The sequence below is a fragment of the Phacochoerus africanus genome, chromosome 9 (assembly GCF_016906955.1).
Source record: "Phacochoerus africanus isolate WHEZ1 chromosome 9, ROS_Pafr_v1, whole genome shotgun sequence".
Lineage (NCBI taxonomy): Eukaryota > Metazoa > Chordata > Mammalia > Artiodactyla > Suidae > Phacochoerus > Phacochoerus africanus.
Window position 1 is genome coordinate 93,935,105 of NC_062552.1, and position 130,504 is coordinate 94,065,608.

General features: G+C 43.3%; 3 protein-coding genes and 1 pseudogene across 4 annotated transcripts; 1 reads left to right on the plus strand and 3 right to left on the minus strand.

Annotated features, from left to right (window-relative positions):
- Positions 1–4,258: 4,258 nt before the first annotated feature.
- On the plus strand, positions 4,259–45,053 carry ARG2 (arginase 2). Its single transcript, XM_047794593.1, has 8 exons — positions 4,259–4,496; positions 5,402–5,474; positions 35,330–35,507; positions 39,201–39,360; positions 40,247–40,341; positions 40,521–40,625; positions 42,296–42,432; positions 44,580–45,053. The coding sequence occupies exons 1-8, from the start codon at positions 4,386–4,388 to the stop codon at positions 44,783–44,785; spliced, it is 1,065 nt and encodes a 354-aa protein (XP_047650549.1). The 5' UTR covers positions 4,259–4,385; the 3' UTR covers positions 44,786–45,053.
- LOC125135577 (deoxycytidine kinase-like) lies at positions 18,953–21,738 on the minus strand (annotated as a pseudogene).
- VTI1B (vesicle transport through interaction with t-SNAREs 1B) lies at positions 38,751–69,922 on the minus strand. 2 transcript variants are annotated; one of them, XR_007136882.1, is made up of 7 exons: positions 69,468–69,712; positions 56,492–56,550; positions 50,970–51,161; positions 48,652–48,825; positions 46,745–46,806; positions 45,047–45,342; positions 38,751–39,746 (listed from the first exon to the last, which is right to left on the minus strand). XR_007136882.1 is itself a non-coding variant. In XM_047794594.1 (6 exons), the coding sequence occupies exons 1-6, from the start codon at positions 69,580–69,582 to the stop codon at positions 45,246–45,248; spliced, it is 699 nt and encodes a 232-aa protein (XP_047650550.1). In that variant the 5' UTR covers positions 69,583–69,922; the 3' UTR covers positions 45,023–45,245. The 2 variants fall into 2 exon arrangements, 1 of the variants encoding a protein (XP_047650550.1); XM_047794594.1 differs by lacking the exon at positions 38,751–39,746 and having other exon boundaries at positions 45,023–45,342; positions 69,468–69,922.
- Positions 69,923–71,150: 1,228 nt separating this feature from the next.
- On the minus strand, positions 71,151–108,558 carry RDH11 (retinol dehydrogenase 11). Its single transcript, XM_047795872.1, has 8 exons — positions 108,331–108,558; positions 96,617–96,735; positions 95,288–95,443; positions 93,446–93,550; positions 92,481–92,690; positions 89,067–89,256; positions 72,330–73,267; positions 71,151–72,053 (listed from the first exon to the last, which is right to left on the minus strand). The coding sequence occupies exons 1-7, from the start codon at positions 108,396–108,398 to the stop codon at positions 73,165–73,167; spliced, it is 951 nt and encodes a 316-aa protein (XP_047651828.1). The 5' UTR covers positions 108,399–108,558; the 3' UTR covers positions 71,151–72,053; positions 72,330–73,164.
- Between the last annotated feature and the right edge of the window lie 21,946 nt (positions 108,559–130,504).

The window sequence follows — 130,504 nt, forward strand, 5'->3', positions numbered from 1 at the left end:
TAGTGACATCACAATGGTAACTTGAAATGGTAGTCATGGCCCTGACCCCATGTTCAGTGACATTGAAATTGTAGCTGTGGCAGAGTAGTTACAACATGGAAATCGCTCCATGCAGAAATCAGGTCTTACCCACTCACCACCCCCCTAGCCCCAGTACACACTCCCAGCAACCTATCAAGGGATAGAGTGTATGTCAGCAGCCACTGAATTAAAGAGACAGAATCTCTAGGTCCTCCTATGCAGGAAGAAGAAAAGCAGAACCAGCTGGTTTGGACCTGAGGAAGGGTCCTAGAGCCATGCTATAACCAGTACTAAAGTAAGTTTTAAAGTAAAATTCTAAAACAACTCATTCTTGGAGTTCCCATCGTGGCTCAGTGGAAGTGAGCCTGACTAGTATCCATGAGGACGAAGGTTCAATCCCTGGCCTTGCTCAGTGGGTTAAGGATCCGGCATTGCTGTGAGCTGTGGTGTAGGTGACAGACATGGCTTGGACCCCAAGTTGCTGTGGCTGTGGTGAGTGGCTATAGCTCAGATTCAACCCCTAGCCTGGGAACCTCCATATACCGCAGGTGGGGCCCTAAAAAGACAAAAAAATAAAAATAAACAGCTAATTCTTTATGTAATTTCAGAATATTACCTTTAATGACTTATTTTGAAAATAAAAGCAGACCAGTTATTTGAACTCTGGGTTTTTATTTATTTATTTTTGGTCGTCCCAGAAGCCTGTGGAAGTTCCCAGGCCAGGGTCTGAACCTGCATCACAGCAATGACCTGGGCCACTTCAAAGACAATGCCAGATCCTTAACCTGCTACAATCACAAGGCAACTTCTGAACTTTGTTTCGTTTTGTGTTTTTTTTGTTTGTTTTTTGGCCACCCCTGGTATATGGAGTTCCTGGGCCAGGGATCAGATCGGAGCCATCATTGTGACCTAAGCCACCGCTATGGCAACGCTGGATCCTTAACCCACTGTGTGGGCTGGGGATTGAACCTGCGTCCCAGTGCTCCCAAGAAGCCGTCAATTCTGTTGTGTCACAGCGGGAACTCCCTGAACTTCGGGTTTTTAAAAAATGAATTATACGATCTTTCAAACATATGAAAGTAATACTAATTTAAATTTTTTTTTTTGTCTTTTTGCAATTTCTTTGGGCCGCTCCCGCAGCATATGGAGGTTCCCAGGCTAGGGGTCGAATCGGAGCTGTAGCCACTGGCCTATGCCAGAGCCACAGCAACTCAGGATCCGAGCTGCGTCTGCAACCTACACCACAGCTCACGGCAACGCTGGATCCTTAACCCACTGAGCAAGGGCAGGGATCGAACCCGCAACCTCATGGTTCCTAGTCGGATTCGTTAACCACTGCGCCAAGACGGGAACTCCTAATTTTAATTTTTAAATATAAGAGTAATGTAACAATCTACTATTCACTCCCCTGGTGCATAGCAATATGGAACAAGTAATTTACCTCTGAGTCAACTATAGGTGGTAAAAAACCAGTCAAAGTGACGTGCAGGATTAATATAATACTTTAGAAAGGTCAGTCCGGGGATCCCCAGGAGGTGCTCAAGAGCCAAGAAGTTTTTGCAGCAGTCCAGGAGAGCCTGAGGTAATCTGTGCCAGTATCAAAGTCAGAACACATTGTAAGGAAAAAAAGTTGGATGTGTGGGTCAGCATGAAGAACATACCAAGATAATTCCTAGGATCTGCCCAAGTGTGACAGTCTCAGTGACAGTCAAGCTCTGGCCAAACCTCTCACTGCTCTCTACACCCCCATCCTGGAGAGTCTGTTAAATCCCACGCTGCTGGTGCCCTACCCCCGGAGTTACTGAACCAATAAGTTTAGGGGTAGGGCTCAGAAATATGACAAGTATGCAAACGTTGACACTGCTGATCTAGAACCACACTTTCAGAACCACTGCCTTACAGTGATTCCCTGCTTCTTTTGCTAAGGCTTCAAAGACATCTCTTTGCTAAACCAGCAGGGGGAGACTGGTATAAAATTTATTCTCTAAAAATAAACAGCCTTATAATATCCTGAAGCTCCTTGGAGTTACGATGTTGCCATGGAGACTTCTGAAATATTTTGGAGAGCAACATGTAAGTTGGCATCAGGTGAAAAAAAAAATTTCAAGTGTTTATATAAGAATTTATTTTTGGGAGTTCTCGTCGTGGCGCAGTGGTTAACGAATCCGACTAGGAACCATGAGGTTGCGGGTTCGATCCCTGCCCTTGCTCAGTGGGTTAAGGATCCAGCGTTGCCGTGAGCTGTGGTGTAGGTCGCAGACGCAGCTTGGATCCTGCGCTGCTGTGGCTCTGGCATAGGCTGGCAGCTACAACTCCTGATTCGACCCCTAGCCTGGGAACCTCCATATGCCGTGAGAGCGGCCCAAGAAATGGCAAAAAAAAAAAAAAAAGAATTTATTTTTGGTAGGTATGCAGGTCCTCCTGCAAGACGCTAATCATGGTTAAGATCTTGGAATCTGAAGTCACATTGCTCTACCATGTACAAGCTACAGTGACTTTGGACAGGTAAATTATCTTCTCCAATGCTGTTTCTGTCTACTTATTTATTTACTTATTTGCCATACAGAGCACATGGAAATTCCCAGGGCAGAGATGGAACCCCTGCTGCAGTTGCAGCCTGCACTACAGCTGTGGCAAGGTTGGATCCTTAACCTTCTGCGCTGGAAGGGAACTTCCCGGCCACTTATTTTTGCTTTTTAGGGCCGCACTTGATGCATCTGAAAATTCCCAGGCTACGGGTCCAATTGGAGCTGCAGCTGCTGGCCTATGCCCCAGCCACAGCAATGCAAGATCCTTAATCCACTGAGCGAGGCCTGGGATTGAACCCTCATTCTCAGGGATGCTAGTCCGGTTGGTAACCTGCTGAGCCACAACGGGGAACTCCCCTGCCACTTAAAAATAGTCCATACTTGGAGTTCCCATTGTAGCTCAGCCAGGGTTAAAAACCCTACATAGGGAGTTCCCATCGTGGCCCAGTGGTTAAGAGTCCAACGGGGAACCATGAGGTTGTGGGTTCGGTTCCCTGGCCTTGTTCAGTGGGTTAAGGATCCGACGTTGCCGTGAGCTGTGGTGTAGGTTGCAGACGTGGTTCGGATCTGGCGTTGCTGTGGCTCTGGTGTGGGCCGGCGGCTGCGGTTGGACCCCTGGACCTGGGAACCTCCATATGCCGCAGGAAGCGGCCCTAGAAAAGGCAAAAAAATGGAAAAAACAAAAAACAAAAAACCCTACATAGTGTCCTTGAGGATGCAGTTTTAATCCCTGGCCTCGCTCAGTGGGTTAAGGATCTGTCATTGCCACAAGCTGTGATGTGGGTCACAGATGTGGCTGGGATCGGTGTTGGGTAGGCCTGCAGCTGCAGCTCCAACTGAATCCCTAATCCAAGAACTTCCATATGCTGCAGGTGCAGCCATAAAAAGAAAAAAAATAGTCCATACTTTGTGGAATTGTTAAGAGGGCTAAAAGTTCTTTGAACTTTCGTTGGTTATTATTATTAAAATATCATTATTATTATTATTAAAACTTTAGTCACTTTTAGCTCTTTAGCCTCCCCCAAATTTAGAAGTCGTCCAGATATGTTGCCGTGTTCGGTTTTTAATAACCAGTGTTCCCATTATTCAGGTAAAGAATTGAAAACGTCTAGAAGGTAATTTGTACATCCTAAACTTCCCACCCAAAATACCTAAAATAGGTTATTATTAACATGCCTGACCCAGAGATGTCTAATTTACATTGGAACTCCTAGCTTTCGACGCCCAAAGAGGGGATAAGCTCGTTTCCTGGACTCTGAGCTCCGAGATGAAACCGAGTCTACGGATGCGACCTTGGTCTCGGCAGGGCACTCAAGCCAGTTCGCGCAAGGTCAAGCTCAGCCCAGCCAGCCCTGCCGTAGAATCGGCATCTGCCAAGCGTGCATTTGTGTGGAGCCCGTGCGAGTCGTGAAGCCCGAGCCTGCGTGTCGGTTCACCTGTTCCTCCGAGCTCGAGAATTTGCGGGGGCCGGCCACTTGTCGCCAAGGGACACACCTCTCCGTGACTGCACTCTTATTGGCCAGGCCCTGATCTTGGCCCTGTTGCGTCAGCGGCAGGGGCTTTTCCCTAGCTGGAGCGCCGGGGCCAGAGTCGAGCGACGTCAGCAAGGGCGTGCAGGGCCGGGAGGAGCAGTGGGCGGGGCCTGCGGGAAGGTGTGCTGGGGGCTGGTTGGGGGCGAGGCGGCGGGGCCTGGGCGGGATCAGGCGGCGGTGACATCACGGGGCGGGGCGGCGAGCGAGCAAGCCTCTAGGTAACCGCGGCGGGCTGCGGCTCTCACTTAATGCGCGGAGCCGCACGCCGCTGGTCATTGTTCTGTTACGTCCTGCCCTTCGTATCATGTCCCTGAGGAGCAGCCTCTCGCGTCTCCTCCGGACGCAAGTGCATTCCGCCCCGAAGAAGTCCGTGCACTCCGTGGCTGTCATTGGAGCCCCATTCTCACGGGGGCAGGTGAGAACTGAGAACCGGGACCTAGTACCTTGGGGCGAGATCTCTTTCCCCTCCCCCTCCCCCAGCCTGGAGAAATCGAGCTGGTGGGAAGGATGGGGAGGCGAGGCGAGGCGAGGATGGAGGGAGGGCGAGGGGGTGGAGTCCCGCGACTAGGCACCAGAAGAGCACGTGGAATTTCCCTTTGTACAAGATGGAGAAGGAGGGAGGGGATGGAGGGCTCTCTGCGATGCGGGCAGGGGGCAGCAGGCTGGTGTATTTCTTTGGCCTCCCCCCGGGGAGCGTGAGGTGGTGGATTCCGCTTGGGGTGATGGAGGAGAAGAAAGGTGGGAGAGGATTTTATTGAGGGTCTGGAGGAGGAGAAACCGACCAGATTCCCCTGTGGAAAATCTAGGGGGAAGAAGTTAAATAGAACGGCCGAGGATTTAAGGCTTCACGGTCCATTCTCAGAAAGAGCATTAATTGGAAAGGAAATTGGCGCTTGCCTCTCTAGCGGCGCGAAGACGGAAGGGGCTGTTTTGTTCTCTCTTCAGTGAAAGAAACCTACAGTCGTGGAGGGCTCATTGGTACAGGAGCCTGGCCTCTGGCCAGGACACACATACCCACCCCCCCTCCCAACAATCAGATCTGGCTTGGCTTAGCCCATTCCTTTGACTGGCTTCAGCTTGCCAGCACTTCCTACAAGGAAGAGCATGAAAGGTTGATTTGATTTAAGTGATTGTTGTTTCTCCTGCTTCCCTGCAAATGTTTGAAATGGCCAAACCTTAGGAAGGGTTGATGCTATCACAAGTTTTCAGAGAGATCTGCTGGGAACTAGGTATAACATTGCAGAGTTCTGTATTGTGAACTAAAGTGGTCTTATTTTCAGTCATCTTTCCTTAAATCTAACCGTGTAGTTTATCTTACAGAAAAGAAAAGGAGTGGAACATGGTCCGGCTGCTGTAAGGGAAGCTGGCTTGATGAAAAGACTCTCTGATTTGGGTAAGTGGCTGCGTTTTAGATGTCTGAGGGCTGGTAACAGAACAGTGAGTTGAAAGTCCTATTCTCTTATATCCAGGAACTGCACAGTGTCAGCTGTGTCCTTGGAAAGCATCTCCCATCCTCCCTTGGATTCCACATGCAACTTAAGATCTATGGAGGAGTCTTCAGGCAAAGTCTTGGTGCAATAGTGTGTGGAAGGCAAGGAGGTGGAGTGAGGCAGGGCCAGGAACAAGCTGCTAGTGACTGCAAAGTGGTGGTGAGAATGCTGGCTCTCCTGCTCTACACACCCAACCTTTCCCCAAAATTCTAGCTTTCTTAACTCAGTCATGAGGTGCTTTATGATTCATCTGTCTAACCAGTTTCCTGTCTTGAAATCATTCGTTTCCTCGCTAGGTTTATGAACTCTCTGTATGTAAACAGAGCCTTAGATTGGTGTTTTTCAAACTTCCCTGATTGTGAAAATCACTTGGGTATCTTATGAAAAAGAGATTCCTGGGGTTCCCATTGTGACTCAGTGGAAACGAACCTGACTAGTGCACAAGAGGTTGAGGGTTTGATCCCTGGCCCTGCTGCTCAGTGGGTTAAAAGGATCCAGCATTGCCATGAGCTGCGGTGTAGGTCATAGACGAGGTTTGGATCCCACATGGCTGTGGTTGTGGTGTAAGCTGGCAGCTGCAGCTCAGATTCAACACCTGGCCTGAGAACTTCATAGCTGCAGGTGTGGCCCTTAAAAAAAAAAGAAAGAAAGAAAAAGAGATTGCTAGGCTTCTCCATGGAAGAATCTGGTTCATTGGCTCTGAGGTTTGACCCAGACACATGCATTTTCACTAGCACCCCAGGTAAACAAAGTAATGCGGCAGTCTTGTCATCAGGATGATACTCTGAATGTACAGAACTAGAAGTAAATCCCACCCAAAGATAAATGCCATTTGCATCGTAATAGAAAACCCTTTTAGTAACAGGGCACCAAATTCCAGAAGCTTTATGGTAGGAAGGTCCTTATATCTAACCCAAATGTTTCCAGATGCTATTAAGGCCATTTCCTCCATTATATTGGGACCATTCACATATCTCCTCTGGAGCTATAAAGTTCGAAAGGCATGGCAATAGGGAACTTTAGGTCCCGGAGATAGTAGTAAAGCCAGGTGAACTACTACTCCCCTCCCCGCACGTGCTTTGAAAACTTCTCTGCTGATCATTGAGTCCCTTACAGGGTTGGGTGGGTCATCTTCCTCTCAAAACACAGTAACAATTTAGTCACCAAAATCACTCATCTTGAGTCGAGGTGTCCTTCACACACCTCTGGCTACATACGGATTTGGTGGATTTGGTGTCTCGGTTTGAATATTCTCTGTTAATTAATAAAGAGAGCCTACTGAAGAAGGAACTGTAATTAACCACTTGAATCACTTTCCAAGTTCACCAGCAAAGATGAAAGTCTTCATGTGTCACAAGTTACCTCATGGGAGGAGGTTTCTCCCCACCCTCCACCCCCTGCCTTCGAAATGAGGACACTGTCTCTTTAAATTAGCTGCACACATCCTTTTGAACAGCATAATTTTACACTGAGGAGAGCAATTTCTGCTAATCATTATTTTTAAATCCTGGATAAACCTGCAGTCCATCTGATAAACTGAACCTGGCATTGCTCAAATTGCCTTCTCATTGTTTGATTCTGCCTTAAGGGACTCTTGACAAGAATCAATTGCAGCCTCTTACCCAGGAGGCGTTCACAATATCCAGCTGAGGCTGCTGAATGAGGAGGAGGGGCGCATTTGTAGCAGCCTCTCTTACTCGAGCTTGGTAGACTTCCTTTCCTATCACAGCTTCTGGTATTTTTCCACTCCAACCTGGGGAAGCCATTCTCCCTAAAATTCTACTCCTTCAAATACTTCCTGTGTAAGTCTCCAACCAAGATGTAATGATGAAGTGATGATGAAGCTTCTGTCTATTGGGTACCACCCCCTTTAATTTTGTTCAAATATTTTTAGTTTTACGGTTTATATCTTGACCCTGCAGCTGATTGGTGGCCCAGTACCACCAGCAGCCTGAAATAGAATCTCATTGCATATTAATAAGGTCATGGCACTCAGCAGATTTCCAGCATGTGGTTTTGGCTAATCTCCAGGAATATGTTGGAGAAAAGTACCAAGAGAAGTTTCAATTGCTCTGTTCTGAAGCGGTACCAAAATAACTTCTAAGTCCTTTGGGCACTTTCAAATAAGCAGCATGGGTCAAATTTCAAGGGAGAGAAGATTCACAGAAAGGTAACTTGCATAAGTCCCTTTGTTCATCGCCTTCTGCTGTGATGTCACAGGCTGCCAGTGTTGCCATGGCATCAGTTAAATGTCCTGTTCTCTTGAATGAATCTATTTGACTTTGAGTTTGTTTTTCCCTCTCCCTGGGCTTAGTGAGGACTAAGCCCCATTCCTCACTGGTTCCTCTCTCAGGTAACCACTAATTTTAGTATAGAGAGAGAGCCTGAGAGAAATGAAGAAGTAATTGTTCTGGCAAGGCTCAGATGCAGTGCTTCTGCTCCTGATTGTGATTAGCTCTTTCTTACTAGCGGTGGTTATATGCTTGCTCTTCTTCCTTCAGAAGTAGGATGAGTGTTTTGTAGGTAAGCTAGCTAGAAACAGACTAACAGTCTTAGGAGTCTATCATTGTGCTAATGGTGATTTGACCGAGCCATGCTACTGAAGTGGCGAGAGCTCTGGCACAGCTGTCTAAATGAACAAGGGGCTCAGGAAGCCATTTGGGAGCTATTCTGATTCTCTTCAACTAGGCTGGGCATGTTTATTCTCCTGTTCCATTTGGTGTCAGAGCAGGAACCTCTTTGGATGAGACCCAAGAATCTGGCTGGCTTCAGCAAGAGCCGATAGAGTGCCTGAGATAATTTAAACCTAAGGATCAGGGGTATGAGAGCTGTTCATCTGGAACAGATTGATATGTGCATTCAGGGGTCTGTCTTTGCTCTCAGTGTTTGGTGGAGACTATTAGCCATCACAAGTTTAGCTGAATGATGGTAATGCTGCAGCCTGGCTTGCATCCTATCATGCCACTGAAACTACCTTGAGCAAGCTCACTGACTTCGTCTTTATTTTGGGGGACCTTGCTACTGCATAGCTGGCCACCTTCTTCCTGAAACATTCTACTAGCCAAGACACGACTCTCTCCTGAGCCTCCTTCTCCATTGCCTCGGCCTGCCTGGGCTCCTTTGTGCGCTTGTCTTCTTCTTCCCAACCCTCAAATGTTGATGTTCCTCCAACTTGGTTTTAAGTAGCCTCATCTCGCTCTTGGATGTCTCAAACGCAACAGGTTTGAGTCAAAGTTCATCATCTCCCTTAAGTTTGCTTGTTCCGTCTTCCCATTATCTGTTTCAAACTATCAATTATCTTAATTACTCAAGTCAGACTCAGAGATCATCACAATTCTTTTCTCTTCCCTTTTGATCCTTTCCTCTGATCAGAGTCTTGTTGATTTTCCCCCCTCCTAAATGATTAGAGTCCTTTCCTGTAGTGGCCCTGCTCTAATCCTATCCTTCTCACAAATGGAGCTAACTTTCTCTTGTCCCATTTTGCCTTCCTTTGCTCACATTCTTTATGGCTACCAGAGTGACCTTTTTAAGACTGTATTTCTCCTTTGCGTAGTCTTTCCATGGCTTTTTACATGCATCCATGCTTCTCAGTCATGTATCATCTTTGCTAACTTGCCGTATTATTTATTTTGGTGTTTGTCTTTAAATTGGCTTTAAAATGTTATACTTTTTTTTTCCTTTTAAATAAAGGCTGCGCCTGGGGCATATGGATGTTCCCAGGCTAGGGCTCAAATAAGAGCTGCAGCTGCTGGCTTATGCCACAGCTGCAGCAATGCCCAGATCTGAGCCGCATCTGCAACCTATACCACAGCTTATGGCAATGCTGGATCCTTAACTCACTGAGTGAGGCCAGGAATTGAACCCACATCCTTATGGACACTGTGTTGGGTTCTTAACCTACTGAGCCGCAATGGAATCTCTGAAGCTTTATACTTTCAAAATATAGCCTGCTCCTGCAATACACAGTGAAATCTCAGGCTTGCACCAGATGCATTTTTCTAATTCAGTTTCATTTTAACAGTTTTACATTTTGATTATTTGACATTGAACCTCTATAGTGTATGTGTTCCGTGCTTAGCAACTACTAAGATAGATTCTCTATAATTGGCCCCTCATCAACCTCTTTAGATGTCTATCTACATCCTGCCTCATTTTGTTGCATGGAGCTGGGGTTGTGGGCACTTGACCTAGGCTCCACCAGCAGGAGTACCCATGCTAAACCTTGTTTTGATAGTCTGGAAGAAGGGGCAGTAAAGAATTCATTCTGTGACGGGTGATGATAGCAACAGTTCTAGCATAAGCTTCTGTCCAGGGCAGTCAGTGGGGGCAGCAATGCCGGTTGCAGGGCTTCTGTTCCTTAGTAGTGGAGGTGGAAGAAGCCAGTAGTATCTTCACTGGACCATCCTGCAATGTGACTTTTGGGGCCAAATTCCTGGCAATGTGACCTTTAAAGATGATTTTGGTCCTCATAAGATGATTCTGGGAATTACCCAAATTGAAAAAAAAAAATTGCTTTCTTGAAATGAGCCGGAATAGGTTTCTGTTGCTTGCAGCTTAAAGATCCTGACCGCTAAATCATTTTACAAATTCCAGTGAGAAACAAATTGCCACATGAACTGGAATACACAAAGCCCTTTCTCCCCAGGCCATTGATGATAAAGTCTTTCCTTTGTTTGCTCCCTCCCCCCCTCCCCGGACTTGACACAATCTTTTTGTAAGTTAATATAACTCATTAGGTTACAGTTGCTTTGGTCTTTAGTTAATCTAGGACTCTATCTTAGTCCCTTTGGATTTGAGCAACTCCTTGTTCTCCTGGTGTTCTGATTTTTGAATCATCATATTCCTTAATACAATTTCTGAATAGCAGCCTAAATTTTTTTTTTTTTTGGTCTTTTTGCAATTTCTTGGGCCGCTCCCACCGCATATGGAGGTTCCCAGGCTAGGGGTCTAATCGAAGCTGTAGCCGCCGGCCTACATCAGGGCCACAGCAACATGGGATCCGAGCCACGTCTGTGACCTACACCATAGCTCACAGCAATGCCGGATCCTTAACCCACTGAGCAAGGCCGGGGATTGAACCCACAACCTCATGGTTCCTGGTCGGATTCGTTAACCACTGCACCATGACGGGAACTCCGCAGCCTAAAATTTTAATTAAAGGCATCTTCAAGTTTTGGGCATACCTGGCTATAGTAAATAGACCTACCTTAATGTGTTCCTGTGATTTAATCTCATTTCCAATGTTCTGTATCTTGAGCATGGTGGTGGTTAGAGGATTATATCTGTTGGCCAAAACTCATTGCATTTAGAATGTCAATATCAAGTATGCAGACATTAGTAAAACATAGATTACCTCAGATATAATGAGTGCTATAGAGTAAATCAAGGGATCGGGGGACAGGGTAGGCAGGGAGGCCTCACTGAGAAGGGGGCATATGAGCAGACTTTTGGGAGGTAAGGAAAAGAAGCATGTGCATACCTGGAAAAAAAGTATTTTAGGCAGAGGGTAAGTAGAGTCAGTAAAGTGCAAAGATCCTGAGACAGAAAGGTGCCTGGAATGTTCAGGGAACAAAAAGCTATTTATTACCGAAGTCTGGCCAGTGGCTACCATGTGGTAAGGGGAGGACTTTGCTGCCCTCTTACCTCTTTTTTTTTTTTTTTTTTAAGAAAAAACAGAAATCTCAGTTCTTGTGAGAGATTTAAGAAAAATGTGATATATCTATTAAATGGAGTATTACTGAGCCATTAAAAAGGAATGAATGGCTAATTCATACTACAACATGGATGAATTTGAAAGCATTATACTGATGGAAAGAAAGCGGATACAAAAGACCACGTTGTATGAATCCATTGATATGAAGTGTCCAGAATAGGCAAATCCATAGAGAAAGTAGATTAGTGGGCCCCAGGATCTGGGGAAACAGGGAATGGGGAGTGACTGCTAATGGGTCCTGGCTTCAGTTTGGAGTGTGATAAAGCTCTTTTGGAATTAGTGATTTGCTAATGCCTTGACAAAAGCATACATAACTGATGAACTGGAATATAGGTGAATCTACTATAGATATTATTGGGATTTGGCAAATTTCAATATAACCATATTGTTCCTGCTTAGAAAAAGGCAGTGATGTTCCCTGGTGGCCTAGCGCTTAAGGATTCAGCATTGTCGCTGCTGTGGCTTGGGTTTGATCCCTGGCCCTGGAACTCCTGCGTGCTGCAGTCATGGCCAAAAAAAAAAAAAAAAAAAAGAAAAAGGCAGTGAAGAATTTTAACTTATATCCTATATTTCAATGTTGTTTGATATCTAACATTTACTATGTTCTAGGCACTGTGCCAGGCTCTTTCTATTATGTAACTCTTTTTTTTGGCTGTGCCCATGGCACGTGGAAGTTCCCAGGCCAGGGATCAAATCCATGCCACAGCAGTAACCAGAGCCACAGCAGAGACAATGCCAGGTCCTTAAGCTGCTGAGCCACCAAGGAGCTCTTATTAATGGGATTCTTTTTTTTTTTTTTTGTCTTTTTGCCATTTTTTGGGCCGCTCCTGCGGCATATGGAGGTTCCCAGGCTAGGGGTCCAAACAGAGCTGTAGCCACCAGCCTACATCAGAGCCACAGCAACGCAGGATCTGAGCTGTGTCTGCAACCTACACCACAGCTCACGGCAACGCCGGATCCTTAACCCACTGAGCAAGGCCAGGGATCGAACCTGCAACCTCATGGTTCCTAGTTGGATTTGTTAACCACTGAGCCACGATGGGAACTCCAGGGATTCTTAATCTTAAAAGCAAATTATGACATCCATTAGGATGGCTAGCATCAGAAAAAAAAAAACAAACCCTTAAAATAACAAGTGCGGAGTTTGCTGATGGTCTAGCAGGTTGAAGCTCCTGCGTTCTCAACCCTGTGGCTCTGGTTGCTGCTGTGTGATGTAGGTTCAATCCCTGGCCCAGGAATTCCCACATACTGCCTGTGTGGCGAAAAGGAAAAAAAAAAAAAAAACCAAACCAAACCAAAAAAAAATACCCAAGAGAGAATATAAAATAAACATTGCAACTCTCATTAAAAAAAAAAATCAATAAATAACAAGTGTTGGTGAGAATGGGGAGATATTGGAACCCAGCGCACTGTTGGTGGGAATGTAAAATCATACAGGTACTGTGGAAAACAGTGTGGGATTTCCTCAAAGTTAAAAATCATTAATATATGATCTAGAAATTCTACTCCTAGCATATATCCAAAAGAACTGAAGTTCTCTTGTGGAGTGGGAGGTTAAGGATCCAACATTGTCACTGTAGCAGCTTAGGTCACTCATGTGGCTGGCACAGGTTTGATCCTTGGCCTGGGTGCTTCTGCATGCCATGGGCAAGGCAAAACAAACAATTTTAAAGTAAGGTTTCGAAGAGGTATTTGTACACCCATATTCATATATTCATATTCATAGCAGCATTATTTACAATAGGCAAAAGGTCAAAGCAACCCAAGCATCCATTGGTGGATGAATGGATAAGAAAAATGGGACGCATATGTAACAGTGGAATAATGGTCTTAAAAAGGAAATTGACATATGCTATAACATGATGAAGCATGATCATTATGTTAAGTGATAGAAGCTAGTTACAAAAAGACAAACTGTACGATTCAACTTATGAGGTACCTAGAAGAGTCAAACTCATGAGAAAAAGCTGGAGGAAGAGGAGCTGGAGAGAGAGAGATGGTGGTGAGGATTACACAACACTGTGAATGTACTTAATATCACTTAAAATGAATTAAGATGGTTATTTTTACGTATTTTTATTTTTACCACAATTTAAAATTTTAAAAAAGAGAAATTTAAAAATAAGTTAGAATAAAATATGCAGGAGTTGCTGTTGTGGCTCAGGGGTAATGAACCCAACTAATATCCTTGAGGTTGCAGGTTCTATCCCTGGCCCCACTCAGTGAGTTGAGGATCCAGTGTTGCCGTGAGCTGTGGCATAGGCTGGGGGCTACAGCTTTGATTCAACCCCTAGCCTGGGAACTGCCATATACCTCAAGTGTGGCCCTAAAGACAAAAAAAAAAAAACAAAACCATTAAGAACAAGGAAAGTCATCTGATGTAGCTTGTTAGGGACATAATCATGCTATATGCTTGGAAAAAAAATGTCAACTTGTTATTTAGCAGTTTGTTCTATAAATAAAAGCTGAGAATGGAAAAAAGTTGACCTGAAGGTCTACAGTCAGCAGTAGAAGTGGTAAGAAGACACTCATTTCTTGTAGACATGACCTAGCTCCTTAATTGGTGCAGTCAGCTGCCTTTCTCAGCTCTTACCATGGCTGAAGAATCTGAGTGACATCATCAAAAATGCACAGTCTCCAACTTCTGCTAAAAATCCTGTGTTTCTCATGATGGCCATTTCAAATCTGAACCCATAATTATCCAGGCCCTGTTTTTCCAACTCGAGTCTGAATTCCTTAGCTTCTAGCTCTTCTCCCCATCATCCTCCAATTAGTTGTACTACACTCTCATCAGAGGATGAGGTAGCCAGCCCTTCCTCTATTAGGTAAGTACAATTGCATATGATAAGAGCTCAGAATACACAGTGGTTTAAGAAAAATAGTTCACTCTCCAGGAAATAAGAGTCTAAAGAGAAGTCCCAACTGGTTTGGAGGCCCAGTTCCTTGAAGGTTAGACCTAGATTCTTAACTTGCTGCACTACCAGCCAGGCCTCTATCTAATGGTCCCAGATGGTGGCAGCCACACTGGGAAGCAAAGGGAGAGCTTGTGCTTTTTCTTAAGCAAAATTCCCGAGAAGTTGCTTCAGGATACCTCAGCATATCCTTTTGGCCCTAAGGGGTCACATGACCACAGCCAGTTAGAAGGGAAGATGGAAATTTAGTCTGTATTCTAAGGGGTTTCGCTCCCCCTAAAATCTTCCATGGAAGAAGGAAAGAGCAAATATTGGATGAGTAACTTTGAGCCACACCACCTCCCTGTGCTCTAGGTCTCGTCCCCTCCTGCCTCCCGAGGGTCCTTGTTGCAGCACTTATCCCTTCTCTCCATTCTTTTTTCCCGTCTCTCTACTAACCTGTCCCTTCGGAAATTAAATGTGCAGGAATTTGCCAGTAGCCTACTGTGACACAGGTTCAATCCCTGGCCTGGGAATTGGGCGTGGCCCAAAATAAAAATAAGTGTGCACGCCTTGCCCATCTCCCATTCCCCTCTGCAGAATGTAGCCTTCTAGCTCTTGTCCAGCTATCTTACTTCTCTTCAGAGCCTCCATCCTGGCTTCCCTACTGCTTTTTCACACTTGAGCTTGCTGTCTAGGGTCCTGGGCAATCATTGCAGTGAAACTGGTTTTGCTGAGGTCTCTTACCTTCTACTTTCCAATACAGTGGACCCTGCAACGTTCACATTCAGTGCTACCAACCATTTCCTCCTTGCTGAAACTGACACCGCTCCCTCTGGTTTTAACTCTTCAGGTTCCTTTGCTAGACCCTCTGCTGCCTACTCCTTAACGTGTTGCTGTTCCTCAGGGGTCTGTCCTTGAACCTCTTGCTTTGTGCTGTCTTGGCCGGTGGTTTGTCCATTTCCATGGCCTTCCTTTAACCTGTTTGCTGATGCCTCCAGAGCTTAATCTCCAAACACTTATTTTCCCTCTCTCCCAGCTCCAAACCTAAATACCAGCTGGCTTCTATGTATCTTTTTTTTTTTTTTTTTAACAGCTGTGTCCCCGGCATATGGAAGTTCCTGGGCTAGGGGTTCAATCAGCTGCAGCTGCAGGCCTACACCACAGCTACGGGCAATGCCGGATACAACCCACATCTGCAACCTACACGGCAATGCCAGATCCTTAACCCACTAAGTGAGGCCAGGGATCGAACCTGCATTCTGAGGGACACTGTATCAGGTTCTTAACCTGTTGAGCTACAACAGGAACTCCTTCCATTACCTTTTTATTTTGGGAGGTTTCACTTTATGTGAAAACTAGAGATGGTAACATAACAAATTTGATACATCTGTCACCTAGCATCAACCATCCATACCTGGCAGTGTTTTTCATTCCACCTCCATGTCTTTTGAAGCAAATCAGACTTCATATTGTTGCATGTGCAAATATTTCATTATACATCTTCAAAATACAAGAACACTTTAAAACTTAACTGCAGTACCATTATCACACCTAAAATAAGTTAATATCAAATACCTGGTGTTGGGAAAATACAATAACTTTTAAAAAATTCCAACTGAGAATCTATCCACAAAGGTGATTAAGAAGGAAAACAGTTTATTATTATTATTATTATTGTTATTATTTTGTCTTTTTAGGGCCACACCCGCAGCATATGGAGGTCCGCAGGCTAGGGGTCCAGTCGGAGCTGTCGCCGCCAGCCTATGCCACAGCTGCGGCAACGCTGGATCCAAGCTGCGTCTGCAACCTACACCACAGCTCGTGGCAAGGCAACACTGGATCCTTAACCCACCGAGTGACACCAGAGATTGAACCCACATCTTCCTGGATGCTAGTCTGGTTCGTTAACCGCTGAGCCACGAGGGGAACTCCAAAAACAGTTTATTATTGAATAAACATTAAATTGGGCAATCTGCTAAAAGATCGCAAAGATAAATCTTTTTTCTGAGGCCAAGTGGGTGCAACACAGTCCTTGTTTTCAAGGTTTGATAGCTAGCCCTCCAGCTGGAGGACTTTGACCATTGACTTTTTGTTACATGTAGCTCATCTTAACCTTATCTTGGAAATTGAAGTGGCTACCTATTAGCTGATTGGCTTTATCTGGAGGAGAAACAAACGTCTCATAACTTAACATGGGAGGTAGTTTTTTGGTAATTTGAAGCAAGGGGCCCACCACCCATGGCCATAGAACTGGGAGGTGTGCGTTTGTGGGGGCGAAACATTTGCATTTCAAAAAGGTGGCTCCTAGGGCCTTGAGGCAACATTCCTGGGCTGTGAGGCCTAGAGAGTCATTATAAAGATTACATACACTTGAAAAGGAATGGACAGAAATTCTGAAACACAAGGAATGGGAGAAGTCTTTACCCTTATTTTCAACACGGATAAGTAAATCTATTTTTTCTTTCCTTCCCTCCTTCCTTTCTCCCTCCCTCCCTCCTTTCCTTGGAACTTCCTTTCTTTCCTGAAACGGTGGCATATGGAGGTTCCCAGGTCAGGGGTCGAATTGGAGCTGTAGCCTACGCCAGAGCCACAGCAACACAGGATTGGAGCTGCATCTGCAACCTACACCACAGCTCATGGCAACGCCAGATCCTTAACCCACTGAGAGAGGCCAAGGATCGAACCTGCATCCTCATGGATGCTAGTTGGCTTCGTTAACCACTGAGCCACGACAGGAACTCCAGTAAGTCTATTTTCAATTTGTATCTGCCCTTACACCAGCTAATGTTCACATTGCCTGATTAATTCACACGTTTTGTGTTTATATTTTACAGTCTGAATTTGGATCCAAATAAGGTCTGTACAAGGTCCCTCCTGTTTTTCCCTCTCTTCCTTGCAGTTGAGCTGTAGAGGAAACTAGGTCTGTAGAATCCCTCAGCTTGGATCTTGCAGTGCTCATCCCTGTGGCATCTTCTGACTTGTTCTTTTGTCTGTTTCCTGTCTACAGATTACTGGATCTAGATCCTTGGTCAGATTCAGGTCCAGTTATTTTCCTGGCAGTTCTGGTTCATAGCTGGTGGTGTACACTTCCGTCAGAAGTTGGTGTATTCAGCCCTGGATGCTGCCTGGAACTGAGCCATTGGCTTGTTCCCAAGTGTCATCAGTAGAAAAGTCTCTAACACCCGGATGCCACCGTATCCCGAACTGAATTTACATCAGCTCCACTCCCTTCCCCTATGCTTTCTCATTGCTGGTGGTAGCAGAGCCAGAAAGCTGGAGGGCAAAGCCTTTCCCTCTCCTCCACATCCCTTGAAGTATTGCTGGAATCTTGTCCGTTCTCTCCCACTGCCTTGTCTTTACAGCCTCCCTGGAGCTGCTCTTCAGGCCAGGCCATTTTCTGCAGGCCACCAGATCACTAGATCTCCAGTGCAGATGTGATCTGTCACCTTCTGACTTGCACCTTAGTAGCTCCCTACTGCATCTAGGCTCCTGCCCCCTCTGCTGCCTCCTCTCTCCACAGTCCTTCCCGAGTGAACCCAGGGCAGAGGGAACTGGGCATTGTCCTGTAGGGCTGAAGGTACTGTGTGCCTCTTCTGCTTGGCAAGCTTTCCCTATTCCTTTTAGTCCTGGCTAAAACCTTCGAGATTCAGATAGTGACTCTTCGGAGAAGTCCCCTTGGCTTATCCTGGGTCTGAGTCAGCGCCTTCCTCTGGTCCCATCACACCCTGTGTGCGGCTGCGTCGGAGCAGTTTGCACTGGCCCGTGCTTTCCCTGCCTGTCTTCTGCCAGTTGGCTTTTGTTGAAGGGAGAAAAGGGCAGAGCATCCTAGCTTTCTCCTGGAACTTCATTCATATCTTGACGGTGGGATTTTCCCAGATCACGATTTCTTTTCTCTCAAAACAGTTTGCTTCTCAGAAGCTACTTGGTTTCCCATAGTTTCAACACGTGTGACTCAGAGTTCCCTTCTGGCAAGTGGGTTAAGGACCTGGCATTGTTACTTTAGTGGCTTGGGTTGTTGCTGGTGTGTGGGTTCAATCCCTGGCTCAGGAACTTTCATATGCTATGGGTGCAGCCAAAATGAAAATAAAACTTTAAAAATGTATGACTCAACAAATAACTGTCATAGATCAAATTGTTTAGCTCTTACAAGCTACCAGTTGATAGCTGTACAAGGTACCATTTGGCTACCAGTTGATAATCAGGTAAATGTTGGTAAGTGATGATGGCCAGTTTTTGCCTCCTTCAAAACTTGTTTTTCAACCAGGACCTGAGTAGCTAATGATGGCTACTTCAAGTAAGGCTTACAGAGGTGGCATTGTTCCTTTTTTTTTTTTTCTTCTATGTACTCAGGAAACATTTAATTTTGTAAACATTCATTCATATCAAACAAAAACAAACCTGTACAATATCATGAGACTATTTATATACTTATGGCAATTACAGATTTGAAACCAAGTCTCTCTTTCAAAGATCAGTGCATCTAAATTGTTTAACTTGGAGTTCCTGTTGTGGCGCAGTGGTTAATGAATCCGACTAGGAACCATGAGGTTGCAGGTTCGATCCCTGGCCTTGCCCAGTGGATTAAGGATCTGGCGTTGCCGTGAGCTGTGGTGTAGGTTGCAGACACAGCTCGGATCCCATATTGCTGTGGCTGTGGTGTAGTCTGGTGGCTGCAGCTCCAATTTGAGCCCTAGCCTGGGAACCTCCAAATGCCACAGGAAGCAGCCCTAGAAAAGGAAAAAAAAGACAAAAAAAATTCTTCTAAGATAAATTGTTTAAAAAAAACCTTGGGTTTTCTAGAGAGACTTGTAGGAATATGGAGCTATAAAGATATACAGAGCTGAAGTATCTGGACTCATTTGGCTGCCTGGAGTCTTCAGAAAGATCACAAAGTGCTCAAAATTCTTTTATCTTTTCAACCAGACGGCTGTGTTTGTCTTTAAAGTTTTCATTAACATCCAGTATTAAGATAGGCACTTCTTGTAGATAATCAAAGTTGGATTTTAGTGTTCTATGCAGGAGCCAGCTTTCATGCGTATAGTGAAGCTTCTCCAAGTATTCACGAGGAATGCCTTGTTCTTCATTTCTTCCCCGTAAATATATTCTATTTAAACATTTCTTTGGAATGGCTCGAAGATAAATGATTCCATCCAGTTCAAGACTTTGAACAAACTGGATATTCATCCAGTCATGCCAGTCTTGATAAATGGTCCATTCTCTTTCATTCATGCAGTCAGATTCATACAGATGAGATGCAAAAATAATACCTCAAATTCATCCTGAGTATTCTGAACATTGCACCACCTGGCAACAGGTTTAGGAAATACTTCTCAATCCTCGAAGACTTGTTTAAGGTAATTCACAAATGTTGACTTCCCTGCAGTAATGTTCCCTTCAGTGGAAATTTTCTTGATGCAGGTCACCTCAGAGCTGGTTGGGGGAGATAGGCAGCGCCTCTTGGGGGTGGGGTGGCTATGCCTCGCTGGTGGTGGCCCCGAGGGTGTCCAGCAGGAGGGACTGGGAGGTGCCGCAGGTGCATCCCAGGGCTCACGCTACGGTGGAGGCTCGCATTAACCTGCACGCAGAACCCTTGTCTCTTGCAGGCTCTCTGGCCAGTAGACCAGCCTTGTTCCTTTAATATTCAAAAATTGGACCATTCAGAAGTCTAGAATCTAAGGGATTACAGATTGGTTTAAATAATTTAATTCTTGAATAAAGGTACTCGTCCCTCTCTATTAATGACCAAGCTCTCTTGGTAGTGAGGCTGTATTCTTATGGTAGGTGTGGTAATGCTAATATTTGAAAAGAAGAAAGATAGCATCTCCTTGGCTCCCTCCTCCACCCCAAGAGGCCAGAACCACACAAAAGGAAAAGAAGTAGAAAGTATCTTCCTGTGTGGCCCAAGAACTGAGTCACAGCAGGGTGTGGCATTGTGGTTAGATCTCTTTTGAGAACTGGCATTCCAAGGGACATTGGTTGTGCCTTTATATTCTTTTACAGGGAAGGTAGAAAACTTGGCGAGAGCTGGACTCATTAGGAGCCATTTCAGTGACAAATCAGTGGGCCTATGTTTGTTTGCTACTTCTCACCAAAAACTCTTTCTCTTATCAAAGTGACAGTTGTATTACACACAGGTTATGGGAAGTCCTAGATTACACCATCTGTTGCAAGGAAAAGGGTAGGGTGCGGAGGAGAACCACAAAGCTGCCTCATCCAGTTGCACTAATAACGTAACCCCTAGCATGTGTTGGCTTTTCCCTGTTATCTCTAATCTTAATCCTTGTAATGACAAATTTAGAGACCGAACTTGTTTGGAGATCTTGATGCTTCTGACACATTAGGGGCCAAAGGACAGAGATTGTTTCCTTTGCATCAGTTGTGGCCACTTGTCCCACTGTGGCCAGCTCATCTTTCGTGCATAGCCCAGAGTGGTGTGGAATGTGGTCTGTCTGGCTTGCTGAGGTTCTTCGGGAACCTCAGCAGGATGGTAGCCCAGGTCTGGGGCAGCGAGCTACACATCTGGACACTGGTAGAGCTGTAGTCACTAGCTTGATGTGTTTGTCTCCCTTTCAGTCCTTTCTGGACCAAAGTGGAGCATCAAGAACTTGAAAAAGGGGAGTTCCCATTGTGGCTCAGTGGTAACGAATCCAACTAATATCTATGAGGACACAGGTTCGATCCCTGGCCTCGCTCAGTGGGTTAAAGATCTTGGTGTTGCCATGAGTTGTGCTGTAGGTCGCAGACGCAGCTCGGATCTGGCATTGCTATGGCTGTGGCACAAGTCAGCAGCTACAGCTCCGATTTGACCCCTAGCCTGGCAACTTCATATGCCGTGGGTATGGCCCTAAAAAAGTGACCAAAAAAAACCAAACACCTGGGAAAAGGAAAAAAGATTACTTATTCAGAAGAGCAGTATTTTATCCCCAGGAATTATCTGTCACTTTCTCTTCCTGTGGTTAGATACCGGAGTAGCTTGAAGTTTTGTCAGCATGTTAACAGCAGGTCTTTTTCTCAGAGAAGCTTAACAGTCTTGTTCTGAATGAGGAAAAATGGTTGTGTTGCAGTGACTTAAGAAGTCAAAGGTACCTTCCTCTTCTCCCTGCCTGTGCTGGCACCAGGCTGCCAGGGTTCTGTCAACCGATAGTCTGCACGAGAAAGCCTGAGCTGGCTCACCCTGGTCTAGAGGCGCTTGGAGGGCTGACATGAGTTGGGTTCAGAGGAGCTTCCATTACTAAGCCTGCCTTCAGCAGATGATACACTCTTCTCCTTGGTAAGAAGTACAGATGGAGCTGAAGAACCAATTAGCAGGAAACATAAATAGTACTGCAAATCATCTTGGCTGTATGTCTTCAGCCAAACTTTTGAGCTTGTTTTATTTATTTTATTTTAATTAATTAATTTATTTTGTACTCAACGATCACATTCATGCAGAGGCATCAATTAATACCATGTCTGTATCAGCTGATCTTGAGGTTAACTCTGGTGTGTCAGATCGACATCTTGGAAGGACCGGCCTGGATGCCCAGGGTCACCTTCTGTCTTCGAGTCCCCACTGCCCATCTCCCTGGTTTTCCTCTGCTGTGGTCTTCACTGCCTCTGAGAACGCCTCCTGGTGAACATGAGGACAGAGTGGGGAGGAAGGAGATGTCAAGAGGGCTGGTGGGAGCAGTCTTCTGAGAGACTGAAGAAATGAACATATAGGCATACTTGCATATGATTTTTTTCTTACCCTAAAGCACCAAACGTATCTTGGAGGCTGGGTCTATGGAGGCAAAGAGGGGATTCTTAGGTTGTATGGCCTCTGGGAGTTAAATGCACTGAATACAATTCAGACTCCTGCATTTTATTGGTGGTAGCCAAATGAGTTTACTTTATCTAACAGTCTCTTCAAAGATTATTACCCAAACCACATTTTGGGGAGAAGAGAAATTCTGCTTACTTCAAATGGCCTGAATTAAGTAACTCTGGCATTCTTTTCCTAGTTTAGACTTATAGTAACATTATAACTCTGTTTTCACTTAGCTGGTTTTCCAGATACAACTTCAAGGTTCTAAGAATTTGCTACCCCAGAGTAGACTGAAAGATTCTTTTTAAGCCAGAGAACTTCTTTATTGCTTCTCTCTTCCAGTGAAGTTCTGGAAAGTTAAGCTTATCTGCATCTTTTTCTCTATTCCGTATTTTTTTTGGTCGTCTTTGGACGCACCTGTGGCATATGGAATTTCCCAGGCTAGGGGTCAAATTGGAGCTACAGCTGCCGGCCTACACCACAGCCATAGCAACATGGGATCCGAGCTGCGTCTGTGATCTACACTACTGTTCACGGCAACACTGGATCCTTAACCCACTGAGTGAACCCACGTCCTCATGATACTAGTCGGGTTCATTACCACTGAGCCACAAAGGGAACTCCAGCCGGTGAAGTCCTTTTAAAATACCAGGAGGAGTGCCTGCTGCGGTCCAGTGGGTTAAGGACCTGGTGTTGCCGCAGCTGTAGCATAGGTCACAGCTGTGGCTCAGATTTGATCCCTGGCTCAGGAACTTCCATATTCCATGGGTGTGGCCAAAAAGAAAAAACAAAACAGGAATTCCATTTGTTGGGGGTGAAATCTGCTACGTTCCATATTTGAGTCTAGAATTTTAAGAGCCACCAGTGTTCTCTCAGCACCAAAGGAGAACTCAGAGTCTTTGTTTTTCTGCACGTTTCACTGACTTATTCCAGACAAACCATAAACATTCCCATCTATTCAGGGACAGTTCTAAAAACACTGTACACAAATAGACCCATAGCTTTTCTCCAAGTCTACTGTTGTGCCCGTGGGCTACCTGTGGCTTGGAAGCCTTGCCTGTGTGTAAGTCCACTTCAAAACCCACCTCTCTTGACTTGCTGGGAGCCTTGAGGACAGCTGAAGCTGTCTGTAAGTGCAAGTGAGAGCAGGAGGGAGGATGGGGTGCCCTTATGCTATTGAAATGTCTGCTCACTCCTAACATTCTTCTGTGAGTCTCCAACCACAGGAGGACTCAGGCTTGCTGCTCTAAACACTGGGAGCTCTTTAACTTTGAATTTCTTCCTCTGAAGTATATGGATATTGATACCAGCAGAGGAAATGAGGATTCACAGCTGTCTATAAAGTGTCTGGCTGGCCCTGTGGCATATGGAAGTTCCTAGGCTAGGGGTCCAGTCAGAGCTCCAGTGGTATGTGGAGGCAGGCCATTTTGTTCCTTTTCCTTCTTTGCTGTCACTGGCTTCGTTCAGGGATTCACTGGTGATGAGGGCCCTGAAATAGAAATGCTGTCCACAGACATTGCTAAGGTCAGGTAGGGCTGTTTAGATTTCTTCCAGTTGCATCATTCTGTTGATGCACTGGTGTTCTCTTTCCACTCCAGTGGAACCTGAGAGGTTTATCAAGGCCAAAGGTAACATCTGGGCCTAAAAGATCAGAGTAGGAGTCAGTGTATTTTTATTTCCAGCACTGGGGAGAGAAGCAGCAAGGCTGTGCCAGTGTATATACTGAGCTTGGCTTTTTCCCACTGCAGGTGAAAAATGAGCTGGTTTCAAGTTGGTCATAAACCTGTTTTTCATGATAGCTTCCTTGAAGTTAGAGATTCATTTCATCCTATAGTGCCTTTTAAGACAGGTAAGAGCAGCATTGAAATATTGTCTCATCTGATCTGAACTTGCAGATGAGCTGACCTGAAGCACAAAGAGTTTGAGAAAGGGATGGCCCCCTCCAGCATGAGAGAGTCATTCCATATTATAATATCTGCTCTTTCCACTATTATTCCAAGAGTGTCTAAAAATTAGAGCGTTTCTTGTGTCTTTTGTAAAAGAATGATTAGCCATAGCACCCTGATAAAGTAATAGCTTTATCACTACTAAATTGTTCGACTGTTTCCAACAAGGCATATACATTTCTTCTTTCAGACCCTTATTTTCTCTTTAGAAACCAGTCTTGGGCTCTACCCTACTAGCCTTTCAGGTGTGACAGTGCTATCAGTACAGTAGGCATTAGAGGAGAAAGCTGCTGTTAGAAACTACGTCAGGGGAATTCCTGTCATGGCTCAACAGTAACGAATATGACTAGTATCCATGAGGACGTGGGTTCGATCCCTGGCCTTGCTCAGTGGGTTAAGGATCCTGTGTTGCTGTGAGCTATGGTGTAGGCCTACAGCTTTGATTTGACCCCTATCCTGGGAACAAGAATGTCTATATGCCTCAAGTGTGGCCCTGAAAAGAAAAAGAAAAAGAAAAAAAAAAAAAAGCTACATCTGGATGGCATGGTCTATTTGCTGATTCAGCTCTGTAATGAATTGGAACAGTTATGATTACCAATAGTTAGGATCAGCAACATAAGTATTCATTTTTTGTTTGTTTTTGTCTTTTTAGGGCCTCACCTGAAGCATATGGAAGTTCCTAGGCTAGGGGTCCAATCAGAGCTACAGCTGCCGGCCTGGACCACAGCCGTAGCAACACCAGATCTCAGCTGCATCTGCGACCTACACCTCAGCTCACAGCAATGCTGAGTCCTGAACCCACTGAGTGAGGCCAGGGATTGAACCCACATCCTCATGGATACTAGCTGGGTTCATTACTGCTGAGCCCCAATGGGAACTCCTGTGGTACTAGAATTTAAAATTACTCATGGCACAGATTTAGCGGTGTGCCAAAATCCGTTCTCATCCTCTTCTGGACTGGACTTAGACCTGCATTTGTTGGCCAATGTCACATGAGGAGGAATGATGTGCCACTTCGAGGCCAGGTAAAGGCGTGCCTTACTCAATGGTTTCCCCCTTTCCTGCTGCCATGAACCTGGGGAGACCTAACCTTAGTCACATAGATGGCAAAGTCCTAGATGAGGCCATGTGCCAGAAGGAGCCTGGTCTCTGAATCGTGTGAAGAAAAAATCTGCTGCTAACCTAGAATATCCACCCTGAATGTTAAATGAACAAAGAAACCGATCTGTTTTGTTGGGGCCATTGTTTGGGGGTGGGCCCATTACAGCAGTTTAGCCTGCTCTAACAATCTTATTTAAAACAGTTATTGTGGAGTTCCCGTCGTGGCGCAGTGGTTAACAAATCCGACTAGGAACCATGAGGTTGCAGGTTCGATCCCTGCCCTTGCTCAATCTGGCGTTGCCACGAGCTGTGGTGTAGGTCGCAGACTCAGCTCGGATCCCGTGTTGCTGTGGCTCTGGCGTAGGCCAGTGGCTACAGCTCCGATTAGACCCCTAGCCTGGGAACCTCCATATGCCGTGGGAGCGGCCCAAGAAATAGCAAAAAGACAAAAAAAAAAACCAAAAAAACCAAAAAAAACAGTTATTGTGGATCATATTTATGTATAAAGGTATGCAAAGAAAGAGTAGTCAGGCCTGGGGAGTGGGATGCTGACTCACCATTAGGCACTTCCTTGTCGATTTTACCAAAAATTTCTACTGCCAATAAGGAAAGAGAACAACAGAAAATAGCAAAACTGTAGAGTTCCTGCTGTGGTGCAGTGGGTTAAGAATCTGACTGCAGCTACTCGGGTCTCTTCAGAGGTAGGTTCAATTCCTGGCCTGATAGATAGGTTAAAGGATCTGCCATCGCCGCAGCTGCAGTGTCGGTCATAGCAGTGCCTGGGATTCAACCCCTGACCCAGGAATTTTCATATATCGTGGCTGCAGCCATTTAAAAAAAAAAAAGAAAAAATAGCAAAGCTGTGCTGGTACAAACTTTACCTGTTGTAGGAGTAATTCCTTGGCTACCGTGATCCTCACTGAATCTCCTTTCACTCCTTTAGCACTCACTGTCCCTAGTCCTCACCTGGAAATCATTGTGGCAAGAGCAGAGTTGGAAGTGATGTAGGGTGGGCCACTCAGGCAGGGCCTTTCAAGGTATTGATCCCTTCAAGGAGTCTGGCCCTTAGCTGTATGGATCCAGGAACAGGACTTTTAATTAATTTATTTGTTTTTTGCATCTTAGGGCCACACTCTCGGCATATGGAGGTTCCCAGGCTAGGGGTCGAATCAGAGCTACAGCTGCTGAGCTATGCCAGAGCCACAGCAATGCCAGATCTGAGCCGCATCTGTGACCTACACTACAGCTCATGGCAACGCCAGATCCTTAACCCACTGAGCAAGGCCAGGGATCAAACCTGCATCCTCATGGATGCTAGTTAGTTTCGTCAGCTGCTGAGCATGCACAGTGAGATCTCCAGAAGTACTTTAAAAATTATTTTTAAAATTATAGTTGATTTACAATGTTATGCCAATTTCTGCTGTACAGCAAATTGACCCAGCCATATATATTTATTCCTTTTCTTTTATTATCTTTAAAATCCAGGGACTGGATTTAGTTCCCTGTTTCATACAGTAGGACCTCACTGCTTATCCATTCTAAATGTAATAGTTTACTAACACCAAACTCCCAGTCCATCCTACTTCTTCTCCCCTCTCTCTTGGCAACCACAGGTCTTCTCTATGTCTATGATATCTAGTTCTGTTTTGTAGGTAGGTTCATTTGTACCATATTTTAGATTCCACATATAAGTTGTATCATATGATATTTGTCTTTCTCTGACTGACTTCACTTAGTATGATAATTTCTAGGTCCATCCATGTTGCTGCAAATGGGAGTATTTTGTTCTTTTTTATGGCTGAATAGTATTCCATTGTGTATATGCACATCTTCTCTTTTTTTTTTTTTTTTTTTTTACTTTTTAGTCCCGTACCTGCAGCATATGAGGGTTCCCAGGCTAGGGTACAGCTGCCAGCCTACACCACAGCCACAGCAATGCAGGATCCGAGCCACGTCTGCAACCTACACCACAGATCATGGCAACACCGGATTCCTAACCCACTGAGTGAGGCCAGGGATCGAACCTGCATCCTCATGGTTCCTAGTGAGATTTGTTTCTGCTGCACCACAACGGGAACTCCTGCACCACATCTTCTTAATGCATTCATCTGTCAATGAACACTTAGGTTGTTTCCATGTCTTAGCTATTTCATGTCTTATGAATAGTGCTGCTATGAACATATGGGTGTGTGTATCCATGATAATTGAATAATCCATAATCATAATTTTTGAATTACAGCTTTCTCTGGATCTATGCCCAAGAGTGGGATTGCTGGATATATGGTAACTGTATCCTGAGTTTCCAGGAACCTCCATACTGTTTTCCATTGTGGTTGTGCCAGCTTACATTCCCACCAACAGTGTAGGAGGGTTCCTTTTTCTTCACATCCTCTCCAGCATTTGTTGTTTTTAGACTTAATGATGGCCATTCTGACTGATGTAAGGTGGTACCTCATTGTAGTTTTGATTTGCATTTCTCTAATAATTAGTGATGTTGAGCATCTTTTCATATGCCTGTATGTTTTCTTTGGAGAAATGTCTATTCAGGTCTTCTGCCCATTTTTCAAAAAAAAAAAAACTTTTTTTTTGTTCTGATATTGGGTTGTATGAATTGTTTGTATATTTTGGAGATTAAGCCCTTGTTGGTTGCATGGTTTGCAACTATTTTGTCCTATTCTGTATGTTGTCTTTTCATTTTTTTTTTTAATTTTTTTGTCTTTTGTCCAGCGGCATATGGAGGTTCCCAGGCTAGGGGTTCAATCTGAGCTGTAGTCGCTGGCCTACACTGCAGCCACAGCAATGCCAGATCCGAGCTGTGTCTGTGACCTATACCACAGCTCACGGCAATGCCGGATCCTTAACCCACTGAGCGAGGCCAGGGATCGAACCTGTAACCTCATGGTTCCTAGTCGGATTCGTTTCCACTGTGCCACAACTGGAACTCTTGTTGTCTTTTCATTTTGTTTATGGTTTCCTTTGCTGTGCAAGAGCTTGTAAGTTTGGTTAGATCCCATTTGTTTATTTTCATTTCTGACCTAAGAAAATATGTTTGGTTTATGTCAGAGAATGTTTTGCCTATGTTGTCTTCTAGGAGTTTAACTGCGTCATGTATTATGTTTTAAGTCTTTAAGCCATTCTGAGTTTATTTTTGTGCATGGTGTGAGGGTGTTTTCTAGTTTCACTGATTTATATGCAGCTGTCCAGTTTTCCCAGCACTACCTGCTGAAGAGACTGTCTTTTCCCCATTTTATATTCTTGCCTTCTTGGTCAAAGATGAATTGACTGTAGGTGTCTGGGTTTCTTTCTGGGCTCTCAATTCTGTTCCATTGATCCATATATCTGTTTTGGCACCAGTACCACACTGTCTTGATTATTATAGCTTTGTAATATTGTCTGAATCCGGGAGAGTTATGCCTCCTGCTTGGTTATTGTATTTCCTCAAGATGGCTTTGTAATTCTGGGTCTTTTATGGTTCCATATAATTTTTTGGATTATTTGCTCTAGTTCTGTGAAAATGTCCTGGGTAATTTGATAGAGATTGCATTAAATCTGTAGATTGCTTTGGGTAGTATGGTCATTTTAACAATATTAATTCTTCCACTCCAGGAGCATGGGATATCTTTCCATTTCTTTGAATCCTCTTTGATTTCCTTGATTATGTTTTATAGTTCTTAACATATAAGTCTTTCACCTCCTTGGTCACGTTTATTCCTTTATTTTTTTGGGGGGGGAGCTCATGATTTTAAGTTTTTTTAAATTCATTATTATTATTTTTTTGTCTTTTGTCCTTTCATGGCCGTACCCATGGCATATGGAGGTTCCCAGGCTAGGGGTCTAATCAGAGCTGTAGCTGCCGGCCTATGCCAGAGCCACAGCAATGCCAGATCCAAGCTTTGTCTGTGACCTACAGTACAGCTCACAGCAATGCCAGATCCTTAACCCACTGAGCGAGGCCAGGGATTGAACATGCAACCTCATGGTTCCTAATTGGATTCATTTCCTCTGCACCATGAAGGGAACTCCCCTTTTTTAAAATTTATTTATTTTTTTAAAGTTTTTTTTTTTTTTTTTGAGTTCCTATCGTTGCACAGTGGTTAACAAATCTGACTAGGAACCATGAGGTTGCAGGTCTGATCCCTGCCCTTGCTCAGTGGGTTAAGGATCCGGCGTTGCCATGAGCTGTGGTGTAGGTTGCAGACGCGGCTCGGATCCTGTGTTGCTGTGGCTCTGGCGTAGGCTGGTGGCTGCAGCTCCGATTAGACCCCTAGCCTGGGAACCTCCATGTGCTGTGGGAGTGGCCCTAGAAAAGGCAAAAGACAAAAAAAATTTTTTTTAATATTCCTTTTCTTATAGCTCATTGTTAGTGTACAGAAATGCAACTGATTTCTAAATGTTAATCTTGTATCCTGCTACTTTGCTGAATTTGTGATCACTTCTAGTAGTTTTTGTGTGGAGTTCTTAGGGTTTTCTATATATAGTATCATGTTATCTACATATAGTGACAATTTTACCTCTTTTCCAATTTGGATACCTTTTATTTCTTTTGTCTGATTGCTGTGGCTGGGACTTCCCATACATGTTAGATAAAAGTGGTGAGAGTGGGCATCCTTGTATTGTTTCAGAATTTTTTTTGTGGGGAGGCTTTTGGCTTTGTTGAGTATATTTGCTGTGGGTTTGTTTGACTTTTATTATGTTGAGATATGTTCCCTTTATACTCACTTTGATAAGAGTTTTAATCATGAATGAATGTTAGATTTCATTAACTGCTTTTTCGGGGAATTCCATTGTGGCTCTGTGGTAATGAATCCAACTAGTGTCTGTGAGGATGCCAGTTCAATCCCTGGCCCCACTCAGTGGGTAAGGATTCAGCATCGCTATGAGCTAGGTTGCAGACATGGCTCGGATCTGGTGTTGCTGTGGCTGTGGTGTAGCCTGGCAGCTGCAGGTCTGATTGGACCCCTAACCTGGGAACTTCCATCTGCCATAGAAACAGCCCTAATAAGAAAAAAAAAAAAAAAAAAAAAGCAAGCTTTTTCTGCATCTATTGAGATGATCATGTGGTTTGTTGACTTCTGTTAACATTGTGTATGATAATGATTTGTGTTTGTTGAACCATCCTTGTGAACTTGGGATGAATCCGACTTGGTCATGGTGTATGATCCTTTTAAATGTGTTATTGGATTTGTTTGGCTAAAATTTGTTAAGAATTTTTTAATTAATATTCATCGGAGAGAAGTCTTTTTTTTTTGTCTTTTTTGTCATTTCTTGGGCCGCTCCCATGGCATATGGAGGTTCCCAGGCTAGGGGTTGAATTGGAACTGTAGCCACCAGCCTACGCCAGAGCCACAGCAACGCAGGATCTGAGCCATGTCTGCAATCTGCACCACAGCTCATGGCAACGCCAGATCCCTAACCCACTGAGCAAGGCCAGGGACCGAACCTGCAACCTCATGGTTCCTAGTCGGATTCGTTAACCACTGAGCCAGGACGGGAACTCCTAGAAGTCTTTTTTTTTAAAAAAATTATAGTTGATTTACAATGTTGTTTTTCTGCTGTACAGCAAAGTGATTCAGATATACACATATATACTTTTAAAAATATTCTTTTCTATTATGGTTTATCATAGGACACTGAATATAGTTCTCTATGCTACACAGTAGGACCTTGTTTTTCCCCTTCATCTGTAATAAATTTACTAACCCCAATCTCCCAATCCATCCCTCTCCCAACCCCCTCCCCCTTGGCAACCACAAGTCTGTTCTCCTTATCCCTGAATCTGTTTGTTTCATAGATAGCTTCATTTGTACCATATTTTAGATTCCACATATGGGTGATATCATATGGTATTTGGCTTTCTCTTTCTGACTTCACTTAGTATGAGAATCTCCATTTGCATTCATGTTGCTGTGAATGGCATTATTTTTTATGGCTGAATAATATTCCATTGCATATATGTACAGTATCTTCTTAATCTATATTCATCTGTCACTGGTCGTTTAGGTTCTTTCCATGTCCTAGTGTGGAATGCGCTGCTATGAATGTGGGGTGTATGTACCCTTTTGAATTATAGTTTTGTCTGGATATATGCCCAGGAGTGGGATTGCAGGATCATATGGTAATTCTATGCTTAGTTTTCTGAGGAACCTCCATACTGTTTTCCATGGTGGCTGTTCCACTTTAATTTCCACCAACAGTGTAGGAGGGTTCCCTTTTCTCCACACCCTCTCTAGCATTTTCAGGAACAGAAGTCATGATGTGTGCAGAGCTTATCTGACTTTTAGACCCAGAAACTCATGCAAACCATGATGTATAAACCCAAATGTCCATACATAGTTATGGCAAGCAACACTTCTTCTGGCATTCACTGTCAGGAAGCCCTCTTGGTGGCATGAAGGCAACTGGGCAACTAAGTGAATAACCAGTATGCTATTTGGTGAGTAAGGAATCAGAACCCACCATCCAGGTTGTGAATTAATCTGGTGATTCACTCCAGAGTTACAGGTTTAATGACCAAAATCTTTTTATGAAATTCATTCTCTTCCACGGAGAATGTTGCTGTAAGACCAGCAAATTCTCTTAAGTTTCCCTTAGATGTTCTGCAGGTTTATTCTGATAAGTACATAATAGCCTAATTAACACTATTTTCTGTCAAACTCATCTAAGTCTATATCCTAGATTCCATGATTGGACTTGAGTGTTCTCCAGGTTCTGCCACCCTAACCACCCTTTAATTCCAATGTGAGGATTAAATGAGTTAGTCTTCAAAATTTAAATTAACATTATTTAATTAGGTTATAAACCTTTTCTAATTATACACCTACTATAAAACACCATTCAAGCCCTGATACCTAGAAATAGCCCATACACTTGAGGCTGTTCAAGGAGATGCTGAGGTAAACATGGATATGGAATTAAAACATCAAAACATAAGAGTTCTCTTGTCGCTCAGCAGGTTAAGAATCAGCATTGTCACTGTAGTAGCTAAAGTCCCTGCTGTGGCATGGGTTTGATGCCTAGCCTGGGAACTTCCACAAGCCATGGGTGCAACCAAAAAAGAAAAGAGGAGGAAAAAAAAAGCCCTACTATTGGCATTGCCATTCAGATCTATCCAGCCCAAGACTGTTGCAATAAGACCTGATACTGACTTGAAAGTTAAAGCTTCCGTTCCCTTAAATCTAAAGTATCCTTCTATAGTTTGAGATTTAGTAAAGTACATAATGATTTTTCTTTTTAAAAGATTTTTAAATGGCTTTATAGATGTTTTATTTGGTTATTTTTCTTCTCTTGGTTCCCAGTGTCTTTGGCCTATTTTCATGTTCTTCTACACCTTTCCTTCTTAGTCATCCAGATCTTCTCTGGTTATGGGCCTTATGGTTATTTATTTGTCTTTTTTAGGGCCACACCCGCAGCATATGGAGGTTACCAGGCTAGGGGTCTAATCAGAGCTATAGCACCACAGCTCATGACCACGCCGGATCCTTAACCCACTAAGCGAGGCCAGGGATCGAACCCACGACCTCATGGTTCCTAGTTGGATTTGTTTCTGCTGCACCACAACAGGAACTCCACTTACGGTTATTTTTGAAAAATGCAATGAGGAGTTCCTGTTGTGGTGCAGCAGAAACGAATCTGACTAGGAACCATGAGGCTGCGGGTTCAATTCCTGGCCTGACTCAGTGGGATAAGGATCAGGCCTTGCCATGAGCTGCAGGATACATTGCAGAGGCAGCCTGGATCCAGCGTTGCTGTGGCTGTGGTGTAGGCCGGCAGCAACAGCTCAGATTAGACTCTTAGCTGGGAACCTCCATATGCTGTGGGTGCGGCCCTAAAAAGACAAAAGGCAAAATAAAAAAAAAAAAAGCAATGATCAAAAGATGCATCTGCAGCTGGAATTCTCTATGTATCCCGCCTTTGAGAATAGGATAAGCTTTTCTGTTTTGCTTCTAGTATCCCTTTGGTGGTGGGCTTAGTTACAGGCCACTGTTGGACTTTTGTTCCAGGCCATTGCTTCTAAAAATTTTTACATTTGCTCAGAAGTTTGGCTTTGGATTGAGTTTGGGTTCAAGAAGTAGAGCTCCAACTGTACAATTTAATTTCAAGATTGGTCCATGCTAGTCCTAATGCAAATCTTTAACACAAATCTCTGCAAACATAAAGATGCCTATTCTGTGACCACTTGCCCCTCCCCTCAACATGCCTGGATTCCAGTTTGAGAAGCAGGCTCTAAAGAATACAATCTATGGTTAATTTTCTGTTCTGATTAGCTCATTTCCCCTGATTGGATTAGTCAGTCCTCACCCTAAGTCCAACCAATTTATTAATATAGATGGTTAACAATGAAACATTGGGTACTTAAAAGTTTAACATGTAGTGACTAGTGTCTGTTATAATTCACTGGTAGGTGAACCCTGGGTAGGAAAGTATTATTAGTGTCAGAATACATCAGTAGTTCTTTTTTGGTTTTATTTTTTGTTCTTGTTTTTTTTAAAGAGAAATCTGTGCCTTTACTGTCTGAACAGGGTACCCTGAACAGGGGGCTTAAAGAGGAGGAGTGGGTGGCTCAGTGCTTCAGGGGCTTGTAGGTGACAGAGAACTTGCTCAGGCAGTGGTCAGTAATCTCGGGCTTGGTTTGCACTTGGGTTCTTGCCTGGCTGTAGCTGCCCACTATATGAGCAGGATAATCTCCAGCAGCCTGGCCTCTCTGTAGGCGGAGCCCCTCAGGTGGGCTGTGCGTAGGTGCTTTCGCCATGTGCAGGCAGCACATCCAGGGGCTGGTCTAAGTGTTCATCGCGGTGGGTGAACTTGCAGAAGGTCCGCTACTGTTTCTGCTCTGCTTCTGCCATCTTGTCAGCTCGGTGGAGGACAGTGTCAGAATCAAGAAGGAGTCTTTGAGATACAAACTACATAGTCAAGAATGTACACTTTTGGGGGATTTCCTGGTGGCCTAGCAGTTAAGGATCTGGCGTTGTCACTGCTGTGGCTCAGGTCTGCTGTGGCATGGGAACTTTTGCATGCCACGGATGACGACAGAAACACACACACACACACACGCACGCACACACACACTCTGGGGAGGTGGCCTGAATTGGGATCCTGATTCAGGCACTTAGCAACTGTGTGACCTTAGGACCTTGTTTCAGTTAGTTCCTTCATCTATAGAATGGAGTACTTTAGTTGCCTAATAGGATTGCTGTGAGTCTTAAAAATTCCTGTTGAGCAGTTAGAACAATGTTTAGGATTTTGTAATAACTGTTAAAGCATCCTAAAAGAAGTATTTAGGTTCTCAGATTGGCTTTTTATTAAAAAACGTTTGTAAGGAGTTCCCTTGTGGGGCAGCAGGTTAAGGAATCAACATTGTCACTGCAGTGGTGTGGGTCACTGCTGTGAAGCAGGTTTGATCTCTGGCCGTGGAACTTATATATTCTGTGGGCACAGGAAAAACAAAATACATTTATAATTTGAAGATTTCTATGTATGTTTCTTTGTCCTAAATTAACAGTACTTTAATTCCTGCCAATTCCTCTTGGTATTTTACTTCCACTTACAACTCAAATATCTGAGGTCTAATTGTTACCAATTTTGTGTTAGGTTAGTGAACATTTCTGGGCTTTACTTTTTTTCCCCTTAAGACTTACATTTTATTTATTTATTTATGCTTTTTAGGGCCACACCTGCGACATTTGGAGGTTCCCAAACTAGGAGTCCAATCAGAGCTACAGCTGCCCGTCTACACCACAGTCACAGCAACATCAGATCCGAGCTGCGTCTGGGACCTACAGCACAGCTCACAGCAATGCTGGATCCTTAACCCTCTGAGCGAGGCTAGGGATCAAACCCGCAACCTCGTGGTTCCTAGTTGGATTTGTTTCTGCTATGCCACGACGGGAACTCCTTCTGGGGTTTCCTTTTAAAGCCCAGCTTCTTTTTTTCTTTCTTTTCAGTCTTTTTAGGGCCAAACCCATGGCATATAGAAGTTTCCAGGGGTCAAATCAGAGCTGGAGCTGCTAGGCCTATGCCACAGCAATGCAGGATCTAAGTCGCATCTGTGACCTACACAGATCCAGCAATGGTGTATCTTTAACCCACTGAGTGAGGCCAGGGACTGAACCTGTGTTCTCATGGATACTAGTTGATTTGTTACTGCCAAGTCACAATGGGAACTCCAAGCCCAGCTTCTTTATCTGCAAAAGTGTTCCTAATAGGATATGCCCCACAGTTATTTTATCAGTGTACTTTATCATAGTTATTATTTACGGCCTAGGCCATTAAGAGTTGGGATAACATACAATTAATCTTGTCATCCCTCATTTGTTTCTAGGCTGCCACCTTAAAGACTTCGGAGATTTGAGTTTTACTCCAGTTCCCAAAGATGATCTCTACAACAACCTGATAGTGAATCCTCGCTCAGTGGGCCTCGCCAACCAGGAACTAGCAGAGGTTGTCAGTAGAGCGGTGTCAGGTGGCTACAGCTGTGTCACGGTGGGAGGAGACCACAGGTAAGCTGGGAGCCAGAGGTGGTGGAGGGGCTGGATTGCATGGTGCTTTGCGCTAATCAATGGGCCTTTGTCTGGTTTCCTCATTTAGAGTAGAATTTTTAGGGTACGATGTGCATACTTGGGTCATGAGCCACGGGAGGCATGTAGTTTCCTTTGTAGGTCACATAGTGTAAGGACAAGGTCAGAGGTAGACTAAGCAAAGTTTTTAGACAGTAGATGTTTCATACTAATTCCCTGGAAAACTTTTTTTTTAAGACAAGCTCTTTTATTTATTTTTTTATTTATTTTTTATTTATTTTTTATTTTTTTTGTCTTTTTGCTATTTCTTTGGGCCGCTCCTGCGGCATATGGAGGTTCCCAGGCTAGGGGTTGAATTGGAACTGTAGCCACCGGCCTACGCCACAGCCACAGCAACGCGGGATCCGAGCTGCGTCTGCAACCTATACCACAGCTCACGGCAACGCCGGATCGTTAACCCACTGAGCAAGGGCAGGGACCGAACCCGCAACCTCATGGTTCCTAGTCGGATTCGTTAACCACTGAGCCACGACGGGAACTCCTGGAAAACTTTCTTGAAGCTGTCTTTCACGTCAGTTATTCAGGAGAATTGGGAAGGATCTAGCGATAGGGTGAATTTGGTGTTTTTAAAAAAAGCATTTCTGTTGATAGGTTTCTTAGAGATTCCCCACTTGGCATGTGAATACCTTCTGTCCCTTCACAGTAGGGACTGAGCATTGTTCTGATGTGTTCTCAGTGTCAAGGATTAAGGGAAATGTGCCATCTATTAGGATTAGATGAAATAAATACACATGGAGTGAAGAAAATACTGAATTCTACATCTCAGAAGGAAGAGCTAGAGTCTAGGCTAGAGTCATCAGATTTCACAGGGGAGTGTGATTTGAGGTTAAGTAAAGAAGATTTTTGGTAGAAGGAAAAATGGCATGGAATATCAAGCACTTCCTTACAGAGTCTCAGTTAATCGTAAAAATATGCCACGAGGCAGATACAGTTTTATCTAATGTACTGCCGGGTACACTGAGGGACAGAGATTAGATAACTTACCCTGCATGGAGAGCCAGGAAGTAGCAGAGCTGGGATTCAAGTCCATTGTGACTGTCATGGGCAATTAAACTTTCTTTTGAGATCCTATATAGCAGCTTTGCCTGAGGTGCATAGAGAACTTTTCAGATCATTTAACAGAACTGGAAAGGCAAATAGAATCTTCCTTAGGAAGAAAATTTTAGGGTGAAATAAAGTCCCAGCTGGAGTTCCTGTCGTGGCTCAGTGGTTAACGAATCTGACTAGGAACCATGAGCTTGTGGGTTTGATCCTTGCCCTTGCTCAGTGGGTTAAGGATCTGGCCTTGCCGTGAGCTGTGGTGTAGGTCACAGACGTGGCTCGGATTTGGTGATATTGTGGCTGTGGTGTAGGCTGGTGGCTACAGCTCTGATTAGACCCCTAGCCTGGGGACCTCCATATGCCATGGGATCGGGCCTAGAAAAAGGCAAAAAGACAAAAAAAGAAAGAAAGTCCCAGCTGGAGAGAGGTGGGGGAGGGCTGTAGGAGAAGAAGGATGGAGGGAGGGGGAGGAAGAGTGAGGAAAGGGGTCTTTTAGGAGGCAACTTTCAAAGAGTTAGTTCTCTTGTGGCAAAGTGGGTTAAGGATCCCTCGTCAATGCAGTAGCTTGGGTTCCATCCCTGGCCTAGGAACTTACACATACCTCAAGGCCAAAAAAAGAGAGGGGGTTTCTGTGTCCTGCCCTATAGGCTCCTGGGCTAACTTGTGCTGGGGTAGGTCTTGGGACCTGAGGTGACTCTAGTGTGGGTTCTTGGGCACAGAATCCCTTGAAAAATAAAAAATCAGCATCACTCAGGAGTGGTGAAATAAATTATGGCTCACCTGACCTAACATTAAGACATTTCACCAAGCCATTCATTCACTACACATTTCTGGTGCACTTGTTATGTGCCAGTCACTGGTTTAGACATTTGGGATAAATCAGTGAACAAAACAACATTCCCTTAAAAAAAAAAAAAAAAAAAAGTTAGTCCCAGGTTCTCTACTGAAATTGATTAAATAATCTGAGGTTGGGTCTCAGTGCTCTCTCAAAGTTCATTTGTTGTCTTTCTTCTGGTTGGCGGCTTACTATTTGGGAACCATTGATTGATTACTATAATCCTCAAAATCCTTGGTTTTTCTTTTGTTTGTAGCTAGACTACAGCCCTATCACTGCTCCCTACTTCCTATTCAGTGCTAAAACCTAGGCTATCTGGAAGATTCTAGGAAGGAAAGGGGGATGTGTGCATAACCTGAACAGCTATGGAGTATTTTAAAGGAAGAGGTGTTTTTAGGGCACTCAACTCTTTTCACTAGTACAACCATATATGTACACTATTGTTTTAATCATCAAACCAACTCAGACTTAAATAGGTCAAGACTATTAGCCTTATCTTATAGAAAGGGAGACTGAAGTCTAGAGAAGTTAGATGACTTGTCCCATTTCACACAGCTCTTCCTGGAAAGACCCTCAGTATTCTGACTTAATCTAATGCTTTTAGCACCAGACCATGCTATCCCTTGAAAAGGTCCTGTGTGGGACATGGAGCTTAAAACACTGTCTCAGGCTGTATTGACTGTAGTTAGTTCCTAGGATTGCATAAGCTGCATTTCCCATCCATGTCAAATTCTTAGGTTCCTGGAAAGCTTGGGCAGCTTTCCAACCAGTCTCATCCGCTATATTCCTACACTTGAGACAAGACAACTGGCTAATGTAAACAGACCAAGGACAAGGAAGGTGAAAACCAGAAACACAATGATATTTGAATACTGTACTAATATATATAACATGCAGTTAAACTTGTGTTTTATTCAGTGATCTAATCAGATCTTTAATTGGGTTGTCCTGTTACTTTCCATGTTTTTCTTGGAGTTCCCCATGGTGGCTCAGCAGTAATGAACCTAACTAGCATCCATGAGGACGTGGGTTCCATCCCTGGCATCGCTCAGTGGGTTAAGGATCCTGTGATGCCATGAACTGTGGCATAGGTTGCAGACATGGCTTGGATCCTGCACTGCTGTGGCTGTGGTATAGGCCAGCAGCTGCAGTTCCGATTTGACTTTTAGCCTGGGAACTTCCATATGCTACTGGTGCGGCCCTAAAAAAGAAAAGACCAAATCAAAAAAGATCTTTGACTTTCTGCTTTAGGCGTATCACCTAATCTTTTCAAAAAGTTCTAACACTAATTTTATCGTTAAAAATTTAATAATGTTATATAATTAGATCTCCTTGGTCTCTCGAGAAGTATTAAGTAGTAGTATTAGAGTTGTTAAATATAGATCACATCATTTAGTAGGAGTTCATCTGTTGAACAAACATTTTAGGTCCTTTCCCAGGCCAAGGCTAATGGATCAAATTAAAGGGATTTGGGGGTAGCAATGACACCACACTATAGGGATAACCGGTCATCACTTTGGAATCTTTAGAACCTTCCATTTCTCTCTGTCTCTCTCACTCAAGGTTCCTCTTTGGGAGCAACAGCCCCAGGGACTCTGTCTCTTCCAAATCCAGGCTCAGTCTGGGGCCCTGACTTTGCCCTAAGGATAAACTGTGAGCTGTGTTGGCTGAGGATTTTTGTTAGTGGTGACATCTGCCAAGTGGAAGGCCTTTAAGATTATTTTATGTGTTCTTTGCAGCCTGGCAATTGGTACCATTAGTGGCCACGCCCGGCACTGCCCAGACCTTTGTGTGATCTGGGTTGATGCCCATGCTGACATCAACACACCCCTCACCACTTCATCTGGAAATCTCCATGGACAACCAGTTTCATTTCTCCTCAGAGAACTACAGGACAAGGTCAGTGGGCTGAAAGGAAGAGAAAATTGAACAGCTTGCAGAGGTTCTCCTGGGGCTTTGAGGGTCTAGTGCAATGAGACTTTTGTGAAGGATGGATTTGGGGTAGTGGTAGAAATGCTTACCATGCTCTCATTCGTTCATCAGGCAATATTTTGGACCAGGCAGTCTAGATGCCAGGGCTATAAAGGTGACCAGGACATGGTCCCTGCTCTCAGTAGGGGTTCACATCCTCATAATAAAGGAACGTGGCCGTGGGTCGTTAACTAGTGATTTGATACATTTACAGCCTGAAGACCTCTTGGTTAGAAGCTCCCAGGCCTCATTCGGTTCCGTTGGTCCAGAAGACAAGCAAAACCATGATTACCTCTAGGTAGTATTTTCCCAGGCTGTTGAGAAGACGTAGGAGACCACGTTAGGCACAGACTAGAGTCCGTATAGCCCTCCCCTCAGTGAGGGACCAAGTTAAACTAGGACAGCACAAAGGTTATTCCTTAGGTAGAATGCACGTTTTGGCTCTTGGTGACCTGAGATGGCAACTGGGTTGTTTCAAGAACCAATCTGTAAACAATGCCATAATGTGCAATGAGGTGGAAAAGGGCTAATCAGCAGTATTTCTGCTATTTAGGTAAGTTAATGAGAAACCAAGGCCACCCTAAGAGAAGGTATTTTATTCTTCTTGAGCAATCTACATTGTGTTCTTCATCCGTCCTTCTGAGTCACTTCCACTTCTATCAGTTCGCATTCCCAGGTCAAGTGTGTGTGTTGCTTTAAGCATATACAGTGCATGGGAGGAGAAAGTAGACTGCCTATGCTGGGGAGTACATGGTGATTGTCTTGGTGAGAACAAGAATCCTTGACGAATCTGGTTCATTTCCTCTCTTCGTAGGTACCACAACTCCCAGGGTTTTCCTGGATCAAGCCTTGTATCTCTTCCCCAAGTATTGTGTATATTGGACTAAGAGACGTGGACCCTCCTGAACAGTAAGTTGATACATTAGAGTTGAGCTTTGGGCCTGTCCTCGCCACTTGATGTTCTGTTTGATAGGTTGTTTCTTGCCTTAACCTGCTGTAGGTCACTATAAGGACAACCCCCTCCCCTCACCCCCACACACATTCACATTTGATTTAAAATAAGGCTCCCTTCCTTTATATCTCACCAGTTTTATTTTAAAGAATTACGATATCCAGTATTTCTCTATGAGAGACATAGATCGACTTGGTATCCAGAAGGTCATGGAACAGACGTTTGATCTGCTGATTGGCAAGTAAGTAACTACAATGGATGTGTATTTCCAGGTCCTAAAGGGAACAGGGCAGACTCTCAAAGGGCAGGACGCTTCAGCCTGTCTCTTGAGGATAATGACCTTTCTTTTAAAATAAAAGCAAAACATATACCTATAAAAAAAATTCATAAAGGGAGAGTATGAAACAGGTCATATTCTCCTGGGGTTGGGAGGGAAAAATCTCTCATGAATTTCTCCTTAGCTCCATTTTTAATGCTTATCTTTAGAGATGAGAAGCATTCATTGTTCCAACTGTCCTCTTTTTTTTTTTTTGGTCTTTTTGACTTTTCTAGGGCCGCTCCTGTGGCATATGGAGGTTCCCAGGCTAAGGGTCTAATTGGAGCTGTAGCTGCCAGCCTACACCAAAGCCACAGCAATGCAGGATCCGAGCCACATCTGCGACCTACACCACAGCTCAACAGCAACGCCAGATCCTTAACCCACTGAGCAAGGCCAGGGATTGAACCCGCAACCTCATGGTTCCTAGTCAGATTCGTTAACTACTGCGCGACAATGAGAACTCCCCAACTGTCCTCTTCTTCCCAGCCTCACTACTACTACATCTGAAAGTTTATTTTTTTAGGGCTGCAACCCAAGGTATATGGAGATTACCAGGCTAAGGGTCTAACTGGAGCTGCAGTTGCTGGCCTAAACCAATCCAAGTTGCATCTGTGCCCTATAGTACAGCTCACAGCAATGCTGGATCCTTAACCCACTGAGTGAGGCCAGGGATTGAACCCATGTCCTCATGAATACTAGTTAGTTTCGTTAACCACTGAGCCAAGATGGAAACTCCCTGAAAATTTTACATTGAGCAAATCTTGGTAGTATAGAGATATGGCAGATGAATACTCATCAAATGCTAGTTAAGAATATTTTCCCAGTGCAGAGTCTTCATTTCTGGGTGATTAACTGCCACCTTGGTAGTATGCTGGGGTTTTTTTTGTTTTTGTCTTTTTAGGGCCACACCCAAGGCATATGGGGCTTCCCAGGCTAGGGATCCAATCGGAGCTGCAGCTGCCGGCCTATAACAGCAACACCAGATCCTTAACCACTGGGCAAGGCCAGGGATCAAACCTGCATCCTCATGGTTGCTAGTCAGATTTATTTCCACTGAGCCAGGACAGGAACTCTGGTAGTATGCCATTTCTTAAGCGCTTAAGAAATTTATGTAATTTAGCGTACAGGTGTTTGGTGTATGTTGGCTTCTTCAGCCATTGAACTCTTGGGCTAAAGTGATTTTAGAATTGGCAGATGGTAAGACTGCAGACATAAAGTCAGTTAAATTCAGCTGCTGTTACAGAATAATAGCAACTGTAACTTAGATCAGTCTCACTTAAACTAGAATCTGTCAGAACCAGTGTTGCATGGAAGTGAAGAATTCCTCCCTTTACTGATAGTTCTTAAAATTTAAGAGGCTAAAGGGTAAGTCAGAAATATACATTGCAGTTAGTCTGAGGCACTCAGAATAAAAAGCAAAATTATGAAAAAGTACATAAGAAGCTAATGTATTCAGTAACTTCCAGAACAGGAAATCTAGAAATATGCTGCATTAACAAAGGACTACGATTAACAAAATCAAGAAGTTGCAACTGTAGGAAGGATGAATGTCCAAACAACCCAAATGATTGTTTTCTTATTCTCCTTTTAAGAAGACAAAGGCCAATCCATCTGAGTTTTGATATTGATGCATTTGACCCTACCCTGGCTCCAGCCACAGGAACTCCTGTTGTAGGGGGACTAACCTATCGAGAAGGCATGTATATTACTGAGGAAATACACAATACAGGTAAGCAGTGATCAACCTGTTAACCACATAAGTAAACATGCTGAAGCCTCTTGCCTACCAGGGGATCACCTCTACTATTAATGTGTTACTGCAGACATTGCTTTAAACGTCTATAGCTAAAAGTCATGTGGTCAAGATAAGGGTAGACATTTAGAGGCATTTTTGGACCTAGCTTATAACAAAATATGCCAAAGTAACACTGAATAAAAATCTTCTACTTAAACACTTAATAAGTACAAGAAAAAACTGCCAAAACAATGCAGTTCTTTGAATTTGGATTGTATAAAGTCAGGCTAAGGTTAAAAGACAAGGCCAAATAGTTACAATTTTTATCCTGACACTAAGAGGCTGGTTCACTGGGAGTTGGGAATGTACAGTTAAAGCCTCTCTTGAAGCTATTTCAAAGCCGGACAATACCTTGAGTCCTTTCATGTAATATGAGTCTTATACTAGAGCTTGTTTGATAGGAACTGTTATATGGGGATATTACAAGATGAATGGCTGACAGAAACACTAATAAATGGAAAGCTAGATCACCAGAAGTAGCTGTAAGAGGTTATTCTTCCGAAACTTATACCTCTTTGCAAATAGTTTTCAACTCTCATTAGCCAGTGAACCTGGAAGTTCAGTTCTCCACTCTGCTTCCCTGGAGATACCACTTAGAACAGGGGTTAGTAGCCTCTGGCACTTAGATGGGGCAGCAGTCATACCCTGTCCCTCCCCTGTTGCAATGTTACTCTGTTCCAAAAGGCTGGCTGTCTTGACACTGTCAACCAGAGATAAAGCAGTATGCTTGAACTGATTCATATGGTGGCAACAGCCTGGAACCATGGGTAATAATAGATATTTTTTAACAGACTGAACCCTCTATTTAATTCTGGGCTTTGCAGAAGGTTGGTGGGAATCAGACACAAATCATGGGGCGCAGATACATGCACAGGAATTGGTGGAAATGCTACAGTAACATACCTGCTCACTGCAGTTTTGCACAGACACTGAACTATGCATAAGGGAAGGCACTCGGAGTGTACGCAATAGCACTGAACATAGTATATACTATTAAACACTGAACCAATTATTACATTATTATACTGTAATATCCATTAGATATATTCACCCATGTTTCCAGGCTTCATGGCCACCTTCAATATTTGGATACTTGTATTCTGATACTAGTTTCTTCAGATGACTCTTGAAGAGGTAGATTAACTTTACCCAGAATAATCAACTACAAGTAATTCTCCAGAAGTAGGTTGTATATATGTGTTGTAGGGAGGAGCAGAGGACGGATCTGGATAGGTTCTTTTCTACCTCAAATCTTTGGCCTAACTTCCCAAACCCTCACAGAAGGTATGACCAAGTCTTCCCTTGACCAAATGCAAGATACTGGGTCAGTCTGATGAGAGATCTAAAAGCTGTATCAGACAGGGAGCATGCCTTCAGACCTCTGACTTGCAGGGGTGAGAGGCGCATGTGGTGCCTTAAGAAAGAGCGCCAAGTTCAAAAATGGGAACAGAGCTCTGGCTGGTGAGAGGAGAGCTCTCTTCACACAACTTGAGGCAGGTACCCGGGAGTTTCCTGGAAATGATACATTTTCCAAGTAGGTTGGAAACTCCTAGTACCACCTCCACCTGCTTCTCACCCTGATCCAGCTCTTATCCTATCCAGAAAGCTTGTCATGTTCATCCAACAGGGATAACTGATTTTATTACCTTAAAGGTTTCTTTCGATCCTATGCTGGTATACCACTGCTTTTAACTTAAATTCATGCCTGAGAGGATGCAGTATAAGGGGCTTCCCTGATAGTGGATAAATTGTACAGCAGAAAAATGACTTGAGGGAGTTCCCGTTGTGGCGCAGCAGAAACAAACCCGACTAGGAACCATGAGGTTGCAGGTTTGATCTCTGGCCTCGCTCAGTGGGTGAAGGATCCAGTGTTGCTGTGGCTCTGGTGTAGGCTGGTGGCTGCAGCTTCAATTAGACCCTTAGCCTGGGAACCTCCCTATGCTGCAGGTGTGGCCCTAAAAAGACAAAAAAAAAAAAAAAGACTTGATTTTTACCTTGGCTTGCTCTACCCCGGTGAAACGACACTCACTGAAAGTAGCAGCTGGGAAGTTTTCTGAGGTTCTGTCACACTTTTCTTTCAGGGCTGCTCTCAGCATTGGATCTTGTTGAAGTCAATCCTCGGCTGGCCGCTTCAGAGGAAGAGGCCAAGGCTACGGCCAGCCTGGCAGTGGATGTGATTGCTTCAAGTTTTGGGCAGACAAGGGAGGGAGGGCACATTGTCTATGACCACCTTCCTACTCCCAGTTCACCAGAGGAATCGGACAGTGAAGAACGTGTACGGATTTAGAAAACACTGGCTGCTGACACAATGAGCCTCCTCGAGTTGGGAGGCATGTGAGGTGACAGATCCTAAATGCTCGTCTGGGTCAGTACTGCCTTAATGAGAACATTTGTGCATTCTCACAACTGCAAAGTTTCCTTCCCCTTCACTTTGGTGACTGATAATACTGCTGTAAATGTATTTGGGTTTTTTTTTGAAGCTCACAGGGTATTAATATGGGGGAGTACTCTGTAAAAACATAAAGAAGTCATAAACAGCATTTATTACCTTGGTATATCACACTTGTCTTATTGCTGTTCCTTCACATTTAAGTGGTTTTCCGTCGTGCCCCTTTCTCCCACAGTCTGGCTACACAGTGCCTTCTTGAACCATTAGCTCATAGCAGCGATATGATTTCTCCACACCTCTAACACCATTCATTCACAGAGTCCAAGTTCTGGTCCACAAAACCTTCCCTGTAGGAGGTTCACAGCCTGCGAAAGAATTTGTAATAAACCAGGCCTCCAAGGATGGCTAGCTCCAGTAAGATGACGATAGAAAGCAGCAGCTTGTTGGTTGTCACTCTACAAAGAGAAGCAAAGTGGGATGCAGTCAGAAGTCCAGACAACCTTCTTTCTTTCTTTTCTTTTTTTGGTCTTTTTAGGGCTGCAATCGTGGCATATGGAAGTTCCAGGCTAGGGGGCCAAGCAGAGCTATATAGCCCTCTGGCCTATGCCACAGCCACAGCCACGCCAGATCCGGTGAGCTGTGTCTGTGACCTATACCACAGGTCATGGCAATGCTGGATCCTTAACCCATGAGTGAGGCCAGGGATTAAACCCACATCCTCATGGATGCTAGTCGAGTTTGTTAACCACTGAGCCACAACAGCAACTCCCCATGCTATCTTTTGTTAACAAAAGATTCCAATCTCCGAGTCTCAGGTTTACTCTATTTATTTATTTATTTTTGGCTGTGCTCACTGCATGTGGAAGTTCCCGGGCCAGGGACTGAACCCGCATCACAGCAGTGATAATCCTTAACTGCTAGGCCACCAGGGAATTCCTCATGTTCACCCTAAACAATGTTTTCCCCTATTCCACAAGGAATTTACACTGTTTAGGAAAAGCTCACTATCCTGCTAGCTCCATGGCTCAGTTGCAGTTTTGTTTCATGCATACTACCTACACCCCCTTGCTCCAAATTCAGCCTCGGATGCAATATTTCAGCCCCTGGTTTTGTTGCTGTCAGCACTTACTTCAAGGGTTTTTTTTTAAATTAAAATTCATCTTCTTTTCTTATTAATAAGAGAGAACTCTCAAATAAGTGGCTGATTCCCATGAAGGGCAAACAAAGCCAAAAGCAAGTACTAAGCAGTAGCAGTAAAAAGTTTTCTAATCAATTTTTTACACATTTATTTCAAGGAATTTGAAGTTCTGTTCCCAGTGCTACCTTCTCTAAGGAATGTAAATTGAGATGAAAAATCCTTCCAGTGGACAAATTTTCTACTGCTCCAAATCAGAGCAGTATGTGTTTTAACAAAGGATTGTGTCCTGGTATATTTATAAATATATGATATTCTTTATTTCTTCTGCTTTATTAGGACCTTTTCAAGTTACTGTTTTAAAGATTTGACATTCTTAGTTGAAAGACATCAGAATTACAAGAAATTTATTTTTGAAACTTACTTTCTGGGGGGGGGGGGTTCCTGTTGTGGCGCAGAGGAAATGAATCTGACTAGTATCCATGAGGATGTGGGTTCAATCCCTGGCCTCGCTCAGCGGGTTAAGGATCTGGTGTTACCGTGAGCTGTGGTGTAGGTCGCAGACGCATCTTGGCTCCCAAGTGGCTGTGGCTCTGGTGTAGGCCAGCAGCTGTGGCTCCAATCCGACCCCTAGTCTGGGAACTTCCACATGCCATGGGTTCAGCCCTAAAAAGCAAGCAAACAAACAAACAAACAAACAAAAAGAAAGAAAAAAAACTTACTTTCTGGACATTGAACGGAGAATCTTCCGACTTTTGCTCAAGTTTTCACTGGTGTTTACCAGCTGAGAAGAGAAAAGAGCAATTACTTTCCCCTTCTTTCAAAAGTACACACTGTAGAAGTGAACACTCCTAAACTGACAGTGGGCATTAAGGTGTATAAGGTTGAAAAACTCCCAGAACTCAAACCAATTTAAACGACGGCCTCTGCATATAAGTGGAAGAAACTGGAAAGGACAAGATACTTGAGTACTCCTCACTATATCCCAAGGTTGCTGTGGGGAGGCTTCGGGGACTGAGCTAATCCTTCACCTTGCTACTCCAAACATAGTCTTCAAGTGCACCTTGCCAGTAACTCTGAGCAACTTAAGATCTGAATTTCATCAGCCAAACTCCAGGACAGCCTCTTGAGTTAATGTTTGTTTTTGTAGGCTGGCAGATTACCACTTTGGGGATCTGGTTATCCTCCCCCGCTCCCCCTTTTTAACCCCTTTAAGAGATACTTACATTGAATTGTGAAAGGAATTAAATCTTTTTATGCCTTTTTAAAATTTCCTTTTGGTTGCCTGTTACTAATCTATACAGCTACAGAATATTTCAACACATGGCACTTGCCATCTGTTCCTCTTCCCCAGTGGCCTTGGTAAGTTGATCTCTCAGCTCATTCCTTAGCTTTTAAATTCAACTAATTCACCTGGTATATTCAAAAGTAAAAAAAAAAAAAACCCACACAATCCATAAATAAGCTGCCTTTTCTACAGCTTACCTTGAATTTAGGACTTTACTGGGAATTTTCATTGCAGAGGGAGGGGCATCATTCTGACTTAATTTTAAGATGGAGAATTATAGCTACTAAGATATATCAGAAAATCATCTAAAATCTCCACACTGAGCTATGACCTTCCCATCTAAGTCTTGCCAATGTATCTACTTTCCAGTTTGCCTTTGCCCCATGCTCTTAAGAATGCAGCATTCCATTGGCAAGTTGTACTACTTTTAAAATTCCTTTGCAGATGTATATGGGAAGGAAAAAATGAGTTATTTTCCAGAGCCTCTTAGAGTGCTAGCAGATTAGAGGCCCCAGCATAGTCATTATGTGGCCTAAGTATTTGTTTTCTTCTTATAATGACCCCCTCCCCACCCCCGCCCCTTACCGCAGGTAACAGTAAAGAGTTAAGAGTCTGGGATTGAACCTCTATAAATTATCAGTACAACTATTTTATGACATGTGGAAAATAGCCTCGGCTTACCTAAAGAACAGGAAAGCTAGGGTCTTTTTAAGTAGACGATGCTTTCATAAGAATAGCAGATATTCTACTAGATGTATGAGAAATAAAAATCTAATTCCTGCTGTTCCCATCGTGGCTCAGTGGTTAATGAATCTGACTAGGAACCATGAGGTTGTGGGTCTGATCCCTGGCCTCGCTTAGGGGGTTAAGGATCCGGCATTGCCATGAGCTGTGGTCACAGACAAGGCTTGGATCTGGCGTTGCTGTGGCTGTGGCGTAGGCTAGTGGCTACAGCGCCAATTAGACCCCTAGCCTGGGAACCTCCATATACCATGGGTGCGGCCCTAGAAAAGACAAAAAAATAAAAAATCTAATTCCTAATACAAGACCTAATAAAAGGACAATCTTATTTGACAATCTTCAATAAATGTAGAAATTGGATTTCTGCAGTCTGCCCCCACCCCCTCAATGACCTCTAAATCTTAGGATAAAATTACTTCCAAGGAATATCTTTCAGCCAAGCAAACTACAAACTGAGAAAAGCACAAAAACCTAAAAGGTCGTAAGTCATACCCTGTGTCTAGAACTGCTGTGGCTTTGGCAGTAGCAAGGTATCAGGTGCAATACGCCCACCTATACTCTCTCCACTCTGGCCCCCTTGCCCTGTCCGCCCAGACTTACTCTACTCTTGGTACGTTCCAACTGGTCACGCTGCTCTCCTAGCTCTTCTATGATTTCTGAGCCAATCTGGTCAGTTTCCGTGGCAATCCGATGAGAACGCTCAATGCTCTGGGTGGCCCGGTTCAGGCTGTCAGTGCCTTGCAGAAGCAATACTCTTTGAGACTGTAGCCGATTCTGTCAGGAGAGTGGAAGGGAAGTATTAGACTTCTTTCATTATAAGTGAGTTTATAAAATGAGATATAATGTGCAATAATTTTCACTGCTTTTTAAGACAACCAAAGATGCTAATGAATCAGACTAAAAGAGAATCTGGGATTCAATCCAGACTCACAATACCTCCTAATCCACTGCTTGTTACACTAAAGTGAAGCAAGAAAAGCAGGAATAAACACAGGGCATTTTCCCTGTGCTCCTAATGAATTTGAACTAGTTCATGTGCTTTTTGGACGAGCAACTTCTGAGAGGCAATGGCCTAGATCTGGGATGCAGGAACTACCTGAAAATGACAGTGCAAGCCAACTAAACTCTACAGCCCTAGAAAGAGTTTAATTCACAAAAATTCCCACTTGCTGGTACTGAGAATTGAGGAACCATGAATAAACTATTTGTTTTTAGCACATATAGAAATCATTTAAAAGTGTGAGACACTATCAGATTCTGGGGAGGAAAAAAAAAAGTGGCTACACTCTTGGTAAGCCCCAAAAGAATTTCGCCTCAGGCCGAACATAGAAAACAAAAACTGTGAAGTTGTTATACTGGTGATTTGTTTTCAGGGAAGGTAGTATCTGGGGCTAAATAAGCCACCCTAGCTGCCCTAATTTCCAAGTGCCCTATTTCTAAATCACCACCAAAGTTTTATTCCACCTATAATCCTAAGCACAGTAGGCATGAGGAGAGAAGTAGCCTTTGTCAGGCTAGAAATAACCCCAGACAGAAATGGATGCAGCGCTAAGTTCTCAGCTACTCAAAGCATGCGTGCACACACTCTCAGAAGACACCTGCTTCTATCAAGAAGCTAAAGGATGTGTTCCTGGATCAGAAATAACAAGAAGGCTTTTTACTTCATATATGGATGAGGGGATGTGGAAACCACTGAATGAGGCTAAAATAAATCCCAGTCACACTGGCTTAAAGGCAGCAGGAAAAAGGCTTAAAAAAAAAAAAAAAAAAAGATGAGGATTTTCAACTTGTTAGGCTTAAAAAAAGCAGGAAAAGACAGTAAGGTCACACAAATCAACCCCAGATGTAGAACAATAATTCTATTGAAGGTGGAAGGTGTATTTAAGTTGTTTTTATAAATTTCCGAAACTAATAATTTTAAAGCAACATTATCTGGAATAATCTCTCCACTTTTTGGTTTTTTTTTGGGCTTTTTGGGGTCGCAAATGACCAAAGTCACTCTACACTTGTCATCTCACTTTAATAAGCTCCCTTGCCTGCCTTTTCCCACTCTCCTTTCACAAGTAAATTTTGAAATTTTTACATCATCTCAAATACTCTAGTTTTGACATCAGGAATGTCAGTCCAGTATCATCTGAATATCTCTTAAACCATATTCAGGATACATCATGAAGTAGGATTTGCTTAAAACTGTACCATCAGCCTTTCCATGTCTGTGCAGTCAGCACTTGTGGGCTCCCTCCCACTTCTCTCCCATATTACTTGTCAGGTCATTTCTACCTTGTGCTGTGGAATAAAACCCCAAATGTAACACATGAAATTTAATCTTTATGACATTTGATCCTTTAACTATCTAGCTTCTCTAGATAGTTTGAAAACATTCGATTTAGTCTAATTTTATAAATCAGAATTTTGGCAGCTAGAGAGGCAGTCTGGCTCACTTTCCATCACAACAAAGTAAGATGTTAGCCCCCCCCTTTGAGAAGCATCTTGCCTTCTCTATCTGAGCTATTGGGCCATCTTGATATAAATGTAAGGGAAAGCATGGATTAATTTTGTAAAAATACTGATATATTAAAAACCGAACTGAACTCTGGGGGCATGTGAGAAAGAAACTGGATCAATGGGTGAGACTACAGAGTCCCGGTGTAATGCAACGAGGCATTTGTATAACACCACTACACACCAAGCACTGTTTTATATATAAAGGATACAAAGAAATCTAAAATGGTTTGGAACAATCTGCATTAAACACAGTGGTGGTGGGCACCCAAGGGGAGAAGGCGAATTGGATGCAGCATAGAGGATAAGGTGGGGAAAAAAAAGAGTCAAGTATGCACTGCTAACATGAACTGTAGTCTACAGTATGGTTCGTCACTGTACCAGAGACCCTAAGGGAAAAAACAGCTGAAGCTTACCATATGCTCATCCTCTACAGAGTATGTACCATATTTCATGTCTCCTCGGCCCCCAGGTGCGGATGTCAAAGGTGTGCTTCTCACTTCCCGATGGAGCTTGGCAAGGTCCTTACGGTAGGTTCGAAGCTTCGACATCATAGGGTTACGAAAGGTCAGGGGTGCGTAACGTAGTTCCTCTTCCATCTCTGCCAGCTAGAAAGGCAGAAAGTGAGTAGGTGGCCTGGTTCTACTGTCTCTCATGTGGGTATATGCCTCGTTTGGACTAATCAAAAGACAACCCCAAATAAATACTCAACCATATGGTCCAGGAGGACAGGGACCACATACGACATGTCTAGGTCACTACTCTTGAGTGCCTGGTACAGTGACTAGCAACACACAGAACAGGCATTCAAAAAATACGTGACACATACCTTATAGCTTATCAAGCATTTTTGTATGCATTCTATCATTTAATCCTCACGACAAACAATAAAATGGGAAATATGACTTCGACTTCATATATAACACTTGAAGAAACCTGCTCAAAACTTCAGGATTTAAAATCTTCAAATTCTCTTTGCAGTATACCAAGTTTTTAGCCTGTTATGGTTCAAGTACATCATGAAGTACTTTTGAGATCTACTGCACTAAAAATGACAGGGGTCTGGCCTACAGGTTCTTCCCTTTCTCCTTTTTCTGAAAATCAATTGTTTGTCTCCACATCAAAATAACCAGGGGTCCAAATCATTTCCATTTTTTGGGGATAAATAAACTGACACCTAGACCTGTTCATAAGGGGTCATAAATTATGTTTACCTACCTAGGATGGCCAGAGTAGGGTTAATTTTTTCTTAAGTTCAGAGAATGTAAGTACCAAACAAATAAATTGGTATTAGTTTAAAAAAATCTTTTTTTTTTGTTTTTGTCTTTTTTGCCATTTCTTGGGCCGCTTCTGCGGCATATGGAGGGTTCCCAGGCTAGGGGTCAAATCGGAGTTGTAGCTGCCAGCCTATGCCAGAGGCACAGCAACGCAGGATCTGAGCCACGTCTGCGACCTACACCACAGCTCACGGCAATGCTGAGCGAGGCCAGGGATTGAACCTGCAACCTAATGGTTCCTAGTCGGATTTGTTTCTGCTGCACCACGACAGGAACTCCTAAAACTGTGATTTAAAAATTTCCCACAAACAGAAGTTCAGGACCAGATGGTTTCATAGGTGAATTCTATCAAACAACAGTCAAAGAAAAGTTAACACCTATTCTTCTGAAAATATTCCAAAAAACTGCAGAGGAAGGAATACTCCCAAATATTTTATGAGGTCATCATCACCCTGATAACAAAACCAGAAAAAGGTACCACAAGCAAAAATTATAGGCCAATATCACTGATGAATATAGATGCAAAAATTCTTAATAAAATACTAGCAAACTGAATCCAACAATACATTAAAAGGATCACAGAACATGATCAAACGCAATTCATCCCACGGCTGCAAGGATTTTTCAGTATCTGCAAATCAATCAGTGTAATATACTACATTAACAAATTGAAGAATTAAAAAACATATGATCATCTCAATCAATGAAGAAAAATCCCTGGGCAAAATTCAATACCCATTTATGATAAAAAGAAACTCCAGAAAGCAGGCATAGAAGGAACCTACCTCAACATAACTAAGGCCATATATGACAAACCCACAGCTAACATACTCAATGGTGAAAAACTAAACGATCAGGAACAAGACAAGGATGTCCACTCTCACCACTTTTATTCAACACAGTCTTGGAAGTCCCAGCCACAGCCATCAGAAAAAAAGAAATAAAAGGAATCCAAAATGGAAAAGCAAAACTATCAGTGTCTGCAAATGACACAACACTCTACCTAGAAAATGCTGAAGATGCTACCAGAAAACCTCAATGTTGCAGGATACAAAATTAATTCACAGAAATCTCTTTTATACCTATACACTAACAATGAAAGATCAGAAAGGGAAATTAGGGAAACAATCCCATTTAACAACACATCACAAAGGATAAAATACCTAGGAATAAACCTAAGGAGACAAAATTCCTGTACTCTAAAAACTGTAAGACACTGATGAAAGAAATCGAGGATGACACAGATAGAAAGATATACTACGTTCTTGGATTGCAGGAATCAGTACTGTCAAGATCACTATACTACCCAAGGCAAGTACAGATTCAATGTAATCCCTATCAAATTACCAAGGGCATTTTTCACAGAACTAAAACAAAAAATTTTAATATTTGTATGGAAACACATAAGATCCCAAATAGCCAAAGGAATCCTGATAAAGAAAAACAGAGCTGGAAGAATCAGGCTCCCTAACTTCAGACTGTATCAAGTATGGTACTGGCACGAAAAATGGAAATATAGATCAATGGAACAGGATAGAAAGCCCAGATATAAACACTGGCACCTATGGTCAATTAATCTATGACAAAGAGGCTAAAATATACAATGAAGAAAAGATAGTCTCTTAATTAAGTGATGCTAGGAAAACTGAACAGCTACATGTAAAAGAATGAAATCAACACCACAAAAATAAACTCAAATGGATTAAAGACCTAAACATAAGACTGAATATTACAAAACTCTTAAGAGGAAAACACAGGCAGAACACTCTTTGACATAAATCATAGCAAGAAATGAAAATAAAATAAAAAACAAACCAATGGGACCTAACTAAACTTAAAAGCTTTTGCACAGCAGAGGAAACCATAAAAATGAAAAGACAACCCACAGAATAGGAGAAAATATCTGCAAATGAGGCGAATGACAAGGGATTAATCTCCAAAATATACAAACAGCTCATACAGCTCTATATTAAAAAAATAAATGACCCAATCAAAAAATGATCAGAAGATTTAAATAGAAGACATACAGATGGCAAAAAAGCACATATAAAGATATTCAACATCACTAATTATTAGAAAAATGCAAATCAGACTTCCCGTTTTACAGCTCAGTGGTGATGAACCTGACTAATATCCATGAGGAGGATGTGGGTTTGATCCCTAGCCTTGCTCAGTGGGTTAAGGATCCAGTGCTGCCATGAGCTGTGGTGTAGGTTAGATGTGGCTCAGCTCTGGTGTTGCTGTGGCTGTGGCGCAAGCTGGCAGCTACAGCTCCAACTCGACCCCTAGCCTGGGAACCTCCATATACCATGGGTGTGGCCCTAAAAAGACAAAAAAGACAAAAAAAAAAAAAGGGATGGCCATCATCAAAAAGTCTATAAACAATAAATGGAGGGTACAGAGAAAAGGGAACCCTCCTACACTGTTGGTAGGAATATAAATTAGTATGGTCAGCAATATGGAAGTTCCTTCAAAGACTAAAAATAGAACTACCATGTGATCCAGTAATCCCACTCCTGAGCATATATCCAGAGAAAACCACAATTCAAAAAGATACACACACTCCAGTGATCACTATTGCACTATTTACAATAGCCAAGACATGGAAGCAACCTAAATGTCCATCAATAGAGGAATGGATAAAGAAGATGTGGTACACATACACAATGGAATATTACTCAGCCATAAAAAAGAATGAAATAATGCTATTTTCAGCAACATGGATGAAGCTAGAGATTATACTAAGTGAGGTAAAACAGAGAAAGATAAACGTTACACGACAGCACTTATATGTGGAAGCTAATTTTAAAAAATGATACAAATGGGAGTTCCCGCCATGGTGCAGCAGAAACAAATCTGACTAGGAGCTATGAGGCTGCAGGTTCGATCCCTGACCTCACGCAGTGGGTTAGGGATCTGGCGTTGCTGTGGTGTAGGCCGGCAGCTAAGCTCCAATTTGAACCCTAGCCTGGGACTCTCCATATGCCACAAGTGTGGCCCTAAAAAGCAAAAAAAAAGAAAAAAGAAAAGAAAACAGATACAGATGAACTTATTTACCAAACAGAAACAGACTTACATACACACACACACACACACACACACACACACGTACTTTTTTTTTTTTTTTTTTTTTTTAGGGCCATACCTCAGGCGAGGGGTCGAATCAGAGCTACAGCTATTGGCCTAGACCACAGCCACAGCAAAGCCAGATCCGTGCCACGTCTGCGACCTAGACCACAGCTATGGTAACGCTGGATCCTTAACCCATTGAACAAGGCCAGGGATCGAACTCGCAATCTCATGGTTCCTAATCGGATTTGTTCCCCCTGTGCCACAACAGGAACTCCCAGACTCACAGATTTTGAAAACAAACTTAATGTTTACCAAAGGGGAAGCATGCGGAGGAGGGATAAATTAGGAGTTTGGGATTAACACTATATATACCACTACATACAAAGTAGATAACCAATTGTATATATAGCACAGGGAACTCTAGTTAACATTCTGTAATAACCCATGTGGGAAAAGAATCTGAAAGGAAGGGGTATCATATATGTGTAACTGAATCACTGTGGTGTACACCTGATACTATCACAATATTATAAATCAATTGTAAGCCAATAGAATTTTAAAAAGATATATATACATAAACCTTTATAAAGCAAAAAAAAATCAATAGTTTTATCTAGCAATAATTTTTTTTTTGTCTTTTTGTTGTTGTTGCTATTTCTTGGGCCGCTCCTGCGGCATATGGAGGTTCCCAGGCTAGGGGTTGAACTGGAGCTGTAGCCACCGGCCTACGCCAGAGCCACAGCAACTCGGGATCCGAGCCGCGTCTGCGACCTACACCACAGCTCACGGCAATGCCGGATCGTTAACCCACTGAGCAAGGGCAGGGACCGAACCCGCAACCTCATGGTTCCTAGTCGGATTCGTTAACCACTGTGCCACGACGGGAACCCCAGCAATAATTTTTTAATATGAATTAGGTTGTTAACTTGCTGATATTTTGCACACAAAAATAAACATCATAATGAAAAAAAAACCCAGAAGGGCATCATTTTTTGTGATAGTAAGTTTAACAAAGGAGAATAACTGATCTTAACAGCCAGCTCTTAAAATGAGACTTTATTTATTTTTTTGCTTTTTAGGGCCAAATCCGCAGCATATGGAAGTTCTCAGGCTAGGGGCGGAGTAACAGCTGCTGGCCTACACGACGGCCACAGCAAGGCAGGATCTGAGCCACATCTGTGACCTACACCATGGCTCACGGCAATGCCAGATCCTTAATCCACTGAGTGAGGCCAGGGATCGAACCCGCCACCTTTTAAAACAGTTACTAGTCTGATTTGTTTCCGCTGAGCCACAATGGCAACTCCTAAAATGAGACTTAAAAAGATCACCCAGGTAAAGGCATGAGAATGTCCTTATTACATCAGCAATGTATTATAAATACTCATTTCAGGAGAGTCAAGTTTTACCCATTTGTGTTTGTCAAACCCCTTCAACACCCATCACCCATCCGCATAAACTGGTCTCATTCACACTTAATTAGAAATAATCAAAGGACAGAAACAGTTAATCTGTGAATAGGTCATAAACATTATCTGGAAAGACCAACAAATAGAAAGAAGAAATAAGGACTCGTTCCTTGTTCTCACCGTTTCATTTGCTTCTTGTTGCTTTTCATCAAAATCCCTGATTAACTTCTTCTTCTCTTCTGGAAAAGACAGACAAGTTTTAAATGTTCAGTCCTGCTTCCAAATATTTGTAGAGGCCACACCCCCTGCATAGAACACCCCATTCCTCTCCTGGGTGGGTACTACTACAGTACTTAATCACCCCTAAAAGGCATTTAGAAATGTAGGGGAAATAGTTATCACAATCACTGGGGGGAGAGGAAGGAAGAGTATTACCACTGGCATCGAAGTGTGCAGAGAACAAGAATATCCATGCTAGGGACAGTCCTGCATAACAATAATGTGGCCCCAAAGGCAACAACATCCCTACTAAGAAACACTACAGGTCCAAGTTGATCACTGTTGATCTTTTCTCACCCATCCTAACAGAGGCACCAGGCTCACTTTCATCAATAAGAATGTTTAACAATACTAGTTCTGTAAAATCTGTCCCCACTTTACTCCTATTGTAAATCACTTCTCTATCATTAACACTTTTTCACTGCTTTCTACAAAACAAATTCAAAACGCACCTGTTCTGCTCACTGGAGACACTGCAAGGTATACATGGCGATACCCACTGGGAGTGATATGGGAAATGATATAAATACCACTGACTCACATAGGGAAAAAGTTGTTCTTTGTATGTATAATTCTTTGCATCATGTCATTTTAGTGCTAGTATGTCTATACTACCTAAAAATTACTAATCTCTCCCTTTAACAAAAATGAAACAGGCTTCAGCTTTAAATCAATAACATCTAACTAAAATAGCATTATTTTGCTTTCAATGTATTTTTTTCTAATCATTGAGATAGGTTCTACAGATTTTCCATTTAAGGTAGTGACACAAAATTTCCTTTTTGGGAGCTTCCTGATGGCTTAGTGATTAAGGATTTGGTTTTGTCACTGCTATGGCATGGGTTCAGTCTCTGGCCCAGGAATTTCTGCATTGCACAGGTGCAGCCCCCCCCAAAAAAAAATCTTTTTAAAGAAAAATATTTAAGTAAATGTATTTTTAAAGAAAAATATTTAAGTAAATGTATTTTACATGAAACATGGAGATAAAGAAAATGATAAATGGTAAAAATGGTGTTTGATCACAGCAAAAACAATGGAGTATTGGCATGCTATCACCAAGTAAACATCGGTATGGGGGGAACTGCCAGTAAGTAAAGGGACTAAGGTTCTGGTCCTAGCTTGGGCCTGACTCAACATGTAAGCTTGGATAATTCTCTTCATCTCTTTGGGACCTAACTTTTCCATGTCCTCCACTTCTTGTTTGTAGGAAAGAGGCCTCATTCAGCCTCCATGACCTTCCCCAAGTTCCAAAGGGCAGTTCAAACAGTTGCTAATCAGGGAAGGGAAAGGATGCAGAGAAAAGGGTGGAAGAGTCGAAAAATGACAGTGCAGACTTGGGACAGGGTCCTGGTTCCACCTCAAGGAATATACATGACCGTATCTTTGAGTTCTGCAGAACTAAAATCCAACAAACTACTTGACGAAGCATTCTTCATTCCAGAAAGTCATGGAATGATAATCTCAAGGACCACCAGAACCAGTCCCGGGGCCACTAAACACCAGCTCTGAAGAAGAATGCAAGCTTATGTCTACGGTGATCCTTACCTGTGGCCCTATTTGCCACTTTCAAACTAAAAGACCACCTACTATTCTCTTCCAAAGGAGGGTATAGTCTTTAGGACATTAGCCTGCTGTGAAATCCTTTGCCTGGCAAAGCAATAGAAGTTACTCAGTTCTTTATCTCTTCATTTCTATTCAGCAGTGGTGGACAGAGGCTGAGTTCTGGCAACAGAGATAGGTCATACCTTCATACCTAACAAAAATTTATGAGAAATTTATAGCCCTATTTATGAGGAGTTTGATTTTTTTTTAAATGCATGCATCCAAATGTGTATACTTCCTGGAAATATACACATAATCTACTTATTGCCACAAAGTTATCATTATTTAAAATATTTTTTGAGCTCATTTTTTGGAATTACCTTCACAAGATAAGGATAGAGCTGTTTTTTTGAATCTGAGCCCCAGCTATGTTAACTTCCTTTAACCTACTGCGTGGGGCTGGGGATTGAACCAGTGCCTCCACAGCGACCCAAGTTGCTACAGTCAGATTCGTAACCCACTGCACCACAGTGGGAACTCCAAGTTTTTTTTTTTTTTTTTTTTTTAATTGTGGTGAAATAGGAGTTCCTGTCGTGGCTCAGTGGTTAACAAATCCGACTGGGAACCATGAGGTTATAGGTTTGATCCCTGGCCTTGCTCAGTAAGTAAAGGATCCGGCGTTGCCACAGCTGTGGTATAGGTCACAGACACAGCTCCGATCCCACGTTGCGTGGCTGTGGTGCAGGCCGGGGGCTACAGCTCCAATTGGACCCCTAGCCTGGGAACCTCCATTTGCCTCCCTAGAAAAGGCAAAATGACCAAAAAAAAAAAAAAAAATTTGTGGTGAAATACATATAACTGGAAATTTAGCAATTTGACTATTTCTAAGTATACAGTTAAGCGGCATTAACTACATTCACAATGTTGTGTAACCATCACTACTATTCATCTCCAGAAGCATTCCGTCATCCCAAACTGAAACTCCATACCATTCAACACGAACTCCATTTCTCCTCCCCCAGACTCTGGTAACCACCATTCCACTTTTTGTGTCTATGAGTCTAACTGCTCTAGGCACCTCATACAAAAAGAATCATACAATTGTCCTTTTGTGTTTCACTCATTTCACTTAGCATAATGTCTGCAAGCTTCATCCATATTGTAGCATATATAAATTAGGATATGGTCTTTGAAAGCTATGTATTTTTTGGAACTCCTATTGTGGCTCAGTGGGCTAAGGACCTGACTTTGTCTCTGTGAGGATGTGGGTTCCATCCCTGGCATCACTCAGTGGGTTAATGATCAGGTGCTGCCACAAGCTACAGCACAGGATGCAGATGTGGCTCGGATCCAGTATTGCCATGGCCATGGCATAGGCCCCAGCTGCAGCTTTGATTCGATTCCCAGCCCAAGAACTTCCAAATGCCACCGGTGCAGCCATAAAATATATATAACAGTAAATAAATAAGTAGAGCTATGAAATTTTCACTTAATGTGACTTCTAAATACAAGCCAGGATTCCCATCAACTGAAGAAAGAGCAATCCAAGAAAACAGCTGAATTGGGCTTAGGAAGGGATGGCACATGGATATTCAATAGATGTCCTAACATTTTCTTGAATAATTTTGTTTACCCTGATTTTCATCTCACACCTTGACTTTAAAACCCAATCTCATGTAAGATGTAACACCACTGTAATGCTTTATATTGATTTATATTTTGTTAATCACAACAGCATCTAGTATGTCAGCTGTCTTCTTTGTTTTGTTTTTGTCTTTTTGCCATTTGTTGGGCCACTCCCACGGCATATGGAGGTTTCCAAGCTAGGGGTCGAATCGGAGCTGTTGCCACCAGCCTATGCCAGAGCCATAGCAACTCAGGATCCGAGCTGCCTCTGCGACCCACACCACAGCTCATGGCAACATCGGATCCTTAACCCACTGAGCAAGGCCAGGGATCAAACCCGCAACCTCATGGTTCCTAGTCGGATTTGTTAACCACTGAGCCACAACAAGAACTCGTCAGCTGTCTTCTTAATAGATCATAAATCATTCTGGTTGTATTTTATATTTTCAACTTGACATCAAGCTCCTTCTGAATAAGGAAATTTACTTTTTCTTTTATACATCCCACAGCTTTTAGAACTCTAAATCTGGTAGGGTGCTCCTTAGACCCTGCAAGAGCAAATCCCTTTACTAAGCTGCATTTATTGTCATACAACATTCCCTGTTCCATCTGAACTATTTCTCACTACATACTGCTCACAAAGCCTAGGGTTATTTAAAAAAAAAAAAAAAAAAGGAGTTCCCGTCGTGGCGCAGTGGTTAACGAATCCGACTAGGAACCATGAGGTTGCGGGTTCAATCCCTGCCCTTGCTCAGTGGGTTAATGATCCGGCGTTGCCGTGAGCTGTGGTATAGGTCGCAGATGCAGCTCGGATCCCGCGTTGCTGTGGCTCTGGCGTAGGCCGGTGGCTACAGCTCCAATTTGACCCCTAGCCTGGGAACCTCCATGTGCCGCGGGAGCGGCCCAAGAAATAGCAACAACAACAACAACAACAACAAAAGACAAAAAAAAAAAAGAGAGAGAGAGAGAGAGAATAAAGTTCAGCCATGGCAAATGGTCTGCATCTTGACCAGCTTAGATCTGTAACTGAAATAAGCCTCAAAGCAGCTGTTGTTACCCTTGAATGGTCTGTGTTTTCAGCTGCCAGCAGTAAAATAACATCTGTAGTCAAGAATGGCTACTTCCATGGACAGGTATCATGGAGTTTTGTAAGAAGCATTCACAAAGGTGCTGAGCATCATCACTCCTCTAAACAGGCACATCTCCAAACTCAAGCACACTCACTTCTGATCCAAGCCAACAGTACAAAGTATTCTACATATAAGTGCATTCCCTTTCTGGATTTTCCTACATCTCTATTAATCATAAAGTGTCCTCCTTTATTCTTTCTTTGTTAAATGATATGCAAATCTGCATTCCTAAGAGGCAAATTTGGAGTTCCCATTGTGGCACAGTGGAAACCAATCCGACTGGGAACCATGAGGTTGCGGGTTTGATTCGTGGCCTCGATTAGTGGGTTAAGGATCCGGTGTTGCTGTGAGCTGTGGTGTAGGTCACAGATGCGGCTCAGATCTGGCCGTTGCTGTGGCTATAGTGAAGGCCGGTGGCTGTGGCTCCAATTTGACCCCTAGCCTGGGAACCTCCATATGCCGTGGTTTCAGCCCTAAAAAGACAAAAGACAAAAAAAGAGGCAAGTTCTACAATGATTCAAAAAAAGTGGCTCCACAAATAAGGGTACGTAGAAAAGAGGTAGCCCACAGAATCTTGATCCTTTTACTAACTTCCCTGCCTAATTCTGTTATTCTCTGGCTTTTTGGAATACTCTACTTTCTGCCTGATTTCTTAAGACATACATTCTCTTAGGAGTGCTCTACAGCTTACATACTTTTAAAGGTTCAAAGGATACTGAATCCCTACCCAACTAAAGCTTCTTTACACTTTAGACTCAGAATTGTAAAATCAATGAATGTTATACAGTTTATTTATTTATTTATTTTTTTGTCTTTTTGCTTTTTCTAGGGCCACTCCTGCGGCATACGGAGGTTCCCAGGCTAGGGGTCTAATCGGAGCTACAGCTGCCAGCCTACGCCAGAGCCACAGCAACATGGGATGCAAGCTGTAACTGGAACCTACACCACAGCTCATGGCAACAACGGATCCTTAACCCACTGAGCAAGGACAGAGATCGAACCCGCAACCTCACGGTTCCTAGCCAGATTTGTTAACCACTGCGCCACGACGGGAACTTCTGTTATATGTTATATATAGTTTAGATGGACCTCACAGAGCATGTAATTTAACCTTCTCATTTTATAGTTGAGGAAACTAGGGCCTGGAGAAACTGCCTTCCCCAAGGCCGTAAGAGTAGATCTGTAGCAACCCTAGTTCCAGAATGCAGTCTCTGATTCCCAACCCAGTGCATCTGTACATTACAGAACTGAGGGGGCACTTTTTGTGTTCCAGGGTATGCAAGTAAAATCTGTTCAGACCTCTTAAATGTTTAGGGAGTTAGAATTAACACTATAATCAACTACGAAACAGGACTGATATTGGGTAGAATGGACTCCAGAAACAACGGTGAGCTACACCGAACATTATCCCTGACCCCACATGCCTTCTGAAACCATTCACGTGTGACTGACTCACTATGAAGCTGAATGTTTGGTAAACTGGGTGGATAGCCATAGCAGGGCAATGTCCTGGATGTGGAATGAAATGAGAGCAGCTAGCTCTGAAAGAGCTAGAGGAAGCCTAGCTTCCTGTTCAACCAAGGTGGCAGCCTCTCTAATAGGTGGTGTGAACGACTAACCTTGGTCCACCAGAAGTGTGGAAATAGCTTCAGTTTCATCAGGAGCTTTAAAATTTGTGGTTAATACTTTTGGCGCCCCACTGTGGTATTTCCAGGACCTACATCCTCTTTGTAGACCACACATTTACCTATCTCATACCATATAGGAAATAAAAGCATCAGATCCTTCTAAGCCTCTTTCCTCTACTATAAATAAGAAACATAACATGGAGTTCCTGTCATGGCTCAGTGGAAACGAACCTGACTAGCATCCATGAGGATGCAGGTTCGATCCCTGGCCTCACTTAGTGGGTTAAGGATCCGGCATTGCCGTGAGCTGTGGTGTAGGTTGCAGACTTGGCTCAGATCTGGCATTGCTATGGCTGTGGTGAAGGCCAGTGGCTACAGCTCTGATTCGACCCCTAGCCTGGAAGCCTCCATATGCCGCAGGTGTGGCCCTAAAAAGACAAAAAAAAAAAAAAAAAGGAAGAAAAAGAAATTTAACAGTACTAACCTTATATAACTGTCTGGAAGAGTTAAAAGAGATAATACATATAACAAGCACTTCACAAATTCCAGGCATATTACAGGTTCAATAAATAGTAACTACCACTGGTTTTTAAAGTAAATCCTTAGGTAAAGCAAAAACAAAACTCACCAAAAAACAAGTAAGGGTGTTGGAAAAACTAAAATTCTGTAGTCAGTGAATAATTAGCAATCTGCTACCTATGGTCCTTTACCGTGATTTTTTTCCCCCTAGTTTCCAAAACAATGCATGCGGGGGTGGGGGGGTGTCTCATGTATTTGAAATTTAAGTGAAGTAAAATGAAAAACTTTCAATAATTGTACAAAGCTCATTAAGACATGCGGAGAGATGGCTTCAGGTCCCACAAAATAAAAACTAGAAATCATGATCATAGGTAACATTAACTAAAAATCTTTTTTTTTTTTTTCCTTTTCTAGGGCTGCACCCATGGCATATGGAGGTTCCCAGGTTAGGGGTCTAATCGGAGCTGTAGCCACCGGCCTAGGCCAGAGCCATAGCACCTGGGGATCTGAGCCGACTGCAACCTACACCACAGCTCACAGCAATGCTGGATCCTTGACCCACTGAGAAAGACCAGGGATCGAACCCAAAACCTCATGGTTCCTAATCGGATTCGCTAACCACTGAGCAACAACGGGAACTCTGCTAATAATTATTATATATGCTAAGGGAGTGTCACTGCCATACAAACTTCCTCAAATGAGACACACTGTGTCTGGGGAGTTCTCATCGTGGCCCAGCAGAAACGAATCTGACTAGTGTCCAAGAGAATGCAGGTTCGATCCCTGGCCTTGCTTGGTGGGTTAAAGATCTGGCATTGCTGTGGCTATTGCACAGGCCAGCAACTATACAGCTCCAATTCAACCCCTAGCCTGGGAACCTCCATGTGCTGTGGATGCGGCCCTAAAAAGACACACTGTGTCTGTTAGCTTATCCTTGTTTTAACAGGTATATATAGGGACTTTAAAGGTGATGAAAATGTGGAAAACATGGTAGAGTAGAAATAAAATCACTGTTTCAACACCCAGTCATATTACTATTTTCTTCCCAACAATTCGCAGTATATAATAATCATTCAACAAATACTTATGCAGCACCTAGTAGTACTAGGCACTGTTCTAGGTGCTTAGAATACATAACAAAACAGACAAAATATAGAGCTTATGACAGAAAAGGAGGGAATACTTCCAAAGTCTTTCAAGAGGCCAGTACTACACTGACACCAAAACCAGGGAACATCACAAGAAAAGGAAAGTACAGGCCAATATCCCTGATGAACACATATGTAAAAATCCTCAACAAAGTACTAGCAAAATGAATGGCATTTTTCACAGAAATAGCACAAATGATCCAAAAATTTAGCCCAAGCAAAAGACTCCAATTAGCCCAAGCAATCTTGAAAATGAAGAACAAAGCTAGAGGCATCAGACTTTCTGATTTCAAACTACAGCTGACCACTGAACAAGGTTTGAATTGGGCAGGTCCACTTCAACACAGATTTTTTTTTTTTTTTTTCTGTGTAAATATTACAGTGTCATGACAATCTGTGGCTGGCTGAATCCACATATGCTAAGGAACCCTGGACGGGAGGACCAATAACTTACACTCAGATTTTCAGCTGCACAAAGGGTCAGTCAGTGCTCCAAGTTCCACGTTGCTCAAGTGTCAACTGTACATTACAAAGCTATAGCAATGAAGGCAGTAAGGTACTGGCATAAAAACAGACATGAAACTCAATGGAATGGAAAAGAGCCCAGAAATAAATCCACACATATACGGTCAATTAACTTACAGCAAAGGAGCCTGGAATACACAAGGGGGAATATATCAGGAGAACCCAGTCTTTCCCTCCATGTCTTTCTATCCTGTATAGGAAAAAACCCAGTCCTTTCTTCTGGGTGTTTCTTTCCCTGTGTCTCCTTTGCTACTCACTCCAAACACTTTACTTTTGTCCACCACATGTATGGCAGTTTCCCCACACCAAGCAATTCTAAGACAATACCTGGGTGTCCTATCATTCAACTCAATTCTGATGCTTTCTACATAGAGACAGCATCCAGTAAGGGCTCAGTCCCACAAGACTGCCCCCCCACCACCACCTCAGATGCCAACTACAAGCAGCAGGTCCCCAGGTTACCCAGAACTTCTGTCCAATTTGGCTATAAACTGGAGGTTCCCATGACCCCCTCCTCAGATTGAATTAACATGCTAGAGAGGCTCACACAAATCAGAGGAACACTTACTTAGGTTTACCAGTTTATTGAAGGACCTGATGGAGGATACAGCTGAACAGATACACAGATAAGGTCTGGGAAAGCCTCCTTCCTCTCCCCTTCTCTCCCACAGGACTGTCTGTCCCCGTGGGGTTGGGATGCATCACCCTCCCAGTGTGGATCTGTTCGACCACCTGGAAGCTCTCTGAATGAACCCCACACTATTGAGATTTTAGGGGGGCCTCCTCACATAGACGTAGTCAATTATTAATTCTATTTCCAGCCCCTCGCCCCTCTCCAGCGAAGTGGAGAGCAAGGGTGAAGCGTCTAATCATGGGTTGGTCTTTCTGGTGATCAGTTTCCAACCAGTAGTCCACCAATAGCAGCCTCAATGAATAAAAGATGTTCCCAAAATGTACGGATGGATGGATGGATGGAAGGGAGGGAGGGGAAAAGAAAGAATCCTCCCCCACTTTCCCTCTAGAAAAGGACAGTCTCTTCAATAAATGGTGCTAGGAAAATTTGACAGCCACATGTAAGAATGAAACAGGACCACTATCTTTACAATACAGACAAGAATTAACTCAAAAAGGATTAAAAACTTGAACTGTAAGACCTGAAGCCACAAAACTTCTAGAAAAAAACATAGGGGTAATCTTGCCATAATCCTGATCAAGTTTTTTGGGCCTGGTACCCAAAGTAAAGGCAACAAAAGTGAAAACAAACAAGTGGGACTACATCAAACTAAAAAGCTTCTGGATGGCAAAGGAAATTATCAATAAAATGAAAAAAAAAAGTATTGAATGGAAAAAAAATTTGTAAATCACATATCCAATAAGGGGCTGAGATCCAAAATATTTATAAAGAACTCACACAACTGAATAGCAAAAAAACCCACAAAAAATCCAATTAAAAAATGAGCAGACGGGAGTTCCTGTCTTGGCTCTGTGGTTAATGAACCCGATTAGGATCCACGAAGACTCGGGTTTGATCCCTGGCCTTGCTCAGTGGGTTAAGGATCCGGCATTGCCGTGAGCTATGGTGCAAGTGGCAGACGTGGCTTGGATCTGGTGTTGCTGTGGCTGTGGTATAGGCTGGCAGCTGTAGCTCCGATTCAACCCCTAGCCTGGGAACTTCCATAGGCACGGGTGGGCCCTAAAAAGACAAAAGACAAAAAAAAATAATGATCGGAAGATCTGAATAAATGTTTTTCCAAAGCATAATATACAGATGGCCATGAAAAGGCGCTCAACTTGACTAATCATCAGGGAATGCCACAATGTACTATCATCAAAGCCACAATATAATATCACCTCACACCTGTTAGGATGGCTATTATCAGAAAGACAAGAGATATCAAGTGATGGCGAAAATGTGAAGAAAATACAGAGCTTACATCTAGCTCTGTGGCCTTCAAACCTGACATGCAGCAATCCCCCGGAAGGTTGTTCAGATAGACTATTAAAACAGTTAATGATTGGAGTTCCCGTGGTGGTGCAGTGGAAATGAATCTGACTAGCATCCATGAGGTTGCGGGTTCGATCCCTGACCTTGCTCAGTGGGTTAAGGATCCGGCGTTGCTGGGCTCTGGCGTAGGCTGGCAGCTACAGCTCCAATTAGACCCCTAGCTTAGGGACCTCCACAGGCCATGGGTGTGGCCCTAAAAAACACACACAAACAGTTAATGATTCAGTAAATCTTGTGTGGGAACCAAGACTGTATTTCTTTTTTTTTTCCCCCAAGACAGCATTTCTAATGAGATCCCAGATGATGCCGATGCTACTGTTCAGGGATCATACTTTCAAAACCACTGTTCTAGTGAAAGGGAGACAAATAATACACAAACATCACAAATTTAAAAATAAAAAAGAGAGAGGGGAAAGAAAACATCGGATTTCTCATGTAGCAGTAACAATGGCTAACTGCTCTTACTCTGATTAGGCATTACGGTTAGTATTTTAAGGACTTTACATATGTTAACTCACTTTTTACCCTCACAAAATCCCTATGAAGTAAATACAATGACTGAGTCCCATCTTACAGGGGAAACTAATTAAAGTAAGTTGTCCCAGGTCACACAGCTATCAGAGGTGGATCTAGGATTTGAATTCAAGCAGTCTGGCTCTAGAATCCTTCCTGTTAAATTATTACACCATACTGCCTCTCAATTCACATATCTACTTCATAAATTTTATTTTTAATGGTAGGAAAAGAAATATTTGTCAGGCTAGAATGGACGTACATTATGTTCTCTATTCTAAAAGCACCCTCGATGTTTTCATCCATAACCCAAACAGACCTGCTTCTCCTCTTGCATTTCCTATTTAAATTCATCATTCATTCAATTGACCAAGTGAGAAAATGTAGACCTTTAATGAATCTTTCTCCCTCACTCCTCATGTCCAATCAGTCTGGCTAATTTCTGTCTTAGAATCACCTCTTGGATTTGGGACTCTATAGATTCCCAGGCTACCTAGATGACTGCCACAAAAGCTAACATGGGCTCCGGTGAGAAATAAAATATTGTCTGGAATTACCAGTAAGCAAAAGACATTGCAGCCATGAGCCGTGAGTGACTGCAGCCATCCCCCGACCAGAAGCCCTGAGCAAACTCAAGGAAAGCAAACAAAGAATTCTTGCCACCTAGCACTCACTAGACTGCAGCCACCCCAAGGCTGCAACTTGAGGGAACTCAGTGTGGATGAGAAAACACAGGATACTGGCTCCGAAAAGTTGAGGTGCATATCAAAGGAATGATTTCAGTGAGCCCAGATTCCTGCATCTGCCCATAGAAAAGCGATAAATTCCTTACCTTGAGCTATCCGAGTTTTTTTTTTTTTTTGGACTTTTGTCTTTTTTAGGGCCAAAACTGCAGCATATGAAGGTTCCCAGGCTAGGGGTTGAATCGGAGCTGTAGCCACCAGCCTATGCCAGAGCCACAGCAACGCAGGATCGCGTCTGCAACCTACACCACAGCTCACGGCAACGCCGGATCGTTAACCCACTGAGCAAGGGCAGGGACCGAACCCGCAACCTCATGGTTCCTAGTCGGATTCGTTAACCACTGCGCCACGACGGGAACTCCCCCTGTTTTATTTTCTCACATTGCTTTAACACCACCTCTTTTTTTTGTCTTTTTGCCATTTCTTGGGCTGCTCGCACAGCATATGGAGGTTCCCAGACTATGGGTTGAATCGGAGCTGTAGCCACTCACCTACGCCAGAGCCACAGCAATGCGGGATCCCAGCCGAGTCTGCAACCTACACCACAGCTCACAGCAACGCCAGATCAACCCACTGAGCAAGGCCAGGGATCGAACCCGCAACCCCATGGTTCCAAGTCGGATTCGTTAACCTCTGAGCCACGACGGGAACTCCGGACCACCTCTTGATATTTATATTATCATCAACCTATAGAAGAGACTTTAAGCGTTTTCACTGTAGTTTGTAATATTACCAGCATCTAGGACAGTGCCTAGCACACAGCAGACTCTTCCAATAAATATGTTAAACAAAGATATAATTCTCACCAGTGTGTCAATTCATATGACCTTGAGGAACTCACAAACACTCAAGCTTTGACACTTAAGTAAAAACAACAAAAATCTTACCTGCTTTGCCATGGAGAGCTATTTGTCTTAGAACAAAAAACTATGGCAAACTTCCCTATGTGAATTCGAACTCTTTTATTTCCTCCAAGCAAAACCTGCAGCAATCCGAACTTTAAAATCAAGGGGCAGGAAACAGTCTAGGCGGAGTTCAGAGGACGACCATACCTAATGACCACAATATTGATTTTAAAGACCACCCCCCCCCCCGCCCCAAGAGTGGTTACTTACCAACCCCCAGAGTTATGATTCCTTTAGATTCTGAACTTTTTTTGTGCTACGGCTCTTCTGCCAGTCTGGGTCTCTTTTGAAAATAGTTTTAGATATATAAAACAAAAATACAGAAAGCTACAAAAGAAACCCATTCTACTGAAACACAGCATCTCAGATTTAAGGTCTGTACTCCTCTTGCCACGATGAAGACGAAACGAGAAAAATCTGAACGCTATAGGATCAAAAGGGAACACCTGGCAGTAGGGAGATCCTGGGTGCCTGGACCCAGCCAACCTTAGGGGGCGTGTCTGAGAATGAGAAGCGAGAGAGGAGGGTGGGGGCCCTTCCTCGCAGAGCTGGCGGAGCCGGGTTCCCCTAGGCTCAGCCCGCCCCCGCCTTACCTGTCCCTGCTATCCCCAGGAGCCGCTCCGGCACCCCTCGTAGGTCTTCATGGAGGCCGCGGAAGATCTCGTGCAGTTTCTCGAAATGCTCCGAGGAGGCGGCGGAGGTGGCCATGGCGGAGGCCGCTCTACAACAGAGGCCGCCGAGATTCAGGGCTCGGGGCCCACTTCTACGCCACCGTCAGCCGCCCAGCCCCGCAGGCATCACGGCGACCGCCGCCACCACCTCCCAAGACGAGGCGCTTCCGGCGCCGCGGCGGGTCCTGCCAAACCGGAACGCCCACCCCCTGCATGGCGTCACTGACGGCGCGCCGGGCGCCAAAGCCTGACGGAAAGTCTGGCAGCGTGCGCTGCCCGGGCGACTCCTGCGGGGATGGCAGCGATCTGACGCTAGCGGCAGTCTCGGAACCCCGGAAATACCCAGCTCGGCGTTGGGGAGAGCGCCACAGCGGAAGAGACTTTGGGGACCCGCAGGCCGGGCGGCACGGCCGCCTCCCTGTCGGGATCCGCCTTCCGTCGAGGGGCTGTAGTGCATGCTGGGGGCTGTAGTTCGGCGCGGAAAACGCCCCTACTCGGAAGTCACGCATCGTTGGGGGCGGTGGTCCTGTGGTCGCCGCGGCCGCGGATGTGAAGCTAACATATCGGTAGCGCGTGGTCGTCGTCTTCACTCTGGTGGTAATGTTTGGCCACTCTGATTCAGTCTACATTCTGACTGTTAGCTTTCAGTTTTCGGAAAATAGCTGGGTCAGGTTCCTGCCTGCTCTCAAGCAGTAGAGAGTCAAGTGACCAGTCATATGCTTTCAGGAGTGGCCCTCGGGCAGGGTGGCCCCTAAAATACTCACCCTCTAGCGGCCGCAGCTGCGGTGCACTCGTTCATTTAGCCGGTGTTTGTCAATTTAAGGGTAGTCACTGTGGTGGGATCTGGGAAAGTGTTGGTGAATAAGTTTCTCTCTGCGCTTGGGTAATTTATAATGAAGGAAGGAAGGCAGACCTGGCTTTTATCAGCTCTCTCAAGTGTAATGTGTTAACAATTACAAGATCTTTTTCTGCACTTCGTGGGTTTTCGTGATTTAATGGAGGAAAATTACTGTTTTCACTGATAAATTTGCCTATGGAGCCCATTCTGGAATACTTAAAACTGCCCACACATGTTAAAAATATATGACTGACTGTTCAGGGGTAAATGATTTGGTAATTTTTATCTCCTGGACCCTAGTTTTTTATTAGACCGAATTCATTGATCATTGATTCAACAAATTTTTGTTGAGCTCCTAATATTGAACATAGAGATAGATAGCAAAGTCTGAGGTCATCAGTGGCAGTGTACTGTGGTAAGTCCCATAGCATTGTGTTATAAATAAAAGGGACAGGTACAAAAAGAAGTAACAAATAGCCTGGGATGGAAAAAGTGATCTTTTCTTCATGAAAGATTAGTAGAAAATGGGTGAATGACTAATCAAATTATCGCATAACCAGAGTTAATGGCATTTAAATTGAGACTGTACTGTACTAGACTCTGGGACAAATTATTCTCAGAATGAGAAATGACTGCATAACTATAATAATGAAGTGTTTTCTTCCTTTGACTCTAATTAAACTTTCATTTAATTATTTTCTTCTTTTGGTTCAAATTAAATTTGTTTAATGCTGACAGTTTTCATTCTGGTAAATAAAAACATGATACATAATCAAAAGTTTTTATTTGTGATTGACAGTTCAATATACATTAAATATTCAGTTCCACACTATTATGAAAAGTTTTCCAATTTTTCCGTAAAATAACTATGTCTAGTTTAATGGTCAAAACAAGTTCAACAAAAGATTATTTACAAATATGAGAAGACTGTGGTCCTACACTCTTTTCTCCACCTAAGTGAATATATGTTAGTCCAAGAAAATCACAAGCTCTAGTAGAAGTATGTACTCAAAACAGGGGATGAACTATTACCAATTCCTCAGCCTTCCTTTAGCAGCATTCCTTTTGATAAAAGTTCTCCAAATGTAGATTTCTAGCAAGTACAGTAGACATTAGTCTCAAGATAATGTAAGGAAATGCCCTAAAAGAATTTTTAAATTGACTGTAATTACCAACATCAGTCCTTAAAATATTTTGCTGAAGAAGTTCCTGCTGTGGCGCAGTGGGTTAAGAACCTGACTGCAGTAGTTTAGGTTGCTGTGGAAGCTCAGGTTCTATCCCCAGCCAGGCGCAGTGGGTTAAAGGATCCAGTGTTGCCACAGCTGCAGTTCAGATTCAATCCCTGGCCTGGGACTGAAAAACAAACCCTTAATTAGTCCCTTCATTGCCTTTGCATGCAGTATCTTCTAGGATTCTTTTTTGGATTTCTTCCATGCTACCCATGTGCTTCTTGATTGGTAGTTCTGAGCATATACAAAGTTCACTTCTATTTGTAGCTCTACCCATTTGTATCAAAGACTGAATGACACTGATTTGATCCGTCTCTGATCATTTACCTGCACTAGGATCCAGTATAATACTGTTCCTTTGTGGCTATTTTGAATGCTCCCAACTGCGTAAATATAAAAGAACACACACAAAGATACACTCAGGGACAATCATCAAAAAGCCTTTCCTGGAGTTCCCGTCGTGGCGCAGTGGTTAACGAATCCGACTAGGAACCATGAGGTTGCGGGTTTGGTCCCTGCCCTTGCTCAGTGGGTTAATGATCTGGCGTTGCCGTGAGCTGTGGTGTAGTTTGCAGACGCGGCTCCGATCCCGAGTTGCTGTGGCTCTGGCGTAGGCCAGTGGCTGCGGCTCCGATTCGACCCCTAGCCTGGGAACCTCCATATGCCGCAGGAGCGGCCCAAAGAAATAGCAAAAAGACAAAAAAAAAAAAAAAAAGCCTTTCCTGTCTTCTGGTTCTCTAAGAGAAACTAAGGCACAAAAATGAGGCCTCCTTCAGTAATTGAAGTCAGGTGGCATATCTTTGCAAACTGCTTCTTCCACCACCCTCTTGCTGGTTTGAGAAATAGGAAAATGAATGACAGTTTCAATTTGATTTTTATCTCTGCCTTCCCCCAAATTCCTACCATCCCCTAAACCCTACTACCTTCTTAGAAAAGGAACCTCTTTTGTGGTCTAGGCATGGGAAAGTGTCTTAAAAGCGGTGTCAGAGATAAAGCCATGCCACAACCCAGATTCAGTTAAGAGTTTCTTTCAAGACTCCAGATGTTGGTGCCATGATGGTTTTCTTAAGAGATAAGGGAGAAATCTTGCTCTTGAGCCAAGCCACTGTGACTCCTGGAGCTTAGCTGAGGCTGCAGCATGGCCCCTTTGAAGGTTGTTTGGTTGGGAGGAACTACATTGTGGACAAGAAGGATAGAAACAAATCTAAAGTGCTGTAAATCAACCCTGCCATAGCTTAGGCTCTCCTAGGTAGTAGGTTTCAGAGGGAAAATACAAGCGGTCATATGGTGGCGGTCACATGAGGGTCTACCTATCCTACATTATCTCTGGTAACTCTGGCAGTAGTAGGAACAAAATAAATCTAGACAAATGCAAGGCGTTTAGATGAGTCTGGCAGTGTATACTGGGCTTTTATCCAACATCAAGCAGGCAAGGATGGAAGGTTTGCGGTCTTTGTGCTCAAGGTTTTGGCCATCCTGAAGGAGAATCATTTTGGCAGGGAGTACTAAGTAGTGTGCTGCAGGCTTCTCTTGGTCCAACTGCCATCACCCGTCAATCCATAGGGATGCCCAGCAGGTCACAGCTGACATCCCATAGCCGCCTTGCTACTGTCTCGTTACGAGCCTGGGCAGAGACCCATGCCACATGGCAGTCACTGCAAAGGAAAGAGAGAGGCTTAAAGCACAGGGTTGAGAATGGAGTTGGCTCTCTGCCTGGGATAAGGAACACAGAAAAAGAAACCCAGCGATGACTTGTGCTCTGGGTGCTTCACAGGACCAGTGTTTGTCCTACCTCTTCATTCTCCAGTCTTTCCCCCAGACAAAATATAATTCCCATTTTAGAGCTCACTAGAGCATCTCTGACCAGAATGCTTTGATATATAACATATATCATTTAATCTTTATAGTCCCCTTTGTATGTACGTACTTAACTGTAATATCAGTGCCTGATTGACACTTTCGTATGTACATCTTGTTCAAATACGTCTCTAAGGTCAGCTCTATAGGATGCTGTACAGTGTCATGTCGCTGAGATACTGCTATTTACGTTGGTCATAGATGCTTGGAGGGGTTAAAAAAATTGCTTTTTTTCTGGTCTACCTGCAGTTATAACTTTTTAAACTCAAAGAACAAGTAAAGCCAGCTTCATAACCCACAAAAAAAGGAAAAGATGACAGCAGAAAAGAAATGCTAACAAGGTACTAGGTGTTTCATACATCTTCTCTTCATTGCCGGAATTCCAATTATTTTAAGTCCCCATTAAATGCAGAAGGGGTATCTCAACTCTTTACTACCCAGAAAAGTTTCTCAAGGATCATTTTTTTTTGCATTTTTTTGCTTTTTAGGGCCACACTCTCAGCATATGGAGGTTCCCAGGCTCAGGGTCAAATTGGAGCTACAGCTGCCAGCCTACACCACAGCCCCAATGTCCAATCCTTAACAAGGATAATTCTTTTACTCAGTTTTGTATTCTCTACAACTAGTATATAGCAGGGATTCAATGAAGGTTCTTGTTTGTTTGTTTGTTTGTTTAATGATTGAGTAAAGGGATCACAATATTTGAAGTCATGTGAGAAGGAATTTTTTAAACTATACTATTTCAAGAAAACTGGTTCCTGGACAATCTAAGCAAATTCTGAAGGTGAAAAAAAGAGTTGACAAGTCTGAAATAACCACATGAAGCAAACACCTAACACTATGCCTATTAAAACAGTGCTTCTCAAACTATGGGCTGTAGGAACATCTTCTGGGAACTCGTTAGAAATGCCAATTCTCAGGCCCCACCTGGAATGTTTTCAACCAGTTCTCCAGATAGTTTTTGTTTTCTTTTTACAGCCATGCCTATGGCATATGGAAGTTCCCAGGCTAGTGGTCGTATTGGAACCATAGCTGCAGACCTATGCCACAGTCACAGCAATGCCGTATCTGAGCCACGTATGTGACCTAAACCGCAGCTTGCGGCAATGCAGGATCCTTAACCCATTGAGCAAGGCCAGAGACCTAACCCATGTCCTCACAGGTGCCGTTTTGGGTTCTTAACTCATTGAGCCACAACAGGAACTCCCCAGATAGTTCTTAAACACATGAAACTTTGAGGAAAAAATACTTAAAGATATCTTTGTATTTAAAAAGTAAGCCTTGGAGTTCCCGTCGTGGCGCAGTGGTTAACGAATCCGACTAGGAACCATGAGGTTGCGGGTTCGGTCCCTGCCCTTGCTCAGTGGGTTAACGATCCCGCGTTGCCATGAGCTGTGGTGTAGGTTGCAGAAGCGGCTCGGATCCTGTGTTGCTGTGGCTCTGGCGTAGGCTGGGGGCTACAGCTCCGATTCGACCCCTAGCCTGGGAACCTCCATATGCCGCGGAAGCGGCCCAAAGAAATAGCAAAAAGACAAAAATAAAAAATAAAAAAAATAAAAAGTAAGCCTTGTAAGTATAGTACTTCTGTTTAAGGGAACCCATCACAACCTGCCATTTCTGAGTGAAAAGAAGGTCACTGAGGACCAAGAGGCTCTGTATGACTTTCTGGAAATGACTTGGCCTCTGTAAGCTTCAGCAGCCTCCACTACACTAAGCCTTAAATCTTCCATAAGTTTATGGTGAACAGCAAAGGACATAAAGGACATGAAAATGCCCTGTAAGCTAAGGCACACTATAAACATTATTCAAAATACAAGTGCCGTACAATGAGAGCTACTTAGGTGTGGTTATGGCATCAGCACAGGCATGGTATTGATATTTCCAGTGGGATTTTGTTAGTTATTAATCACTATAGGTAAAAAATCATCTGACCAGAGTTCCCGTTGTGGCGCAGTGGTTAACGAATCCGACTAGGAACCATGAGGTTGCGGGTTCGGTCCCTGCCCTTGCCCAGTGGGTTAAGGATCCGGCGTTGCCGTGAGCTGTGATGTAGGTTGCAGACGTGGCTCGGATCCCGCATTGCTGTGGCTCTGGTGTAGGCTGGTGGCTACAGCTCCGATTGGACCCCTAGCCTGGGAACCTCCATATGCCATGGGAGCGGCCCAAGAAATGGCAAAAAGACAAAAAAAAAAATCATCTGACCAATTTCAAAACTTACTACAAAGCTACAGTAATCAAGATAGTATTATACCAGCATCAGGATGGACATATAAATGGATGGGATAGAATTAAAAGTGCAGAAGTAAGAGTTCCTGCTGTAGCACAGTGGCTTAAAAATTTGACTGCAGTGACTTGGGTCATTGCAGAGGCACAGATTCAATGCAGTGCATTAAAGTATCAGGCATTGTGGCAGCTGCAGCATAGGTTGCAGCTGTGGCTTGGATTCAGTCCCTGGCCCAGGAATTTCCATATGCCATGGTTGCAGCCAAAACAAACAAATGAGCAAACAAAAAAACTACTGCAGAAGTAAACCTTAATATTTATGATCAATTGATAAGACAAATATTTTAGACTGATTCATGTCTCCCCAAATGCATGTGAAGTTCTGAAGCTCTAACTTCCATGTGACTATATTTGGAGATAGGGCCTTTAAGGAGGTATTAAAGTTAAGCAAGGTCAGGAGGGTAAGGCTCTAATTCAGTAGGAGTAGTGTCCTTACTAAGAAGAGGAGGAGACATCAGGAATATACATAAACAAAGGAAAAGTCATGTGAAGACACAGCAAGAAGGAAACCATCTGCAAGATAGGAACAGAGGCCTGGGCAGAAACTAACCCTGCCAGCAACTTGATCTTGAACTTTCAGCCTACAAAACTTATGAGAAAATAGGAGTTCTCGTCGTGGTACAGTGGTTAATGAATCCGACTAGGAACCATGAGGTTGCGGGTTCGATCCCTGGCCTTGCTCAGTGGGTTAACGATCCGGTGTTGCCATGAGCTGTGGTGTAGGTTGCAGACGCGGCTCGGTGTAGGCTGTGGCTCTGGCGTAGGCTGGCAGCTACAGCTCTGATTCAACCCCTAGCCTGGGAACCTCCATATGCCACAGGAGCAGCCCAAGAAATGGCAAAAAATAAATAAATAAATAAATAAATAAATAAATTTCTGTTGTTTAAGCCATCTAGTTCGTGATATTCTGTTATAGCAGCCTGAGATGGACTAATACAGCTATCAAAACAATTCAGCAAAAACAAATAATCTTTTCAATAAACAGTTGTGGGACAATTGTATATTCATATGAAAAAGAATAAAATTGAACCCCTATCTTGTACCACATACAAAAATCAACAAAAATGGGAGTTCCTGCTGTGGAATAGTGGGTTAAGGGTCCAGCATTGCTGCAGCTGTGGCATAGGTCACAGATGCTGCTTGGATTTAATCCCCCACCTTGGAATTTTCATATGCCGTGAGTGCAGCCAAAAAAGGGAAAAAAAGTAACTAAAGTGAATCAAAGACATAAAACAATGTTAAAACTATAAAACTGTTAGAAGAAAAAAGTAATAAATTTCTATGACTTTGGCTTTCCTTTGGATTAGGAAATAGTTTATTGGATATGACACCAAAAGCACAAGTGATGAAAAAAATAGATAAATTAGACTTCATGAAAATTAAAAACGTCTGTGCTTCAAAGAATACCAAGAAGAGAGTGAAAAGACAAATCAACAGAATGGGAGAAAATATTTGCAAATCATATATCTTATAAAGGACTTTTATCTAGATTACATAAAGAACAGTTTAAACAACAAAAAGGACAATCTAGTTTAAAAATGGGCAAAGGATTTGAACAGACATTTCTCCAACAAAGGCATAAAAATGGACAGCACATGAAATGATTCTCAAACTCATTAGCTGGAAAATGCAAATGAGAATCACGAGATTTGACTTCGTATTTACTCAGATAGCTAATAAAGAAGGACAGACAGGCAATAACAAGTGTTAACAAGGATGTGGAGAAACTGGAACTCAAATATACTGCTTGTGGCAATGTAAATGGTGCAACCACTTTGGAAAACAGTCTGGTAGTTTCTCAAGTCTAAAATAGAATTAACGCTTACCAGTAAAGGTAAAGATATGAAATCATACAGTAAAGATACGAAATCATCCATGCACAATTATACCACCAAAATCAGAAATCATGAGAAGAGGTGGGTACAAATGCAGGACACTGGATATGAACTTGCAATTAAGAGAACAACTTAAAACAATCTCATATACATATAGAATCATATCAAAACTTCAGAACCAAAAATCTACAATTGATAAACAAGGAATTTCTGGAGAAGAAATATATCTCATAGTAAATAAGTGCATAATCCACCATGAAGGGGGTCATTTGACATCATTCTTGGAATGCTGAAGTCTCCTTAGATCTGATTCTGATTTCCTCTCCATCAAAGAATTTATGATAATTATAATTAAATAATGCAACTGTGCAATTAAATAATACAGTTCTACAATTGTATTATTAATAACCATTTCTCTCCATGGTACAATGTAAGGTCTATAATGTCTTGTTTATCACATCACCTAGAATGGTGTAATGCCTATATTGAAGAATCAATAAGATGTAACAAATTGTGAGAACATATTTATATAGTTACACTGTTTTTTAACCAATTTATGCATTTTATATTTCACTTATTTTCAGAGGGTGTATTATTTTTGTTATTCTTACCAGTTAAGTTATTCTTTTTATTATGCTGTATAAAATATTTAATGGTATATAAGGCTTTCTTCTTTATAAATTTTAGTTGCACAATATACACAATTTTAATATAATGCTAATATTTAAACAAAAATTGAAATGTAATAGATAATACTAAATAGTAAAGATGAAAGCCATACAAAATGGGATAAAGTATAGAATAAATTTCCTATTTGTCTCAGATGGAGTCACTTAATCTATTTCTTAAGATCCATGATATAATAATATGTGTGAATGTAATTGTGTTTAAATATATGTATTTTATTCTGTAAATAAATAAATTATGAAAAAAAAATAAAATAGAGTTAACATATGACCCACAGAGATGGGATTAAGGTGGCGGAACAGAAGGACTGGAGCTCACCTTTTCTCATAAAAACAACAAAATTACAACCAAAAGCTAAACAACCTTCAACCAAATGGACTGGAAACTTTCAAAAAGATATCCTACTCCAGAAGACAAAGAGGAGGCCACATCAAGAGGTAGGAGGGGCGATTATGTGATATAAGCAACCCCATACCCGCCGGGTGGGAAGCCCCACAGACTGGAAAGTAACTATCACAGAGACTCACCTACAGGAGTGAGTGTTTTGAGCCCCACATCAGGTCCCCACACCTAGGGATCTGACTTTGGAAGAAAGAGCATCTGGCATTGAAGGCCAGTTGGGCTTGTGTGCAGAAGCTTCACAGGACTGGGGGAAACAGAGACCCCATTCTTGAAAGGCGCACACAGGCTTTCATGTGCACTGGGTCACAGAGCAAAGCAGAGGCTCCATAGGAATCTGGGTCGGACCTGGTGCAACTTTATATTTACTCATATAGCTAATACAGAAGGACAGACAGGCAATTCTGTCTGCAGTTCTTGGAGGATCTCCTGGGAAAACAGGGGGTGACTGTGGCTTGTTGTACGGGAAGGACATTGGAGGCAAAGCTCTTGAGAATAAGCATATGTTCTTCTAGAGGTGGCCATTTTGGGAAAATCTGGCCCCACATATCAGTGGTGAGAATCCCCAGGCCAAACAGGTGGGATCACAGCCCCACCCATCAGTAAACAGGCTGCCTAAAGGCCACCCCCAGGAACACAGCTGCCTCTAATCTCACCCAGAGACAAAGCCCCACCCACCAGAGGGATAGGAATCAGCCCCACCTACTAGTGGGCAGGCACTAGTCCCTCCCATCAGGAAACCTGCAGCAAGCTCCCATACCAACTTTAGCAACTAGGGGGGCAGACATCAGAAGCAAGAGAGGCTGCAACTCTATTGTCTGCAAAAAGGAGACTATACCAAAAACGTATAAAAATATGAAAAGGTAGAGAACTGGAGTTCCTGTCGTGGCATTGTAGAAACGAATCCAACTAGGAATCATGAGGTTGCGGGTTCAATCTCTGGCCTCGCTCAGTGGGTTAAGGATCCAGCATTGCCATGAGATGTGGTGTAGGTTGCAGACATGGTTCGTTTCTGGCATTGCTGTGGCTCTGGTGTAGGCCGGCAGCAACAGCTCTGATTAGACCCCTAGCCTGGGAACCTCCATATGCCATGGGTGTGGCCCTAAAAAGACAAAAAAAAAAAAAAAAAGGCTGAGAACTGTAACTCAGATAAGGGAGCAAGAAAAAACCCCAGAAAAACAGCTAAGTGATCTGGAGATTATCAGCCTCCAGGAAAAAGACTTTAGATGGGCAATGCTGAAGATGATGCAAGACATTGGTAATAAACTGGAGGCAAAGATTGATAATTTACAGCAAACATTGAGCAAAGAAATACGAGATTTAAAACTTAAGCAAGCAGAGATGCAAAATACAATAACCAAAATAAAAAATTCATTAGAAGCAACCAACAGCAGAATACAGGAGCCAGAAGAATGAATAAGTGAGGTGGAGGAGACTAGTAGAAATCACTGATGTGGAACAGTAAAGAGAAAAAGATTGAAAAGAAATGAAGACAGTCTAAGACAACTCTGGGACAACACACAAACATCTGTGTTATAGGGTGCCAGAAGGAGAAGAGAGAGAGAAAGGGACAGAAAAAAGATTCGAAGAGGTAATAGCCGAAAACTTCCGTAATATGGGAAAGGAACCACTCACTCTAATCCAGGAAGCACAATGAGTACCATACAAAATAAGCCCAAGAGGGAACACCCCAAGACACATACTAATCAAACTGACCAAAATTAAAGACAAAGAGAAAATATTGAAAGCAGCTAGGGGAAAGAAACCAATAGCATACAAGGGAACCCCGATAAGGTTATTGGCAGATTTTTCAGCAGAAACTCTGCAGGCCAGAAGGGAGTGGCACAATATACTTAAAGTGATAAAAGGGAAAAAACCACCAACCAAGATTACTTCACCCAGGAAGACTCACATTGAGATTTGAAGGAGAAATCAAAAGCTTTATGGACAAGCAGAAGCTAAGAGAATTCAGCACCACAAAAACAGCTTTACAACAAATACTAAAGGAACTTCTCTAGGCAGAAAAGGCCCCAACTAGAAGCAAAAATACCACAAATGTCAAGGCTCACCAGTAAAGACATATATACAGTAAAGGTAGGAAATCATCCATGCACAAATATGCTACCAAAATTAGAAATTGTGAGAAGAGGAGGGTATAAATGCAGGACACTGGAGATGCACTTGCAATTAAAAGAACAACAACTTAAAAACAATCGTGTGTGTGTGTGTGTGTGTGTGTGTGTGTGTGTGTGTGTAGAGAGAGAGAGAGAGACTCCTATATCAAAACCTCAGGGTACTGCAAACCAAAAATCTACAATTGATACACACACAAATAATAAAAATCAATCTGAATACAACACTAAAGGTAGTCATCAAACCACAAGAAGAGAGAACAAGAGAAGAAGGGAAGAAAAAAGCGCAACAAAAACAAATCCAAAACAGTTAATAAAATGACAATAAGAACATACATATCCATAATTACCTTAAATGTAAATGGACTAAATGCCCCAACCAAAAGACATAGACTGGCTGAATGGATACAAAAACAAGATCCAGATATATGCCGTCTTCAAGAGGCCCACTTCACTTCTAGGGACACATACAAATTGAAAGTGAGAGGATGGAAGAAAAAATATTCCATGAAAATGGGAATCAAAAGAAAGCTGGAGAAACAATACTCATATCAGACAAAATAGACCTTAAAGAATATTATGAGACAAGGAAGGACATTACATAATGATCAATCAAAGAAGAAGATATAACAATTGTAAATATATATGCACCCAATCAATATATATGCACAATTGTAAATATATATGCACTCAACATAGGATCATCTCAATATATAAGGCAACTGGTAACAGCTGTAAAAGGATGCTAACAGTCTTAAAAGGAGAAATTGAAAATAACATGATAATAGTAGGGGACATTAATACTCCACTTACAGCAATAGACAGATCATCCAGACAGAAAATCAACATGGAAACACAAGCCCTGAATGAAGCATTAGATGAGATGGAATTAATAGATATTTATAGGACATTCATCCAAAAGCAGCAGAATACAGATTCCTCTCAAGTGCACATGGAACATTCTCTAGGATTGATCACATTCTGGCTCACAAATCAAGACTTGGTAACTTTAAGAAAATTGAAATCATGTCAAGCATCTTTTCCAACCACAATGCTATATGACTGGAAATCAAGAAAAAAACTGAAAAAAACACAAACACATGGAGACTAAACAACATGCTACTAAACAACCAATGGATCACTGAAGAAATCAAAGAGAAAATTAAAAAGTACCTAGAAGCAAATGACAACAAGGATACAATACTCCAAAACCTATGGGATGCAGCAAAAGCAGTTCTAAGAGGCAAGTTTACAGCAATACAAGCCTACCTTAGGAAACAAGAGAAACAACCTAACTTTACATCTAAACAACCTAACTTTACATCTAAAGCAGCTAGAGAGAGAAAAACAGACAAGACTAAAGTTAGCAGAAGGAAAGAAATCATAAAGATCAGAGCAGAAATCAATGAAATAGAAACAAAGAAAACCATAAAAGATAGCAATAAAACTAAAAGCTAGTTCTTTGATAAGATCAATAAAATTCATAAACCCTTAGCCAGACTTATCAAGAAAAAAAGGGAGAGGACTCAAATCAATAAAATCAGAAATGAAAAAGGAGAAGTAACAACAGACATCACAGAAATACAAAGGATCATAAGAGACTACTACATGCAACAAAACAGTAAACCTAGAAGAAATGGACAAATTCTTAGAAAACAAAACAGTAAACCTAGAAGAAATGGACAAATTCTTAGAAAAGTGCAATCTGGAGTTCCTGTTGTGGCACAGTGGAAACAAATCTGACTAGGAACCATGAGGTTGCAGGCCTCACTCAGTGGGTTAAGGATCTGGTGTTGCCATGAGCTATGGTATAGGTTGCAGATGTGGCTCGGATCTGGCCTTGCTGTGGCTGTGGCTGCGGCCGGCAGTTGTTGCTCTGATTGGACCCCTAGCCTGGGAACCTCCATATGCTGTGGGTGTGGCCCTAAAAAGCAAAAAAAAAAAAAAAAAGAAAAGAAAGAAAAGAAAGAAAAGAAAAGGGCAATCTTCCAAGACTAAACCAAGACAAACTAGAAAAGATGAATGGACCAATTGCAAGTACTGAAATTGAAACTGTCGTTAAAAAACTTCCAACAAACATTGGACTTTCTGCCATGGCTCAGTGGTTAATGAATCCGACTAGGAACCATGAGGTTTCGGGTTCGATCCCTGGACTTGCTCTGTGGGTTAAGGATCCAGTGTTGCCATGAGCTGTGATGTAGGTCGCAGATGCGACTCGGGATCCTGCGTTGCTGTGGCTGTGGTGTAGGCCAGTGGCTACAGCTCTGATTAGACTCCCAGCCTGGGAACCTCCATATGCCGTGGGAGCAGCCCTAGAAAAAGCAAACAGACAGAACCAACCAACAAACAAAAAACCCCAAAACTTCCAACAAAGTCCAGGACCAGATGGCTTCACAGGTGAATTCTATCAAATATTTAGAGATGAGCTAACACCTATCCTTATGAAACTATTCCAAAAAATTGCAGAGGAAGGAACACTCCCAAACTCATTCTATAAGGCCACCATTACCCTGATACCAAAACCAGACAAAGATACCACAAAAAAAGAAAATTACAGGCCCATTTCACTGATGAACATAGATGCAAAAATCCTCAACAGCAAACCGAATCCAACAATACATTAAAAGGATTGTACATCATGATCAAGTGGGATTTACTCCAGGGATGCAAGGATTCTTTGATATCTGCAAATCAATCAGTGATACACCACATTAACAAACTGAAGAATAAAAACCATATGATCCTCTCAATAGATGCAGAAAAAGCCTTTGGCAAAATCCAACACCCATTTCTGATAAAAAAAACCTTCAGAAAGTGTGCATAGAGGGAACCTACCTATCTCAACATAATAAAGGCCATATATGACAAACCCAGAGCTAACATCATTCTCAATGGCGAAAAGCTGAAAGAATTCCTGCTGAGATCAGGAACAAGACAAAGATGTCCGCTCTCACCACTTGCTCGGTGGCCCAGGGATCCGGCATTGCCATGAGCTGTGGTGTAGGTTGCAAATGTGGCTTGGATCCCTGCATTGCTGGGGCTATGACTATGGCAGCTACAGCTCTGTGTCTGACCCCTAGCCTGGGAACTTTCATGTGCTGCGGGTGCACTGCAGAGGCTTGGGTCGCTGCAGAATCGTGGGTTTCGCCCCTTGCCTGGTGGTACAGTGGGCTAAAGAATCTGGCATTGCTGCAGCTGCGTCATAAGTTGCAGCTGTGGTGTAAGTTGCAGCTGTGGCTGGGATTCACTCCCCGGCCCTGGAAACTCCATATGCCTTGGGTGTGGCCATTAAAAAAAAAAAATCTATGGCACTGGAAAGACTCTTCAAAGCTGATTTTCTTTAAATTACTCAGTCAAAACCAAGATAGAGGGTTATTCCTTTTCTTAAAATCTCTAGGAAAGAAGAATCCAGTCATCCTTGGAAAATCATTCCAGTCTGCAAAACTAAATAATCTTCTTGCACTTGAGACCCACATTTCCAACTATCTGCTACACAGTTCTGCTCACATTGTCTATGAACGACACACTCAACATGCACCGAACCAGGTTTATTACACAGTGGGCAATGGTTACTCTTTGGATGAACACCCATTCCACATACTTTTGGCAAAAGCAAGCTCATTTGCTTCTGTGGAATTAACCCTTCCTCTTGGATGGAGTCTGAAGAGCCCATTAATCCAATGCCTGCCTGTCTTCCCATAACCAAGCAGGTAGGGGTGAGGGGATGGAAATGGGCAAGAAGGAGATCCAGTGCTTCCTCCCCAGAGTGGATGGTGAATAAAACAGGTGGAAGACAGCTGGCATTTACTCACATTTGCACCAGTGTCCTGGCCAGCCGACTGGCCATTCTGACTGTTCTAAGCCTGGCTTTTCAGTCTTCCCTTTGGACCTGGGAGTACCCCCATATTTTAGTAAATTCTCTTCTTGCTTAACTTAGCCAGAGTCCATTTCCACTGCTTTGGAATCAAAGAACCCTAAGCTATACATTGGTCTTTTTTTGTTTGTTTTATTATAGTTAATTTATAAGGCTGTGATAATTTCTGCCATACAACAAAGTGACCCAGTCATACATATACACATATCCATTCTCTGATTCTTTTCCCACACAGGTTATCACAGAATACTGGGGAGAGTTCCTTGTGCTATACAGCAGGTCCCTGTTGGCCAAGTGGTCCATATACTTGAGTGTACATATGCCAATCCCAAATCCCCAGTCCATTCCTCCCACCCCCTGACCTGTCCCCTATGGTAACCATAAGTTTTTCAAAGGCTGTGTGTCTGTTTCTGTTCTGCAAATAAGGTCATTTGTATCCTTTTTTTATACACATTGTTTATCTACATCTGCTGTCTAAATTAATGTCACCATCAATCTCCTAATAACTAAGGCTTGTACCCAGGTCACTGAATCTTCCACAATCCCCTCACTTGTTAGTTATTAGTGGTAAAAATTCTGCCCCTTCAGGGCCTCTCTCACTTAAACCATTCTCCTCATTCCAACTGTTATTACGCTATATCATAAGCTCATTATCTCTCATTTGGGGGTACCTGTTCATTCATTGAAAAAAGTTATGAAGAATGTTTTTCTAAAGCACAGACCAGATTTTGTCTCTCTACTGAAATAACTTCTGTGGCTCCTTACTAAGTTTGGCATTATAGATTTTTCATGATCTAACTATCTACCTTTCATTCCAATTTTAATTTACTTACGGCCCTTTCTCTAAAGTTTTGGAGAGATTCCTTCACAAAATGAAGGAAGAGGTAAAAACATATTAAAGTTTTGATCTTATGTGGTATCTTCGATTTGCTTCAGAATAATATGGGATAAACAGAAATACCTAGGAATAAACCTGATCAAGGAGGTGAAAGATGTATATGCTGAGAACTATAAAACATTAATAAAGGAAATTAAAGAATATGCAAAGAAATGGAAAGATATTCCATGCTCTTGGATTAGAAAAATTACTATTAGAATAGCTATACCACCTAAAGCAATCTACAGATTTAATGTGATCCCTATCAAATTATCCATGACATTTTTCACAGAACTAGAACAAACAATCCAAAAAATATAAATGATACCATAAAAGACCCAGAATTGCCAAGCAATCCTGAGGGGAAAAAAAGCAAGAGCCATAACTCTCCCAGACTTCAGACAATACTGCAAAACTACAATAATCAAACCAGTGTAGTACTGGTACAAAAACAGACATATGGATGAATGGAACAGAATAGAGAGCCCAGAAATAAACCCAGACACCTATGGTCAATTAATACTCAACAAAAGAGACAAGAATATAAAATGGGAAAAAGTCTCTTCAGCAAGTAGTGCTGGAAAGTTGGACAGCAGCATATATACCAATGAAGTTAGAACACACCATCACACCATGCACAAAAATAAACTCAAAATGGCTTAAAGACTTACATGTAAGACATGACACCATAAAACTCCTAGAAGTGAACATAGACAAAACATTCTCTGACATAAACCATACACGTTTTCTTAGGTCAGTCTCCAAGGCAATAGAAATAAAAACAAAAATAAACAAATGGTACCTAATCAAACTCTTAAGCTTTTGCACAGCAAAGGAAACCATAAACAAAATGAAAAGACAACCTACAGTATGGGAGAAAATAGTTGCAAACAATGCAACTGACAAGGGCTTAATCTCAAAAATACACAAACAGCTCATATAATTTAACAACAAAAAAAACCAAACAACCCAATCAAAAAAATGGGCAGAAGACTTAAATAGACATTTCTCCAAAGACTTACAGATGGCCAAAAAGCACATGAAAAGATGCTCAACATCACTAATTGTTTAGAGAAATGCAAATCAAAACTACAATGAGGTACCACCTCACACTGGTCAGACTGACTATTATTAAAAAGTCTACAAATAACAAATGTTGGAGAGGGTGTGAAGAAAAAGGAACCCTCCTACACTACTGGTGGGAATGTAAGTTAGTGCAACCACAATAGAAAAAGATATGGAGGCTCCTCAGAAAACTAAAAATAGAATTACCATATAATACAGCAATATCACTCCTGGGAATATACCCAGACAAAAAAAATGATTCAAAGGGATACATGCAGAATTCCCATTGTGGCACAGCGGAAATGAATCCAACTAGTATCCACGAGGATGCAGGTTTGATCCCTGGCCTTGCTCAGTGGGTCAGGGATCTGGCTTTGCTGTGAGCTGTGGTGTAGGTTGCAGATGTGGCTCAGTTCCCGAGATGCTGTGGTTATGGTGTAGGTTGGCATCTATAGCTCCAATTTGACCCCAAGCCTGGGAATTTCCATATGCCACGTGTGTGGCCCCAAAAGTTAAAACCAACAACAACAAAAACAAAGGGATACATGCACTTCAGTGTTCATGGCAGCACTATTCACAATAGCCAAGAAATGGAAAACAACCTCAATCTCCATCAACAGAAGAAGATGTTGTACATATATACAATGGACTACTTCTCAGTCATAAAAAAGAATGAAATAATACCATTTGCAGCAACATGGATGCAAGTAGATATGAGTGAAGTCAGACAGAGAAAGACAAGTACAATATGATAATACTTATATGTGGAATCTAAAATATGGCACAAATGAACCTATCTACAAAACAGAAACAAGACTTATAGAGAACAGATTTGTGGTTGCCAAGGAGGAGGGAGGGCGAGGAATGGACTGGGAGTTTGGGGGTAGTAGATGCAAACTATTACATTTAGAAATGGATAGACAACAAAGTCCTACTGCATAGAATAAGGAATTATATCCAATCTCCTGTGATAAACCATAATGGAAAGGAATATTTTAAAAAGGAATATGTATATATTAAATCACTTTGCTATACAGCAGAAATTAGCACAAAATTGTAAATCAGCTATACTTTAATAAAAAAAATAATATGGGATGTGAAAAATATGAGAAGCGGTAGTAGATAGGAATGGGGCAGGATTGACCATGGGTTAATGGCTGTTGAGGCCGATTATGGGTATATGGGGACTCAACATGTTATTCTGTCTCCTCCTGTATACTATAAAAATTTTCTACAACAAAAGGCTTAAAAAGTCTTCACCTGAAGTTCCTGTAATGGCTCAGTGGTTAATGAATCCAACTAGGAACCATGAGGTTGCAGGTTCAATCCCTGGCCTCACTTGGTGGGTTAAGGATCCAGTGTTGCCATGAGCTGTGGTGTAGGTCACAGATGCGGCTCGGATCTGGTGTTGCTGTAGCTCTGGTGTAGGCCAGCGGCTACAGCTCCGATTAGACCCCTAGCCTGGGAACCTCCACATGCCTCAGATTTGGCCCTAGAAAAGACAGAAAGACAAAAAAAAAAAAAAAAGTCTTCACTTATTCGAGAAGGGAGTTCACTCATGCTGAAGTTCCTGGGCCAGGGATCAAACCCATGCCACAGTGAAAATGCTGGACCCTTAACTGGCCGAGACACTGGGGAACTCCTCAAATTCGTTTCAATGTGAAAAAATAGAACAAGAAGTCCAAAATGGAACAAAGAAAACTAGACTGACATAGCAAAATGTAGGAAGAAAAGAAACAGACAGAAAGCATAATCATCCATACAAAAGATGGCATGGATAAAATCAAACCTAGCAGTTACCACAAAAAATGTGAATGGGTCAAATTCTGCTGTTAAAAAGTAAAACCTTTAGAGTCAAGACACAGAAGCTATGTTGGATAATATTCTTTTTAAAAACAGTACATAGATAACTGAAACGGACAGCACAGGAAACTATATTCAATATTTTGTAATAACCTATAAGAGAAAAGAATCCGAAAGAAGAACACTATGTATAAACTGAACCATGTTGCTGTACACCTGAAACTAACACAACACTGCAAATCAATTATACTTCACTTTAAAAAAATTAAAAAAAATTTTTTAAGGGTACAGTATACTAGACAAATCCAAATTATTTCCTATGGGCAATAAAATTCCATTTTCAAAAACAAGATACAGGAGTTCCCGTCATGGCGCAGTTGTTAATGAATCCGACTAGGAACCATGAGGTTGCAGGTTCGATCCCTGCCTTTGCTCAGTGGGTTAACAATCCGGCGTTGCTGTGGGCTGTGGTGTCGGTTGCAGATGCGGCTCGGATCCCGAGTTGCTGTGGCTCTGGTGTAGGCCGGCAGCTACAGCTCCGATTCAACCCCTAGCCTGGGAACCTTCATATGCTGCAGGAGCAGCCCAAGAAATAGCAAAAAGACAAACAAAAACAAACAAAAAACCAAGATACATTCATACCTGAAATGGTTTCCACTTAGAACCTCAAGACCTTCTGTTAAGGCACAGTACAGGCTGGTCTGGGCTCCCTGCTGAGGGGTCTTGATGAAGAAGGAGAAAAGCCACCAAATCCATCTCATGAGGGATGAGTGCCGAACCAATTCAGAGTTAACTGTACCAGGGTGTACTGAGTATGTTGTAACGCCAGAGCCTGTTGTGGGGGTACCATGTAGAGAAGGGAAGACAGGACTTGATGTTGCCAAATGGCCAAAGAGAACAAATGACATGAATAAACATTTGCCCCACGTGGACTCCCTTCCCATGATGTTATCTCAAGCACTCCTCCCAGTAATTTATATCTCCATTTCAAAGATTAGGATTAAGGCTCAGAGAGGTTATTAACTGTTAGGAAGCAGCAGAGTCAGGACCTCTCAGAAGCACTTGACATTGTTGACCATTCTCTTCCTAAAGTTTTCTTTCCATTGGCTTCCATGACTCCATACTTCTGGTTTTCTAAACTTTCTGGATGCTCCCTCCAGTTTCCTGGACCAGTTAATTAGTTTCTACCCAAACTTTAAATGTTAAGAGTTCTCATGGCTCACTAAACTCCCTCTCTGTAACTTTAGAACACTCACTTTTGCCATCAGACTGCCCAGTTTCAAATCTCAGCTTTATCGCTCATTAGCTGTGTGACCTTGGGCAAGTTCCTGATGTTGTGACTTAGTTTCTGCATCTGTAAAATGGGGATAATTACAATATCTGCACCTTGCAGAATTGTTCTGAGGATTAAATGAGTTCCTGTGTAAAAGAGCTTAGAATAGTGTCTGGTGCATAGTAAGTGCTAAATGACATCTATTTCAGGACCAATTTTTCTTTTCTAGAAACTTTGGGATCAGAAATGATTCCAATTTTTTTCCCTGAGTTTATAAAGATAATTCAATTATATATATATATATAATATACATATATATACATATATAATATGCATATATATATGTATATACACATATAATATACATATAAATGTCTATTACCTACTCTCCCTAGTACAGGTGAAGTTTTTATCAAGCTTATGAAAAAACTGAATTTTCAGGTCTTTATGGATTTCACAATCGCAGATAAAGGACTGTGAACTTGCATTATTTTCCACTTGATGTCTATTCTAGATGACCCATAGTAATGCAGACTCAGAGGTCCAAATTGACTTCATATATTTAAGGCCAAACCTGGTTCTAACAGTGTTTGCCTGACTTGTTGAAAGAACCAGTGAAAGAAACCTGGTTCTTTTAAGGAGGCAGGCATAAAGGACCAGTTTTTAAGAATTCCCCATCTCACCATGCACCGCCAGCCAACGAGCACTCTGGTTTTCACATCCTAAATATCTCTCAGCAGTGTCCACTACCCTCCATCTCCACCACCACAGTCTAAGCTACCCTTATTTCTTACCCCAACCACCGAAATCATGTGCTGCATGCACTCTTGCCCCTATCTTTAAAAAGGCTTTCATTTTAAAGGTTTTGCAATGTTCTTAGAATAAACATTGATCCTTACTGTGGCCCCTATGGAGTTCACCTCTGCCTCACCAATCTCAGCTCAGACCTCCATTCCTCTTGCTTTCTACATTCTAACTATGAAGGTCTTGTCTCACTCTCTCAAGTGGAGCCCAGACCCTTCCTTTCACCTGGAATGTTCCTCAGCCCCCTCTGCTGCCTCACCCAACTCCCACTATAACCCATTTAATTTCTAATCATCCTGCAAGGCCTCAGCCCAAAATGCACTCCCTCAGAAAAGTCTTCCCTGAGCCCTCAGACTGAATAAGGGTCCCGCCACTGCCCCCCAACCCACTATAGGTCCTTGTAATTCCCCTTTAGAGCATTTGTCACCATTTAAATTAAACAACAACAAAAAGCAAACCAGATATTGCCAAGGAAAGGAATAAACTAAGGCATATCTATACTGTGAAACACAATGCAGCCAACAAAAGGAATGCGGAAAATGTACCATATGGAAAGATCTCCAAGACATCGCGTTGGAATTTCAGTTCCTTACGTACAGTGTATACATTAAGTGCACAAGGAAATGATTGGAAAGGTGTCTATCAAGTTGTTGACAGTGGTTTCTTGAAGGGATCAAAGTAGGAGGGGGAGAGAGGAGAATAGGTGAAGGGGATTTTTCACCTCTATATACTTCCATATTATTTGAACTTTTTACAGTGAGAATGATTCATGCATTTCTAGACTTATTCTGCCATTGTATACATACTTGTTAACTACCTCTCCCCCCTGCCGAATGTGAACCACTCCACCTCGGAGCCCCTAATCCAGTGTGTAGAACAGCATGGCCATTGAATACATGGCTGTTGAATGGATGACTCTTGCATCATGCCCAGGTTTCTTTCATTGCATCACAGCTATTTAACCTTCACACCTGTTAGGTCCTCACTCAGGTATCCTCTGCTTCCATCTCATCCTCGCAGCTGGGCCCATCTCTCTACCTCTGGGCCATCCTTGCTCCATGATCAACCTGTGGGTAGTTTTCACCTTCCAGTTACCCTGGTCCTTCCCAAGCTGATAAAGGATGTTATGCCCTGGGCATAGACTTTCCTCCCCATCTCACAGCTGTCCATGTGGTTTGATGAGCCTGTTCCAACAGGGGGGCACCTGTGTCTGATTCCTTCAGACTGAACTCTGCCTGCCTCAATCCTAAGCAATTCTAATTGTCCACCTTGGATTTCCTTTCCCTTTATTGGAAATCCAGAGTAGACCATGCTAAGGACCTCTGTTTATTTATAACTCCCCTCCCCAAACATACATTTCCCTCTTATTTGACCCTTTGCTGTTAGGCAGACCCCCTCCAGAGTCTCAGCACCTCTTTTATCCCTATGGCTGTAGTTAGTGCCAACTCTCAGCCTTCCCTTCTGTCTAGTTTCACTATGAGTCAAAAACCATGACTTGCTCATGAAGCTTGCATTAATCATGATAATAACCTATGAAGCAGCCCCATTTTACATTTGAGGAAATAAGTCTTGACAAGTTAAGCAACTTGCTGCAGATCATGCAGCTAGAGTGCTAAAGCCAAGCCTTCAGACTCAAAGTCAGAATTTCCCCATCACCTGCCAGCTATCTCCAATATTCAGGTGTGAGCTATTTAACTAAAACCAAACCCAGGTGGAAGCAGGTCCTGCCCAGGGGATGGGCTCCAGGAAACAGTTCCCATTCCCATGCCTTTTATATCTCCATTGATTTGTATCTCAACACTCATTTTTTCCTTTTTTTAAATTTTATGTAATGATTTTTATTTATTTTTTCCATTATAGCTGGTTTACAGTGTTCTGTCAATTTTCCACTGTACAACATGGTGACCCAGTTACACATACATGTATACTTCTTTTTTCTCACATTATCATGTTCCAAGCACTCATTCTTCTAAGCCTACCTTTTAGCCTCCGGGCCAGTTCCTGGGTGAAGAGAATGTTGGCTAACTTGCTGTTACAGTAGGCCAGACCCGCATGGTAGAACTTCTCACCCTGCAGGTTATGGAAGTGGATCCTTCCCATGTGATGTGCTAAGGAAGACACATTCACTACCCTTGATGGGGCTGATTCCTTCAGCTTCTCTAGTAACAGATGGGTCAGGAGGAAGTGACCTATGAGAAAAACTAGAATTAGCAGAGGTCAGGGCCAATGTGAGGGTGAAGGGAGCAGTGGTGAGCAAGGCTCAGCTATATATAGCAGGGAGAGAATTAAAGAATAAGGCTTTTTGGAGTTCCCTGGTGGCCTAGCAGGCTAAGGAGCTGGCATTGTCACTGCTGTGGCTCAGGTCATTTCTATGGCTCAGGTTGAATTACCTGGCCCAGGAACTTTTGTATGCCATGGGTGCAGCCAAAAAAAATAAAAATAAAAGGAATAAGGCTTTTTGCCTCATTATTTCATTATCAATGACAGAACAAGTTCAGGGAGTGTTTAGGAAAATAGAAACAAAGACTTAAGACATCCTTCCTATAACATAGGACTGGATTATGCGAATGTGAATATCAATATGAAGTCTTGTCTTGTTCCAACTTTAGCATCACTCTTTAAGAGCAGGTGGCCTCTTTACCTGAAGCTGGCCACAGGGATCACTACAAATAAAGCAACACAGCCCCTAATCCAGTCAGCTTGTTCAAAAACATTCTAGGGGAAATTAAATCTGAACAACAGATTAAAAAGTAGGAAGACCCTCCAGGGAGCCTCAAGTTAATCCCTGAGCTTTTAGGCAGGACCACACTATTTATTATACATCTATGGTCCATTATGGCCCAGGGGTCCAATCACACCACAAAAAAGGTTCAATATGACTCCTAAGTTTTCCAGGGAGAACTTCAGTTTCCCTGTAGCTTTGTGACGAGACAAGATTTCTTACCTAAGTGGTTGACTCCTATGTGCGTCTCAAAGCCGTCTGCTGTCTTGGAGTAAGGACACATCATCACTCCTGCATTGTTGATCAAAATGTGGAGATGCTTTTCTTCTGCAGGAAGAGGAGATGGAGTGTGGAGGTGGGCAGCCACAGCAGTTACACCTTCCAAATCCACCCTACACCCAGGCTTTGAAATGGGGATCCATGGCTTCCATCTTCCCGCTATTTTCCCTTCGTACTTATTTTGTATTGTTTTTCATTTTAGGACTTTAGTTGAATCCTATATACTTTCACTACAGGGCAAAATTCCACTTGACACTACCAAATGGCCTTTCCAACCTTTCCAATTCAGGAGCTACTACCTACTTTGGGGAAGGATTCTGTCTATCTCTCCCAACAGCAAGACTTCCCAAGCTGAGCAGGAAATGCCAAAGCAAAAGAAAAAAGGATTTTTTGTGTGCCTCCCTGCCACTGGGATTCAGGTCCCCGAAGAAACAGTGGTTTCACCTCTGTGTTGCATCTGCCAACTCTCTCTTATGGCTTATTTTCTCACACGCTTTGTAGTTTCTGACTAAAAGTGTTTATCAGTGGCAGCTGTTTTTCCTGGGAGGCTTAGATCCCTGGGTTATGAGGGAGGAAGCCTACAGAGTACTCTTGTACTTGCTTTTGATGAGATTCTATAGGGCTTTATGTCAATTTCTCAGCTCAAGTTTCTTGCACCATTTGATAGAGTGAATGAAATCCCCCCCCACAGGAAGTTCCTGTTGTGGCTCAGCGGTAATGAGCCCGAGTAGTATCCACGAGGTCGCAGGTTCGATCCCTGGCCTCCCTCAGTGAGTTAAGGATCCAGCATTGCCATGAGCTGCAGTGTAGGTTGCAGATGGGGCTTGAATCTGGCATTGCTGTGGCTGTGGTGTAAGCCAGTGGCTACAGCTCCGATTCAACCCCTACCTGGGAACCTCCATATGCCGCCAGTGCAACCCTAAAAAGACAAAAATAAATAAACCCCCCCCCAAAAAAATCCCCCCCAACAAATGATGCCAGCCTGAAGTTCTAATTTCTTGCAGATGACCCTTTATCCATTCATGTTCTAAAGAGAGGATAAGCTTCTATGTCATATCCCTGAGCTGGTGGCCTGGATTTTTTTTAAAAGCCTGGTACTATGGACCAGGTAGCTTTCTGTGAATCACAACCTTGTGTGGAGCCTCAGACAGAGCAATACAGCCCTCAGCACCCTGAGGTCTCATCTCCTATCCCTGTATGGGTATTTGGCCACCAGACCTTAAAGCCCATACTGAGTTCTTGTACATCTAAGAGATTTTTGGCTTTAGCTCTTTTGCACTGCTATGACTTTCTGAATTCACTTTTTGTTTCTGCCTCTTGAGGATTTCCCTTCATTACTAATGAGTTCAGCTCTGAATCAGAAGTCTGGGGTTATATCTTGTCTAGCATTTCTATGTGTCAGCGAGGGAGAGGTATCTTTTCCTTTTGGCTAAGTCTGCCATGTTGACTGCAAGACCCTCAGCATAGTCTTCAGTTCTAAATTTACCTGCTGGAGTTTCCATTGTGGTGCAGCGGAAACAAATCCAACTAGGAACCATGAGGTTGCGAGTTCAATCCCTGGCCTCGCTCAGCGGGTTAAGGATCTAGCGTTGCCATGAGCTGTGGTGTAGGTCACAGACATGGCTTGGATCTGGCGATGCTGTGGCTCTGGCGTAGGCCAGCAGCAACAACTTCGATTAGACCCCTAGCCTGGGAACCTCCATATGCCACAAGTGCGGCCCTAAAAGGACAAAAGACAAATATAAATAAATAAAAAAAAACAAAAAACAAAAAACAAAAACTTACCTGCTAAGAAGCCCTTAGCAAAAGCTCGAATAGATTTAGTATCAGCCAGGTCCAGTTTCCGCACCAATACCTGTTGGTTTCCTGTCATGTTCTGGATTTCTCTGGCCACCGATTCCCCCTTTTGCACATCCCGGCAGGCTAAATATACACGGGCTCCTGTCAACCAACATGTGAAAGAGAAGAGATGAATTGTCAGCTCTGATTTTTTTTTTTTTTTTTGGCTGTACCCATGACATATGGAAGTTCCTGGGCCAGGGATCGAACCTGTGCCACAGCAGTGACTGGAGACACTGCAGTAACAATGCTGGATCCTTAACCCATTGCACCTCAAGGCAACTCCTGTCAGCTCTGTTTTTGAATGAGCATTATAGACTTAATACTAATGTTAAATGTTATTTTCTACTGTTTTTTTTTAAATAATTGAAGTATAGTAGATTTACAATGTTGTGTTGATTGCATCTGTACAGCAAAGTGATTCAGTTATATACACACACCCATTCTTTTTAATTAATTAATTTATCTTTTTAGGGCCGTGCCCTCAGCATATGGAGGTTTCCAGGCTAGGGGTCAAATTGGGCCTGTAGCTGCTGGCCTACACCACAGCCATAGCAACTCAGGATCTGAGCTGCATCTGCAACCTATACCACAGCTCACAGCAACACCAGATCCTTAACCTACACGCTTTTTAAAAAAAAATGTTCTTTTCCATTATGGTTTATTATAGGATATTGAACATAGTTCTCTGTGCTGTACGGGAGGATCCTGTTTTTCTTCCATGTATAATAGCTTATATCTGCTAACTCCAATCTACTGCTTTTTTAAAAAAAGGAATTACCCCTACTTCACACAGATGAACAAATCAGTAAAGAAAAATAAATTAACAATATTTGTCATGCATCCATTATATGGAAAACATTGTAACATTGTACTAGTATCAAACCAGCAAATCAGTAGGGCACTTGAAATGTTATTTTTTTTTTTTTTGGTCTTTTTGCCATTTCTTGGGCTGCTCCCACAGCATATGGAGGTTCCCAGGCTAGGGGTTGAATGGGAGCTGTAGCCGCCAGCCTACGCCAGAGCCACAGCAACGCGGGATCCGAGCCTCATCTGTGACCTACACCACAGCTCATGGCAACGCCGGATCGTTAACCCACTGAGCAAGGGCAGGGACCGAACCCGCAACCTCATGGTTCCTAGTCGGATTCGTAAACCACTGAGCCATGACGGGAACTCCTGGAATGTTCCTGAACTGCAAGGCTGGGAGGAAATCATCATTGCAAGGGCTAAAAGAGCAGTAAGCAGGAAGGAAACAGAAGCAAATGATCTTGCCTCTTTTAGCCAGCTCTTTGGCCGTCTCCTTCCCAATGCCTGTGTTGGCTCCAGTGACCACAGCGACCTTCCCAGGAAGCTGGACGGTTGATGTACACACCCCGCTGGACAGCATTTTCCTGTAGACAGAAGAGAGCTTGTCAGTTCTTCATTCTCTTTGTCTCAGTCAGAGGTCCTATAACACCCTCATGTCGGCAGGTCCCAAGGTGGAGGGCTGCTTTGGTTCCTTCTATTGTTATCTGTTTATAGATTGAAGGAAGGTTGGAGGAAAGAAAACAAAAGTTTTCTGCTCTTAAGATTTTCTTGCTCAAAATTTTCTGCTCTTGCTTAAGGACAGAAGTGATTTAATCATAAGGACAAATATTAGCTTTGTTCCCTGCAGCATGAGACCTAGATGAAATTTTTTTTTTTTGGTCTTTTTGTTTTTTTAGGGCTACGTCCATGACATATGGAGGTTCACAAGCTAGGGGTCTAATCAGAGTTGTAGGGGCAGGCCTATACCACAGGCACAGCAATGTCAGACCTGAGCTGCATCTGTGACCTACACCACAGCTCACAGCAATGCCGGATCCTTAACCCACTGAATGAGGCCGGGATCGAACTCGCAACCTCATGGTTCCTGGTCGGATTCATTTCGGCTGCACCATGATGGGAACTCCTTGGAGAACTAGATGAATATTTGTTTAACCAGGTTCCTCATTTAGGGTGTAGCTCTTTCTTAGGCTTAAGAAATCACAAAACCTAGCCAAAAAAAAGAAAGAAATGGCCAACTTATGTTAATCTGTCCCTAACTGTCACTCTTTGGCCTTGATAAAATAGCTTTCACAACACAGAAGTTAAAATTATGAAAACTTGTCAACCTGGGGCAAAAAGCACAGGAAAAAAAAACAAACCCATTTATACACACTTAAAAATAAGATAGGAGTTCCCTGGCTCAATGGGTTAAGGATCTGACATTGTCACACTGTGGCTCAAGTCGCTGCTCTGCTGTGGCACATGTGTGATCCCTGGTCTGGGAATTTTATATGGCATGAATGAAGCCAAAAAAAAATTCAGTATAAATAAATAAATAAAAATAAGACCAAGAAAAGACATAAATAAGTATAAAGGAGATTGTACCCTAATGGGCTCGTGGTTGGGATTCACTAGTGAATCTACTACTGAAATAGAGTTTTAACTAAAGAACAACCCCCCTTGGCTAAGAAGGCAGCTGCAAGCCTTTCCAGCTATGCTCCTCACTACACCACCCTTCTGGTAATAATGTAACAACTGTGTGCCCTCTGTCCAAGCCAGCAGCCCTGCTAATCATGTACCCAGCATTGCTTATCAGTTCCACTTCTGTAACCTTGCTTGCTCAGTTTCTTAGGGAGGACCACTGTCTGCTTGGGGATGGGGGGAGGTCCGGGATGCTTACATGGGAAAAGTTACTGAGAACAAAGACCTGGTGCTCAGACTCTGGAGGGGACTCCTCTGAGCCCGCACCGGTGCTGAATAAACCTTGCTTTTCCCTATCTCCGAGTGCTGTTTGTCTCCTTCCATTGCCACGGTTTTTGCGGTTTCCGCAACATTTGTGGTGCATTGGCCGGGAAGCCGACAACCGAGCTGGCCTCTTGTGCCACTGTTGTCAGGGAACCAGGGGAAGCCACGGTCGCCGGCCCGGTGACAGGTGGATAGCATGCACTGGCCATTTTGCCGGATCCAGACCCTCACTTGGGCTGTGCTGGCCTTGGCTCACACCACTTCCCGAACGGACTCAGAAGGAGAGTGGAAACAGGTTCCAGGACAGGATGTCAGACTGGCGAGTTCCCTGGGGACATCTGCCTGAGTCAGGACCCGCCATATGGTGGAAGGAGAGACTGATCACCTCTCAGTGACCAAAGGGTCACTCAGGTCAGGATTTGCTCCCTTGGGTTTGGGAGGCTTGTCAATTCTGGGGTGTGTGTGTGTGTGTGTGTGTGTGTGTGTGTGTGTGTGTGTCTGGAGAGAACGAGAGCCCGTGTGAGTCCTAACCTGCAGTTCCGCGGTGACCCTCATACGGCTTATGGTGGCCCTCTTCGGGGGGATCCTGACGTTGGGGTTTATACAGTCCCACCTATGCTAAGAGGCGTCTGAAATATCTCCTCCAGGGGAGCGGTCAGGCAGATGAAGTGATTGTTACCTGAGGCCTTGTCCTCGCTGTTTGTCTTGAGTCACTGGCACAGGGTGGGACTTCACACAGTGGGTAAAATCGGCTTCCAAGCCCACTGTCTTAGAGTGTATGGTTAAGAATTTTAAGAAAGGATTTTCTAGAGATTATGGTGTTAAACTGAGTCCCGGAAAACTGTGTACCCTTTTTGCCCTAGAGTGGCCCTCCTTTGGTGTTGGCTGGCCTCTGGAAGGGACCTTAGATGTGTTCACAGTTGCAGCAGTATATAATGTTATAACAGGAGACCCTGGACACCCAGACCCATTTCCGTATATTGATCAATGGTTGGAAATTGCCTATTTGAGGCCCCATGGGTTCGGTTCTGCCCCACAGACCAGGGACAGTGTAGGGTGCTAGTAGCCCAGTCCAAGAAGAAAACCTTGTCTCAAAAAAAGGTGCCACCTATTTTTCAAGGGGAACCAGAGGACTCGCCCCCTATGCCACCACCTTATGTGCTGCCGGCCCCACCTCTGGGAGCCGAGGGCCCCCAGGTGCCAGATAGCCCACCGCCTTCTGTTTCTCCTCCTCCTTCTGCTTCTGAAGTTCCCGAGGCAATATCACCCCCGCAGCCAGACTCTCCAGAACCAAAAAGCAGGTGTCTCAGGTCAGCTCAGGGAGCAGCCACTCCAGCATTGCAAATGCCCTTACAGGAGACATGGGGACCATGGCAAGTCGCCCCCGATGGGACCATACAAGAGGGGGGACGTTTTTTTTTATTACAAGCCCTTTTCCACCAGCGATCTCCTCAACTGAAAACACCATACTCCCTCATATTCTGAAAAGCCTCAGGTGCTGATTGATCTCTTAGAATTCATTTTCCAGACACACTGTCCCACCTGGATAGACTGCCGGCAACTCCTTTTTACTCTGTTTGACACTAAAGAGCGCTGGCAAATTGTAACAGAAGCCCAAAAATGGCCTCAGGCCAATGTGGGGGATCGAGTAGACTTGGCAAACTGGGTGAGGGAAGCCTTCCCAGAAGAAAACCCCCACTGGGACTATGACACTGAAGAAGGGAAACGTAACCTAGAGAGGTACCGGCAGGCCTTCCGACAGGGGGCAAAAGCTGGGGCTAAAAGGCCTACTAACATAGCTAAGACCAGTGAGATACTACAAGAGCCAAATGAAAGCCCAGCCAAATTCTATGAGAGACTATGTGAGCCTTTCCGAATCTACACCCCTTTTGATCCCAAGGCCCCTGAGAACCAACGGATGATAAATGCTGCCTTTGTGGGACAAGCCCAATCAGACATCCATAAAAAGCTACAGAAATTAAAAGGATTTGCAGGAGAAAATGCCACTAAGCTGTTGGAAATAGCCAACAAGGTTTTTATTAACCGAGACCAGGTGGCCCGCCGTGATGCAGAAAAGAGAATGAAACAAAAAGTGACTCTTCTGGTGGCCGCCCTGTCAAAACCGGTGCCCCCAGTGGGACCACCCCATAGGGGACAAGGCCCAAGGCCAGGAAAAAGGAGTCCCCTGGAACATGACCAATGCGCTTACTGCAAAGAAAAGGGACATTGAAAAAATGAATACCCCCACCGTCCTGAGAAAAAGACCAAAGCCCCACCTAGCCGGTACCGATCTGAGCCATTCAGCACCAACCTGATCGGCCTAGCTGAGTCTGATGAGGGGGGACCAGGCTCTCTCCAGCTGGGCCCCCGAGGGCCTATGGTCAGAATTCAAGTAAGGGGCCACCCCATAAACTTTATGGTTGACACAGGTGCCGAACTTTCTGTGGTTACACAACCTGTAGCTTCCCACTCGGGGAAAGAAACCACCATCATTGGGGCCACAGCTAACCAAACCCACAGGCCCTTCTGCGGTCCTTGACGATGTTGCGTAGGAGGCCATGAAGTAATACATGAATTTCTTTACCTGCCTGACTGCCCAGTCCCCCTGATGGGAAGAGACCTGCTAGCTAAAGTGGGGGCACAAATTTCCTTTTCTACTGATGGATCGGCCCAACTCAAATTGACAGAACCCCCCCTCTCCTTTAATCATGGCTCTTGCTGTAAAAAGGGAAGAGAAATGGCACTTGTACTCTTCCCCTTCAGAAATGGGGACCATTCCCCCAGAACTAGAGACTAAATACCCATTGGTTTGGGCTGAAGGAAATCCACCAGGACTGGCAAAATGCCATGCTCCTGTCTTGATTGATCTAAAACCCGGAGCTCAACCGGTAAAGCTACGGCAATACTCAATTCCCAGAGAAGCCTGACTGGGAATCCAGGTTCACCTGGATAGGCTGCTTCAGCATGGACTGTTAATAAAATGTCAGTCCCCTTGGAACACCCCTTTACTGCCCGTGAAAAAACCGGGAACACAGGACTACCACCCAGTTCAGGACTTGAGAGCCATAAATGAAGCAACCGTTACATTACACCCATCCGTCCCTAACCCGTATACCCTGCTAGGGCTGATCCCCTCCACTGCTGAGTGGTTTACTTGCCTGGACTTAAAAGACGCCTTCTTCGGAGTTCCCGTTGTGGTGCAGTGGTTGACGAATCCGACTAAGAACCATGAGGTTGCGGGTTTGGTCCCTGGCCTTGCTCAGTGGGTTGAAGGATCCAGCGTTGCCGTGAGCTGTGGTGTAGGTTGCAGACACGGCTCAGATCCCCCATTGCTGTGGCTCTGGCATAGGCTGGTGGCTATAGCTCCGATTGGACCCCTAGCCTGGGAACCTCCATATGCCGCGGGAGCGGCCCAAGAAATGGCAAAAAGACCAAAAAAAAAAAAAAAAAAAAAGACGCCTTTTTCTGCCTCCGGGTGGCACCTGCCAGTCAGCCCTTGTTTGCTCTTAAATGGGAAAATCCACATACAGGGACAAAGGAACAGCTCACCTGGACTAAACTCCCACGAGGATTCAAAAACTCTCCCACTCTTTTTAGCAGCGCCCTAGCCACTGACCTGGCTGAATTTCCTGGACAAAAACTGGGCTGTGTTTTACTACAATATGTTGACAACCTCTTACTAGCTGGCACCACGGAGGCTCAGTGTCTAAAGGAAACAAGAGCTCTCCTTTCCCTACTGATGGAGGCAGGGTATCAGATATCAAAGAAAAAGGCACAAATCTGTAAAAAAACAAGTCAAGTATCTGGGCTTTAACATCATGCAGGGCTGACGAAGACTGGGGACTAAAAGAAAGCAGGCAGTTTGTGCCATTTCTGTCCCTACCACCCGCCAGAAGGTTTGTGAGTTCCTAGGGGGCAGCAGGATTCTGCCAGATATGGATCCCCGGGTTTTCAGACTTGGCCAGGCCTCAGTACGAGGCTTTAAAAGGAGAAAAAAAGGCTCCCCTTGAATGGGGACCAAGCCAGGAGACAACATTTCAGACAATCAAAACCAAACTCACTGAGGCTCCAGCCTTGGGACTTCCTGATGTAACCAGAAAATTTAACCTTTTTGTCATGAAAAAAACGGGATGGCTTTGGGAGTCTTAACTCAAAAATTTGGGCCTTGGCAGAGGCCAGTGGCATATCTGTCTAAACAAATTGACTCAGTTGCGGATGGATGGCATCCCTGCCTCCTAGCACTGGCAGCTACCACCTTGTTGGTGAGAGAGGCTGACAAGTTGACTCTGGGACAAAACCTCAATGTTAAAGTCCCGCACTCAGTTGTAACCCTAATGGATACCAGGGGCCACCATTGGCTCACACATGCACAAATGACTCAATATCAAGGGTTACTATGTGAAAATCCACGGGTAAAACTGGAGGTTGTACGAACTCTGAATCCAGCCACTTTTCTGCCAGATGAAGCGGGGCCCCCCAGACCATAACGGCTTAGAGGTACTAGATGAGGTGTTTTCCAGCAGGCCTGACTTGACTGATAAACCACTCCAAAATCCTGACCTGGTTTTATATACTGATGGCAGCAGCTTTATGGAGGATGGGAAAAGGATGATATCTGACTTAAAAGTGATAAAAACAGAAGTGCTTCCTCAAGGATGGTCAACACAGAGAGCAGAATTATGGGCCTTAATCAGAGCACTGGAGCTCAGCTGAGACCGGCGAGTTAATATCTATACCAACTCACGGTATGCCTTTGCAACTTTACATGTTCATGGAGCCTTATATAAAAAAAGAGGACTCCTCACTGCTAAAGAAAAAGGGATTAAAAAAACCAGGCTGAAATCTTAAAGCTCCTAGATGCAGTATGGGAACCTAAAGAAGTTGCAGTTATCCACTGTAAAGGCCACCAAAAGGGAGACGACCCAGTGACAAAAAAAAAACCATAGTGCTGATGCAGCTGCCAGACAGGCAGCCCGGGGACAACAGCCAGACAAACCTAAGGTCTTGCTGGCTCCAGAAGTGCCAGCTGTCCCCAGATATTCTCCAGAAAAAAAAAATAAATAAATAAATAAGAAAAAAAGGAGAAACTAAAACTAAGATGGGATGGTGGGTCACACAGGACCACCAAGCTTATGTTCCAGAACAGCTGGCCTACAAACTAGTCCACCAATAACACGAGCTAACCCACATGGGCAAAACTGCCTTAGAGACCCTACTGGGCTGGTACCATCTCATTGCTCGTCTTCCTGCACTCTGCTCCTCTGTCTCCCAAAGATGCATAACCTGTTTGCAGAATAATGCCCGCTGGGACACAACACTGTGGACTGTCCCCATTGAGGATATGGAAGTGGACTTCACTAAGGTCACCCCTAGTAAGGGGTACAAATATTTACTAGCTTTTATCTGTACTTTTTCAGGATGGGTAAAAGCCTTCCCTACCCGAACTGAAAAGGCAAAGAAAGTAACCAAGGCACTCCTGAGAGACATTATTCCCAGATATGGAATGCCTCTGACCATCTGGTCAGATAACGGACTGGCATTTGTGGCCCAAACAGTAAAACAGGTGGCAAAAGCTTTACAGATCCGATGGAAACTACACTCTGCTATCGCCCTCAAAGTTCAGGGAAAGTAGAACACATGAACCGGACCCTTAAACAGACACTGGCAAAGTTATGTCAGGACACTGGCTTGCCCTGGGTAGACATGTTGCCAGTGGCCCTCCTAAAAGTGAGATGCTCACACCGAGCAGGAATAGGATTCTCACCATTTGAAGTCTTATATGGGAGGCCACCTCCACTAATCAGTTTAAAAGCAAACACCCGGGAGTTGGAAGACTTGGAATTACATAAACAATTACAAGGACTGGGGCTCACTATTTCTCAGATCCATAAATGGGTCACAGACAGCATACCTGTGTCCTTAGGTATAACAGTACACCCCCACAAGCCGGGGGGCCAGGTGTGGATAAAGGACTGGAAAAAGGAGCCTTTGAGGCCAGCATGGAAGGGCCCCTATACTGTAATTCTAACCACCCCCACTGCTCTTAAAGTAACAGGAATAGATGCTTGGAGCCATCTTTCCAGAGTTAAACCGTCTGGCCCAGCTGATGACTGTGGAGAGTGGGAGACTGCCTTCGATCCGGAGAGACCTCTTCGCCTCACAATACAGAGGAGACGACAATCTCAAAGCCCTGCCCTGACCACACTGGAAGCTGGTCAGTGAATGCACAGCTGAAGCTTGAGGAAACGGCTGCCTGGTAAAATAAACTGCCTTACCTCCCTTCCACAAGAGACTTTCTTACTGTTATATACTGTTATCTTATGAGCAACATGTATGTTTGCTGCCTGTTGCTGTTAATCTGGTCCCCTTTGGTTCTGCCAGGATCCATTTCCTCATGTGACCCATGCATTCGTGTGACCCAATCAGATCAAGGGGTTACATGGACTTTGCTTTACTCCACTCACTTCTCCCGTTCCGGAGAAATTCATGGAAGTTGTACTCACAACAGGACCACTTATTCTGTCAACAGGGGGACCAATATACTTGCTTTGATCCACGATACTCCCCAACTGAGAAATGGTTAAAAGTCTGGCGCTCTCATAAATCAGAGCAGCTAATTAATCGGACCCAAATTACCAACCCCAAGTTGCCAGTATCAATACTTTTTGATACCTGTGAAGCTATGACTGGGTCATGGACTTCTACTAGACCATGTGGAAGCCCGTCATGGGAAAGAGAATATAGGCTCCAGCATAAATATATGTGCTGGGGGGCCACCTGGAGCAGTTGCCAGAAATACACTTACTGGAGCTGCGTGGGCTGGACAACCTAAAATAAGGGAGACAAAACAGCTGCTCTTCAAAAGGGTACAGCCCCTCCAGACGGTCACACTAAAGCTTGTAACCCAGTTAATTTCACTATTTTCAATTCCAGTGAGCCCAAATGGAAGGAGCGTTTCAAAATAAGTATTCGCATTGACAGAAGAGGCCTTGACCCTGGAGCTGTGCTACATTTCCAGAGAATCACGTTTGCGCTCCAAGCTGCCTCTCACAGGGGCTTTCATTCCTTTTATGAAGAGATAAAAAACACCCCACCTCCCATTCTAACTTTTCCCACCTCCAACAAGCATGTGACGATATCAGTGCTAATATCCAATGGCGGGCACCAAAGGGATTATATTGGATATGTGAAAAAATGGCCTATTCCATACTCCCCCCCAATTGGGCTGGGGCATGTGTACTGGGAACAATCACACCTTCCTTCTTCCTGCTCCCACTATCACTAGGGGAACAACTGGGAGTTCCTATATATAGGAACCGGAGAGAGACCGGAGGGCTCTCCAAATTCGAGACTGGAAAGATGATAAATGGCCCCCAGAAAAAATAATTCAATATTATGGGCCTGCCACCTGGGCAGAGGATGGCTCTTGGGGATCTCGCACCCCTGTCTATATGCTGAAGAGCATCATCAGACTACAGGCGGTTTTGGAACTTACAACAAATGACACTGCAAGGTCTTGACTATATTGGCCCAACAACAAACTAAAATGTGAAGTGCAATCTACCAAAATCGCTTGGCCTTGGATTATTTACTTGCTTCTAAAGGAGGGGTTTGTGGAAAATTTAACTTAAGTAATTGCTGTCTACAAATAGATGACACCGGAAAGGTGGTAGAAGAAATTGCTGACCTCATGACTAAACTTGCCCATGTGCCTGTACAAACTTGGAAAGGATGGGATGCAGACTGTCTCTTTGGTAAATGGCTCTCTTGGTTGGGAGGAATTAAGACAATGGTCGGAATAATCATGGTTATACTCGCAGGGTGCCTACTTGTTCCCTGCCTTGTACCTCTCCTGATAAATATTATAAAAGGTTTTATAAAAACCATGGTTAAAAAAAAAAAACAACTTCCCACCTGCTACTTATCAGAGGCTACCAAAGGGTTATGACTGATAATGATCTTTAAAGGGTGCAGATGCACCCTAAACATCAAGAGGGGGTAATGAAATGGAGTTTTAACTAAAGAACAACCCCCCCTCGGCTAAGAAAGCAGCTGCAAGCCTTTCCAGCTATGCTCCTCACTACACCACCCTTCTGGTAATAATGTAACAACTGTGTGCCCTCTGTCCAAGCCAGCAGCCCTGCTAATCAGGTAGCCAGCATTGCTTATCAGTTCCGCTTCTGTAACCTTGCTTGCTCAGTTTCTTAGGGAGGAACACTGTCTGCTCGGGGATGGAGGAGGTCGGGGATGCTTACATGGGAAAATCAAGACCTTGTAGTGTATAAAAGTTACTGAAAACAAAGACCTGGTGCTCAGACTCTGGAGGGGACTTCTGAGCCTGCACCGGTGCTGAATAAACCTTGCTTTTCCCTACCTCCGAGTGCTGTTTGTCTCCTTCCATTGCCACGGTTTTTGCAGTTTCCACAACACTACTAGTGGCTGTAGTCAAGGTTTAATCCTTGGTCTGGGAACTGTGATCCCACATCAGGCCATTGCATGTTGTGACAAAAAAAAAAAAAAAAAAAAAAGGAAAAAAAGAAAAAGTTCAAAAGGGAGCTGAGATTCAAGTCCTGGTTTAATGAGAGTCCTTCTTTATACTTTCCTGCTTCTCCAAAGGAGTGAATGCACAAACAGGTATCAGCCGGCCTCAGATTGTTTTCTCTGCAAGTCTTGGGGACTCAATTTAACAGAATCTGTTGACTGGGAGATGTATTTTTAAGGAGCATTTCAACCGTTTTCACTGAACTTAGAATGGCAAAGTACACACTTCTAGCCACCAAAGTTCCTGCTTAGAACAAACAGGTCAATAAGGAAGCAAACTAACTCACGGTGCTTACCAAGGGATATATATCCTCCCCCTCAGGACAAGCCCTGCTGCTCAGTTTCCCACATCCCTTTCAGCTTTAGCTCCAGGAGCCACAACATATCAGGACCCAGGTAGAGACCTAGCTCTCCCTTCTAACCAGCAGAAAGGAAAGAAACAACAAACCATAAAAGTCCATGAAAGTCCAGCACTGGTCTAGTCCCTATGACCTAGCTAGGGGGCTGGGATCACAACCCTTTGAGTATAACTTTCCTTAGAAAAATCTCTTTAAGAGATGAGCACTGCTTTTAGTTCTGGTGCAACTTTTCACTGAGATTCTAAGTGGCTAAGAGGACTTTGTGATGCAAAGAGATAAAAGGCAGCGTTTTCATCCCAGTACCTGCACCCGTGTGTGTCTAAGAGGTGGGAGCACTGCGTGTTCAGAGGGAAGGAAAAGTACAACTGCAAGAGGGGCTCGAGAAAGGTGGGGAAGGAGGAGAGAAGAGGTGGCGGTATTAAGAAACGGTAGAGTGATCTAGCAGGCCTTCCAGTTCCATTCAGTTAACAAGTCCCCCCACCCCCACTCCCATCTCCACCGAGGGAAAGAGTGTGTCTCTTCAGTCACTGGTCCGCCGTCACTACTGGTGACTTACTCAGAACCAATCGTCAGGCTGCCTGTTGTGCAGCTTCCTGCCACCCTCTGGGGCTCTCAGCCAGCCATTGGCTGATGGGTCACCTAGTTAAGAGACCAAGACCCTCAATCCTCTCCTCCCCAGCCCTAAACCCCGGGGCAGGACTTGGACCCTGCCCCTTCCCCTCCTCCCCGTGCTCCTGCTGCGAACGCAGGATAGAATAATGAAACCCTTTGTTTCTCTTACACCTGCCCAGAGAAAAGGCGAATCTAACAGCAACAGGATCAAGCAATGAGGCTGCAGTTGTCACGACTCCCATCAAGGGGCAGTTTCAGAGAGCAAAAAGTCGAATCGCCCCATTGTACTTCAAAGGCTGGAAGGAAGAAGCTAAACAGGGCAGGTTCAAGGTGCGGGAGCTAAGAGAAAAATAATCTTGAGGGCTACATCCCACTTCATAGTCTGAAAGCCCCAGAACTGTAAATTTAAGTGTCTGAGGTAGCCTTGCCCTCGCGGTTCCCTGGAGCCGGAAACGAGGGCGGCTTAGACGAAAAAGGGGGTCAGGAGAAACAAAGCAAGGTTCTGTGGACTGCAGCCTCTTCCCACTGCCTGGGGTCTCCGATCTCGCCCTCCCGCATCCAGGGCAGCAGGATCGCCTCCGACCAATCGAACTCTCCTACTTGGAGCCCCGCAGGGAGTTTTCCCTTCCTACTTTTGAAGAGCAGAGCTTCGATGAGAATGAAGGTTCCCCCCCAACACACCACCAAAGACTCCGCAAGAGAAGGGAATACAATTGCACAGACCTGATTTGGGGTACAGCGATGTACAGGAGCAAAGGGAGAAGAAGGAGCAGGAGCAGGACCCCAATCATCTTGCCGAGAGGCAGCTGCGGCTGCTGAAGCGCAGCGAGAGGTCCCAGCGTAGCTAGGGGACAGGGCTTCTCTTCCAAGACACGCCCTGATAAAGTAGCACAGGCCGGGAAGCAAAGCCATCTGGGAAATGTAGTCCAAAGCCCGGCTTAGGGCAAAAAGGCAGAGAGCAGGCCGTTCCCAGACGCGGAGAGAAGCTGAATCTTCCATCAGTTACGCAACAAATCCCCAACCAGCTAGGATCTAGGGCCTTTGGAATCATCAAACCAGCTCTCCCACAGCCTCTCTCCCCACGGTGAAATCTTTCCCGTCCCCTCTCTTCTGGTGCCCAAGTCCAGACCCTGGTTCAGGTTTCCCCAGTTATGGTTGGGTAGTTGCCGCGTTGTTTCTCCTGGAGGTCAAATATTGGCGTCAGGGAAATGTTCTAAGGCTGATTACACAGGAGTGGAGAGGTTGGAGCCTGACAGTTGGCGGGGAGGGGGAGTGCAAAATCTTTCCTCCTTAGGGATTCCTTCACCCGAAGGAGCAGAAGCTACTGGTCCCTAAAGATATTACCAGGAGAATCGCTTTATTGTGTCTTTTTGGAATTATAGTGAAATAAATATATATAATGAAATACAAAGTATAATATAATTTTCCTGCTGTTTGAGTGTTAATTGATGATAGAATAGTTTTTTTGGGGGGGGGGGGATTGTTTTGTCTTTTTAGGGCCACACCAGTGGCACATGGAGATTCCCAGGCTAGGAGTTTAGGGGTTGAATCCAAGCTGTAGCTTGTGGCCTACGCCACAGCCACAGCAACCGTGGGATCTGAGCCGTGTCTAGCACCTACACCACAGCTCATGGCAATGCCAGATCCGTAACCCACTGAGCAAAGCCAGGGATCGAGCCCGTGTCCTCATGGATCTAGTCCTGTTCGTTAACTGCTGAGCCACAACAGGAACTCCAGAATACAGTTTTCTTGATGATTTAGTTATATTAAATCCCAGGGTAGCAATGAGTTTCTCAGATTAGCACAGTTGGTTTTGCCTACTCATGAAAGTATTTAATCCTGTCTTGGATTAAGGCCATGGAAATTCTCTGGGAACAAGTAGGTTCCCTCATCAGTCACTCCTTTCCACTCTGCCATCTGAGGACTATATCTGGGTTCTTGGGGGTGAAGGTGGGGAATGTTTTACATAATTCTCTGTGCCTCCTGACCGCGCACAGTAATGTATTCCGGTTCTTCTGCATAATTCACTTCCATTTGAATGAAAGACATATGTTCCAAGCTCAATTTGAAGCAATATATTTTATAGCAATTGGAGAGGAGTTTCCTTCACACAATACAAATTTCTACTGATTTAACATTAGATTATCTAATAATCATCATATTTTGTCACACACTCATTATTGGGTTACCTAACATTTGAATAGGGTTTTACATCTGTATTAAAAGGCTTTCATGGAGTTTCTGTTGTGGTTCAGTGTAATGAACCCAACTAATATCCATGAGGTTGTGGGTTTGATCCCTGGCCTCGCTCAGTGGGTTAAGGATCTGGCATTTCCATGACCTGTGGTGTAGGTCGCAGACACGTCTCGGATCCTGTCCAGCTACAGCTCAGATTCGACCCGTAGCCTGGGAACATCCATATGCCACAAGTGCAGGTTCAGTCCTAAAAAACAGAAAAAAGAAAAAAAAAAGGCTTTCACATGTTTTGTTCCTTGTTCATTTATTTAACGAATGCTCACTCCCACAATGTGATAGGCACTGTGCTGAGGTCCAGCAAGGAGCCAGGGAGAAATTACCTCTACAACAAGTGATCACTGTGAATAAATCATGATAAGGGTCATGAAGGGAACTAGAGAAGTCTTTGAAAGAGCATAGCAGGAGGCCCATCCTGGTCTAGAGATCAGGAATTGATTATTGATATTAACATTATTAATATTATTGAGGAAATAATATTTGAGCTGAAGCCCGAGGAAGATCAGGAGTTAGTGGGCAAGCAACATATGGGCAAGAGTACTCTGAGCAGAGGATTTAGTGAGTGCACTTGAAGGCTCAGAGTTAGAACAGGGGACCCTAGAACAATGGAAAACACTGGTCTAGCTGGGCCTAAGGGCTGGGGGCAGTGCCAGAAATGGCAATGATAGCCAATGCTTACATAGTGCTTATTATGTGCCAGGTCCTGCCCCAGTGCTTTATATATATTAACTACCTTAACTCTCAAAGCAACTCTATGAGGCAGGTGCTATAATTTTTCCTCTTCTACAGACAAGAAAACTGAGACGACAGCAAGGTTAAATAAACTAGCCCAGGCTATCGTGGCAGCTTTGGGATTCAAACTTGAGTGGGTTTTATCCAGGGTCCGTGCCCTTAACTACTGAGCCATTTTGCCAAAAGATGAAGCTGGAGAATTTCTTACACATATGCAAATTTATATAATCACACAAAATTTGCATGCAATTTCATCTATAGAACCCAGAGTAAAAACCATGGCTCAAACCCATCAAGTTTAATAAGGAAATAGGAAGTTATGTACCAGCAAAAGTGAGTTCATGTGGAAATAGCCAGAGGCACAGTGATTTGGGATATGCAAATTATGGTGGACAATGGGCAGATTCTGAGAACAGGGGAAGGGAACTTGCTTTTATAGGAAAAATCGGGGTGGGTGTTGAGAGGGGCTGTGATGATCAAAGTCCATTGGAGGAAGCTGGAAGTCCAAAGTATGGAGGCTTCTTTTTTTTGTTGTTTTGTTTTGTTTTTTGTTTGTTTGTTTTTGCTTTTAAGGGCCACACCCAAGGCATATGGAGGTTCCCAGGCTAGGGGTCGAATTGGAGCTGCAGCTGTCGGCCTACATCACAGTCATAGCAATGCAGGATCCAAGCCACGTCTGTGACCTACACCACAGCTCACAACAATACAGGGTCCTTAACCCACTGAGCGAGGCCAGGGATCAAACCCGCAACCTCATGGTTCCTAGTCAGATTCGTTTCCACTGAGCCATGATGGGAACTCCTGGAGGCTTCTTATTGGTGGGCTGCTAAAGCCTCTGGGGGCTGTCTGCAGCTGAGAATTTCCTTCTTTCTGCTGGATAGAGAAGTAGACAACTCTTCCCTGTGAGAGATGCAGGCAAACATCTCTTCCTATTTGGAATAACTGATGATGCATGGACAGGTGTGAGAGCTCCCCTTACTGGCCTGTCCCACTCCAATTTTGCTTGAGGTTTCTCTCTTTTTAATTAAAAAAAAATTTTTTTTTTTTTTTTAGGGCAATACCCGCAGCATATGGAAGTTCCCAGGCTAGGGGTTGAATCGGATCTGTAGCTGCTGGCCTACCCCACAGCCACAGCAACACCAGATCTGAGCCATATCTGCAACCTATGCCACAGCTCATGGCAATGCTGGATCTTACCCACGGAGCAGGGTCAAGGATCGAACCCCAGCCCTCACGGATACTCATCAGGTTTGTTACCGCTGAGCCATAATGGGAACTCCTAGTTGAGGTTTCTTTAGTTACTTCCACAAACCTGATAATTGAAGATGGGTAAGCAGATGAGTCACTTGGAGAGGCTGTTACAGGAAGTGGAAAGGAGGGTCTTCAGGAGCATTTGCATCGTGGGATAGGGAGAGGAAGGTAAGCCTGGAAATGGACTGTGCAAAGTGGACGGGGAGGTTGAAGATGTGTCAGACCCGGAGCAGGTTAGGGAAACCACACAGTCATCTGAACCAGGAAAGTTTAATGTAAAGAAATATGAACCATAACGGGGGATTGGAATAACGAGGAACTGACTTGTACAGAGGTATTAAACTTTTCTGGTGAAGAAAAATAAATATTTTAGGCTTTGGGAGCCAGATGGTCTCTGTGGCAGCTACTCAACTTTGCTCTTATAGCACAAGAACAGTCACAGACTCTATGTCTAGGAATGAGCATGGCTGTGTTCCAATAAAACTTTATTTACACGAATAAGCAGTGGGCTGAATTTGGCCCCTGGGTCAAATTTGGCCTGTTTGTCAACATCTGAGCTAGTAAAAAGTAAGAGGAGCTCTAAAGAAAATTAAAAGGGGAGTTCTCATCATGACTCAGTGATTAACGAACCTGACTAGCATCCATGAGGACGCAGGTTCAATCCCTGGGTTAAGGATCCAGCATTGCTGTGGCTGTGGTGTACACCGGCAGCTACAGCTCCAATTTGACCCCTAACTTGGGAACCTCAATATGCCGCAGGTGCAGCCCTAAGAAGCAAAAAAGAAGAAAAAAAAAGAAGATTAAAAGAGCAGATAAAATAAGAATATAATAGATATAATTTAAATTTATAATAGCAGATATAATAATATAAATAATATAATACAATACCATAATATAATACAATAGCCCCTACCTGGGGCTGAGATGGAGCTCCCAAGGAAAAAGACCCCTTCCACTCCCAGATTGCTAGAGAGGGACTGATGTAGCACACTAAATGGCAGAGAAGTTGCTGTGACACTGGGACTGGAAATTTGCTAGAAATCCAATTTGCAAGGGGAAGCTGTCCACAGGGAGGCACTGTGCTACAAAAACCTTTGAGGGGAAGGCTGCTTGGGGTGGCCACTGAATGGAGTTCACTGAATGGAGATAAGGACTGGAAAAGCTGTGTGGACCAGAGGAGCCCTGCACTATAGGAGCTAAGCATGCTGCAGAAGCTTACAGAGCCAGCAGACTGGAACCAGAAAGCAAAGCCCTCTCCTTCCATGCTGTCTCTCCAGAGCCATCTACTGACGAAGCTTAACTTTGTGCCAGGTGCCAAAGAAGAAAATATTGAAAGGGTCTATTTCCACTTTCATAGAGCAGGCAAGAAGGATGTAATTGGAGCTGAGAGGCAATAAATTGACAACAGGCACCAGAGGGAACCCAGAGGAGGGGCTGTAATAGAATTCTTTCTAAAGTCATTTAGAGAAGGGGGTACAATACCAGAGGCATGACTCATAGAAGAACAAATTGATAAGTTAGACTTCAGCAAAATCAATAACTTCTGTTCTTTGAAAAATAAAGAGAGAAATTATTTGCAAATCACATATCTGATAAAGGATTTTTAATCAGAATATATACTTTAAAAACTCCCCAAACTCGGAGTTCCCATCATGGTGCAACGGAAACAAATCCGACTAGGAACCATGATGTTGCAGGTTTGATCCCTGGCCTTGCTCAGTGGGTTAAGGATTCTGAGTTGCCCTGAGCTGTGGTGTAGGTTGCAGATGCAGCTCGGATCCTGTGTTGCTGTGGCTGTCGTGTAGACTGGCAGCTGTAGCTCTGATTCGACCCCTAGCCTGGAAACCTCCATATGCCACCAAGTGCGGCCCTAAAAAGCAAAATAAATAAATAAATAAACAAACAAATAAATAAAATAAAAATAAAAACTTCCCAAACTCAAGATTAAGAAAGCAACCCAATTTTCAAAATGGGCAAGTGTTTTTGAACAGATACTTCAACAAAGATTTATAAATGGCAAATGAATACATTTTAAAAATGCTCACTAGTCATTAGTCTTTAGGAAAATACAAATTAAAACTATAATAAAATGCCTCTACACACTTATTATAATTGCTAAAATAAAAAAGACTGATCTTATCAAGTATTGATGAGAATGTGGAGCAACTGGAACTCCCACACACTGCTTTTGAGAATATAAAAATCGTACCACTACCTTAGAAAACAGTTTGGCAGTTTCCCAAAAAGTTAAATATAAGTTAAACTTACATCTATCATATGACTCTTAGGTAATTTCCCAAGAGAAACAGAAATTCATTCATGCAAAGATGTGTAGATAAATGATCATAGAAACTTTCTGTGTTAAAAAATAGGAAACAACCCAAATGTCCATCAACAGGTGAATGGATAGCAAACTGTAACATATCCACACAATGAATATTACTCAGCAATAAGAAGGAGTAGACTTTCAATGCACTCTATGCATGAATCTCTGAATCTCTAAGTAACTACCTTGAGTGAAAGAAGCCAGACCAAACTGGTTCTATTTATTTTTTATTTTTTGGTTTTTTTTTTGCCTTTTCCAGGGCTGCTCCCGTGGCATATGGAGGTTCCCAGGCTAGGGATCTAATCGGAGCTGTAGCTGCCGGCCTACACCACAGCCACAGCAATGCGGGATCCCAGCCACGTCTGCGACCTACACCACAGCTCATGGCAACCCTGGATCCTTAACCCACTGAGTGAGGCCAGGGATCGAACCCACAACCTCATGGTTCCTAGTCGAGTTCGTTAACCACTGTGCCATGACGGGAACTCTGAAAATGATTCTGTTTATATAAAATCCTAGAAAATGCTAATGCAGATTATAGATTGTGGTAGAAAACAGACCAGTGGCTTCCTGGGGATAATGGAAAGTTGAGAGGGACTAGAGGGTTTTACTAAGGGGAGCAAGGAAACTCTGGGGGGTGATGGACGTATTCATTGTCTTGATAGTGGTGAGAGACTGTGTAGAGTGTTTACTAATGTCAAAACTCATCAAATTGTATACTTTTAACATGAAGACTGTTGTGCATAAATTATATGCAATAAAACTTTGAAAAATAGAAGCAGGTACTGATCAAGTACCATGCTACTGAGAAGTCAGGCAACCTGAGAACTGAGACATGTCTACTAGATGCAGCATCATGTTAGTTACGGTAACAGTGGGGAGAACAGCTTCAGAGGAGGGGTGGGATGGGAGCCTGACTGGAGGGGGCTGTGATGAGTGGAAAGTAAGAAAGAGTAGCCAACTTTTTCCAGCTGGAAAGGAGAAAGAGTTTAGTGGTGGGATGGTAGGAGCATTTTTAAACTTTTTTTTTTTTTTGTCTTTTTGCCATTTCTTGGGCTGCTCCCATGGCATATGGGAGGTTCCCAGGCTAGGGGTTGAATCGGAGCTGTAACCACCAGTCTATGCCAGAGCCACAGCAACGTGGGATCTGAGCCGCGTCTGCAACCTACACTACAGCCCACGGCAACGCCAGATCGTTAACCCACTGAGCAAGGGCAGGGATCGAACCCGCAACCTCATGGTTCCTAGTCGGATTCGTTAACCACTGTGCCACGACGGGAAGTCCGGTAGGAGCATTTTTAAGTAACACAGAGGGAGAGGTTGAAGATAAAGAGGGAGATAGGAGATAAATGATAGAATCAGGTCCCTAAGAAAGCAGGAGAGGATGGGCTAGAGAGAAATTCATTTTAGGAGGAAAAGAGGACATGAATTCAAATAGACTTTTAAACTTGGTGGCAGAATGTTGAAGAATATTCCTTCTGATGGTCCCTATTTATGTGAGTGTGAGTGTGTGGTCAGCATACATGCTGAAACTGAGGCAAGAAATTTAAGAGGAACTTATTTGCAGAAGAGAAACAGATTCACAGACTTTGAAAAATCTATGGTTACTAAAGGGGATGGGTTGGGGAGGAGGGGGGTGATGGATGGGGTTTTGGGATTGGCATATGCACAACTGTGGTATATGGAATGACTGGCCAATGGGGATCTGCTACATGACGCAGAGAACTCTACCCAATATTCTGTGATAATCTATGTGGAAAAAGAATCGGAAAGAGAATGGATGTGTGTTCATGAATAACAGAATCACTTTGTTGTACAGCAGAAATGATCACAGCCTGGTAAGTCAACTTCAACAAAGTATTTATTTATTTTTTAAAAAAGAAGTTTAAGAGGGATAGTCACGGTTTGAAAAATCTTTGTGGAGATTAGGTTGGTGGCAATTACGGAAAAAAAAAAAAAAACCCAGCTTGACTGTTTAATTGGAAGCCCTGGGTGATGCTGGTGGCTAGTATTTATTTATTTATTTATTTTTATCTTTTTGCCTTTTCTAGGGCTGCTTCCACGGCATATGGAGGTTCCCAGGCTAGGGGTGGAATCGGAGCTGTAGCCGCCGGCCTACACCACAGCCACAGTAACGCAGGATCTGAGCTGCATCTGCAACCTACACCACAGCTCATGGCAACGCCGGATCCTTAACCTACTGAGCAAGGCCAGGGATCGAACCCACAACCTCATGGTTCCTAGTTGGATTCATTAACCACTGAGCCAAGACAGGAACTCCTGGTTGCTAGTATTTATAATGGGATCAACATATAAGGTGATGTGATTTTTCTGTAGCAGGTCCCATCAGCCAGCTGCACACAGAGGAAAGATCCTTAGGTTCATCCGGAGTTGGGGGTCTTAGGGCGGAAAGACCAGGGGGTCAGGGGGCACAGAATATTGGCGAAAGAATGACTGAAGTGATGAGTGTGAAATCTCAGTTGGATAAAAAAGGAAGTGATGACAGCAGGGGCTTATGCTGTGGTCTGGAGATCCTCCTGAAGTTAAATACCTGCTATATCGGGATTCATGCCACAAGAGAGCTACATGAATAGGAGGTGCCCTAGGAGGGTGGGAAGTCTGAATTTAGCACTTCAGAGGTGGATGGTTCCAGGTGCTGACAGACTGAGGGGCAGGGAGGAGGGAGAGGAGAAGGTTTCTGGTGATAAGGATGTTGAGGGCCCGAGAGTCCAGGGAGTTAGTTGCTGGCTCATCTATGAAGATAATGAAGTCACCTGGATGGTGGCAATATCAGGATGGGAAGTCTGAGAACCAGGCACCGAAGCTGTCTGTGAAAGAAGAGACACAAGAGGGAAGTAAATCCAGGACAGAGACAGAGAAGAGCAGCCTCCTGACTTGAGCCTTAAAGGAAGAGGATCTTCAAGTCAGGATGGAGGAAAGTTCTGGAAGCGGGAGTAGGGTGTGGACAGGACAGCAAGACCCTCCCCCTGGAAGCTGAGGCACGTGGGATGTGGGAGAATAAATAGCCTCCCTTTCAGAAGTTGTAGCCAAAGATGTGTCCACAGGACAAAGCCAGCTTTCAGTTGAGGCCAGAAACTGAGGGGAGCATTAAAGATACAAAGGTTGATATGAGGGTGTTTATTATTCATGAAAAGGGAATTCCAGGGAGACGTGTGGGAGAGGGAGGCTTGTGGGCTTGGGGTGGGGAGAAGACCAATGGGTTTATGTTTGGGAAATGGTCATACAGCAACCCTGCATGGAGTGTGGCATCTCTGCTCTTTAACAACCAAGAAAACTGTCAGTGTGGATGCACTGTGTTACTACAGCTGTGGCACAAAGAGCACAGGGCATTTGAGAGGACTGAAGTGGAGCAAACAAAACTAACTGATGAAGGAAAGAGGCCCGGAGGAGGGGCCGTTGAACCAAGTTAGCCCGTGGAGGGGGTGGAGGGCTGAGCAGAGCAGACCAGGCATGGATCTGAAGGCATAGGATGTGATGCAGCCCACAGTGTTCCAAGAACACGGATGAGTCTAAATCAAAGGGGAGGGGGGGGATGGGCGAGGGCTGGCAGAAAAGGTCAGAGACCCAGCTAACATCCAGATCACAAAGGGCCTTGTGCCTCAAGGTAGAGTTAGACGTTTATCCTGAAATCAAGCCAGTGAAAGGTTTTAGGCAGAATGAGATCATTGGAGTTATGCCTGGCTGCGGTTCTCCAAACAAATTATAATGCTCAACACACTAATTTCTCCTGCCCAGATTTCTCTGAGCTCCAGACCTACATTTCCTCTGCTTCTGGGTATCCTGGCCTCTCCCTGTGTGTGCCTTGAATTCAGTGAATGGCACCACCCTTTTCTATGTCTACACCAACATCATGGGTACTGTTAGAGAAAACCATACTTTTGGGTAAGCTGGTGTCAGGACAAATTCATGGTTAACAACAAAATTGTCTAACATGCATATTCATTAATTCACTCCATTAACATAATCAATGTTAGGAGATGACCTAGTCAACACACGAGGTTCAGGATAGAACTGATCTATGGTATATCATTTTCTTTTTCTCTTCTAAGCTTCCGTTTAAAAGATAAATCCAGAGTTCTTGTTGTGGCCCAGCAGGTTAGGAACCTGACAGAGTGTCTGTGAGGATATGGGTTTGATCCCTGGCCTTGCTCAGTGGGTTAAGGATCTGGTGTTGCTGCAAGCTACGGTGTAGGTCACAGATGTGGCTTGGATCTGATGTTGCTGTGGCTGTGGTGTTGGCTGGCAATTGCAGCTCCAATTCAACTCGTAGTCTGGGAACTTCCATATGCCCTGGGTGTGGCCATAAAAAGAAAAAGAAAAAAAAAGATAAATCCACAGAGGGTAAGATTTCATTAGTAAGCCTACCTATTCCTTAAGAAAATAATTTTGCAGATATTGTCTTAGCAAGAGTTCTCCAGGACTGTTCTCTTAAGTTGTTGTTTCAGCTATCTGTAGTTGTGTAACAATCCACCCACACAGAGGGATTAAACATTATTTTAAATATTATTTTGTAATATTTAGGATCTGTGGGTTGGGAATTCAGGCAGGATTCAGCAACGTGACTCTTGCCCTCCCTGTGGAGTTGACTGGGATTACTCCATGGAGTTATCCATGGGGTAATGCAGATGGTGTCTGGGTTGGTCTGGAGGGTCCAGTAAGGCTCCCCCTTACATGTCTTGAATCTTTGGAGGGATTGCTAGGTGCTAGACTCAGCTGGACTGCTCTCTCTTTCAGTATAGTCTCAGGGCCTCTCCATGGTCTTTCCAACAGGCTTGTTCAACTTTTTCCATAGTGACAGAACTCAAGGAGTGATACTTAAGAGACAGAGCGTTCCCAGGGTTCCTGTTATGGCGCAGTGGTTAACGAATCTGACTAGGAGCCATGAGATTGCAGGTTCAGTCCCTGGCCTTGCTCAGTGGGTTAAGGATCCGGCGTTGCCGTGAGCTGTGGTGTAGGTTGCAGACACGGCTTGGATCCTGTGTTGCTGTGGCTTTGGTGTGGGCCAGCGGCTACAGCTCCAGTTAGACCCCTAGCCTGGGAACCTCCATATTCCATGGAAGCAGCCTTAGAAAAGGCAAAAAGACCAAAAAAAAAAAAAAGAGAGAGAAAGAGTTTTCTAATTTGGGCCTAGGAACTGGCCAGTGTCACTTCTGTGTAATCTGTTGGTCTGAGAAAGCACAGAGAGCCCATCATGATTCATTCAAGGGGAGGAGTTCCCATTGTGGCTCAGTGGAAACAAATCTGACTAGGATCCTTGAGGATGCAGGTTCAATCCCTGGCCTCGCTCAGTGGGTTAAGGATCGGGTGTTGCTGTAGCTGTGGCGAGGCCAGCAGTTCAACCCTTAACCTGGGAACCTCCATATGCCATGTGTTCAGCCCTAAAGAGTCAAAAAACAAAACAAAATAAAACAAAACAAAACAAAACAAACAAAAAAATTCAAGGGGAGGAAGGCACATAAACCTACCTCTCCATTATCAAGAGACAAACAGCATGTATGCCATCTTTAAACTGTACTCTTGCTAGGAATCTAGAAGGATATTCTATAAGTGAAATTATTCTTTTGGTATTTCTATGAAATTATTGAAATTGTTGTCATTCAAAATATGTGTGAGAGTATAGTTTAAAAGTTTTTAAATATCAATTAAGTTGTTATTGAGCTAATTAACATACCACAAAATCAATCCTCTTAAAGTATACAATTCAGTGGTTTATATTATATTCACAAGGCTGTACAATCATTACCACTATCTAATTTCATAACATTTCCATCACCCCCCAACTCCCCCCAAAAAACCTTATACCCTTCACCAGTCACTCCCTATTCCCTCCTCTCCCCAGCTACTGCCAACCACTAGTCTACTTTTTCTCTCTGTGCACCTGCCTTTAGAGATTTCATAAAAATGGGATCATACAATATACAGCCTTTTGTGCCTGGCTTCTTTACTGAGCATAATGCCTTAAAGATTCATTCATATTGTAGTACATATTTGGGCTCTATTCATTTTATGGCTGAGTAGCATTTTACTGCATGGACATACTATTTTTTATTCATTCATTAGCTGATGCACAGTTTGGGTTGTTTCTACTTTTTGGCCATTATAGATAACACTGCTATAAATATTTGTGTACAAGTCTCTGTACACAGAGATAGATTATGTGTTAACGATACATTTAACTGTTTGAGGAACTACCAGACTGTTTTCCAAAGAGGCTATTTTACAGTCCTATCAGCAGTGTATGCTGCCAATTTCTCTATATCCTTGCCAATACATGTTATCAACTATCTATTGATTATACTCATCAAAGTGGGCATGAAGTAGTGTCTCTTTGTGGTTTTAATTTGCATTTCTCTCATGACTAATGGTCCTGACCATCTTTCCATGTACTTATTGGCCATTTTATTTGGGGGAACATATTCTTGGAGAAATAGCTACTCTGATCCTTTGCCCATTTTTAATTGAGTTATTTATCTTTTTATTGTTGAGCAAAACCAGGATTTTGAACCTAGGAAATCTGGCCCCACAACCTGTGGGCTTAACTCTCATGCTCTCCGGCCTCTTGCCTGATGTCATCGTTACAAAGCGGTACAAATTTTGTTTCATTACTATTTACTCTCGGTCAGAAGTAGGATGAAAGATATTTAAAATCTGGAAATTTCTCTAGTGGTGATAACTCTCTTTGTTTGGAAAAGAACATTTATAACATCTTTAGGAAGGGGACAGGTAACCAAGGAGACAGTTAAATAAAGAAATATCTAAACTGTCTTGCCTGAGAAGATAAAAGGACTGAGGGGCTTGGGTGAAGAGTCAAAAAAGATCAAAGCCGGAGTTCCCGTCGTGGCACAGTGGTTAATGAATCCGACTAGGAACCATGAGGTTGCGGGTTCGGTCCCTGCCCTTGCTCAGTGGGTTGACCATCCGGCGTTGCTGTGAGCTGTGGTGTAGGTTGCAGACACAGCTCGGATCCCACGTTGCTGTGGCTCTGGCGTAGGCCGGTGGCTACAGCTCCGATTAGATCCCTAGCCTGGGAACCTCCATATGCCACGGGAGCGGCCCAAGAGGTAGCTAAAAAGACAAAAAAAAAAAAAAAGATCAAAGCCAAGACTCTGTAAAGAAGAGAGTTAACAAATCATTATGTAGTGTAGTTTAAATATCGTACACATTTTGTCAGTTATGCCTCAAGAAAACAAAAAGGAGGAGGAGGAGTGAGAGGAAGGGGAGGGAGAGAAGAAGGAAGAAAAGAAGAGGAAGAGGAGAAGAAGGAAATAAGAACAATGTCAGGAACTAGAGTTTATAGATAAAAGTGACCAGTGGGAAATGGTCAGTGTCAAGGTAACCGAAGGAATTTAAGAACAGGGCTGTTTAAAATTTAGGATTAAGTCATTTATGGTGTTGTATTATTATTATTATTATTATTATTTTCTTTTTGTCTTTTCTAGGGCTACAACCATGGCATATGGAGGTTCCCAGGCTAGGGGTCTAATTGGAGCTATAGCCATTGGCCTACCCGGAGCCACAGCAAGGCTGGATCCAAGCCCCATCTGCGACCTACACCACAGCTCACGGCAATGCCGGATCCTTAACCCACTGAGCAAGGCCAGTGATCGAACCCACAACCTCATGGTTCCTAGTCGGATTCATTAACCATGGAGCCACAACGGGAACTCCATGATGCTAAATTATAAACTCCCTCCATTTTCCCAAACCTTCTTGGAAAGTCACACAACATGTGAATTCACAGAAATCTTAGGTGTTGATTATTGGTCCTCCCAATAGATACAGGAAAGGGATCTAAGCCAACCATATGCAAAATCAAAAGATGGGATGACTTCACTGATATTAGATTACATCTTTGTCATTAAAATATAATACAATGATAAAGTATTGTTAAAATAAATGTGGCAGAGTGACTTGCTGAGACCTTAAACTTACGTTTTGCTTTTCACTGCTCTGGAAAGAAATCTCCACGTTAGTTGTTAGGAGTGGGTGTAGGGGAGCCACAACATGAATAGATCCAATGGTCCTATGTGGATAAGACATGAGTTAGTAGTAAGATGTGAATTGCATGGAGCTAGAAGCCAATCAGTGCAAAATTCTTCCAATCATCAGAAAAGTGGAATGTTTGGTTCTCATCAATGCCTAATCAAAATGGGAATTATTCAAAAACACAGCTCATACAATTACAAATGTGCCATTGTTTTCTTGTTTTTTGATATGAATTCATGAAAAATAATTGACCACAATTTGTTTTTAGGGCGGCAATACTGCAAACCACAAGTGTGTGCAACTGTGTATGAAATCTTATAATTTGTGCAGCCATCAATAATTAAAAACAAATTTGAATGAAACCTGAATCTAAGTATGAGAAAACACCAGAAAACCCCAATTTAGAGACATACTACAAAATAACTGACCAGTACTCTCCAAATGGTGCCACTGTACATAACAACTAAATGCAATGTGGGTTCCGGATTTAGATCCTGGACCAGAAATAGAACATTAGTAGGAAAGCTGGTATAAATAGAATAAGGCCTGCAGTTTACTTATTATTACAGCAATGCTAATTTCCTAGTTTTGGTCATTGTATTAAGGTTTAAATAAGATGTTTAAGTAAGACGTTAACCTTAGGGGAAGCTGTGTGAAGGGTACATGTGATTGTTTGGTACTATTTTTGCAACTTTTCTGTGATCTTTAAAAATAAAATCTTGAGTTTTTTTTTTTCTTTTTTCTTTTTTCTTTTTGCTTTTTAGGGATGCACGGGTGTTATATAGTAGTTCCCAGGCTAGGGGTCTAATCGGAGCTGCAGCTGCCAGCCACAGCCACAGCCACAGCAACGCCAGATCCGAGCCATGTCTGTGACCTACATACACCACAGCTCACAGCAGCGCCGGATCCTTAACCCACTGAGCAAGGTCAGGGATAGAACCCGCAACCACATGGTTCCTAGTTGGATTCATTTCCACTGCACCATGATGGGAACTCCTGTTTTTTTTTTTTTTTTTTAAACAAATTTGATCACCTATGATAGAAGAAAGACTGAATCATCTTTTAATTCTCTCTATGGAAAATGATATTTACAAAATCACTGTCACAGCAAAAAGCCATAAAAAATAGGCAACCAAATAATGAGAAAAGATATCATTAAGTATGTCAGGTAGTTAATAAAAAGGTTTTTTTTTTGATTTTGTGATTTTTATGGTAATTAGATTTTTCTGTCAGTGCCCATGGCAGTTGGAAGTTCCCTAGCTAGGGATCAAACCTGAGCCACAGCATTGACAATGCTGGATCCTTCATCCACTGTGCCACCAGAAAACTCTGGCAATTAGATTTTTTAAAGCTTTATTGAAGTATAGTTGATGTATGATATTATATAAGTTACAAGGTACAATATAGTGATTCAAAATTTTAAAAATTATGCTACATGTATAGTTATTATAAAATATTGGCTATATTTCCCATGGTGTACAATATATCCTTGTAGCTTATTTATTTATTTATTTATTTTCTTTTTGTCTTTTTAGGGCTGCACCTGTGGCCTATGGAAGTTCCCAGGCTAGGGGTGGAATTGGAGCTGTAGCCGCCAGCCTATGGCCACAGCCACAGCAATGCACGATCTGAGCTGTGTCTTTGACCTATACCACAGCTCACGGCACGGCAGCACTGGATCCTTAACCCACTGAGCAAGGCCAGGGATCGAACCTGCGTCTTCATGGATGCTCATCGGTTTCGTTAACCACTGAGCCACGACGGGAACTTCCGCTTATTTTATATCTAATAGTTTGTACCATGAGGACACAGGTTCAGTCCCTGGCCTCACTCATTGGGTTAAGGATCCAGTGTTGCTGGGAGCTATGGTATAGGTTGCAGATGCAGCTCGGATCCCATGTTGCTGTGGCTGTAGTGTAGGCCAGCAGCTACAGCTCCGATTAGACCCCTAGCCTAGGAACCTCCATGTGCCAAGGGTATGGCCCCAAAAAGCAAAAAAAAAAAAAAAAAAAAAGAAGCCTAACTAAGCTACAAGCCAAACTATTATATAAGGAGAGGTAAAAACTGTGTATGGGAACCAGAGAAGGAGATTTTGATGATTAGGGCAGGTGAAACTTCAGGGCAGAGATGATATTTTAGTTACACCTTAATAAGAATCAAAAATTTCTTCAGCTTGGAGTTCCCATTGTGGTCCAGTGGAAATGAATCTGACTAGGAACCATGAGGTTGCAGGTTCGATCCCTGGCCTTGCTCAGTGGGTTAAGGATCCGGCATTGTGGTGAGCTGTGGTGTAGGATGCAGATGCGGCTAGGATCCTGTGTTGCTGTAGCTGTGGTGTAGGCTGGAAGCTACAGTTCTAATTCTACTCATAGCCTGGGAACTTCCCATACTGCAGGTACAGCCCTAAAAAGCAAAAAAAAACAAAAACAAAAACAAACAACAACAACAAAAAAAACAACAACCAAGAAAACAAACAAACAAAAAAGCAAGAAAAGGAACAATCATTATCATTGGATAAAAAATACAAAAAATGTGCTTGCATTTGGTGAGGTCTGTGGTGGGAACATGGGAAGAGAGCAAGTTCCTTGTGGCTGGAAACAGAAACATCCATGTGGTGTAGCATAAGCCCTTTTAGGGAGGTGGGGGAGCAGCTTGTGGTAGGAAGGTCAGATCTGGGACTTTCTACATGTCTGCCTAGCTTCCAGAACTTGCGATTTTAAGACCAGGTAAAGGGCGGGAGGGGAAAGAGAAATGTATAGTCCTTTTCCTGCTCTAATTTGTAAGAGGCTCCTTTCGAGAGTACCCAAGGCAGGGATAACCAGGTGGCCAGGACAATAAGACCCCATTTTTTTCCCCTACTGTACAGCATGGGGACTAAGTTACACATACATGTATACATACTTTTTCCTCCTATTGTTGTGTTGCGATGTATCTAGACATAGTTCTCAATGCTACTCAGCAGGATCTCATTGTAAATCCATTCCAAGAGCAATAGTTTGCATCTGTTAACCCCAAGCTCCCGATCCATTTCACTCCCTCCCTCTCCCCCTGGGCGGCCACAAGTCTATTCTCCAAGTCTATGATTTTCTTTTCTGTGGAAATGTTTATTTGTGCTGTATATTAGATTCCAGTTATAAGTGATATCATATGGTATTTATCTTTCTCTTTCTGACTTATTTCACTCAGTATGAGAGTCTCTAGTTCCATCCATGTTGCTGCAAATGGCATTATGTTGTTCTTTTTTACGGCTGAGTAGTATTCCATTGTGTATATATACCACATCTTCCTAATCCAATTGTCTGTCGATGGACATTTGGGTTGTTTCCAGCTCTTGGCTATTGTGAAAAGAGTTGCAATGAACATGTGGGCGCGTGTGTCTTTTTTAAGGAAAGTTTTGTCTGGAAGACCCCATTTGAATGATGACCCAAAGTCAAATCGTGGAGCAGGTTTTCAGCTTCATATCACATGATCTCCTGACCTGTGACTTACCAGTATCTGGAAGAGGGCCCTTCTCAGTGGTGCTGCAAGTGAGGTGTGTTTCCTCATACCTGAATTATAGGTCTGTCCCTGCACTGGTTTTCCAGAGGTTTTCATTGCTTTCTCTCTATCACCCAGAAGACTGAAGTCTCTAGGCATTCACGTCATGGCGCAGTGGTTAACGAATCTGACTAGGAACCATGAGGTTTCAGGTTTGATTCCTGGCCTCACTGTGGGTTAAGGATCTGGTGTTGCCGTGAGCTGTGGTGTAGGTTGCAGATGCGGCTCGGATTCCGAGTTGCTGTGGCTCTGGTGTAGGCCGGCAGCTATAGCTCCGATTGGACCCCTAGCCTGGGAACCTCCATATGCCGCGGGAGCAGCCCTAGAAAAGGCAAAAAGACACACACACACACACAAAAGACTGAAGTTTCTAAAAAGCAAGTATCAGATTAGTCTGTGGTCCTTTTGGTGTCAGTTACAATGATGAAGTAGGTCAAGGTGATGGTTTTGCTTATACAGCAACACACATTTCAGAATGTCCTAAGACTGGTTTGTCAAATAGCTTTGTTTTGTGATATTGCAATGGTTAATTTAACAAAAATAAACAAGTAAGCTGTTCCAAAGTGATCTGGGTCTTTTTGCACAAAACTTGGATTTAATTTTTAATACGCCATATGTTATAAGCTCACAAAGTATGAAAGTACCTTCAGTGAAAAGCCTCCTCCTATTCCTGTCCCCTGTCTTTCTGGAGGCAACCATTGCCATCCATTCTTGTCTTTTCTGAGATAGTCTATGTATATCAAGTAAATATGTCCATATATTCTCTCATTTTATTTTATTTTATTATTTTGCTTTTTAGGGCCACACCTGCAGCGTATGGAGTTTCCCAGGCTAGGGGTCCAATCAGAGCAACAACTGCCAGCCTACACCACAGCCACAGCCACAGCAATGAGGGATCTGAGACGAGTCTGCAACCTACACCACAGCCCATGGCAAGGCCAGATCCTTAATCCACTAAGCAAGGCTAGGGATTGAACCCGAAACCTCATGGTTCCTAGTCGGATTCGCTTCCACTGCACCACAATGGAAACTCCACACTTACTGATTTTATTTATTTATTTATTTATTTATTTACTGAATGAATTTTATTACATTTATAGGTGTACAACAATCATCACAATCAAATTTGAAAGCATGTCCTCCCTCCATTTTTTTAAACAAATGGTAGTACATTATAAACACTGTTGTGCTCCTTCCTTTTATTTTCACCTAATATTCTGAGATTGCGCCACATTTACATGTTAAAAAAAAAAATTGGGGGGGGCGTTCCTGCTATGGCACAGTGGGTTAAGTATCTGACTGCAATGGCTTGGGTCACTTCCCGCCCAGTGAAGGGAGTTAAAGGATCCAGAGCAGCTTGCAGCTGCATCTCAGATTTAACCTCTGGCCTGGAAACTTCCATATGCCATGGGTGAGGCCATTTAAAAAAAAAAAGGTGTTTTGTTCTTTTGTTTTTTACAGCTGTATAGTATCCATTGTATGGCTGCTCTGTTGATGGACATTTCAGACTTTTGCTATTACACACAGTGCTGCAATGACCACCTTACAAAAACAGAGAATTGGAATGTCTAGGTCAACAGTCCATGCCTTGATTAATTAGGTGTTGCCACACTCCTCTGTGGAGGCTGTAACAATCGGCTGTCACTAGCAGCACATCATTATTTCTTCACACTCTCGACAGTGGACCGTTATAATCTTTTTGATCTTTGCCAATCTGACAAGTGAAAGGTGGCCGTTAGTGTAATTTTAATTTGCCTCTCTCTCTCTCTCTCTTTTTTTTTTTTTTGTCTTTTTGCCTTTTCTAGGGCCGCTTCCACGGCATATGGAGGTTCCCAGGCTAGGGGTCCAATCGGAGCTATAGCCGCCGGCCTATGCCACAGCCACAGCAACTCGGGATCAGAGTGGCATCTGTCACCTCCACCACAGCTCATGGCAATGTCGGATCCTTAACCCACTGAGTGGGGGCAGGGATCGAACCTGCATCCTCATGGATACTAGTTGGGGTTTGTTAACCACTGAGCCACAAAGGGAACTCCTAATTTGCCTTTCTCTTATTGTGAGTGAGGCTAAAGAGCCAATTGAATTTTCTTTCTGTAAACTGTTAGTTTTTTTTTAGTGATTTGTAGGAGTTCTTTATATATAAAACCAATTAAGCTCTTGCCTACAATACATGTGTTTCCTATCTTATTATTAGAAAGGACTTGTCACCTAAAAATCATTTAAAAATTTGTTTTAATAGTTTTTCTTAATACTTTAATGGTTTCATTTTTCATATTTATATATTTGATCTATTTGAACTTCTGGTAGAAAGAATAAAGATCAAGTTTGCTTTTTTTCCAAAGGGATACCTAGGATGGGTATCCAGTTTAATACTTTATGAAATACTCCATCTCCCACCCTACACTCCACTGATTTGAAATGGTGCTTTTATCATATCTATAGTTCCATGCATATTTGGTTCTATTTCTTGGCTTTCTATTCTGTTCTATTGATTTGTGTGACTACTCACCTGCTTATACCACACTATTTAAATTATTACAGCTTTCTAATATAGTTTAACATTTGGTAGGACTAATTAATCACCTAATGGTGATTTTTGGATTATGATATTTAACATGTGTTTTCAGCAAACTATTTGTGTATTTCTACAATTCTAGATGACTTATCTTCTTTTTTTTTTGTCTTTTGTCTTTTGACCTTTTAGGGCCACTCGTGCAGCATGTGGATGTTCCCAGGCAGGTGTCTAATCGGGGCTATAGCTGCTGGCCTATGCCACCAGCCACAGCAACACGGGATCCAAGCTGCGTCTGCAACCTACACCACAGCTCATGGCAACGCTGGATCCTTAACCCACTGAGCAAGGCCAGGGATCAAACCTACAACCTCATGGTTCCTAGTCAGATTCATTTCCACTGAGCCATGATGGGAACTCCATAGATGCCTTATCTTCTTTCTAATATCTTCTCTATGCTGCTCCAGAGCCCCACATGATATTTTTTTAGGGCTCTCTGCCTTCCAGACAAACTCAAGACAAATTGAGTGTCATCTTCATGGGTGCAGGGGGTCTTGAATTTGATTCAGTAGTGATGGAGCGGCTACAAGACCTTGGTACAAAGGTACTCAGATTTGAGGTTATCAGATATACTTTCCTTCTCATGATATGATATTATGTCTGTTTCACTGGTTGACCCCACCACTGATTACATAGGGTAGGGAAGACTCAAATGAAACACCAACAGATCTTGGAGTTCCCTGGTGTCCTTCTGGTTAAGGATCTGGCACTGTCACTGATATGGCTCAGGTCATTGCTATGGCATGGATTTGATCCCTGGCCTGGGAACTTGCACTTTGGTTTAGTTTAGCCAAAAACTAAACCAAACCAAATCAAACAAACAAACTAATGGTTTCCAAAGGGGAAATGTCAGGGGGAGGGGTAAATTAAGAGGTTGGGATTGACATATACACACTACTATATACAAAATAGATAGGTAACAAGGACCTACTGTATAGCACAGGAAAATCTATTCAATACGGTGTAATAACCTATATAGGAAAAGTGTCTGAAAAGGAACCGATATATGTGTATGTATAACTGATTTATTTTGCTATACTCCTGAAACTAACACAACTTTGTAAGTCAAGTATACTACAATAAATTTTTTTTAAAAAAATTATGTTTGGTTAATCTAAAAAAATAACAGAACCTCCCCCCAAACTCCCTAAAAACACCAACAGGTTTTGTTTTCATGTATTATCTATGAGGTATTGCAAACCCAGTGTCACCAGGTATTGGGAAAAAGGACTCTGTCCAATCAGCAGAAACAGCAGGCATTGGGCATCTGTCCAGTCAACCTCTAGGAGGCAGGCATTGGGTATCAGTCACCAGAAGCAGGATCTCCTTAGGGGCTTCTGGGATTTTGTGGTTCCTAGGCTGATACTGCTGCATGAATTGGAACCAGAGCAGGAGAAATGAGAAGAGATGGGAGAGGCAACTTGGAAGTCAAGAGGGATTCCCCCTGGGGGATTAAAATGGTGGAGAAGAAAGACTGGAGTTTGCCTTCTCTCATAAAAGCAACAAAATTACAACCAATTGCTGAACAACCTTCAACCAAATAGACTGCAAACTATCAAAAAAGATACTCCAGAAGACAAAGAGAAGGCTACACTGAGATGGTAGGAGGGACAATTATGCAGTATAAGCAACCCACTCCTGCCAGGTGGACAGCCCACAGACTGGAAAGTCACTATATCTCAAGGGAGTGAGAGTTCCGAGCCCCACGTCATGCCCCCACACCTGGGGATCTAGTGTTGGGAGGAGAATCCCCCAAAGTTAAATGCACCAACATCCATATCATAGGGGTGCCAGAAGGAGAAGAGAGGGAGAAAGGGCCAGAAAAAATATGAAGAGATAATAGCCAAAAACTTCCCTAACATGGGAAAGGAATCACTTACTCAAATCCAGGAAGCACAACGAGTACCATACAAAATAAACCCGAGGGAACACCCTGAGACACATATTAATCAAAGTGACCAAAATTAAAGATGCAGAGAAAATACTGAAATAACTAGGGAAAAGAAATAAATAACACACAAGGGAGCCCTGATAAGGTTGTCAGCAGATTTTTCAGCAGAAACTCTGCAGGCTAGAAGGGAGTGGCACAATATACTTAAAGTGATAAAAGGAAAAAAACCACCAACCAAGATTACCCAGCAAGGCTCTCATTCAGATTTGAAAGAGAAATCAAAAGCTTTACTGATAAGCAAAAGCTAAGAGAATTCAGCACCACTAAA

Coding starts and splice junctions, on each gene's coding strand:
- ARG2 (XM_047794593.1), top strand. CDS start 4,386: ATGTCCCTGAGGAGCAGCCTCTCGCGTCTCCTCCGGACGCAAGTGCAT. Junction 35,508..39,200: donor ACGGTGGGAGGAGACCACAG/GTAAGCTGGGAG, acceptor TGTTCTTTGCAG/CCTGGCAATTGGTACCATTA. Junction 39,361..40,246: donor TCAGAGAACTACAGGACAAG/GTCAGTGGGCTG, acceptor CTCTCTTCGTAG/GTACCACAACTCCCAGGGTT.
- VTI1B (XM_047794594.1), bottom strand. CDS start 69,582: ATGGCCACCTCCGCCGCCTCCTCGGAGCATTTCGAGAAACTGCACGAG. Junction 56,551..69,467: donor CCTGGGGATAGCAGGGACAG/GTAAGGCGGGGG, acceptor TGTCTTTTCCAG/AAGAGAAGAAGAAGTTAATC. Junction 48,826..50,969: donor CTGTAGAGGATGAGCATATG/GTAAGCTTCAGC, acceptor CTCTCCTGACAG/AATCGGCTACAGTCTCAAAG.
- RDH11 (XM_047795872.1), bottom strand. CDS start 108,398: ATGATTGGGGTCCTGCTCCTGCTCCTTCTTCTCCCTTTGCTCCTGTAC. Junction 95,444..96,616: donor CAAAGAGCTGGCTAAAAGAG/GCAAGATCATTT, acceptor GTTGGTTGACAG/GAGCCCGTGTATATTTAGCC. Junction 93,551..95,287: donor TGCTAAGGGCTTCTTAGCAG/GTAAGTTTTTGT, acceptor CTCTTCCTGCAG/AAGAAAAGCATCTCCACATT.